The sequence below is a fragment of the Chionomys nivalis genome, chromosome 2 (assembly GCF_950005125.1).
Source record: "Chionomys nivalis chromosome 2, mChiNiv1.1, whole genome shotgun sequence".
NCBI classification, from domain to species: Eukaryota; Metazoa; Chordata; class Mammalia; order Rodentia; family Cricetidae; genus Chionomys; species Chionomys nivalis.
In genome coordinates, this window is record NC_080087.1 from 49,367,962 (window position 1) to 49,512,140 (window position 144,179).

Genomic DNA, 144,179 nt, shown 5'->3' on the forward strand with positions numbered 1-144,179 from the left:
CATATTTTTCAAACATTTTCTCTCTGTTGAACTCTTCCCTTAAATCAAACCAGTTTTACCTGAGTAGAACTGTTCTGTCCCCACCCCTTTAGATGATTTTAGTGGGTGTTTGAAATTAAACTTGAGAGTTACTGAAAACTATGTGTATATAAAGATAGAATTCAATAAAACTCAAGTATTACAGCGGGTAGATTTCAAAACAACTTAACTATCCACACTAGATAGTAGATTATAAATAATCACATTTTGTAATTAAGCTCAACACTAAGTGTCACATAAAATGTCTGTGATACAGCTGTAGTGACATGTCTCTAACCTCAGCGGTGGGGAGCTGAGGCCGAGAAGTGCAGGTGCAGGCCCGGATGACACAATGAGGTCGTGTTCTAAAAGGAAAGCACGGGAAGGTGATGCTGTAAAAGACCGTTCCAATTTCTGAAGCTGAGAAAAATCATGGGAAGACAAAAGAACAACAAAAACACACATGTCAGAAAAAGCACATGATGTAGAGACTGTCCATAATGATCACAAGCTTGTCCTGTGGGGGATGGGGTAATGACTTTCAATTAATGATTTGATTCTGTGCACTTTAGCCTTGGGCAAAACAGAGAGGCAATGTCTTCTATTTCCCATTCCCAGGAAAATCCATGCATCCTTCTTTGGGTCCTCCTTGTTACCTAGCCTTTCTGGGGCTGTGGACTGTAGTTTGGTCTTCCTTGTTACCTAGCTTTTCTGGGGCTGTGGACTGTAGCTTGGTTACTCTTTACTTTACAGTTAATATCCACTTATGAGTGAGTACACACATGGTTTGTCTCTCTGGGTCTGGGTTACCTCACTCACTACAGGATAATTATTTTCCTAGTTCCATCCATTTGCCTGCAATTTTTATGCAAATATTTTACCACTGAGTAGTACTCCATGGTATAAATGTATCACATTTTCTCTATTCATTCTTTGGTTGAGGGACATCTAGGGTGTTTTCCAGTTTTGGCTATTATAAATAACGCTGCTATGAACATAGTTGAGCAACTGTCCTTGTGGTATGATTGAGCATCCCTTGGGTATAAGCCTAAGATTGCTATAACTAGGTCTTAAGGTAGATTGATTCCCAATTTTCTGATTGAGCAAACTGGGGGTTTGGGTAGGGCAGGTTGAGGACAGGACAGAAGGGGGAGAGTAATGAAAAAGATGTCTTGATAGGGAGGGACATTTAGGGGTTAGGGAGAAACCTGGTGCCAGGGAAACTATCCCTAGCTAAGACTCCTAGCAGTAGTGGAGAGGGTGCCTGAACTGGCCTTCTCCTGTAATCAGATTGATAACTACCCCAACTGTCATCAAGTGTGTGTGTGTGTGTGTGTGTGTGTGTGTGTGTTGGTCCTCACAAGGGAGCCCACAGAAACAGCTAACTTGGGCTTGTACGAGCTCACAGACTCTGGACTGATAACTAGGAAGCCTGCTTGGGACTGATCTAGGACCTAGTCTGCATGTGTGACAGCTGTGTAGCGTGGTCTATTTGTGGGTTCCTAGCAATGGGATAAGGGCCTGCCCTTGATTGCTGAGCTGGCTTTGGGGAACCTATTCCTCATACTAGCTCACCTTGCCTCGCCTTAAAACAAAGGGAGGAACTTAGTCCTACCTCATCTTTGTTGACACCCATGGGAGGCCTGCCCTTTTCGGAACAGAAATAGAAGAGTGGATGGGGACAGGGGCAGAGGGGAGGCGGGAACGAGGCAGGAACAGGAAGAGAGGTGGGAGGGGAAACTGTGGTCGGGATGTAAAATGGATGAAAAAAAATTAATAAAGAAAAAAAAAGAGAGGCAAACTTGGCCTCACTTGTTCCTCTGATATGAAAGAAGTCTATGTTTAGAATTTCTGACTAACAAAAGGAGACAGAGAAAATGTATGTATATAAATTTCGGAATGCTGACTGTGAGTTAGTTACCTGAAGGCGGGAAGAAGTCATCTTTTCCATTGCCCCAGAATTCCCTTAAGCGCCAGTTTATAAAAACAATGTGAGGATATTGCTGCCACCTAGTGGGCAATTATATTTTTACTTTTTTATTATTGCAAACTGAGACCCTCAAGGAATACTTGTAAAATAATTTCATGACGAGTGCTAATATTCATGCTTCAGAATACTTCAATACTAATGAATCAATGCATAGACATAAAATATTTATTTTATTAATTTGCTTTTATAAATAATTAGAAGTGGTACCACAATTAGAGGCAAAGAATTGGCTTTTAGAGTTTTAGAGAAAAGAATATAATTTTAACTACAGCAAGATAATAATCTCCCATCTTTTACTTTGTATCTTTAGAGTAAAATAATTCCATAAACCGTCTTTTCTTCCAAATGTAATGTACATGCATAGAATTTTCATTAAATATTTAATACCCGTTGTTAATTCATTCCACACTTTTTAATATTTTCCCCTTTGTGCAAACGATAACAAAGTTTCATTCAGAATTTTGGGAATTTTCGATAATTGTGTCAAGTCTTACTGGCAATCATGATGAAGAGAACCCATTGTAACTTAACTCTCAGCTTAACTCCACATGCTAACTCAGAACCAAGTTCCAATGTTCATTGATATGGGAATCTTGTGCTATAAAATACAAGAGAAATTAAAATCTACATGTAAAGTCTCATCCAATCTCTGCTGGAAATGTGCGCATCATATAAATGTGACTTCCTAAGGCAAAGAGTCACTTGTACTGTGGGGACCATGGCCGTGGCTTCTGTGGCTTCCTTGGCTTCTAGAAACTTGAATAACATCCTAGGAAGAGATAACCCTGGTCTTTGCCTAGCAAGTAATTAATGGGAAACAGGCTTACTTAACACCAGGCCAGAACATGCTGAAGGGGCTTCACAGGTGAGTGGAGGAACCTGAGCACAGAAAAGGTTGGCCATCTCCTGGCCTCTACAAGCTCACTCTTCCCTGATAACACAGTGATTTAGTGATGAAGACAGGAGGCAGAAACACAAGTGAGCTGAAGGATGGAGGAATCTGAAGATTGTTGTTTTTACTGGATTCTTGATGAGCAAATTAACATGCCTTAGAATTTGCACTGGGCTGAAGGAGAAAAGAAAATAACATAACATAGAACACCACAATCACACAATCAGTAAGCAGCCAAATTTAAGATAATAATAAGTTGATTGTTTGCTTAGTATTTATAATTTTATGTTCACCTATATTTCAACTTTGCTTTTATTCTTGTATTATTAAATTTGATCTTTGACAGTTTCTTACATTTGTATAATGTATTTTGATGACTCTTGCCTTCAACCTTGATCTTCCTCTCAACCCTGTGAAGCTTTCTCATCCCAACAAGTCCCTGTCCCACGTTCATGACATTTTCTTTATTTTGCATCCCAGAGAGTTTAAACAAGGCTATCCGTGTGACTGTGGATTTGAGATTGCCTACTGGAGGTTGGTGGGCTCACCAGTGGATGCATAACTGAGGATAACAACCTCCTTTGCCCCATAATCTATCAGTATCCAGCAGTTCAGCAAGGAGGAGTAGGGTCACGTGCTCCTTGCAGAACTATACCTGGCTGTTGACAGGCCCTGTCTTAGGCAGGTCACTGCAGCAGCTGTGACATGATTGCAAAGGTTGCATCATGCCCTAAATATTTCAGAGCTCTTCTCTCTACATTCCAGTGCTTGCATTCTTACTTGCTCTGGGCCACAGTGTCCTCTGAGTCCTAGAGGAGATAAAATAAATATCTTGTAAAGAGCTGTGCACTAGTTTCTTATTTATTCTCAGCATCTTGAGCAGCCATGCATAAGATGAGAGACTTGATAGGAATGAGAGGTTTCTCTGACTGAGAAGCAGCCTTCTCCTATGGATACAAATGTAAATAATTTGAAGGCAGTTTGGTATAGTGTCAGTTTAGCTAAACATCAGTAGTAAGTCCCACATCCCCAGGGTCTGTCATCTCCCTAGCCACGTGTTTTTTGATTCAGCTTATAATATCAAGAGCGCCAATACTGTAGGACTCAGATAAATCAGAAGGGGTTGGTCATCCCCGTAATAGCTGTGCCACTACTACACCATACATATTACCTACTAGGTTAGTATCATGCTTGGTAGAGTTCACAGCTGGGTGAGTGCCTTGATCCTTTTTGCTCCTAACAGCCTGTAGAGCATCTCCCAATACTACTATGAAAGCTAGTCAGCAAAAAGGAAGATTCCAGCCTTTCTCCAGCCTGATTTCTCTGTACTTTGTTCTGGTGGCCAATAAGGAGGAATGGCAGGACCTATTTGGTTTTAGGAGCTTCTGGAGCCTGTCTGAGGAACAGTGTCCCACATCTGGCTCTAGGACTCTTGTTTACTAACCCGTAGAGTCTCTGTACAGAATTATCTAGCCATGCACTCCCCTGTCTCAATTCTAACCTACTTTTGTTATGTTTTGGTGTGGGAAGTTCTTCTGTATGTGTGTTGCTTTCATTGGTTAATGAATAAAGAAACTGCTTTGAGCCTATAGCAGGGCAGAACAGAGCTAGGCGGGGAAAACTAAACTGAATGCTGGGAGAAAGGAGGCAGAGTCAGGGAGAGGCCATGTAGCTGCTAGTTGGAACCTTGCCAGTAGGCCACAAGCCTCATAGTAAAATATAAAATAATATAAATAGATTAATTTAAGAGATAAAAGTGAGCTAGAAATATGCATAAGCTAATAGGTCAAGCAGTGTTGTAATTAATACAGCTTCTGTGTGATTATTTAGGTCTGGGCAGCCGGGAACAAACAAGCGGCCTTAATACAACAGTGCTTTTTTAAAATATTTATTTATTTATTAAGTATACAGTATTCTGTCTGCGTGTATGCCCTGCAGGCCAGAAGAGGGCACCAGATCTCATTACAGATGGTTGTGAGCCACCATGTGGTTTCTGGGAATTGAACTCAGGACCTTTGGAAGAGCAGGCAGTGCTCTTAACCTCTGGGCCATCTCTCAGCCCCTACAACAGTGTTTTTAAAGGCATCATCTGTCACTCGCTTACACCCAGCCATACTTGTTTTGTTGCCTTCAACAAAACTTCCCTGTGCATTTCCTCCTTCGTAACAATTCTTCCTTCTGTGGATACACTCCTCTTCCAACTGACTCCTTCACTTTAAATCTCCATGCAAATACCATCTCTTCAATGAGTTCTTTCTTGGTCACTCCATGCAAAATTATAGTTTTCTTCCTTTGCAGTATTCTAAACCCCCCTTCAGCCTTACCTATTTTAATTTTGTCATATAACTTTTTATACATCAGTCACTTGTCACTTAATGACAAGTATAGGTTTTGAGACACATATATATGGTCAAGTTCATCACACCAGGAATATCATATAGTATCACTAAGCAATATCACCTTGCAGGACAGTGTTTGTATGCATATAATTTTAGTGCAGGCCTCATATCTATGAAACTCAGTATTGCATTGATTTTTCTGCTTGTCACATACTTTTTAATATCTGCCTCAATAAAATAGATTCTCTACTCAAGAGAAGAGAGTTGTTTGTTTTTGTTGTTTCTCATTTGCTGATACTGTCATAAGAGCCTGCAACTTTTGTCAGATAGTCAAATTCACTCAGTTGATATTTTATAGTAAATAAAGATGAAAATAAAGTTCAGAAACTTTCTGAAAGTAAATAAAAAGCAATAAAATGGGAAGATTGGGAAGAAATTTTGAAGATCCAGCACAGCTACATCCAAATAAAGCTTCCGGAATAAACACAAAAAAGCTACTAGGGTGGAATTTATCAGAGAAACCTTTCAAGAATTTATCCACTACTTTCAATTCTAAATAATAAGTATCCATTAGCAACGAACCCACAAAATATCAAGAACTTTGGATAAGTGATCTACACTACAATACCTCCTTGTGAAATTTTAAATCAAGGCAAAACCAAAGGAAAAATTCAAAAAAACAATTCTAGAAGAATTTTTTTCTAAAGTTAGGAGTCTCCCAGCACCTGACTTCTCAGCAGCAACTAACACTGGGTAGAAACGTAAGCTCAGCAGGGAAGGGTACTGTCCTGTGGCAATATCTTCAAACCCTAGATAATGTTCTTTCTGCTTCAGAGTCTTACAGCAAGCTTCACTAAAGATGGGGCTCCTTCCCGTCATCTTATTGGATGAATTAACTATGTCAGCACATTTAACATAACAAGTAGTTTTCCATTCAAGCACCGCCTTAAGTGGGTAGACGCCATTTCTCTATGTTACCTAGAAAATGAAGAATCTCTTTTAATACATTTTCCTGCAAACTAACCTTAACCTGCTCACACTACCTTCCTGCACTGTGTGCACATAAGAAAAAGGAAATTAAATGGTGAGGTGGAACACAGCTGACAGCTGTAACGTTAACACTCGAGAGGATGAAAAAGAAGGAGCCAGAATTAAGAGCCTGTGCGAGCTGGGCTGATGTGTGCTGGGGTTGGGGGGGGGGAGGGCTGCTTTTGCAGGCTGTGAGTAGGGGACGTGTGCAGGGATAGGGAATGACAGGGAAGGTGTTTGTAGCATTTTCCAAGAGCTGTCTTTGGTCAAGTCCAGTTCCAATGCCTTCAGCTATGGCTGTAAGAACTCAGATCATATTAACACATTTCACATCCTCAGATACTGAAAGTGTTCTGGTATGGAACAAGGTCTGTATAAACATAGACTTAGGAAGTAATTGTAGAATCTTCGCTAAGTTTCTGCTGTTCCCTTGAGATCTCTCTTCATCCGCCTTCTTAAAGTTCTAAGTGTCAGAAGAACTTCAAAAATGTTCGCTGATAAAAATATAAAGTCCCCTCAGTTTGTTGTTGCCTTTTCTGCTGCCAGTGTCCTAAGTGTTTGCTGGTGTCCTAAGATAAGCAGGCCTCACTAGAACTATGTACAGTTTATAAGTTTACTCCCAGCACTGGGGACCACTGAAATGAGTCTGCAGGGAAACCGTCCTTTTGAACTTCTCCCACTGAAAGATTAGTAGAAGGTCAGAAAGCAAGTTAGTTAAGGTCCTCCTAACACTTCTCTTGGGAGAGGAGAATTTCCTGGCAGGGAACATCTTCCCAGACAGAGTGGCAGTTCCCAGGGGCAATGCTGTAACTCAGTCTTTGCATCTTTTGCCGTCAACTAAGACAGACGGTGCAGTTTTCAATTTCAAAAAAGAAAAAAGAAAGAAAGAAAAAAGGAGAGCGAGAGAAAGAGAGAGTGAGAGAGCAAGCATGACAGTGTGTTTTAAGAAGTGATCATGGCAGAAGCATAAATCAGGAAGGTAAGTTATATCAATGGAAAACAAATCTTGAAGGCACAATCCTGAAAACACTATTTTCAAATAAGTGACATGAATCTTTGGGTTGGGAAAACAAAACAAAACAAAACCAGATCGGGTTGGCTGAACCTACTATGGATGAATACCCTCTGTGAAGGGCACTGGCTGTGTGCTGCTATGTCAGAACCTAGAGCATATAGCAAACACTCACTAAATATCTGTTTAATGGATAAATATGATATTCTGGCTGAAAATAAATAAATATAATCATTTTTTCCTTCTATCAAAATGATTCAACTATTTTTAATTTGTCCTAATTACAGATCTAAGGAAAACATTTATGCAGCTGTAAGTAATTTATGTAGGGTTCTACCCCAAAGTCATAGCCTAATCCTGCCAAGGGTAGAGAATAGAATACAAATTATTCTCCCTCTTGTGACTTGAGTGATGGAGGAAGGTCATTGGTTAATAAAGAAACTGCCTTGGCCCATCTGATAGGGCAGAATTTAGATAGGTGGAGTAAACAGAATAGAATGCTGGGAGGAAGAGGAAGTGAGCTCAGACTCGACAGCTCTGCTCTCTGGAGCAGACGCCATGCTCCCCTCTCCCCGGCAGACGCGATAAAGCTCCGACCCAGGATGGACGTAGGCTAGAATCTTCCTGGTAAGCACACCTTGGGGTGCTACATACATGAATAGAAATGGGCCAGGCAGTGTTTAAAAGAATACAATGCGTGTGTTGTTATTTTGGGTATAAAGCTAACCATGCGGGAGCCGGGCTGTGGGAAGAGGTCCGCAGCTCCCACTACAGATGGCGCCCAGACATGGGGCACTGAATCTACAGAAAGCCTGAGAAAGCTTGGGAAAGAATAGAGTAAAGCATGTTTTCTTGGTAGCAACAATTTCTTGGGTCTGCTCTGCCTGCTAGAGGCAAGCAAGCGCTCTCATCTAAGAGAGGCTTTCTGACTCAGCTTCAGCTGCAAAACCCTGCAGCTCATTAAGAGGTCCTGCCACGAAACACTTAAATGGTATTGATAAAAGCTGACTGAATGCTTGTTTGTTTTCGGCTGTAGCAAGAAAAAAAAAAAGTTGTGCTGTTTTAAAATGCTGGCATTCTGGTCCATCCTGCCAGGGCAAACTCTGACTGTTTGAGGCAGGAGGGCCGACTACAGAGAGAGGACTTGATTGTTGTCTGTGGACATAATGCTGCAGTTTGCTTGTTGGCAAAGACCTTGAAAAGCCACAGAGTTGTGGTGATAAACATGACTACAGCCGGTACCTCAGCCATGAGGCTGGAAAGCTAAGGCCGTCAAAGCCACGGCTTTCGTCCTACTGATATTGCTCAGTAATTTAAAGGCTCGCGTGGTCAGAAAAAGAGAGAGATACAGTAAAGAGAGATTCAAAGACAAAGAAAACTTTAAATGATTTATAGTGTGTTTAAAAATATATACAGGCTGAAAATTAAAGTTCTTAAAAGTAAAATAAGGAAGAAAGAGAGTAGTTGGGTGTGGTAGTACACACCTTTAATCCCAACACTTGGGAGGCAGAGGGAGATTGACCTCTGAGACTTCAAGGTGTGGTAGCACACGCCTTTAATCCCACTGCCTGGGAGGCAGAGACAGACAGATCTCTGTGAGTTCAAGGACAGCCTGGTCTAAAGAGTTATTCCAGGACGAAGATATACAGAAAATATAAAATAAAAGTAAAAGTAAACAAAATAGAGTTAAAATAAAGCTGCACAAAGATGGAAAATACACAGAGAATCTTGATACTGTATGCTATTATGCTCTCTTTGAATTGTTTTAATGCTGAGGAAGGAGCAACAGATGCTAAAAGATATTTGTTTATAAATGCTGCTGAACTAATCCAAGATAGATATTTTCAAAATACCTTGACTTCAGAATTTGGATCTAAGGATATGATACTTTGGAAAAGAGTTTCTTCTTTTGTTTTCACAGCGGATGAGACCCTGTGTATTTCTTCTATTTCAATATGGTATGATAGACCACGCCCTCCTGAAAGGTTGCTGTGAACACCTTCGAAAATTACTTTGCTCAACTGCCTACTGAGATGAACCTAGCAGACAGGTTATCCCATAAAAGACCCGAATAACAGCGCCCCCATTCAGCAGGAAGCAGTTTGGAGAGAAAAAACTGCGTCCATATTCCCAAATATTGTTTATAAATGTTCTTTTACATTTAAAGGGGGAGATGATATAGATGTGAATAATTTGAATTGATATGAATCTTGGTTTACTGATATTAATTTAAGGTCAATTTTATTATATGTGTATGTATTTCTGATATTGATTAAGGTATTGTGATTGTATAGTTCATTTCAAAATGTAATGTATATAGGTTGTTAATGGATAATTATTAATAATAGTCAAGTTTGTAGTCATGTTAGTTAGATTTTCTAGATGTGCATGCATATATTTCAGATAGGCATTCATCATATCTTTCAAAGGCTAGAGAATATGGTATTTTAAGTGCTTTAATAACTTAGGGTTTTTCATGACAATGAGACACTCTGCTCCTGGCAGCACCAATCTACTTCAAGAAGAAAGAAGACGGGCATCGAAGAGGCACCTTATGGAGTTTGATAGCCATTTGGGCAAGAAACTGCTCTTGCCTGGACTGTTGCATAAACTGGACACAGAGAACCCACAGAGAGAGGACTACTGAACTTGCCTAAGGTGAGATGATCTTTTGGGGTTCCTGATTCATGAAAGAGTCTGCAAGACATTCTGCAGGATACAGCAGATAGTGACTGAACTGCCTTTGAAATTTCCTGCTTCATGAAAATGTCTGCTGGACACTATGGACCTGTAAGCCGAAGATGGATGCCCCAACGGTACAGAGGAACTTTGGGTGGCTGTCCAGGCAGCAAGATGTCTCTGTCATTTCTAGAGTTTGAAAGTTGCTTATTTCTTGTTTGCTTAGGTAATATTATATCCTTCTGGAGTCTTTGAGGGAGTTAAAGAATATATAGATAGTTATTGTTTTCCTTAGTTATGATAAAGATAAAATAGATGTAAATATTGTAATTTTTACTTGATAACTGTTTTGTTGTATGTAATTTTGCTATGTTAAAGTTAAAGCCTTCCTTTTTTTGGTTTAAACAGAAAAAGGGGAAATGATGGAGGAAGGTCATTGGTTAAAAATAAAGAAACTGCTTGACCCATTTGATAGGCCATCCCATAGGTGGGTGGAGTAGACAGAATAGAATGCTGGGAGGAAGAGGAAGTGAGATCAGATGCAGGGCAGCTCCTCTGAGAGACAGACGCCATGCTCTCTTCTCCAGAGCAGACACGATGAAGCTCTGACCCAGGATAGACGTAGGCTAGAATCTTCCCGGTAAGCGCACCTTGGGGTGCTACATACATGAACAGAAATGGGCCAAGCAGTGTTTAAAAGAATAGAGTTTGTGTGTCTTTATTTTGGGGCATAAGCTAGCCAGGCAACCATGAGCCGGGCTGTGGGAAGAGGCCCGCAGCTCCCTACTACACTTGAGTCCTTATTTCTTTGCTCTGTGCCATGTAGGTCTGTAATACCAGGGAAGGTTGAGTGTATGTGCACACCATCTTGTTCACTCTAGAAAAACAAACTTATACAGTTAGATTAATACTTTATGGTGGACTGTTAATGATGAACTACTTCCCAGATGCTTCCCCAGTGATGTGAAAATAAAATAATTGAACGGGAAACTTGTCAAGTAACATAATGGGAGAACCATCAGATATCTGTGGCAATGCCCTTTCTCAAGTAGGGATTCACTCAGTTTGGTTCCATGAATATTTATCTGTAGACTGTTATGTGTTAGACAACATAGCCAGCACTACAGATACAAGATAGAAAGGGACATATATTGTGAAATACGTCTGCTATGGGAAGTCCTTCTGTATATGTGTTGCTTTTATTGGTTAATGAATAAAGAAACTGCTTTGAGCCTATAGCAGGGCAGAACAGAGCTAGGCGGGGAAAACTAAACTGAATGCTGGGAGAAAGAAAGCAGAGTCAGTGAGAAGCCATGACACCAGACACAGACGCCGGATGGAACCTTGCCCGTAAACCACAGCCATGTGACAATACACAGATAAATAGAGATGGGTTAAATTAAGATGTAAGAGCTAGCCAATAAGAAGCTAGGTCAAGCAGTGATTTAATCAATACAGTTTCTGTGTGTGTGTGTGTGTGTGTGTGTTTAAGTGTGGGAAGCCAGGAATGAACAAGCGATCTCCTACTACATATGTCAGTCTTTTTTCTATAACTAGCCTGAAAGAAATCTATTCTAGTTTGCTTCTCCGTTAATGCAATAAACATGACTGAAAGCAACTTAGGAAAGAAAGGGTTTGTTTGGCTTACAGTTTCCAGCCTACCACCAAGGGTATTCAAGACAAGAATTCATGGCAGAAACCTGAAGACAGAAACTGGAACAAAGACGACAGAGGAAGGCTGCTTACCAGCTTGCTCTCCAGGGCTTGCTCAGGTTGCTGCTTATATCACCTAAGACCAGCCCAGAAGTGGTACAGTGGGCTGGACCCTCCCACATCAGTCATCAATCAGTCAGTTTTACCTACAGCAGAATCTTATGAGCACAATTTTCAGTATAAGTTGTTCCCTCTTCCAAGCGACTCTAGTTTGATCCAATTGGTGAAAACTAACCAGCACAAAGTCTCCTCTATTTTGAAGGCTTGAACTCATCAATTCATTATTCAATACCTAGTTAGCATCTACTAAGCATCTCTTTTTCCCTACCCATATATACTGGGAACATAATAACAAATCCTTCTGGTCAGAGAACTCTCATTTGTCTACAAGGAATTTCATAAATTAAAGTGCCCTGGGTTCCGGGACTAGGTTGAGAATGCTAAGGGAAAGAAATCATGTCTCCTAAAGTATTATTTAGAAAATCAGATCTCAGCATCCCAGACATCTCCAGCCTCAGACCTAAACCCAACTCTTGCTACTGTATCTTTTCACTGTATTTTTGTTATACACTACTCCCCAGCTAACTGTATCTTTCCACTTGCCACTGTATCTTTTCACTGTTTTTTATTATCCACTGCTCCCCAGTTAACATCACTGCCCTATACCAGTTTTGAGAAACATCCGCTACATAGTAGGGCTTTGGGGGCCAAGGTATAAATGAACAAAAGGCAAAAATTCTGTTTTTACAAATGAGATCAATACTAGTTCATGACTTTAAAACTCTTACGTTACATGGTTACATGTCTCAGCTTCAAAGATAGCTGTGAAGGCTTAATCCATGCTCTTGTTACAGACACCAGTCCACACATGGGATGGTTACAGAGTTGATCTGTGAGTTCCTTCGTCTAAGAGAATCTGGGCATTGCCTAGAAGACCTGCTTTCAGTCTAGTTAGAAGGAAAACCATCTGGAAATTCAGCTACAGGTACACGGCTGCTTCGGGGTGTGGAAGGAATCTTTAATTTGTTTAGATTTCCTGCCCTTGCTTGGTGAGATTTGTCGTTTCCTGCATTTGAAAGTCTGTAAAGGTTTAGATTTATTATCTAATGGGACCAAGTCTGAAATCCTGAAAACCCCTACCTACTCAATACCAAGAAATATCTTTTAAATGAGTCGCATGAGCTGTCTCAAGGTTGGTGGGTTTGCGCCCCGAAACTTTCCCTCGGACCCGCGGCTCTCCCAGGAGAATCGTTACCTGACAGGCCTAAGGCTTAACTGGGAGCACACCATGCTTAGCTTCAGTGCAGCATCCTGGGCGGGGCGGGGCGGGGCGGGGCGGGGCGGGACGGGGTCGGCGAGCTCCGGAGCAGGCGGCTGTGGTGTCCAGAGAGTGTGGTGTGCAGGATGTTCTGGGTCCGCGGCAGCGTCCTGCGCTGGGGCTTGGAGTTCACCGTCCGCCGCGCCCCTCCAACTGTCCCGAGTTGGCCCGGATGGGGTCCCCGGGCCTCGAGTCACCCCTGTAGCTCCAGCAGTCAGAACCCCAGAGGTTCTGAGCCCCCAGGTTAGGGTAGGGAAAAACTGGGAGAAGAGGGCTGCGAGAGGGCGGGCCAGGGGCTCAGACTGGAGGGTTCAGGTTTGCGGATGCACTGTGCTTCTGATCTGCCTATCGCTTTCGTTGCAGAGAAGGTTCACAGGATCCCCGCCCAGTACAAGCCTTCGCAATTCGACAAGAAAATACTGCTATGGACCGGGCGTTTCAAATCCATAGATGAGATCCCGCCCCTAGTACCGTAAGTGTGAATGGGGTCTTTGACTGGGTTTCGCCCGCCACTGGGAGACTCGAAGCTCGGGAGGGACACAGTGTCCTATCCGTGTGCTTGCTGGTCAGGGGCAAGGCAGCCGAGGTGCGCACTAACAAAGTTATTTGCAACACTCCCCTTATGTGGGTAAATGTCAAGGTACTTCACTAGACAGTGGGAAGCTGGCGTTATAGAGTTCAGACGCTGAATGAAAACCCAGGAATTTAGCGGACAGTACCCGCCTAGCCTTGTAGACACGGGTTCCTGGAGAGCTCTGAGCAGACTGAGCCATGGAGTACTGTGATGGTTAGCAAGCAAGAACATGACAGGATACAGAATTGAGGAAGAGATATTTCTGAGCATGTCTTTGAGGAATCACTAAATTAGGTTAATCGATGTGGGAAGATTCACCGGTGGTGGTGGTGGCGGCGGCGGAGGGGGGGGGGGCGGCGGCGGGGTGGTCCTGAACGGAATAAAAGAGCTTGACTTTCCATTACCATTACATATATGGCCATCTCAACTACAAACACGGCGCTTAACTCCATGATAGACTACATCCTCACTCTATCCACACCACACCACAATGACAGACTGTGAACCAAAGCAAACACATTCTTAATTTGCCTTTGTCAAGGTACTTTATTACAGCAATGACCAAAGTAATTAACATACTGAAGTTAAACTAGAGCCTAGGTGGTGGTGGCTGGGATGATAGAGACCTAGAGGGGCCCATGTCAGATGTTTTCTTACTGCTCCATACAAGGAAACAGTCCTTATAGAACTTTTTGACTACTGGAGAGTAGCCATCTGGTACCAAGTTTCCTGGCCCTGGGATGCTAAGCAACTTCAGCATGGTTGGTCTCATCCTAAACGGCTTTAAGTGAAATGGAAGTGGCAAATCGTGTGTTGGGAAAATGCACACTCAGTAACTCATTGTGAAGCAATAGTTTAAAAATGTGGAAATCTGAAATCAACCTAAATATATTTTCTAATATTATAAACAAATTTTATTCTTGACATATATAGACTCCAAACTGTTGAAAACATGAGTCTCAGAAAATTTGAGGACAAGTTCTACTTACTAAAATATAATATTTTAGAGCCAAAAATGTAGAAAAAATATAAGTAGAGCAAGAAATAAAATTCCACCCTCAGTTGGTTTGATATCTACCATTATAACAGATTAAGAATGTAAAGAATCTGCAATGTTGCAAGTTAATTTCCAACAGAATGGATTTGGGAAAAGATCCATTTCACAGAGATAATTTAATTTCCCCAGGATCATCGTCAACAGAAATAACATATACAGGAGCATTTCACAATGAATAAGACACTTACAACAAACATTGTAATTTTGAGTTCAGAGTATTTGTATATGTTTTCAGTTTTATTGTTTTTTTTTACAATTTTTGAAAGTTTTGCTATTTAGGAGGGGCATTCTATTAAGATGTTATGCTTGCAACATAAGGAATTGTTATTCTCTATGATTTTAACAGACAAATAATAGAAGACCTACAGTTTTTGCACCGCACACTAGTTTTGTTTACAGTAACTATGCCTTTTCTTTTGTTTTTAACTACTAAACTAATTCTGTGTGGCAGATCACAGCTAGATAAATAAGTTTAATATTATCAGATCTTTTAGGCTTCATCTGGAAAAAGAGCTAGCAACAAATACAATCTAATAACGTCTCCTTGGACACTAATTGAGCCTGTTTGCAACTGACGTTTTAAGCTTAATTCTGCCTAAAGTATAACAAAAACAGGCTACTGTGTTTTGTGTGACTTGAAACTAACTGCATTATAACTAATCATAAATAAACTTTCTACTAGATAAGAATGCCACCCAATATTTTCCAGAATCAAGAACCTTATGCATATTGATAAATTCCCAGTTAATTTTCATAGCAAATTGGTAAAGTTTTGTTTCAATATAAAAGTACCTGAAGTTTGATTCCCATTGTAACAGTTTTGTAAGTAGTGTTGCAAAAATCTAAGGTAATTGCACTATGTGTACTTGCATGTAGCTAGTCTTGTTGAAGAATAAGGTAGGAAGGGGCAAGAAGAAAATGAGGCTTTTGAAAGTGTGAAAAGTGGTTTTAAAATATAAGCTGTTCCAAATAGTTTCAATTATTTTTTCCTAGTTCAGAAATAACAAGCCATTGTCAAACACTATATGCTAGTAGGTTTATCTTCATCAATTAGAAACCAAATGTTTTACACTGGTTTTATAGGGGCTACCTCTAGTTTAAGATTGAAATCTGAATAAATGTATGCTAATTTGAAATTGCTAAAACAAGTGGGCTAGCATTTGTTACGGCTATGGTTTGCATTTGGGGAAATAGTTGGGCTGTTCGATCATTATTATCATGATCATCAGGAAGCTGGATTGCTCTAATATTAGCAAATATTAAAGTATCAACAAATATTTTAAACGATTAACAAAATGCCCATTTCGGTTTAGGCCTGAAATGATAGACGTTGCCAGGAACAAAGCTCGAGTGAAAACTTGTTACATAATGATCGGGTTCACAATCATTGCCTGCTTTGCTGTGATTGTGTCTGCCAAAAGGGTGAGTGCCTCCCTGAAATCCATAGCCAGTGGTGGTGGGCGGGGGAAGAGGCCCAGGGGCAAACCCCTTGTCTATCTTCTGGAGGTTCAGGGTTCAGTCTAAGCCTATGGAGTAGGGAGAGAAACAAGACTAGTTACAAGAAATGTTATAGGCCTTGTTCTGAATTCAGGGGTTGACGATGCTGTAAGAACAAATTCATCTTTGGATCCTGGCTCTACCCACATGAGTATATCATAATAGATACAAATCTGTTCATAAAAATTTGGATCCAAAATTAATTGGTCAAGAGAGACAAAGGTTTTTTTTCTATTTGTAAAGTAACAAAGAGTAGTTTAAAATCTGCATAAGAGCTCTGTTGTGTGCAAGTAAAACAGACCAGCTCATTGTCTGAATCACTAAGCAGCGATTGCACAGACTTAGGAGATAAGCGTACTGATTGGAAGTGACTTTCGGGGTTGAGTATGAGCTGCTCTTTGCCATCTTCCATGCACACTTCCTGTTTAATATCTATAAAGAGAAGTGGAGAGATGACCATTTCACATTCTGTACTCTGCTTCTAACCTTCCTGTCTCTGGATCCTCTGAACTATTTTATTTTATTTTTTTACCATGAGCAGCTTCAACAATATTGACAGATGCTCTAAAAGACTCCATCTGGGAGCTGTCTCTAGACACACTCTACCTCATTTGTCCCCTGTGGCTGGACTGGTTAGAATTGGCTGGGTAGCCTGACCTCAGTATCCTCCCTTCTGGGGTATTTCAGCAGCTGTTATTCCTCCTTCTTTTGGAGTGGCAGGCATGCAACAGACTTCAATGCTTGGATTTCTTTTTAAAGTTTTGTATATGTATACGATGTGATCAGAGTCACCCCCTTTACCCTCTGGAATCTTTCCTTTCACTCTGAACCCCATCTTATTCGCACCTAGCCATGGCCTCACCATTAGAGGAGAGAACATGACACCTTCAATTACTCGTCAGGTTTTCAAATGTCTGAGTCCCCTAACCTCGGGAAAGGACCAGGTGTCATTAACTTAGTAATGGCATGCTAACCGTTGGGGTTAACTTACCCCTACAATGTGCTCCTCAAACGAGACACCTCAGAACCATACTGACTGGGCTGAATATTCAAAAGTGAACAAAGAAATCTAAACCATCTCATTTTTAGCCTATCTTAGATAATTGCTTGCCAAATTGACATTTCTCTGTTTTCTAGAACTCTTTTAATGAGAACTATATCCCCCCCACCCCTTTTTTGAGACAGGGATTCTCCATGTAGCCCTGGCTGTCCTGCAACTCACTCTGTAGACCAAGCTGACCCCAAACTCAAACACCGTGATAAAAGATATGTGCTACCACTGCCTGGAATGCATTCTGCTCTAAACGATGAAAACTAGGGCTTTTTGTTTGTTTTGTTTTTAAATCAAACAAATGGCCCCCTTGTTGCCAGTCTCTCAGGCTGGTGAAGCTTATTTCACACCTTTACTGACTCCTTCAGCTTCCCAGTCACAGCTCAGCTCCACAGTCAAGACTCCGATCATGTGCTCACTCCTTTGTGTAATTAAAGTCTCAGTCCAAGACTGTCATGGTTAGTGTTTTCCCAAATGCCCTCTGGCTGAAACCATTCCCATCCAGCCTGGCATCTTTCTCCCGTCCCCTGTCAGCACAAGCCTTGGGTTTCATTCATTCCTAGAACCTGAGGATCTCCCTTTTGGGCTAAAACGTTGGAAAATATTTCAACATATGTTTTAGCCAACACCCATGTCCATTTAAACTAAGAGAGGTGGCAGTTGATTCCTGGTATCAACTATCCAGTTGACTAGAAGCCTAGCATCTTAGGTGATTTCTACCATAACATTGAGCCTTATTTTCTTCTTCTTCTTCTTCTTCTTCTTCTTCTTCTTCTTCTTCTTCTTCTTCTTCTTCTTCTTCTTCTTCTTCTTCTTCTTCTTCCTCCTCCTCCTCCTCCTCCTCCTCCTCCTCCTCCTCCTCCTCCTCCTTCTTGTCAGGAGCCGTGTCCCCCCAAAATTTATAGGAAGCACCACCGTGAGGAGTTTTTGTAGAGGGCTTCACTTTCCAATTGTATTGAGAATAGTCTTATTGACCAAGCCTATCTCACACCCAAATTAACTGTTAATAGAGAGCTATCTGTTAAGGGAACCTGCCTCACATTCCAAACTATCTAGACAACTAGGTGTGTCACCTTGTGACTTCCCGACCAAGGAATCGTGACCTGACCGATCGTAACCTCTTGGACTACGTAACAGACGTGGACCACGTGGCAAGATCCCGTGTCCCAGCCCCCCAAGCTCCTCATCCAGGGGCTATATAAGCTGTAACCATGACCCTAATAAACTGAGGCTTCGACAAATATGCCTAGCCTCCTTCCTGCTCATCAGCCTATGTCTTTCAGGTGGTGCCTCTCGGTGACCCTGGAATAACTGACCAGCCAGGCGGGTTACAAACCCTAGACAAAATAACCCGCCTAGGCGGTCTACACCTTCTCCTCTCCTCCTCCTCCTCCCCCTCCTCTCGATACTGTTAGAGTTACTTAAGGTACCTTTTTCCCCTTTTCACTTTACAAAGGCTTTTCCATAGAACAATGATGTAAGTTCTTTAAAATGTCGTGTTGTGTTGTGTTTTATTTTTAGGCTGTAGAACGACATGAGTCCTTAACAAGTTGGAATCTGGCAAAGAAAGCCAAGTGGCGTGAAGAAGCTGCACTGGCTGCACAGGCTAAGGCTAAATGATGCTGAAGTGTCAAAGTACTCACTCAGAAGCCATTACTATTATGAGCAATAATAAAAGATTGATAAAATATTTGCTATGGTTTTATTTTGGTAACAAAAACACTAAGATCTTCCTAATGTTGTAGTAAACTTTTACTAACACCCATTAAAAAATTGTGAACAAAAGTATAAGTGTCTTGGTAGATTTTTACACAGCAAACAGAAGGCAAAGGGACACTAACCCACTCAAGCATGACTCGGGCAGGCCTTTCCCTTCTCTCCCGAATTCCTCTGTCTTGCTAAAAACCACTAGATTGCTTTCTTAAATCTAGCCGTCAAGGTCTATTCCCTTATTTTGCCACTTTCTCCTTTTAAGGCTGACTACCAAGGTCCAGAAATTAAAAATCCCCTTTGGTTTATCTAACACGTCCAACTAAAATTAAATGTGTCATCCTAACATGAGGTTTCCCCCTCTACCTTTATAAACCTTCATTTATCTAAGTCCCATATCTGTCTAGAGACATTTCTTTGTCCCTCTGGGACAAATACCTCTTCCCCTTTTCCCTTGTTCTCTTCTCTTCCTCTCTAGTTCCCTATCCATTTTACCATGTCTTAGACTATTCTAACACAGACCTTCCCTCTTCCTTCTCTTAAAAATTACACCAGCAAGGTCATTTGCTGCTGTTTTTCTCCCCGAGTCAGAAAGCAGCCACTTTAACTTTTCTTCCCACTTAATAAAGGATCTCTCTGGGGAAACTGGTGTTTGGGTGTGGTTTGTGGCAAATCTGGGGTCCGGGAGTAAGCCCCTGCTGTTCGGGAAGGCACGCGGGGTTGGGGGTTGGGTGGAGGGGTGTCTTCTTCAGGAGGAAGCTCCAACTGAGTGCAGGCCTGAGTGAACGTATTGTTGATATGGACACAGTCGCGACAAAGACCACAGCCCTTGAACCCATGGGAAATTAGCAAAGCTGTTTCCCATCTGGCTGGGCTTGAAATTGGGAAAAGCTTCTTTTTCTGAACCCAGTGTCAGTGTTTACAGAGCCTGATCAGTGTGTACAAATACTAGTAACTGCAGCTTCCTCCTCCCGGATGTTTACAATTTGAGACAGCCTGCCAACAGACACCTCCTGTAGAGGCTAGCTTATGGCTCCCTCTGTGCTGTATATCATAAACGGGGTGTGGTGGTGGTAGAAGTGCGATTCATCAATGTGCACACTGCACCTGAATTTATTCTAGAGCGTGCCTGTCCTTTCTGCATTTCCTTGTTGTCAGAATCAGGTTTCCAGATCCTGATTCCACGGATTACAGCACTGGTATGCTCGCTGCCCAAAATAAAATCAACAGGACTCCCGAACTCTACTCTCTCACAACGTGGAACACTGAAAAGGTAACCATTGTTCTAGGTTTCCCTGTTCATCAGTTTTACTTGCTTTTGAACTTTAGATGGAATCAGACAGCATGCAGCTGGTGTATGGGCTCTTACCATTACATTATGACGTTTATGCATAAAGTCTATAGCTACGTTCTTCCTTGTATTGCTAACTTTCACCTATACCTCATTTATGTAACTCAAGCACTGTGTTGAGGCAGTATTCCCATGAGGTCAAAGATAGCCTGGACTACAGTGTGAGACCTTGTCTCTAAACAAAGAAACAAAAACACCAAATTATCTCAGAAAAAAATGAGATAAAAGACAAACAAGATGCAAGAAAAAAGTATAACTGCAAGTGAGGCAGAAGCCTCCTTTCCAGCTGTGAAGAGAACATGGTGGCCTGGTGCCATTTCCTGCCAAAACGGAGGAACAAGGACTCAAATTTGAACTCTAGCATAAAATGTCAGAGAAAAATGTGAACGAGCAGTAATTTGCAAAGTCAATGGAACCTATAACTGCCCTATTTACCTTCCTACAGAGTTTAAAGACAGCCAGCGAGGCAGGGAACCCCTGAAATCTGAGTTAAAAGCCAAGACAGGCAGAGCTCTGTCCCCTTATGCCAATCAGAGTAGGTAGGCATAAGGGGACATGGTTTCACAGAGGCAGCAGTTTCCTTCTGTCTTCAGATAAATTGAGCAGGTGTAGTTACTGCTCAAGGCCATCAAATCAACCCCCAGAAAGGGCAAATAAGGGAAAACAATCCTTAGAACTCAACCCGTGGCTGGGCCAGTCACCCTTCTAATTCACAGGCTATGGGAGATGCTCAGACCAGCACTACCCAGCAGCAAAGGTTGTCCTAACAAATGCTTTACATTTTTTTTTTTGTAAAAAAAGAAAGAAAAGAGAAAAAAAAAATCAGTTTTTTTTTTTTTTTGCCCATGTAACTTAATTGTAGGCTGTTTCATATCTTGGCTGCTAATCAGTGCTACGATAATAACCTAAGGTGCACTTATCTTTTTGCTGTAGCAGTTTCCTTGCTTTGGGATATGTACCAGAAGGGCTCAACTTCATTAGGAATCAGACACACACACATCAAAACAAAATGAAATACTATCTCCTTCATTAGAATGACTATTAGCAAACAGAAAACAAGATAACAAATGCCGTTTAGGATGTGCAAAAGAGAGCCTGTATATACTACTGATGGGAATAAAATGAGTAAGACCAATCTGGAGAAGTGTGCAACTTTTTAAAAAACAAGAAAACAAAACAAAACAAAACAAAACAAAAAAGCAAAACTACTTCATGGGTCTTGCTCACTTTGCTTGACAATGTTTCCATTCTCAATAGTCTTTTGTGAGATTTACACTACTGCAGTGGTTTAAATGAGATGTCTAATGTCATTCTGGCATTTAAATAAATACTTGGCCCTAGTTGGTTTCTGTTTAGGAAGCATAGGAGGTATGGCCTTGCTAAAGGAAGTGTGTCACTGGGGATGAATTCTGAGGCTTCAAAAGACTGGTGTGGAGGTCTCCAATCCCCCTGGAAGTTGACTGGACCATGGCGCTTTATCCTGGCAGTAGAAATGTGTTTAGTACAGCGACCTACTATGTTTATGCACTTAAACATCTCATTAAAATCACTGTGATAACTGACAGAACTGATTTATGTCTAGCATCCTGCTACTTGTTCTATTTTTTTTGAGGGGGGAGGTCCCCTTTTTTCTCTTTTTCTAACTAGTTTTGAATGAACTACTTTTTATGTTTCTTGTTTTATAGAAATGGACAGACTGTTAACTGATGGTTGCATCTGTTTTTATTCCATTGGGAACATACAATCTCAGCAATAAAAATGAAAATAAACACACGTATAAATGCAACTGCAAAACAGTACTTTATTGTGTTTAGTAGTGTGTAACATTTCATAATATTGCATAATGCTCAAATGTTTGTTCATTTAGTTAGGTGAGAATCTCCTCATCTCATCTCACTTCCCAATCAGGGGACAACAACCTTTTAGAGCCCTACTATCCTGGCTACTTAATAGCATGTCACATTTTAGAAAACATCAGTGCTATATACTGAAAGGAACAGAAGTTCATTTTATTTCACAGTATCAAATTAAGCAACAAGTAGATTGCTGAATTTAGAATAGTAACAAAAATCCAGACTTTTTTAAGCTTACTTTTTCCTTAATTAAGAAGAAAAACTATAAAAGCGGAGGTAATAAATTCTTCTTTAGTTCTGTACCCACTGAGTCAATCTTTAACTGCAAACAGGTTTCAGGAACCAAATGAGAAGCTATTTCTGTGCCAGCAGATATACTTTAAAAACAAAAAGCAAAACAAAGCAAAACAAAAAAAAATACCCTGGTTTTGGTGTTACCAATAAGTGACAAATGACACTAAAAGTTAAGAACACTAAAAATTAGGTTAGAATAAACTTTCAAATTAAAACTTACAGTAAAAACAACTAAATGAACAGTAAGAACCGAGGACAGCATCAAGTAGTTATAAAACAAGTAAGTATGATTGCATAGTTCAACCAGTAGAAATTCAAGTTCAAGTAAATTTAACTAAAAGGACCAATTTAATTAAATGGACTCTTTCAAGCATTTTTCTTGGTATCTGCATTAATATCATAAGAATTCCCTAAAACACATTTTATTTGGCACAGTACTTATATAGAAGTGTCATACATCTTAGAAAAGCAACCTATTAAGTTGTGTCACGAAGGACGATATTATGATAATGAAACAAATTTGGGGGCATTTTACATGGTGCACTTACAAAGCTATCTCTTAGAATTGGTTCAACAAAAAAGAATCAGACTTAAAGTGGTACCAAGTGCCATACATTCAAATCTAATCAATTATGCAAGATGCAGATCCAATAAATTAAATGTTTATTTAAATGTTTAAAGTATGATCAAGTTCTGTGCTTAGAAATACATTTGTCCCACTGGCATATTCTAAAATCTCCTTTGATAGGTCATTCATTCTATGTATCTGCAAACATTATATATATGTGTGTGTATGTTCCCATGTATGTGTATGCATGTACCCACACACAAAAGTTTCTTCTGTAAGAGCTATTTTTTGGAAGATTTGTCTTAGAGATTTGTTATAGTGACTACTGGGTTGTCAAAGCAGGCACAGCTGGCTAGGTTTGAAGTATGCTGCATCAACAAGTTCAATTAACTGATTACAAAGAACTGAATACCCTGTCACCATACACTTATAAACATTGGCACCATAAAACAGTGTTTGTGATAAATTCACCCATCAGCTTGGTAATCTTTATATCACTACCCTGTTTCTTTGAATGTATATAATGTAAAAGGAAAACTTTTTATACTTAACTCTGTAACTTCCATTATAATAAAAAGGGCACAGACACAATCTTCTACTTAATAGTATAAAAAGACCAACAGTTGCAGTCAGCCCTATGGATGGAAACTATTTAAACCTAGATTTCATAGTTGTAGGGCTTAAGTGTCTTGCTAAAGCTTAGATTCATGATATATATAGTTTACAAAGTGTCCTACTATTTAAAAGTACTCCCATATACACATTCCTTATGCCACATGCCTCTGATTTCCAGAAGAAACATTACAAATGCTATCATAAATGAAATATTTTACAGACTAGATTATGAATCATATCAAAATTGTTTTAGTCCCCATCTTAAAAGCGCTGTAAATTAGGTTTTACATAAGTATTCTTAAGTATATAGCTGAATATATCCATAACCTGCATATAACTATAAATCCAAAGACTGAGTTCAACAATCCCACATCCTCTTAGAAAATTCTACCAAGCACAGTTCTATGGGCATAATACACACGTAGGTAAATAAATATAAATTTTCTATCAAAATCTTTTAGACTTTCATATTTCAAGAGACTGTCTGCTGTTAACTCATAAAACACAAATTCAGACTGGCCGATCTGATACAAAGGTCATCAGCACACAGTTCATAATAAGTAGCAGCATCACCTGCTGTGCATTACTAAAAGGAAATATTCCTAATGTGGACTTCTACACATTAAACCATCCTTAGCAGTTTTCATTAGTATCCTCATTTAGTCAAAACATTAAATGCATTTAACAAAATTTAGTACATAACTTTGTCATTCAAGTACTCAAGTTCACAACTATACAAAGAATAAAATGTTTCAAATTTTTCTGAAAGCTCAGAGGAAACAATTACAGTTTTAAGTAACTACTTTAGACTCATGATCACCTCTGTTATGATCCTCTTTAAAATAAAGAGTGAAGATAAACACTATTCCAAAAGGGATAGCATATCTGGATAAAATATAAAATATACTAGACTAGTAGTATTTTATGTGAACAACACAGATATTTAAGCGTTTTATGGGTATACAATGTGATCAACACAAACAGCTTCTCTCTTCATATCTGCCACATTTTAACAGTCAGCACACTATTTCTTCTGTTTTATAAATAAATTCTGTATGTTTTCTGTTGCAATTGTTTGAAGTATAACCTACAGCACAGTGATTTATAATCTAAAGTAATAAAGATTATCATATTTTAATTCAGCTCTTATATGACTTCGTGCTTCTGAAGCTTTTTTGCTTTTATGTTTGCTTCAAGACAGAGGTAGATTTAGTAAAGCCTGGGCACTGCCAGACTTCCTGCCAAAATGCAATTATCAATATTCACAACACTGCTATTGTGCAGTTTTCAAGAATACTTGAAAAGTTCAGAACCATTATATAACACCAAGCCCTCCTTTTCAAGCTTGAGTGAAATAATTGCATAATGAATGTATATTCACAAATAGCTATAAAAGTTCAAACAACATAAGACAAATATAGCTACATCAAAATGAACAACCAAAACAACAAACAGAAATCTATTTTAAAAAGGGTGCATCTGAATGGAAACTTTTGTTTCATTTTTGCTTTTTAAAAGTGCATCGTATTTTTTCTTTTCCATATTACATAAAAATATTTCTACCAATACTGGTAATGTGAAAGAGAAATCAGAAGCTAGCCACTTTAGTCAGTCATTATCTTCACCACCCGTTAGAGCTGAAATCCTTCCATTGGTGCCTCCTGCTGCTGAAATACAAACTGTTGCTGGCTTTCATCCACTGTAGGTACAATGCTGGGATCATCACCTTCTACACCAAAATAGTGTTCAATCAGATCAAAAGCCTTTTGATAAATTTCCTGATTTTCATGACTTTGCAGAAACTCAATTTTATCCAAGCCTATCACAGAAAGAACACATACAAGAAACAAATTATTATTAGGGCTTCGGTATATATTTTATGAAAATAACAAAACAATAGCATCCATTCACTTCAGAAATTTTTCAATTTATTTTTTGCACAAATCAATGAGTTTACACTTAAGCCATATTCTTTAAGAATGATGAGTATAAAAACCTAGGGATGTAGCTCAGTTGGTAAGAATGCTTGACTAGCACACAGGAAACCATAGATTCAAACACCATTACTGCATAAAACCAGGCAAATGGTACATGCCTGAAATCCTAGCACTATATAGGCAAAAGTTCAAGATCATCCTTGACTACACAAAGAGCTCCAGGACAGCCCAGGCTAATGAGATTCAGCCTTTCTAAATAAGAATACATAAATAAGTAAACAGTGGAGAAAAGTACAGGGAAGTACAATGTGAAGACAGACACCAGCTGGGAAGGAAGATTACAAGCTCTAGCCAGCCTGCTGCTGTGCGTTCTTGACTAAGACAAGAAGTTCCATTATCTGCATTTGAGTTACAGAAGTCTAGTTTTAGACTAACTCCACAGACCCTTTCTAGAACAATGCTAAACAATGAAGAACCAAAAGAAAAACAAAGCAAATGCACAAAGTAAACCATTTTGAATTAGAGGGTTTCAGTATGAAATACATGCAAACTATATTTGAATCCATGACACTTCACAACAAAATATCATATATAGTTATAGAATGTCCCCAAAGTACAACCTATAAATAAACCTTGAGAAAAAAAAATTTCATTCTGAAAGAATGAGAGAAATGTATAGCATCCTATTTTATTGCTTTCAGGAAAAAATTCTACACAGATTTGAGTAATGCTAGAATATTTTTCATTCAAAGACAAATTACTTTGGGCCAACTAGATGACTCAGCAGGTAACGGTACTTGCCATACACACCTGGCAGCCCCCGGGAAGTAGAAGGCGAGAACAGATGCCACAAAGCTATCCTCTGACACTCACATGTGCGCTGTGGAACTCATGTCCACAAACGCACACTAATAATAAAAACACTTTTTAAAGACCTGACATTGGATTTTGTACAGTAAGGAATAAGCAAAGCAGCCACCGTCTCTGTACACAAACACAGAACACCCCCAAACTCCAGTATAATCTGGGATTAAAAAGACTGTTCATAGGGAAATACTGATTTTTTTACTTTATTTATGTGTATGTGTGTCAGCAAGCTTGAATTTATGTGCATCATATGCATGCAGGAGCCTAAAAATGTCTGAATCTTTGGATCACCTGGAACAGGAGGTTGTGACCTGCCCATGTGGTTACTGGAACAGAATCTGGGTCCTAAACTAGCACAGTGTGCTGGCTGGATTTTGTCACCATGACACAACCTAAATATATCTGGGATAGGAGAACTACAACTGAGAAAATGCCTCCATAAGATCAGGCTGTGGGCACGCTTCTGGGTATTTTCTTAATTAGTGATTGATGGAGGAGGGCCCATCCATTGCGGGTGGTGCCAACCCTGGGCAGGTAACCCTGGAGTATATAAGAAAGCAGGTTGAACAAGCCATGGGGAGCCACTGATAGCTTATATTTTGAAATAAGGTTAATATACCTCAGGCTTCATTTAAGAATCTTAAGTAAAAACTTCAATATACAAAAAATGAGATTTAATAGAGAACAGTAAATATTCCTATTAATAAATCTTTTAAAATTCAATTTAGTTCAACTCTACTTTAAAATAAATTCCTTGTGAGTTATATTTCTTAAGAAGACAAAAAAAAATTGACTAAGATAAGTTTGGTGCTGTACACCTCTAATCCCAGCACTTGGGAGAGAGAAGCAGGAGGCTCTCTGTGATTAATCAGCTGGTCTACACAGCAAGTTCTAGGATAGCAAGGACCGCACAGACAGAAGCTGTTGCCCACCCCCACCAAAGGGGAGGGAAGGAGAAAGGAAGGAGAGAAAAATCTGACCAACAAAAATTAATTTTTGCCAGAGGGTAGTGACTGACACATAACTTTAAACCCAGCACCCAGGAGGCATGGACCATTATGTCCAGCTGAATCAGTATGTGCAGCTGAATCAGTATGTGCAGCTGAATCAGTATGAATCAGTATGTCCAGCTGAATCAGTATGTGCAGCTGAATCAGTATGTGCAGCTGAATTCTCAGGAATGCAAATGCTGGAAACTGAGGTGGACGCCAATCTTGGGCTATATACTGAGTTCTATGCCTGTCTCAGCTACACAGCTGACAGTTAGTATTAAAAAAAAAATTCCCAAACCAAGCCCAAAACTGTTACCAGTAAATAGAAGAAATAAAATTTCACACAAAAATATGATTATTTTGGCTTATATAAAGCACTAAACAATTTAGAAACTAATGATCAAGTATAAGCATGTAGCTAAAATATTACTTAAACTATACTTACACATCTATTTGATACCTTATACATCTATTCAATCATCGAGAAATGTACAACACACACTACTTAAATAAATTTAAAGTACTTGTTCAAAAAATATAAAAAGGAAGGTATACAAGGAAAGTTAAATAGTAAAAAGAAAAGTAAACGATGAAGATGAATTGCTGCAATGAGTCATGGGCAATTATTTTTAAATATTATACTGCATTTACAATGAAAAAAACTGATAGAATGGGGGAGGGTGGAGGTGCAGAAGAGGGAGAGGCCTCTTAGGCAGATCATTATGAATTAACTATAATTACAAACTTTCAACTGCCTGCTTACCATATGCTTCTTCAATGAGAGAACAGTATGGATTGACACTCATTCCATTCTGCTTAGATTCTTGTTCTCCAAGACGTAAAATATTTTCAAGTCCATTCAAAGCCACTTGAACTATTTTGGAGTCCATGACAGTCAAAAGGTCACAAAGTGGTTTAATGCAGCCCAAGGTTACCAAATACCTTCACCGAAATTTTAAAGAGAAATGGGGGAGGAGGGTTTAAACAATGTAAATCACAATAAAACAAAGCAAGAATGAAATGTTATATAACCAATAATAAAAGTGTTTTTATACACACTTGTTGCTGTTCTTTTTTGAGTCACGGTCTCACTATGTAGCCCTTGCTAGCCTGGAACTTGCTATGTAGTCAGGCTGGCCTTGAACTCACAGATTTGACTGCCTCTGCCTCCTGAGTGCTGGGATTACAGGGGTATGTCTCTATATCTGGCTTAAATGCAGAAAGTATTTTATTTACATTGCAATCTACAAACCTTTTTCTCCTGTTATCCAGTTTCATGTACTTAGCAATAATAGAATTACAAATACCACAAAATGTATACACACAGACCAGCACTTGGATGATTGTGCAGAGGAGGGTTAGGAATAGTAGGTTCCACCCATTCTTTTTTAAAAGTGAAACAGTGTGTTCTCTCTTTCCTTCCCTCCCTCCTCCTTGGTTTACTCGTTGGGAAGGTACAAATAAGGAAAGGAAACACCAAATTAAATCAAAAGATTTCTTACAACAGCAATCACAGCCAATGCTCTGAAACATACACTATACTTCAGAAATTCAAAGGATCGAAAGAAGAAAACAGGCTACCTGGTAAATGTTAACCAGTACTGTTTACTGAAATAGCCCACAATTGCCTAATGCATTACTATTACCTACTTTCCACTTCCTCTAATATAAATGAAACACAAAGGGCAAAAACAGGCTTTGAAGCCAGATTGCATGGTTTCAAATTCTAATTCCATTTTAGTTATGTGCCTTTGAGCTATCTACCCCACTTTCCCAACAGGAAGTATTTTATAGAAGTTTCTGCTCCTTTGAAAAAGGAGTGTGTGTGTGTGTGTGTGTGTATACATATATTTTCAAATATTGTACAGCTTTTGTGGGAAAATGTATGGCATTGAAAAAGGCATACAACAGTGAGAACTTGTCTCTAAAAACCAAAAACAAACAAGATAATGATCTAACGCCTGGTGGACTTAAAATCCTTTGATTCATTAAAATAGCATCATAATTTGTCTTACTTTATAAAGTTTTAAGAGTTACATATTTGTTAGAAAATATTTCTTAAATAGTGATTTCAAGTTTTATGGAAGGATTCTTAAAATGAGAGGGTTATATAGAGAAGTCAAATTTATCTGAGGTACAAAGTCTATCTTTGCTATACAAGTCAAAAAGATTGAAGACACATGATACAAAGAAACTGGAATCAATATTTGAAATGACAATACAAAAGACAACAGTACCTTATTCTAACTGAGAACCTAATGTTCATTAAGCACTGTCCTGAACATTCCAAGTGCATACATTTCACTTTTGATACAGTTACTGAATTCATTAGCAAGAAGAAACTGGACTAGAAAGGTTAAATGATTCTGTCAAAATTGATCCTCTCAAAAGTTTACCAAAGGATGAGAACTTGATCAGTATTTGGCCAGGCTTACTTAAAGTCACGGACCAATTCTGACTGCTGTCAGTAATATATATAATAAAAGGCATAGATTATTAACATAGTACACGAGGACAAAAACAAGTAGTGCATAAAAGTATTACGTTATCTACTGAAAGACAACCACCAATAGAGAAGACCATTAAACAAATGCATATTTTAATTTTACTTTAAACATGCTGACATTCATATTTGTTACTTCTATATAATGAAGTTAATTTTGTGATTTTAATGCTGGAAACAAATCTAATACCCATGACAGTTTATTCTGCAAATCAACAAATTCTTCCATTCGAAGTTCTAATCTCTACCAAGGAAGATGGGTTAACTTTCACTTAAGCAAAATAATAAAAGAAACCAAATGAAAAGATACAACAAATGCTGTCATTTCATGTTAATGCATGTCAAACAGACCTAAAAACGTTAGTTACATCAATCAATAAAAAAAGATTATTTCAAATTGTCTGATTCATATTAAAAGACAGTGTTAAAGAATCTAAATCCACCTTATTTGCTCTGGAGTGCCTCCCGATGTGGCATTAGTTATAGCCCAAGCTGCTTCTTTTCTGGTACGAAATTCCGCTTTCTGGAGAATCTCAATCAAAACAGGGAAAATACTTGCATCTATGACAGCCTAAGAAGAAAAATAATCCCACAAAATTAATGCAAATACTGTTTCAGAACTACTGTCACGTGGAGTACTGAAGTAAAGAGGCTTTAAAATCTGAGAGCAGCCGGAGGATGGCTCAGCAGTTACGGGTTTGCCTTTTGCAGAGGACCTGGGTTTGGGTCACAGCAAAGATACCAGGGGACTCCTGATGACCTGTGCCTTCAGTTCCAGGGGATCTGACACCCTGGCTACCACAGGAACCTGTACACATGGTGCTTTACATAAACTCACTCAGGTGCACACACACACAACTTTTTTTTTTTTAAATTTAACTTGATTTTATGTGCATTGGTGTGAAGGTGTTAGATCCCCTGGGATTGGATTCTCAGACAGCTGTGAGCTGCCATGTGGGTGCTGGAAATTGAACCCCGGGTTCTCTGGAAGAGCGGTCAGTGCTCTTAACCGCTAAGCCATCTCTCTAGCCGCCACACACAATTTTTTTTAAATTTTAAAATGTAAGACATTTTCAAAAGATTCTGTTTATAATCTGTCAACACTTTAACTGCTTTTTTTCTGAAAAAAGAAATGAGCTTTTGTAAAGAACAAAGACTGTGTCAGTAAAATATAAACATCAAAGGTGATAAACTGTAGGCATGTGACTAACCAAGTGGGTGTTCTTTGGCTCAAAAAAGTTGACAGACCTAATAAACACTTAAAGCCAACAGAAAGATGATTCCCAACATTTAATCCTCTGCCCAGACTGGGTCTCCCCATACTCTATTCTGGCCCCAAAAATCATCATCCTGAATCTCTCTCAATTTAAACCTGATGTGACACATTTTTTTTTTTCAAAAAAAAAAAAAAAAAATCTTTTCTTCTTCCCAGGCAAGGTGTCCCTATATAGCCCATTTGGCCTCAAAATCATACTTTCCTTCTGCTTCAGTCTCTTAAGTACCAGGATTACAGGTGGGAGCTACAGTGCTCAGCAGAAACCATCCATTTCTCTAGACTAACTTTATGGTTCAGATACTTTTATAGACCTAATTGGTATTCCTCGCTAGAATACTAAACACAAATGCTATTATTTAGAGAAGAAAAGGTCATGTTGAATGCCAGGTATCTCAGCTTAGACCTTCCTATTGTCATCTCAACTCTGCAAGGCACTTACCTGGATCTGAGCTCTGTTTCCTGCAGTGATGTTAGAAATGGTCCAGCAGGCTTCCTTTCTAATTGACTCCTTTGGACTACCCAACAAGTGTAAGAGGCAGGGCAATGCAGAACAGTTCAAAATGACCTAAATTGGGTAAGACAGAAAACAAAAAGGGTTTTAGTATAAATGCAAAAATCTTATGAATTACTTAGAAGTACAGAAATCAATCTGAAAACAAAGAAATAAATTCCTCTCAAGGTAAAAATTAAGCAACTGCTAACCTTTCCACCTCGCTTTTTGCAAAGCTTACCTAGAGCTAGTGCAGTTCTCCACCAGAGTGGGAGTCAGAGACATGGCCTTCAAATACACAAAGTAAAGTAACAAAGCTCCAGCATTATCAGCACAGATTATGCTTTGAAGACTATTACCAAGTAGGAAAGATTTGAAACGGTTATGATTTCTGGTCATACCCATAGAAACGTCTGCAAAGGTCAATGCAGAAAATTACTCGAAGAAAGATTTAGTGATGGAAGACAGGATTTAACTTCATTTTCAAAACAAATTACTGAATGATATTCTTTCCCCAACAGGTTTCTATAGCATCATAAAAAAATTTCAAGTACAGAATAAATCTATTCTTTCATAATTTGGCTTTTATAATGAAATATTATCTAATTAGGTGTGTGGCTAATGCCTTTAATCCCAGTATTAAAAAAGCAGAGATGAGCAGGTTTCTGTGAGTTCAAAGCCAGTCAGCATTACTAATGAGACCCTGTCTCAGACAAAAATCAACTGGCTTAAGTACTGTCTGCTTTGTCCTATATTCACAATCATCCACAATGCTTTTGATTTATTGAGGGTAGAAGGTATGCAGCATTTGGACCTTGAAAATTTTGCTGGTAAGTGCAGCATATCCCAGTATAGAGAGCTACCCTTAAAATGGGTATTATGGACTGCTAATGATTACTCTTTTAACAACTTTGGTGAATATCAAAATAGAAGTCTAGCCCAAATCTGGAGTCAATCTTAACCTCTTACCATTCTCCCAAAACAGGCACGTGTACACAAGTTAATCACCAATTCTGGAACCATTTCCTTGTTATCTTTCCTTTAGCTTCATAGTCTGATTCTTAAGTCCTATAACCTATGTATAATAAACGACAGCTCCTATTCAAATTTAATGGTTCATAAACATACCTCAGGGTATCTGCCTTTCTTCTCTACTGAAGTGCTACTCTACTTATTTAGTTCCACCTGTCTACAAAAACTACAGACTTCTCATCACACTCATCTTTTCTATTAATCCTCAACAGCACTTACTGGATGATCATAGCACATTCATTTCCTTGTTAGTTTGTTTTAAGTCTCAAGCTCTATTGATTTAGTTAGCTGGGCACCTGGCTTTATTTCAAGGACTTCTACCTAGTTAAGATTCTGAATGAGATAGCCCAGGTTTGAGGTCTCCATCGGGTCACTCCCCTTGGAGCTTGTCCTGCAGAAGGAGAGGAACTGTGGGAGCCACAGGAATTGAGCACACCAGGCCCCAAAGGCCTAGGAACTCAACTAAGCAGGGCTCATGGTAATTTTTCAGAGACTGAAGTCGCAGTCACACAACCTGCATGGTTCTGTGCTAGGTCCTGTGCATATATGTTATGGTTGTTGGCTTAGTGTTTTGGGAGATTCCTGACAGTGGAAGTGGGGGCGTCTCTAACTCTTTTGCCTGTTCTCGGGACCCTGTTCCTCTTAGTGAATCGCCTCACCTAGCCTTGATGTGAGGGTTTCTGCCTGGTCCTATTGTACCTTGTCATTCTATGTCCAATTGATGTCCCTGGGAGGCCTGCTCTTTTCTGGGGTATATGGGGAAATGGAGATGGCTGGGAAAGGAACTGGGAAGAGTGGAGGGAGGAGAAGCTGCAGTCAAGATGAATTGTATGAGAGAAGAATAAATGAAAAAGACTTTGAATCCTCTGAGAAGAACACTTGGTATATTTGCACTGACAGGGTTCTATGATAGTATATTCCCAATAAGGTAACTGAAGCTGAAAACTGGGCGTACTGCCACAGACAATTGTATAATTATACTAATAAGGCCTTGAACATATAATCAAGTGATATGAAACAATAATGCTAACTATGTGTCATAAATTCTGAACTTACCTGTGTTTGAATATCATCACCAGTCACAATATTACCAACTGCTCTTAATGCAGGTGACACAACTTTATAGTCATTGTGCCTAAAAATAAAAAATATGAGCTTATAAACTAATAAGTTAACATTTATATAAGTTGAAAAATAGTACATAAATCTTCTGTATCTGTCACTCAGAGATCCTACTCAATTTTTACTTACTAATATTTCAAAAACAAAAAATATCTAATCCAATATTATAAATGCTATATAACCTCAGTTTATCTTATTAGATGACATATTTTATATACTCTGTCTTATTATTAGGTACTTAACTCTGGTCCTAATTAAGACTGTATATCATGTTACACTTCGTCTCTATTCCAATTCCTCCTCTATACTATTTGATGAAGAAATAGTTGAGATCATGTAAAAATCCCATTCTTTAACCTATTTAATTTATTTTAGAGATTATAATTACATTTCTCCCTTCCCTTTTCTCACTTCAAACCCTACCTTATACCCCTTCCTTCTGTTCTTCAAATTATGATCTATTTTTTTACAAATTGTTATTGCATGCATATATGTTTATGTTTACACATATTTCTAAATATACATGTACATTTTCGGTGTTAGTATCTGTTTGCTCATTACCTGAATTAGTACTTATTTGTATTTTTTATAGTCATTTTGAAGACTACCATCTTGACCACATGCCTTATCTGCCTACTGACCCAGCTACATATTTTAAAGTGGACTCCGGGGTTGTTGCTAGTCACTAATTTATAATAATACATGAATGTTATTTATTCCCAAGATAATTGCTTTCTGTGTTCATCTAATTTTTCCTCATTCTAATCCAACAATTTCTCTAAGAAAAGCTACTTTCCTTAAGTGAACAGTGATACTTGGAGACAAAGAGTTGTGGCTTCAGTGTGCTCACTTATTTTTAGAGAGGTGTCCATGGCCCAAAAGCCTTAACATACATATGCACACACATACTTAAACAGCTCCTTATTTTGAAAGCCATGAGTTTACTCTGAGGGATTTAGTTCTAATCTAACAGCAAAGCCTTTTTCCCTTCGTATTTTCTGACAAAAAGTCAGTTGCTTTACTTCATATCTTCCTACATAAAGATAATCTGACAAGAGAGGCTACCAAGAATTGAGTTTTTGACTTTAAATTTTGTTCTGGTCGGCTGTCTACCCACTCTAGTCGAAATCATACCACTGCGCCTGTCTAGCTTTCGCTGACAATATTCTCATATTGGAACATCAACCCTTTAACCAAACTCCATCCGTTGTGCTTTCTGTTTTGTTGTTCTTTGAGATAGGGTCTCACTATGTGGTTCTGGGTGGTCCAGAACTAGCTATGCCTGAAACTCAGAGATCCACCTGCCCCTGCCTTAAGTGCTGGGAATAAAGGCATGAACTACCATGCCTGGTTTGCTATTAATGGCTTTTTAACAAAATGAAGACAACTGTAAAGAAGATTGGAGGATAAAGAAGTGTAACATCTTTTTAAACGAAATTTTATTTTAATGTCTTTGCATGGAAAAGCTGTAACTATAAACAAATGTAGTAATAATTGGCCAGTAGGAGAAACATCATGGAGACACTAAATGAATTTCCTAGCTTTGTTTCAAATTAATTATTGTAAAGAATAATAAACTAGATTACTGGTTCTGTGAAAGCAGTAACTCTATTCTCTCCTAATAATATTTCACATGTCACCTTTGGTACTAACAAAATTCTCTAAATGATTCCTGAGTTAAGGCTCCTTCCTTCATAAAATTAAAGTTTAATTCATACAGAGATTAATTTATAAAGTAGTTTCATTGTATTTCAGAATATATGTTAAAGGACTAGTATTTAAGGATTATAGGTACTCTCTAAAGGGTGGAGTTAGTAACTTTTTAATTCTTCCTAAAGATGGTGACTTTCGAAATGTTTAAAAACACAATCTTAATTGTTAAACTTAATATACAATCACATAACAACTAAGTGTAAATTATAGTTACATCAAAAGTTCCACCAATCTTCGACAGACTCCAGAATCAATGACTACTTGAATTTTATCATTGGGCCCATCAGAGAGATAAGAAAGGGCCCAGCAAACATCTGCTAACACATCTGGATCACTGCTAAACAACAATCGTGATAAGACGTTTAAGCAAGGTGAAACCTGTAAGAAAACAAAATGAGTTAATATTTAATTATTTTCTTTAATATCAAGATTCCTTAGCAAAATGTAGAAACTTAGTTTAAGACCCAAATCTAATACAATAAAGAATTCTTCTATTATTTCAAGATTATGATTAAGTATTTGAGTATCAAAATGAATATGGTTGCTATTAATTGGTTATTAACTAAAACATGTTAAAGCAATAAAATATATATAGTATCTTCATTTAATATTTAAGCTATATAGACATCCAGACTAAAAAGCCTACATGCTTCATATTAACAAATAAATTATTAGTTTTTTATTCATTACATGTGCTCAATACAAATAAGTTGAATAAACTTGAGCAGCAAAGACAGAGGAAATGTAAAAAAAAAAATATTCTGAAAGGTTTTCCATAAGAAGCCACTACTGATAGCACATACTTCTTTTTCTTGTTTTATTTTAAGATGCTGGGACTTGAACTCAGGGCCCTGCACATGCTAGTTAGCCATAAGATAGACTGCCTCTCCTGGTCTCACGTTAGCTAGCCAGAAGACAGACCCCCTATCCTTGTCTCAAATTTCAATATCCTGCCTCAATGTAGGGTTACAGGTATGTGCCACCATACTCAGCTTTATCTCTTTTTACTGTAATGAATAATATTGCATAACTTCAACTAAAACAAAACAAAATTCAACAGGTGTGTCCAAATGCACACTTGTAATCCCAGTTCTCAGAAGGCTGAGGCAGCAGGATGAAGATTTTGAGGTCAGCCCCCACTACATAATGAAATATTGTCTGAAACAAACAAGCAAAACCCAAAGAAAATACCAGCTAAAACATGACAAAAGAAATGCCTTAACCCCTCTAGCACCATAATTATTTCAATCCTTCATATAACTACAACTAATCAGTGTGAAAGTGAGCAAGGCACTTGACAGCTCTCAAGACTGTTTTCAATTCTGTGAAACAGAAGATCAGTTCTGTGATCTCTGCTATGTTCCTGCCAGAGAGCCCTAGTTCACATGCTATTTGCAACCTCCGTGGTAGGAATAAATTACCTATTATCTGTATATCCAAATTTCTTCACTTGTAAAACAGACACAGTAAAGAACTGTTGGGTGTGTAAGAACGCATGCAGTAGCTAAGAACATGCCTGGCACCACTCACATAGGAATCACTCACATATTAGCTCTTTTTCCCCATTACCAGTACTGAGTCTCTTACCAACTTACTTTGAATTCTTTTAACTGGCAACCTCCCATCTCCCTTAATCTTATCTCTCAGATAGGTGATACAGTAGTGGCTTTCATTTTCATTCCTTTTCTGTTGAAGATACATCCTAACCCACCCGTGGATGTCTGAAATCATGCACAGATCTCTATGGCTTTCCTATATACACAGAGATAGGTGTAATGTCTTTCTAGTTCAACTAAGCCCTGTCAGGCACTGAAGCTGAAGTTTCAATAACAAAACTAGCATGAATCATTTTAGTTCTTTATAATTTTATGGACAAATGATTTTTCTCTTACCATAGACTTTACCAACCTCATTATAAATTTTTCTTATTAGTTCAAAAGATTTCATATTTTCATTTAAATGAGAAGCACTTCACAGCATGAACAAAAATTATTTGTAACAGGGTAGGAGAGTAGAAGGTTATGTAATGGTATGTAGAGAGGAATGCGGTTTAAAGCTCATGAATTACTTATTTTGAGGTTTCTTGTTTGACATATTTAGACAAAAAGTAGTTGAAAACTCAGAAATCAAAACTACAAAAAACAGTAGCAGTACATATGTTAAAAATGTCATAAATTAAAAAGAATTGGGATGTTTTAATGTTAGTTTTTCCTCGATCACTAAAGACTGAATCAGTACATAAACTCTATCTTCTAAAACTGGTTTTACTTTTGCTGCATCTTTCCTCTAAGAATAACAGAAGGGCTGAAATACAGAATTTGGCTTATAAAAGACACATGCCCATCCATAAGTTATTAAACAGAATTAACACAATTGGATCCTTCATCAATAACATGCATCCACCCCTGTCAACAACCTTTTTCTTTAAAAAGGGAAACTGTTATTGAATTCTTCTTTTGAAATATGCTTTTTGTAAAAGATATTACTGAACACATAACTGACTTGCTATTTTTATAAATAAATTAATAAAAATTTAAAATTTCCATAGTTTAAAATTTTAATCTAGTATTATTACATGAAAGTCATATAGAAAAAGAATTTGGATCCTGTGGTAGCTTGAATGACAATGGCCCCTACAGGCTCAGATGTTACAAGACTTGGTCCCCAGTTGGTGAAACTGGAACTGTTTTGGAAAGGATTAGGGTGTGTGGCCAGAGAAACTAGAGGCAAAAGAAGAGTAGAAATCTATAAAATTAGTTTGTTGAATGTGTAAACAGTGTCTAGTTAATAGAGAAAATAACAAAAATAAAGAGTCTACTCAATGTTAAAAAAAAGGGCTCTTACCATAAGGGCACTTATTTATGGAAACATTTCTTAACTCATATATTCCACTCATACCTTACTAAAATTTGGAGGAGGGTTTTTGCCTCTACATAGATTTGAGAGGGCCCATACAGCATTTCTGGTGGTGGTAAGTCTGTTTGAATTTGTTAATAACCTGCCAAGAAAAGAAAAAGAACTGTCATTTTTACATTCACTTTTCCATTTCAACTATTTTCTTGTAATAACTAAATTCTCTTTGACAGACTTTATAAGATATTTAAACTGGTAAGACAGAAAAGGTGAACTTAAAATTCATTAGTTTTATTAAAAATATAGTTCTTTCTCAAGTCTGAATCTAATATCTAAACACTTATATCATAACACGCTGAAGATAATGGATATCAGAAGAAATGTACAAGATTACCTTTGATAAAATAATGAAAAGACTACATTATACACAATCAGGAAGCAGGGAATAAGTGAAGGTCAGCTATTGGCAAAGAAAGTTCTTAGCTTTTATTTTAACAGGTCTTACAATGTGTTCTAAAAACTTGTTTGCAATGAATCCTGATAGATTCTAAGAAACCAAGTATCAGAAACAAGAATGTCTCTTCTCTCAGTTCCCTAAGAAGTTATTAACAGTTTCCCCACACTTACAACAACATCATGGTTCAATATTCGGGTGGTTTCAATGAGACTGGCCCTACAGGCACATATATTTGAATACTTCGGTTCCCCGTAACTGGTGGCTGTTTGGAAAGGTTAGGAGATGTGGCCCTGGAGGAGGAGGTGGACGACTGCTGGTGGACTTGAGGTTTCAACAGCTTCCTATCATCACCAGTTTACTCCCTGATCGTGGCCAGGAGTGTGAGCTCCTAGCTGCTACTCCAGCCACCATGACGTCTCTCTACCATGACAAACTCTAACCCTCTGGAACTGCAAGCCCAGACCAATTAAACTTTTTTTGTTGTTGTTTATGGCTAATTTTGGTGTGTGTTCTCTTTCTCTAAGCTATGAAGAATTAGTATGATGTCATATTAAGGAATCTGCTCTTGTCCATTTAGTGTGTGTTCATGTAGGGTGCTGAGGACAGCTTGTTGGAGTCAGTTCTCCACCTCTGTCATGTGGATCCTGCGGATGGTTCAGGTATCAGGCTTGATGGCAAGTGCCTGCCTGCTAAGTCATTTCACTATCTTGGGCATCTCCTAATTAGACATAATTAACATATAGATTAACAAAAATATAAATAATTGTATTAGTTACTTCTGTATTGGTGTGCTAAAACACCATGCCAAAGTGTCTTACAAAAGAGTTTAATTGGCAAGGCGGTGGTGGCACTCTCCTTTAATCCCAACAGTTGGGGAGCAGAGGGAGGCATCTATCTCTGTGAGCTCGAAGCCAGCCTGGTATATAAGAACTAGTTTCAGGACAGGCTCCAAAGCCACAGAGAAACCCTGTCTTGAAAAACCAAAAAACAACAAAAAAACAAAACAAAAAAAAATGTAATTTATAATTAAGAAATATAGGTTAATAGATAATCATCTATAATATTTAAGGTTGTAGTCATGTTAGATTTTTCTACTATATAGAGATATATTTCAGTTATATAGGTATTCTTCAACTCTTTCAAAGACTAACAGAATATGGCATTTAAAATGTTTTAGAAACTTAGGACTTTTCATGACAATGAGACACATCTTCTCCTGGCAGCACCAATTACTTCAATTAGAAGATGGGCATCAAAGATGTTCCTTATGGAGTTTGACAGTCATTTGGGAAGAAACTGCTCTTGCCTGAGCTGCTTGATGGTGTGCTGTATAAACTGGACATGCAGGACCCACAAAAACAATGACTGCTGAAGTTGCCTAAAAAAGGTGAGATGGTCATTCAGGGTTCCTGCTTCATGAAAGAGTCTTCCAGACATTCTGCAGGACACAGAAGAAAGCAACTGATGAACTTTGCCAGTACAAGGCATAAGAGATCTTCAAATTTCCTGCATCATGGAAAAGTCTGCCGGATACTATAGGTCTGTAGGCTGAAGATGGGTACCCCAATGTTACAGAAGAACTTTGGGTGGCTGTCCAGGCAGTGGGATGTCTCTGTCAATTCTAGAGTTTTGGAAGTTGCTTACAATGTACTTCCTGATAACTTAGGTAATATTATATCTTCTGTGGTCTTTGATGGAGTTGAAAAATAAACAATTATAGTTTTCCTTAGTTATGATAAAAGATAAAGGAGATATAAATATTGTAACTATAATTCTTGCTTGATAACTGTTTTGTTGTATGTAATCTTGCTATGTTAAAGTTAAAGCCTTCCTTTTTGTTTAGACAGAAAAGGGGAGGTGATGTGGGATTCCCCTCTGTATACTGTGAATACCACTGGATAATAAAGAATCTGCTATGGGTCTATTGCAATGCAGAATAAGGCAAGGCAGGAATTCCAAGCAGAAGGAGGAGGAGAGAGTAGGCTGAGTCAATGAGAAGCCATGTAGCTGCCGCAGAAGACAGATACCAGATGCTAGATGGAACCTTGCTGGAAACCGGCCACAACCAGTGAGAATATTTCAGGTCTGGGTGGCCAGGAAACAAATAAGCAATCTTCGACTACAAGAAAACGATCTACAGATTCAAAATGGCAATTACCTTTTGCAAAAATGGAAAGTTATTCATCCATAAAATGAAGTACTACTACATGAAATAGAACAGTAGATTTTAGTGCCCAAGGGTTGTGATGCTGAACTGGGATGTGATGGCTTAATGAGCATTAGGTTTCTGAGTTGAATAAAAATTCAGAAAGTAGAAAGTGCTGATAATTGTGCAATAGTAGAAATCTACTTGATGCCACTGAATAAAAGAACATAGAGTAGTTAAAATGAGCTGGGCACGGAAGCTCATTCATCCTGCATTCCCAGCACAAGAGGCTGAGTTAGAAGGATTGTCAAGAGGCTATCCTAGGATACATACAAAGTTCTAAGCTAGACTCAGCAAAGTGAGAGACACTATCTAAAGAAAGCAAAAAAGAAAACAAACAAACAAACAACAACAAAAAAAAACCTAAGGAAAAGGGGTTTCTTTAATGCCACAGTTTGAAGGTAAAGTCCATCATGGGGAAAGCCTGGCAGTACTCAACACAGCAAAGCCACCATCCACAGTAAGGAAGCAAAAAACAGGGAATATTGGCATGCAGGTCACGGATCATTCTTATTCAGTCCAGGACCCTAGCCTATGGAATGGTACTACCCACATCAACTGACTCTTCCAATTCCAATCAATGCAATCTAAAAGTTCCATCACATGTATGCCTGTATGTTTATTTCTGGGCTATTCTAGATCCTCTCCAGTTAATAATCAGTACTACCATCAGATGAAATGGTAAATTCTATGTTATCTGTATTAAGAAAGAAAAAAACCTAAAACCTAAAACACTGTTCTGAAGATTTTCCTATAAACAGATGAAGCTTCTAAAAGCTACACCCCATTTAAAAACAAAAGTAATAGATTTTTTATTTTTATACTATGGCTTAACAAGTTTTTTTCAGCAAATATTTTAGCCTTTTAGTTCTGTAGCTATTGAACTCCACTGACAGAGCAAAGCAAAAGAAAACAGATTTTGCTTCAGGGAGTAAATTGGCCAATTGATTATATATTTATTATGATTTAATATGTTATCATGAAAAAGTAAAAAATTATGAAGTTAAATTATATTTAAATAAAGTTGTGTTAGTATATAGTCTGCAGAACTAAGACTTATATTTATGAAGGATCAAATTAGCAAAAAAATAAAACTTCAACCAGAAATAATCAAATGACATATTAATAGAAAAGACATATATACTTAAATATTAGCTGAGTGAATTTCAATGTAACAAACAGATAATTCATCATCATTTCTTGGCTAGTGACCACAAATGGTAGCTAACATGATTAAATTCTTTTATTTTTAAACTTTCCAATATTTTGTTTGTCAAACCCCCCAAAACAGGGATTCATGTAAGAGAATAATCTTCAACTCCTAATCTTTCTGCCTCTACCTCCCAACTGCAGGGATTAAGGGTGTGCCTCATTGTATGTGACACACTTCTCAATGCTGAAATTTTCAACTTTCTATGGTCAAATTTTGTAAGGAAACTCTGGTATTTTCTAACATTGCTTCTGAAGTACATTGTGTAAACATCTGGCAGTACACAGCTAGATAGTTGGGTCTTGTTCTCTATTAACTTAGGTTTGTTCAGTTACCACCTACAAAGACCTTTGCAGGGCATTTAAAAGAGATCAGAAGCTAACAAATGCTCACAACTTCATAAACCACTACCAATCTGATAAATTAACAAGCAGCAAAATAACCTAGAGAAATAGTACCAAAAATATACAAAGAAACAAAATGCTCAGTTAATTATCTGATCTACAAATCAAATAATCAAATCAGAAAAATGTCACTTGGAAAGGACAATGACCAAAAAGTAAGTCCATAGTAGTAAAACTGTAGCAAACAATTCAGTGGTCTGCATGCAACTGGTTCTTAATCAAGTTTATTTAATCATATTTTCATGCTAAGAAATCATTTATATGGTGTTGTTTATTAGAACAAAGGGTTTCAAACTAGTCTAGATGTTTAAATTTATTCTATTTAATTCCTCCCCTGAAAAGGATGGAGAATATCACAAAATGATAGATATTTTTTCTTCCAATCATCTCTTTGATTAGTTTTTTCTTTCATAATAATTGTCACTGAAATTTAATGTACAGATAATTACAGTGAATGCTAATTATCTTATATAAAGAAACCTCTCTTTCAAACAATTTATCAGTTTTTTTTTAAAGGACCTTACATCACAGCATAATGTACTTTTAAATATCAAGCAGCTAAGACTCTCACTCACTGCTCTTCCAGAGCTCACTCAGTTCCCAGCACCCATATCAGGCAGCTCACAACTACTATAACTCCAGGTCTAGAAACTCTGACAGCCTCTGCTGTTCTCAGGAACCTGCACTCATGTGAACATGCTCCCAACACAGACACACATACATAAAGATAAATCTTAGCAGTAAAGCAGCCAGACAAGAAACTACTTGCTCAGTCACTGTAAGTAAAAAGTAAACTTTCAAGCACTAAACCAAAAGTCTCTTGTGGTCATTGTTCTGAGGACATTTTAAAATCAAATATAAAATTCTGTAGACATTATAAGTACACAATTTGTTTAAGTATTAAAGATTCCATTTTATGAGGCCCTGGAAAGACATCGTACAGTAGCTAAGAGCATTTGCTGTTCTTTCAGAGGACCTAAGTTCAGATCCTAGCTCACAACTTCCCATATATAACTCTAGTTTCAGGAATCTGACATCCTCCTCCTTTAGCCTCCATGGACAACTGCAGTCAGGTGCACATACCCCTAACCCCAAACACACACACACAATATATACATAACATTTTTAACCTTAAAAAGTTGTTCATACTACAGGACCATTTAAATGTTGTTATACTATAAAGTAGTGGATGTCCTTGTTAATTATTTTAGCACTGAAAGCATCATGCAAGTGGTGACTACTAAGTACAGATGAAGAGAACACAGAAGACTTGTTTGTGTCTGTGGGGGGTGGAAGGTGGGTGGATGTATGTTTTGAGACAGGGTTTCTCTGTGTAGTCCTAGCTGTCCTGGAACTTGCTCTGTAGACCAGGCTGGCCTCTAATTCAGAGATCCGCCTGCCTCTGCCTCCTGAGTGATGGGCTTGCACCACCATCACCTGGCATCATAAAAGACATTTTTTAAAAGGCATACACTTTGAATTTTTTTTCTCTGGTTTTACCTACTTTTAAATAACTTTTGGCCTGGCCAATCATAAAACTACAAAATAAAACAATGTTTGAGAATTTAACTGTTATATAGAAATGGAGGAGTATATGATTTTTTTTCCAAATGCAAAATTAACTTATGATAAACTGAAACAAAATACTTACTCTAAAAGAGGTGGAAGTATCTCACAATTCAAAACAAAATCCCTGCATTCTGCATTGTCACCAGCAATGTTACCAAGTGCCCAAACAGCCTGAGAAAAATAAAACATTGCTTTTAAGACAATATCCTAAATCAGACACTCTCTGCTAAGAGAAGTTTTCTAAAGCAACAATGTTTTCAAGAGAATGTGAAAAAACAAAGGCAAGGAAAGACAAAAGGATAGGAATTTTTAAATGAAATGCTACTATATTTTAAATCATAAGGTAAGGGCACTTAAGTTTCTCTTATATTCTAGTGAACTCTCAATAATATTCAAAGAAGAGCTTAAGGAATTATTTTGAATCTACCAAGAGAGATAAATTTATCCAGCAAATTTTCTAATTATACTAGAGATTTGCTCCTCTGTTAAAAAATCTTCTAGCTAGAATGGTACTAATTTTTGAATTAGAGTTAAAAAACATAGTATAAATAATAACTAAGATGAGAATTAGATGGACACTGAAAATTTAAGATTAATCAGTTTAGTATAATTTTGAAAGTAGATAGTAGGGAATCTTAATTACATGAGTGACTATCCAAATGAAAATTTCCATTTTATCATAGTCTCACTTTAAAGCTTTCAGAGAAACACAAAAGTATATTATGTTTTCAACTTAGAAAGTCTTATTTTAGAATTGAAAACATGAATCATTATTTTTAACATCTATTTGAGACCTAAGATTAAAATTTTTTAAAAAAATGTTTAAAACCAGACCAAAAAATACTTTAAAGATAATTCTTACTATCTTATTAATAAACCTTAATAATATTATCAACAGGCGGACAGATATGGTGATGTGTACTTTTTATCCCAGCAAACAACTTGGTGGCAGAGGCAAATGTATCGCTGTGTTTGAGGTCAGCCAAGGCTACATAGGTTGCCCTGCCTTAAAAAGTACTCTCTCTCTGTAGGTGGGGCTATATATGCGCAATCATTTCTATATGCTTTGACAGGGTAATTCCTTTTCCCTAATAAATGTATTTTAAATAAATGCTATGCAAATTGGGAATAATAATGAAATAGAGGTCAAAATTACAAGTAGTACTTTCAAGAGAAAATTAAAATCTCTATATACAACATACTGCCCAAGTTAGGAACTTACCTGCTCCTGCACATCTTCATGTTCCGAAGTGAGAAGTTTGATGAAAATTGGAACAGCTCCAGTTTCAATCACTACCTTCGTATGCAGAAAAGTTCCAGATGCTATATTAGTTAATGCCCAGGCAGCTTCAAACTAAGGAAAGAAAAGTGAAATGAATGACAGAATAAAGGAAAAGTCACAAAGGAGAAGGAAATAGAAACAAAGTAAAAAATTAAATCTGAAAGGGAGGCTGACTTATGATTATAAAAAAAATATTAAGAAATCAAGTTTATAGATGGGAAAACAATATTTAAAAAAAGTAAAAAGATTCTTCAGATTTGCACAAACTAAAACCGAAAAGAAGTATATTTATAATGCCAAAAATATATAAATACAAGTTTATTCATTTAACTTCTAATATTTACTATTTCAGAGTGGTATTCTAAAGCAGGCTCTTCAAAAACAAATTAGATACTACTTATGGAGTGAAAGAATCATACATGCTATTTGCATCCTGGGGGGTCATGTCACCCCAACCTCATTTAAAAACATGAAAATTAGAATGCGAGGCATTTAGGTGTTTGTTCAAGGTTTTATTGTTAACAGAGGTGGGACTAGAAGTGTGGTAGTCTTTCATACAACAGGACCTCTGAAAGACTGAAAAGAAAAACCCTGAGAAATAGTTCATATTTCACATCAATGGAGATGATAGCCTTCATCAGTTGTAAATAAGAAAACAAACAGAAAGCAACTACAAGTTTACAAATCTGACCTATATCCCCTAGGAGAATGCATTAGTAAGACTGGTAAACTCACACCCTACTGAAGAACTGAACAAAATGGAACGCACGGCCATGACATTAAAGCTGGAGTGATGGCTCGGTGGTAAAGAGCATGGATGCTCTTACAGAGAACCAACGTTTGATTCCCAGCACCAAAATATGGGTGCTCAATCTGCCTCTAACTGCAGATGGATGCCTCTGATCTCTGTGGGCATTGGATTCGGGCAACAGATCCACACACACAAACACAACTGTATTTATGTAGTAGCAATGACAACTGTTTTGATTTGCTAAAAATGTGAAATAGCTGTATATTTGAAGTTGGCAAGTTTTTAAATGTGTACAAATCTAACAAAAACTGCCTATAGACAATATGTCCCACAGGAACCTAGTTTGAACTTAGACTGATGATCTGAACTAGCAGATTAACACCCACTTAAGTAACAGTATGGAGTGATCCCCAAATTACTCTCGTGAATCTTATCAGGAGCGAATAAATATTCAAGTTCCCAATGTTCTTGCATACACACCACACTGCCTGCAAATGCTATGCTCTCATGGAATATTCCTTCCTTCATCCCGTCAGCTGCTCTGTGTCCCCAGAGCACTTCTTTCATAGCTAGGCTGCAGTGCTAAGCACACTGTGCTACTTCTTAGCTCTCGGGATGTTTACCTTCTGCAAGGCACTTGAACTTCTGTAAGCAGAAACAATGTCTTAATTTTGGATCTAGAGTATCCTATATAATGCCTGGCTCTCAAGTTAGCACTCAATAATTTTATTTATTTATATCCATCCATTACTTCTTTCATTCACTAGAAGTAAAGAGCCAAATAATAATAAATATCAGAGACCTGTGTTTTAGTTTGTACTCAACAGTTTTTATAAAGCAGAGACAAAATCCTATTACTTCTTATTCAAAATAACTGACCTGAATAAAACAACCTTTTCCTCAGAGACTCTGATTAGGAATTATAAACTTTTTTTTTCACATACACAACTATTTCATATTCTTTTGCTTATACCTAAAATGGGGGCTTTCCCCAAACTGCTCAAACAAGTGGACCACCACTCTCAGTTGCAATTTCAACAACTGTGTCTCACAGTCACTCACTGACAACTGCACTGAGTTTAGAAGGAAATCTTTTCCAATTCCTAAAGCATAAGCCTGACTCTAGAGTGTACACAGATATGAAAGTGAGAGAGTGTTAACTCTTTGTAACATTAAAATGTTTGCAAACTCCACTAAATTATCATCAGTAGCAAATGATTTGGGAGACTGTAACCATATCAGGGTTCAGAGATAATGCTCTCTAGGAAAAAAATCTAACTGTGATCATACCAATTTATTCTTTAAAAAGATCAGCTGGAAACATTTTAAGCAGTTCTTTAAGAACCAACAGAGGTGGATGTGGTGGCTTGAGCCTTTAACTCCAACACATTAACAGGGGAAGGCTGACCTCTGTAAATTACATTTAAGGTCAGGGCTACTTAGATAGACCCTGACTCAGAAAAAAATAAAGAAGCTTAATAATGAGATTAACACTTTAAAAGTTTGAGTTTTCTAAAAGAAAGTAGCTGGACTGGAGAGATGGCTCAGAGGTTAAGAGACAGGCTGATCTTCCAATGTCCTGAGTTCAATTCCCAGCAACCACATGATGGCTCATAACCATGATTAATGAGATCCTGTGCTCTCTTTTGGAGTGAAGGCATACATTCAGACAGAACACTGTATACATAATAAATCAATCAATCTTTAAAAAAAAAGTTAACAAAGGTTGACACCTATAGAATTTCATTAACATTAGTTGTGATTTTATGCTTCTGGGAACTGTTCAATAAAATAATTCCCAGCAGAAATTAGCACTACAGCCATAAATAATGCTTACAATATAGTTAGCACTGAAACCATTTCCACTAGAAACTCAGTCATTTCTAGAAGGAGATGTAAAAAGAAAACTTCAAACTCACTTGTAATGCACAATTTTCATTTCTTTCAAGAAATTTCACAAATCTCTGTACAACTCCTGGTTTCTGTATAACTTGATCTATTGGTGGATTGGGTTCTAAGATTTAAAAAAGAAAGGATGTTATATATACACAGAAAAACAATGAACTGATCCCCATTTCACACAATGTGCATCTCAGCTCCTTTTCCTTGAGTAGTGAAAAAACAGCCTGACCAAGCCGGGGAGTGGTGGCGCACACCTTCAATCCCAGCACTCAGGAGGCAGAGGCAGGCGGATCTCTGTGAGTTTGAGGCCAGCCTGGTCTACAAGAGCTAGTTCCAGGACAGGCTCCAAAACTACAGAGAAACCCTGTCTCGAAAAACAAAACAAAACAAAAAACCAGTCTGACCAAAGAACATTAGAGGAGTAGTTGCAGTCCATCATAGCAGAGAAGTCACAGCAGCAGGAACTTGAAGCAACTGGTTACACTGCATCCAGGGAGCCACAAGCCTCCTCTACTCAGCCACCTCTCCATTTACACAGTCAGTGCACAGCTGCAGCCAGAGAGTGGTGGACAGGTCTCCCCATCTCAGTTAAGGAAATCAAGACAAGCCCTCACAGGCACGATCAGAGGCTAGTCTCCTAGGTGATTTTAGACTTTTAACAAATTGGAAAGTAATATAACTGTCACAGATCGCATAGGTTTCAACAATCTAAGTGTAAACTCTTAGCTGGATGTAACTGCGGATAAATGTTCTCATTACTGCAGTACTTTTGCAAAGCAAACTCTACTTTTTCATTAATTGCAATGATAGGTAACTAAAATATATTTCCCAATATGAAATATATTTAAAAGATCATCCTTATAAAATGGGAGAATCTGGGTCTAATACTCCTAACCCCAAAGAGAAAGTCCCCACTAAATCCTTACAGCACTACCCTCGATTTCCAAGGATGTTCCCTCACTAGTAATAATCATTCACTTACCTGGCTCAGTCAGACAAGATTTTATTTTGTCTAGACATTATTATTTATAGAAATACTATTAAACTATCTAAAAACCAAAATTTTTTCATGAAATGCAGACTTCTGAAAATCATAAATCCTCATGCAATTCAAATAAAATTCAAACAAATGTATTTCAAGTACTGACCAACTAAATACAAGGAAATCTTTCTTCTACCTCTGCTTCAATAAACAGTGCTGTCAGTGGTTCAGTAGCTTCTGGGGTGGTGTTCCTGTACGTCTTCTATTCTCTTCCTAGAAACGGACCTCTTTTGTTAAATTCATTAGTCATTCACTACTACCACGTATAAAACTCCAGAAACTCCCTAAATTCTTTTCTCCTTTGTCCCACACCACACTTTAGTGTGTCTATGCGGTTGCTTTTGTAAGTTTTCTTAAAGGAAGCACAGCCAAGCCACATACCCCTACCATGCTCAACCTGACCAGTACTAAAACAGCTGTTCATCAAGTCCCACGAGAGAACTCTCAGTCAGTCGAAATTTTATTTTAATGAACAAAATTATGTCCATTAATTTTTTTCTCTGTGTTGTAAATGAAAGTCCAGATTTTTGAAATGTTCATCCTTTCCCCTATCTTACAAAACATTAGTAGACATTTCCACCCCTTTACCCTCTATCTTTGAAAGTGTCAGAATTTTAGGACAAGAGTTACCAGCTTCACCTTCTTTTTTTTCTTTTTCTGATGGAAAACTCTAAACTTTCCTTTTTTAAAATTTAAAGAACAGAAATTTGTGTTGTTGTCTTTGAGGACAGAGATGATAAGATGGAAGATGAAAACAGGATGTGTGGTTAGAAGGCAGTGAGAAATGGACACTGGACCATCAGTATCTACAAGTAAACAAAGATGCAGACCTGTCACTTACATAAGAACACAAATGCAGTCTCTTCGCCCAAAGTTCAAAGCAACACTTTTTATCATTCCATCTAAAAGAAGCCAATTAAAGTGCACTAGAATTATCAGCTAATTTAACACATACCATGAATAGTTATTGATATTACATAACAAAATAAAAATCTATATAAGCTTATAAAGGTGATGAGCTTTCATAAATAAAATTCTCAGACATTGTGGCAATTTAAATATAAGCAAAATAGGAAAACATATGCTCCAGCAGTGAAAACAAAGAATAATACAGAACAGAAAAGCTTTGGGGAAATTTCTGCAAAAATGAAATTGAAAAAGTGTAACCCATGATTTGCATTACAAGAGTGGCCATGATGGGGAAGCAGATTAAGAGATTTTAGCAAAGGTTTATCATCTGCTTTAAATCAGTGCTGGGTTTAATGGTAGGCTATGCAGTAGCCAGTGGCACACTTAAATCTGCTTGGTGGCTACTGTTAGAGTACTACTTAAGGGTGAAGAGCTACAAGTCGCCTGCTGTTTCTGCTATCAGTTCTATTTACAGCTGCTTTCCCAGGTTTTCTATATGATAGGTTAAATAAAAATATAGTAAATCCAAAATTCTCCTATCCCTGATACACTTGGCAGAAATCCATGTCAATCAGCAAAGGAAACCATTTATAACCCCTGTTTTAGGTCTAACATAGGCTTAAAAATCCAACTATTAAGAAGAAACGGTGAAAAATAATTGACGTATAAAGCTTAAGAGAAACATGACAGTTTGAAATTACAGAAAACAGTTGTCTTACTAAAACAGTCTCACCTCAGAGAATGATGATACAGATAACAGAAAGATTAAAATCTTTCAAACTACATTCTTACTTTAAAGAATAAAAATAGCCGGGCGGTGGTGGCGCACGCCTTTAATCCCAGCACTCGGGAGGCAGAGGCAGGCGGATCTCTGTGAGTTCGAGACCAGCCTGGTCTACAAGAGCGAGTTCCAGGACAGGCTCCAAAACCACAGAGAAACCCTGTCTCGAAAAACCAAAAAAAAAAAAAAAAAAAAAAAGAATAAAAATAAATTCAATAATAATAAAGATGTGGTAGAAAAATAATTGAGAACAACTTCAAAATTCTCAAACATAATCTACAGAAATCCTATCAGCTGTATACTATGCAGGTATCAAAAACAAATCTTGAAAAAGAATATAATAAAAAATTTGAATCAGGTAACATAAATATCAACTGCAAAAATATTCTAAAATGCAGAGATAAAAAGAAATCATTCTTGATTGTATAAATATTTCTGAACTACTGAAGATGAAGGATGAGATATGAAAGCTAAACGCAGTCATTAAAAAGTAAAAATATTTGATAATTTCCCTTACTAAAGTTTTTGCACTCACTTATGTGGTGTGTGCAGACATGTTCACAAATGACTGTATGCCACTGTCCAAGTGCAGAGGACAGGCGGCAGCTTTTGGGAGGAGTCAGTTCTCTCCTTCAGGCACACAGGCTCTAGGGATCAAGCTCAGGTCACAGTTTGGTCGCAATTGCCTTTATCCACTGAGCACTCTGCCGGCCCTATTTTATAACTGTTTATAATACACTCACTCTTAAAACATAAGAGAGCAAAGACAAAAGACTTAGATTAGGCTGACCAAACCACAAGATTGCATTCACTCCTCACCTTAGCAAATTTTATCGTTCTTAGGAAATTAAGGTAGGTGGTTCAGCATTATCTGCAAAATCTTAACACCTTAAAAATTCCTTACAATTCAATCACAATACAATACAATTTATAAAATTCTATAAATTCTACATATGAAACAATACTAATACTAACTGGGTAAGTAATTTGACCATATGAATTACAAACGGTTAGTAAATAATGAAAGAGCTGGGTACGGTGTTGCATAACTGAACTTCCAGCACTTGTGAAGGTGAGGCAGGAAGATGGAGAGTTTGGGCCCAGTCTTAGCAACATGATAAACCTTGTCTCCTCCAAGTCAAAACTGAACAAATGAAAAATATGTCTAAAAAGTATTTCTATATAGAATTATAGCCTTATTTACTGGTAACAATTATTTTTGATTTGCTTCTTTAGATTCTTTTATAATTTTTTTCTACAATGTGTTTATTCTAACAATATATTTTGAAAAAGATGATACTTTAAAATACTTTTTTTAAAGACAGGATCTCTATGCAGCTCTGGATGGCATGGAATTCATTATGTAGACCAGGCTGGCTTCCAACTGACAAAGATCTGCCTACCTCTGCCTCCTAAATGCTGGGACTAAAGGTAAACACAACCAAGCTGGGTGCTGAGGCAGGTGAGCCTACCTGTATGAACTGGAGGCCAGCTTGACTTACCTAGTGAGCAACATCTTGGTTACCAAGATTAGGTAGACAGACCCTCTCTCAAAGGAAAAAAGCCAAAATGAAACAAAGGTTTACAAAACCATATCAGGCTAAACTATAAAGAGAAATTAAGACCTGTCTCTGGAAAAAAAAAAGGAAAAAAATAAGTGTCCCAAAATTTTAAAAATTATAAATCTCTGCCTTAAATTGTGCAACATCAAATAGACACTGAAATAACTCTTGCCTTTAGAGAGCAGTTTCCTGAATTTCTGTGTTGCTGCCAGCTGCTGTTCAGCATCGCTAGAGAAAACCATCCGAATCATATCTGCAGTGATGACATCTTCCTAAAACACAGAAATAAAATTATCAGGCAAATGTTTTTGCATGAATATTATTTATATTATTTGATGCATATACTGTCTCAGAAATATTATGAGGCACAATACAAACCAAAACACAATTTCGTAAAGTATACCTCTGGAATGGGTACAGTGGAACTGATATCTGGGTCTTGGATAGGACTCTCTAGCATACAGTCTTCATTTTTGGGCAAAGAGACATTTCTGCGTTTGAACAACTGCAACAAAGAAAAATTATTTTATATACTAAGTTTTCCAAAACATTCAACAGTCATAGGATTCATATGAGTAAACAAAATGATTTTTATAATTCAAAATATTAAACATTTACATTTTATAGGGCTTGAAAAAGCATGTATTTCTTTATTTGATGACTAACTATAGGAGAATTTTTCTAAGAAAATCTTTACTATGGACTGGAGAGATGGTTATGTGCTTAAAAGTGCATACAGCTCTCGCAGAGGACCAGAGTCCCAGTACCAAGGTTAAATTCCAAATTCCCAAGTTTGACAACTTATAACAATCTGTACCTCCAGTTCTGGGGCATCTGATACCTCTGGTTTCTATGGCCAGCTGCTCTCAGTGCACATATCCTCCCACAAACATACACACATAATAAATAAAAACAAATCTTTAAAAAGAGAACTCTTGATTTAAAAAGTAAATCACACAGTATAAATATCATGCTACAGAGTCAATATAGCCAACTAACAAGCAATAGGAAGCGGGGCATGGTGGTGCATGCCTATAATCCTAGCACCTGAGTTAGAGGCAGGAGGCTCTAGAACTCAAGGTCATCCTCAGCTACAAGAAAATCTGAGGACAGCCTGGGTGGGCTACGTGAGACCCTGTCTAAATAAAATAAAACAAGCAATAGGAAAAAAGTCTTAGGACTTTTTAGTTCCATTATTAATAAAAATAGAAAGATAAAAACAAACAAAAAAAAAACCCTTGTACTTCGATGACTAAATAAATACAGCTCTTCCACAGTCTGTACAGACATGTTTTTAGCCAACAGGTTTTTTTGTTTGTCTGTTTCTTTGACGTAAGTTCTGCAAGATACTACAGACAGGAGCTGAAAAACCACGATTACTACATTTCTAAGCAGGTCTTCTTGGACTTTTGGGAATAGTCCTTTACATACACTATTTTTAGCTTGTTTTTGTAAGGACTACTTGTTATTGTAAGAACTACTTCTTTATAAATATTTCCAAATCTATATTGGAATGAAAAATGTTAAGAAGTATTCATAAGTAGCATATGTAAAGTATAGAAGTTATGAAATATAGAAATATATTAGCAAATACAGAAATCATAAAATGAAAACACACAAAGATGACTATAATTACCTTAAGACTTATGAAATCCACAATGCATATCATGTGTTTTCTGGGGACAAAGTCTATGCTGAAAACTGGAGGTGAGCTAAATGACTCAAGGGTAAGCATTTTTAGCATTAGGAAAAAGTATGGTAACAAAATGTTTATTAACACAAAAGAAAAATCACCCTTGTCAGTAACTATCTTAGTACAAGATTCTAATCAATGAATTTACAAATATTATTCCAGGGACTTAATTAAGGAACAGAGTTAGCAAATCAATTTTCTCAAACACTTAGCATTTAAAATTTTCTAAAATACAGCAATGATAAATAAACTTGCAAACCTCCACATGAGGTACAGACTAGAATGGATGGATTTGTTGTATCTAAGAACACCCACCTGTTCTTCCCTTTTTTGTTTTCGAAGTTGTATTCCTTCTTCTTCTCTCCGCCTTCGCATCTCTTGAGGATTTAAGGCTTTGTTTTTATAACTTTTCATTCTGTAGTTATCCCTCCCTGGACTAGCCATGGACCCTTAGAGGAAGAAAACATACAGGGATAACTCTCAAAACAATGTAAGAGGCTTAGTGTAGGCAACTAAATTAAACTCACTGATTACATTTGACCAAAAATACTGTCTCTCACACCTCTATCATATTAGAGAAAAATGACCAAATAGTTCAGTATTTATTTCTTAGTCTTAACACATTTCCTGATGCCTTAAGGACCATTTGAGACCCTAGCAACTTACTTCAAAAGAGGTTTAGTTAGCTCACAGACCTGGAGGCCAGGAAGGTGCCAGCAGATGCACCACTTGTGATGGAGCCTCATGCCAATTCATACACAGCAGAGAAACAGAAAGGCAAAGTCAATGGGCATTTGTAGATGAGATAAGGTGACAAAGCTGCTGGTCCAAAGGGTTTCTACACTGGCAATGAAATTAGGATACAAATTTTGGCAGGAACAAATCACATCTAAGCCTTAGCAATATTAAACAAGTAACAAATTGGGGTCTAAAAATACTCATCGCCCTTATTATACTGGTACATGATATTTTATGCTTATGTTATAACCTACTCTGGGTTCACACCTGCAGACTAAACAGTGGTCTACAGCAGTATTTCAACTGTAAGTTAAATGTGACAGATACTTAGTGATCACTTAATACCCTACTGTGATAAGTCCGAAGAACACCCAAGCCTGACCAGAAGCTACTGTTAACCAGTTGCCAGGCAGTGGTGGCACATGCCTTTAATCAAAGCATTTGGGAGGCAGAGGCAGGTGGATCTCTTGAGTTCCAGACCAGGCTGGTCTACATAGTGAGTTCCAGGATGGCCAGGGTTACACAGAAAAACCCTGCCTCAAAACACAGAGAGGGTGGGGGAGGGCTTTCATCTATCTGACCTCTCTGATGTAAGATGCTAATTGGCTTGCAGATGTATAAGCAATAAAGAACACTAAAATATATACATTAAATTCTGTGAGAGGACAGTAAGAAACAGCAATTAACTGTCCCTTAGGAAGCCCAGAAAGGCTTCAGTGTTGCTCTGTGAAAAAGGAGGGAGAAGGTGAAAAAAAAGAACAAGCATTTCAAACAGAAAGAATATATGAAGATATGGCAAAAAATTAGAAGCCTAGCATAAACATAGAACAGTAAGAAATAAAGTGTGCCTCAATAAAGGACTCAAGCAGAAAGAGACAGCAATGAAGCTATAAACATGAAACAAATATAGTTCCTGCAATCCAACTGAGAAGTTCAAACTTGATCCTATGGAGCAGAACTAAAGGAAACAAGTGAAATCTCAATGAGTGTGCTGCTGACGTTACTGCAGTCATTGTAATAGATGAATCCTGACTTTAGGAGACTGTGTTGAGCTACAGATGGTTGGAAATACAGTTTGAAACACAGAACAAGGGTCCTGACTTGATTATCCAATCTCATAGAGAGCCACAAAAAAGAAACGTGACAGGAAAACTCTTCATGGTATTTACATTTCAGTGTGTGTGTGTGGAGGGGGAGGCAAGATGAAAGAAAACTAAAAGAATTGGGACAGAGAAGAAAATAAGAAAAAATACGGGAGTGGGGAGAGTGCAAGGAACGTGAGCCAGAGAAGTATTTGAGTAGCAGTGACAATAACACACTCCTCGCCGGGCAGTGGTGGCGCACACCTTTAATCCCAGCACTCGGGAGGCAGAGGCAGGCGGATCTCTGTGAGTTCGAGACCAGCCTGGTCTACAAGACCTAGTTCCAGGACAGGCTCCAAAACCACAGAGAAACCTTGTCTCGAAAAAACCAAAAAAAAAAAAAAAAAAAAAAAAACAGACTCCTCAACATATTTTACTCTTCTGTTGACTCATCAAGCAAACAAACCAAGTACCAAACAAGGCATCAGATTTGATAACCAGAGGTCACTGGTAAAAAGAGTAAAGCAAAGCTCACTACTAAAGGAGTTCAAATTAGAACACAATGGGCTAAGGATTCAAGAATGGGAAAAAGTTTGTTTGTAGAAGCATAGTCCAGAGGTAAACCTCACGCTCAGAATATATGAGACATCCACAGCTGGTCAAAATCCAATTTTCACATATGTTTCAGCAATTCATATATACCTATGTGGTGGTTTCAATGAGATTAGGCATCATAGGCTCATGTTTGAATACCTGTCCCCAGCTGGTAAAATGAAATGAAAAGAATTCAGAGGAGGGGCAGGCTTTGAGTTTCAAAAGACTTGGGTCATTCCCAGTGTCTCTCTCCCTGCCTTGTGGGGTCTCAAGATGTGAGTTGTCAGTTACTGCTCCAGTAGCACGCTGTTGGCCAGCTGCCATGCTCCCTGTCATAACGGTCATAAACTCTATCCCTCTGAAACTGTAAGTCCCAAATAAACTCTTCCTTTTATTAATTGCCTCGGTCATGGTGTCTTATCACAGCAATAGAAAAAATAACTAAGTCAACCTACAAACTAGAAACTGTTAAATCGAGGTTAATTAATAACAATGCATGCACAAACCCTGGACTGGAGAGATAGTTCAGTGGTTAAGAGTATGTATTGCTCTTAGAGGACCCCAGTTTGCTTGAAACACCCAAATCAAGGCAGTTCACAACTCCCCATAACTTCAGCTCCATAGGAATCCAATGCTTCTGACACCTGCACTCCCATACCCATGCCCATGTATAAATAATTTAAAATAATAAAAATAAAGTTTAAAGGAAAAATGTATTTTTAAAACTCTAATATCACTAACAACTTAAATAGAAAACCAAGGAAAAACTAGTTTCCGAAATAACATTTGTTACTGAAATACTCTATTTGTACAAATAAATCTTGTAAAATTTTCTCAACTACATATGTGGCACTTTCTAGACTGCTGGCATTTAAACACTTTCAACACACATTTTTATATATGCTGAATATATATATAATATATATATATATTCCATCGTCAATATTCATTCATTTATTTATTTGTGGATGTGTATGCTCGCATGTGTCAACACCACCAGTCAACTTTAGGTTTCGATCCTCGGAGTCACCCACTTTTTCTGTTAAGACAAGGGCCTTGGGCTTGTTATTTAGGCTCGGCTGGCTCTCAGGAAGCTCCACGAATCCGCCTGTCTCAAATCCCTAGCAATGGGACCACGAAAGTGATCCACAATCATTTTATTTTTAAAGACAGGATCTCTCATTGTAAGCCTAGCTAGCCTAGAACTTGCTAAATAGACCTGACTGGCCTTGAACTCACAGAGATGTGCCTAGCTCTGCCTCTCAAGGGCTAGGATAAAAGGTGTGCACCACCAAGTCTGGACCAAGGGCCGCCTTGGGTTCTGAGGATTAAAGGCTTTCATACTTACCCAGCTACCTCCTGAGCCTTTCCAATACTATAACAGGCTTTTTGGACCACCAGCCCCAGATCATGACACAGAGACTTATTAATGATGAATGCTCAGCCTTTGCTTAGGCTTGTTTCTAGCTAGCTTAAAAACAAAAAACAAAATAAACAAGTTAGCCTATTTCTATTAATCTATTGCTGCCCGGAGGCTCATTTACCACATGGGTGTACTGTCCATCCTGCTCTCCAGCTTCCTCCATGTCCAGCTGGCTGGCCCCTGGTTCCCTTTTCTCTCTACCCACCAGACCCATCTAACCCTCCTCTGCCTAGATATTGGCCGTTTACTTCTTTATTAGACCAATCAGGTGCCTTAGGCAGACAAGATAAAACAGCAACCCATCTTTCCATAGCTAAACAAATATTCTATTCCACAACAAATATTTATCTTTATACATGTATTACGATCATAATTATTACCCCACTGTGAAAATTACAAAACTAGCCATTTTCTTCAAGGAATGAAAACAAAACTGCAAACGAATAGAAGCTCTAATCTTTACTCCTCACATTGTTTGGGTCACTTTGGGCCCTTCTCCCCCACAACATTTTTGCGTTCTAGATCCCTCTTAAATTATTAACAAACTTGTAATCCAAATTAAAGGTAGCTCCAAGAACACGTTATGTTCTTTCTTTTTATTCAGTGATACTAACTTTCTGCATCTTTGCCTTCTTCACTGTGTTATCTCACCCAGAGAAATTTACTTAGCTGGAAAACAAGTTTTTTAAGGACTGGAATTCAAAGGCTTGAATTGAAAAAAAATTATATGAAATATAAGAAATGCTATCCAGAATTCTTAAAGTTGTCAAACCGAAGTTTTTGTTGTTTGCTTGCTTGCTTTTTCATTCCTAAACTTATTTTTATCCCGGTTCTTACAAAAACCACACTGGCTGAAGTTAGGCACATAATGAATCTGAACTTCCAAGAGTCTTTGCTTTTCTGATATTTGTTAAAGCAATTTCTCAAGTCAGTAAAGCATCATTTTTCTGTGCTTGGACACCTCGCTAGAAAATGACAAGCCTGTACAGAGAGGGGAGTGACAATCCTGAGTCCCCACAACCAAACACACAGTACTTCGGTGCGAAGCAAAGTTTCCTGCCTCCCTTTAGCAACCCTATTTCCTACAAAACAGCAGCCTTTATTGAGGACTGAAACTGACAGGCAAGTCAAAAAGCCTCTTGTCTTTTCCCCCTTATTCTTTGAGGTGTAGAAAAAGCCCACGTGTTAATGTCATGGTTGACATCTCGCTACGCCCTCTCATAGCTTCCAAATCCCTACATCTATTATGCATTGCATTTTCATCCTCAAGCAGGGAAGCCAGCTGACAGACAGCAGCACGGAACGCAGGGTTGCTGGCTGTGGGACAGGAGGACGCCTGCTCGGGTGCCGCACGGAGGGTCCCCGGGCCGTCCAGTCCCTCCTACAGGCACGGTGACAGCCGCTAGACACCGGACGACCAGGAGCCGCGAGCAGGGCGGGACCGGCGCTGCCACGCCCCCAAGCTACAGCCCTCCCGGAGCCTGCGAACCCAGGGGCGCCCGCCCGGAACCCTACCCAGGGACACCAGCAGCAGCCCGAGGTCCCAGCCCCGCGCGAGCGCGGCCGGCCTGCGTCACTCACACTTACACACTCACGCGGTCCCTCCAGAGCCCCGACTCGCAGTGTCCCGCGGTGACCACGGCTGCGGAAAGCACGGGGTGGACGCTCCACCTCGACCGCGACCGCGGCTCGCACCAGCGACCCGTTAGCCAACCCAAGATGGCCGCCTCCGGCGCCCCTTCCTCAGACCCTCAGCCGGCTCCCAGAAGCCCTTGCTCCGGCGGCCAGGGCGGAGGGGGCGTGGCAGCGAGCGTGGCTGCAGAGGGGCGTGGCTGCTCAGCTGGTGGCTCTGAAGGACAGCACCCAGCAGCTTTCCCTGTCTTCAGCCTTACTTTGTAGATGAATGTCAAAATTGTCACTAGTTTCCCTGCGCCTGCAAGGGCGAACTCTCCTTTGTTCGTTCATTTATCTACCTCTTTATCCTAGAAAAATATAATGAGAGTGTTGTATACTGAAGAACCGATTTATTATCGGGGATCTAGCACCCAAACAGGTTTTGTTTTGTTTTATGGGTTTTTTTGTTGTTGTTGTTTTTGCTTTTGGAGACAGGGTTTCTCTGTAGCTTTGGAGTCTTTCCTGGAACTAGCTCGTGTAGACCAGGCTGGCCTCGAACTCACAGAGATCCTCCTGTCTCTGCCTCCCGAGTGCTGGGATTAAAGTCGTGCACCACTATCGCCTGACCCCAAACAGGTTTTTTAAAAGCAGGACAAAAATTCAAGGCTCATGAAAGTCAATGCAGCCTTTTGCCTCCTTCAGCTTTATAAACTTCTTACTATATGTGCTGTGCTGTGTGTGTGGGGGGGGGTAGCACTGGCCATCATGTAGCTCAGAAAGAATAGTTACCTACAAGTCTCCTGCTTCAACCTCTAACACCTGAAGGATTTCAATAAATGTCCTTTCCTATCAATGCAAGAATTAACTCTGGATGAAGAACTCTACACTATAGCAAACTCACCCAAGCCCATAATCCACCCTGAAGAGCTGCAAGCAGCAGTGGAGGCAGCAGACTAAGGCCCATGGATAACACTAAGCTCTGACTATGCAAGACAAACAGCATGATTCCAGTCACAGAGAAATTTTCAATGTCTTAGAGTAGCTAAATATCTGGTTACTGAAATATAAAGAGATTAAAAACTGATTCTTTGTCTATGTGTGTAACTGAGAAGGGAAGCTTAACAAAAGGAACCTGGACAAGACTTTCCAAATACAAACACTGTAAGCAGCCTGACTGGCCAAGAATGAACATATTCTAAAGAGACACTTCGATTTTTTTTTTTTTGCCCACCAGACTATTAGAAGTATAATCCTATGAAATTAGAATTTCTCCAGCAATCTCCCGTTAGACAAAGGAATGGCTGAAGCCCATGGGGTAGCCAAGGAGGAATCTGTATCTTGAAAAAAGATTCACAATTTGTCAGATCACCTTGCAGGACAGAATCGGAGAAGAGACAGTAGTGGACAAAGGAACATGCCATGACTGGACTGCTGAGTCATAAGTACTTCATGCCTTGTCTTTAAATGTCTGTAGATTTATTCTCTGTAGTCTTAGGGCTGAGTAATATTGTGGAATATTCTGTTAAGTATTAAATTCCTGGCTAATGGGAATCTGCTGCCACTGATGTAATAAGCCAATCAAACTGAATTAATAAATCCAGGTTTATTCTGAGCAAAGCATTCCTGGGTGGCTCCGGGTATATTTGAGGAAACCATGAGAGGATCCCAAGGGGTGGGGACTTTTAATGCCCTTGGGGGTGGAACATTTGGTGGACTTTTTTCAGGAGTGGAGTTTGGTCTGAAGCAACTCCAGGGGAGAGGGCTTTGGGTGGAGCCTCCGATTTACACTGAGTGGAGATGTGTCACTGTGACTGGTTTAATAAAAAAGATGAATGGCCAATAGCTAGGCAGGATTTCCAGGCACAGAGGATGCTGGGAAGAAGAAGGAGACATCAAGGGATGCAGAGCAAGCAGGATGGGCACCATGGAGATGAGGTGATAAAGTCATCAGGCAGAAAGTAAATTAGTAGAAATGAGTTTAGCCAGGCAGTGGTGGCGCACGCCTTTAATCTAAGCACTCAGGAGACAGAGGCAGGAAGATCTCTGTGAGTTCGAGGCCAGCCTGGTCTAAAAGAGCTAGTATGAGGACAGACTCCAAAGTTACAGAGAAACCCTGTCTCAAAAAAAAAAAAAGAAATGAGTTAGTTTAAGTTATAAGAGCTGGTTAGAAACAAGCCTAAGCTATCAGCCAACCAAGTTTTCATGATTAATAAGAAGTCTCCTCCATGCTGTTTTTTAGTGAGTTGGTAGCCCAAATAAAAATCCATCTACAGAATAATGCAGTTCTAATTACATATTGATCTTCTCATCAAGAGTCTTCCAGTTCCTAACTGATGTTGTCATTATGGTGTTGGCTATCTTGTAGGGCTAATAATATAAATATGTGTATATATATATATATATATATATATATATATATATATTTGAGTCAGGGTGTATTAATCCCAAAGATTTGAGGAGAAAGACCACTAATCCGAATCATCACTGTCAGGTTAATTAAATCAATGTCGGAGGAGGGCCCGCTTGTTTGTCCCGGCCACTCAGCTAGCTTAGCCCCGAATAACCACATAGAAACTGTATTAATTAAATCACTGCTTGGCCCATCAGGTCCAGTTTCTTATTGGCTAACTCTTATATTAATTTAACCCATTTAGTAGTCTGTGTATCACCATGTGGCAGTGCCTTACCGTGTAAAATTCCCAGCGTCTGTCTCCAACGGATCCATGGTGTCTCTCTGACTCCTCCTTTCTTTCTCCCAGCATTCAGTTCTGTCTCCCCGCCTACATAAGTTCTACCCTATCAACAGGCCAAAGCAATTTCTTCATTAAACAATGAAAACAACACATAGGCAGAAAAACCTCCTACACCATTTCCTTTTCTCTGTTTAAACAAAAGGAAGGCTTCAACTTTAACATAGCAAAACTTCATATACAAACCAGGTATCAAGAAAGAACTACAGTTAAAATATTTATACTTACTTTATCTTTTATCATAACTAAGGGAAACTATAACTATAAATTCTTCAACTCCATCAAAGACTCCAGAAGGATATAATATGTAAACAGGAAGTGCATTATAAACAACTTCTGAAACTCTAGAATTGACAGAGACATCTTGCTACCTGGACAGTCACCCAAAGTTTTTCTGTACCACTGGGGTATCCATCTTCAGCCTATAGTGTTGGGAGCTGCGGGCTGTGTTCCTGCTGTCCCAGCTCCTGGTCACCTAGCTAGCTTATGCCCCGAAATAACAACACACAAACTGTATTCTTTTAAACACTGCTTGGCCCATTAGCTCTAGCCCTTACTGGCTAATTCTCATATCCCGATTAACCCATCTCTAATAATCTGTGTAGCATCAGTCTTACTGGGAAAGATTCAGCATGCCTGACCTGGTGGCTTGCTTCATTGTGTCTGCCTCTGAGAGGAGCTGCCCTGCATCTGCCAGCGAGAGGGGAGCATGGCGTCTGAGCTCACTTCCTCTTCCTCTCCGCATTCTGTTCTGTTTACTCCACCCACCTATGTTCTAACCTATGAGGGCCAAGCAGTTTCTTTATTATTTAACCAATGACCTTCCTCCATCACTATAGCCCCATAGTATCCAGCAAACTTTTCCATGAAGCATGAAGTTTCAAAGATAGTTCCATCTATATGGGCAGTTTGTCAGTCACTTTCTTCTGTGTCCTGCAGGATGTCTAGCAGACTCTTTCATGAAGCAGAAACACCAAAGGATCAACTCACCTTTAGGGAAGTTCAGCAGTCATTTCTCTGTGGGTCCCATATGTCCAGTTCACCCAACAGGGGAAGATAAGAGTTGTTATAGGGGAGTTTCAAATGGGGGACTTGGCATGCAAATAGTCAGGGTTATAAAGCAGAATATAACAAGGTGGTCATAATAAGGTATTAATAATAACAGGTCGCTATAATAACCCTCTGAAACAAAGGTAGATTTGCAAGATGGTCATAACAACTTTTCAAACAAAGGCATGGTTGCTATTTCCTGGACCAGGCAGGCAGTACAGAACCATTTATAGTTAAAGTTACAGGTGAGGTAGAATTCAATTCTTGAAAAATAAAAGTTTAATCATGAACAAGAATGAACCTAGCTTGTCTTGTGAATTCCAGCAAATGAGAGTAAAGACCATTTCCCAAATTCTTTGGTCAAATTATGCAAGATTTATTTTCTGTCAAACCGAAGAGACTATTTCCTTAAAGTAAGCTTGAGGAAATAGCACTGGACACAGGAAAAGGTTTATATAGCCCCAAACATGCAAGGTGGTTTTTTTTTTTTTTTAAAGTTGGGAGACTTCCAAAGGAATTTTGGTTATGTATAATTTTGACAGAACATGTTATTAGGTTGGAAGTTAGGGTATAGGGTGTGGAATGAGTCATTCCAGAAAATAAGTCAAGGCATGGTCAAACACAAGTTTTACAGAAAACAGGAATGGACTTATTTTGACCTTGTAACAAAATGGCTTCTAATGTTAAGATGTAAAAGGCTAATCCATCAGTCTTTACTATCAGATGACTTTCAACCCTAAGATGGAAGCAATCTGGTTCATCAGAAGTTCTCATTCTGTGGTCTTGCCTGAATTGAAAATTGCTATATATAGGTCCCAAACACCTCCAACTCACAGATATCCATCTACCTCAGCCTCCTGAGTGCTGAGATTAAAGGTATGCATTACCTCTTCTGACCTCAAAACAATATTTTTTAAAGTTAGTTCTGAAGAAATATAGTATAAGAATAAAAGAAGAAAAGTTAAAACCACAATATCCGCTAAGAGACAAGAAAAAATACTTAATTCTCAAATTAAAAGTATAAGTACCTCTTGGGATTAGAAACTACTATTATAAATATTATTTATATATACAGTATTCTGCTTGTATATACGCCTGCACGACGGGAGAGGGCACCAGATCTCCTTCTAGATGGTTCTGAGCCACCCTGTAGTTGCTTGAAATTGAACTCAGAACCTCTGGAAGAGTGGTCAGTGGTCTTAATCTCTGAGCCATCTCCCCAGCATGGCCCCTGATACTATCACAAGTTTTAAGTGTATCTATCAATGGGAATTTAGAGGATAAAACGGGAAGTTTCTCAGAAAATAGAACAGAAGAAAGAAGAGATAGATGAAAAAAAAATACAATTTTTTTTAAAAAAGTACAAAATTAGATAGCAAATTGTGTTCCCCTAACTCATAAGAGCTGCACAAAGGAGTAAACGGCAAATGGAGGAAATTAATTTTGAGGGAAATTAAGTAGGAGATCATTTTGCCAAAACACGACCTCTTATTTTTTTTTTTTCCTTTTAAAGCAGGAGTAAAGAAAGAAGCAAAACAAGGAGAGTGGAAAGCATAGAATTCAACACTAATCTCCAACTAAATGAGGCGGGACAGAAATAAATGTGAGGAGGAGTTTAGGGTTTTAAGACTGGGGATCACAGCTTATGCCCCCAACAACTAGATCTGGCCTCTTATTCTCAATAAATTGATTAAAAGAGACAAGTAAATAGTGAAGAGCAGAAAAGGGCGATTTATTCTATGTGGTCTCATTGGGAAGGGAGACAGGTGCTCCAACGACTTTTCAAGTTCCTCTCTGGGGTCTTGACTTGAGGTAGTATTTAAGGACAAGACATGCAATACCCATGACTCAGCAGTCCAGTTATGACATGTTCCTTTGTCCACGACTGTCTCAGCTCCAAGTCTGTCCTGCAAGGTGATCAGACAAGTTGTGAATCTTGCCCGGTCACAGAAGATGGCCTGCCACTTTCTTTATAAACCAAACCTGTCCTGGAGGGGGAAATGAGTCGCTCGGGAAGCTGATGATGGAGGAAATCTGGAGTGGAGTTTTAGCTACACTGTGTTTAGACATTTCACAAAGTTTTCTTTTATTCAGTCCTTCAAATTCTTTCCCAGAAGTTTTCTTTTTTTCTGAATATTGTTTTTTATACCTCTAGGGAGTTGACTTTTTTTGTTGTTGTTGATCTCTCAGCTAATTGGTGACTACTCAAATCTGCTCATTTTCTGACTTTCAATGTCCTGTAAGAATATCATTTGCTTTCATAATCACTCCTTGACCCCCTTTAGTAAATTCAGAGAAACAAGAAATACATTTTGCTTCATGAACCATATCTACCTCATCATTTAAAAATATTATACTTATCAGATTACGACCTCCCCCCCATTTAAATACGTTAGAGCTTCTTCGGAGCTCATAAGTGAGCTGACCCTGCAGCTCTAAGCTGATTTTGTAATCCAGTGGTTCTCAACCTTCCTAATGCTGAGACCCTGACTCTTTAATATGGTTCTTAATATCATGGAGACCCCCAACCATAACATTATTTTAGTTGCTACTTCATAAATGTAATTTTGCTACTGTTATGAATCGTTATGTTAATAATTGTGTTTTCCAAAGGTCATAGGCCACCCCGTGAAAGGGTCCTTTGACCCCCGTCCCCACCCCATGAATTGAGACTTACAAGTTGAGAATCACTGTTGTAATCACTCTTCTCCTAGCTTTGGCACGTTATGGTTTAGTAAGGAAAAGTTCCTCAGTCTTAGGCTTCTTTCTTGTTAGTTTAACTTTGTTTATCAGAATGTCCACCTCGTTAAACAGAACTTATCCTAACATCAGTAGCTCTGTAAGTAGACTTTCTAACATTAAAACTAATACTGTCGTCCTAAAAGGAGACTTTCTTACATCTTACACTTATCTTTATGAGTGTGATGTTAAGTTAGGAGTGTCAACATAGCCCTGGCATCCATCCTAGCCCCCTGGCCTGGGAGTTGTGTTGGCCTGGACTCCAAATCCCAGCATACCAGGTCCTGACCACTCCCACAGGGTTTTTAAGTGGACGTCCGCGGAGGAACACATGGTTTTGCATGTGCTCCGCTGTTTTCTGTCTCTTATGCCATGCTCTCGGCACCCGAGAGCGCTGTATTGAATAAAACATGGGCAGTTTGATTCGGCCTGATTGGATTTCTGTGCGGGGGGCCAACGGCTTAGCTCATTTCCTAACAAGGAGAAGACTTCCTGACAACATTTGTACCTCTGCAACCCAGTTTTATTTTCTTTGTAACATTTATGGTATTCATTTCATTTCTTTTACTTGTCTCTGCCTCACCAGAATGTCCTGTGTTTTGTGTATTTTAGTTCCCAGGCTGCCTCCAGGTACAAAGAATACTTCTAGTGGGAACACTGGGGAGATTGTAACTACAGGGGACAGGCAACTTTGTAACCTGACGAAGGAACCTGGTTTAACTAACCTGCAGAGTATAATTTAGAGCTTGACACTAGGCAGTGTAAATAGAAACACGTGTTTGCCTTAACATCTCTCTCTCTCTCTCTCTCTCTCTCTCTCTCTCTCTCTCTCTCTCTCTTTCTCTCTCTCTCTCTCTCTCTGTCCTCTCTCTTCTCTGTCTCTCTGTCTGTCTCTCTGTCTCTGTCTCTCTCTGTCTCTCTCTGTCTCTCTCTGTCTCTCTCTGTCTCTCTCTCTCTCTCTCTCTCTCTCTCTCTCTCACACACACACACACACACACACACACTCAGATGCTTTCAAAGATCTCAGAACCTAGTTTTTCTTTTAGCAAATCTAAAGTGGAAACTGCGGCGGGAGAGTGGAGGGACCGGGGATGCTCTAGCAAACGCTGCTGGAAAACTCACCCCAGGTCCCAGAATGCATCACACTCCGCGGCTTCTGGAGAGGGGCATGCTGGGATCTCTCCTCCGGCGGTGAGGAACGGCTGTGTTAGCTGCGGTACTGCGGAGGGCTCTCGGAGGCCAGGGCTCCCTTTCGGTTCGCGGTGGGGGCGGAGGTCTCGGGTAGCCTGACCTACGGCGCTCTGGCGGGCTGTGCGGGAGCGGCGCCGGACGCTGGCGGCTCCCGCGGTGGGGAGGCGCAGCGGTGCAGCCGCGGACCCCCGTCTGCTGGCCGGCTCTGGGTAGCCCGCAGGGCCGGTGCCCGGAGCCGGGTCGGACGTTAGCCCGGTGGGACGTTGGCTCAGAACTCGGTCAGATTCGGGCCTTGCCGCCTTCGCCACCGCGCCACCCAGGCTACGGTTGGCCTATCTCACTTCCACTGTATCCTTTATCTGAAACGAAACTGAGTGTCAAGAGAACTAACTTCCTTCTAGAATCAGAAACTTACTTTCCTTGTCTGAAGAAAAACAAGAAAAAGGAGAAAATGTAGAGACATTTTGCAAAGCTTGAGTTTACATGAAGGGGATAATTGCCCTCGGTTTTTATTTTTAGGTGGGTTAGGAAGGCGGTGGTGTGATTGCTTGAAAGGGGTTGTTTTTGTTTGTTCGTTGTTGTTGTTGTTTTTTTTTTTATCAGCTTCCTATAAGTAATCAGCATGCTTTTAGCCCATCAAATCTAAAGTCTCGGAACTCGTTTGATACTGAGCTTCAGAGGAATGAGCTGTTAGCTAATGTAACGAAACCAGCTTCTATAACCCGTTTTCTGGGCTTCCTGGATTCCAGGAGTGAGTGCTAGTGCTGTTTTCCTACAGCCTCTCAGCTTTACCTTGGGCTCTGCTGTGTGTGTTCATTTTCTGGCTAGAGTGACCTGTCTGGTCCAGAGGTTTCCATGTATGTAAAAACGATTCAGTTTGCCATTTGTAAAGCTCGGAAGTGTTAATACTAAGGTACATTTACCCTTCTCATTAATACATGTAAGTAAATATACACGTAGACTGCACTTTCCCTTTAACCTTATCTTGCATGAACACCTAATTAAATATACTTTTTTTTCTATCTCTTGAATCAAACACTTTGAATTTTTGTTTTGTGTGATGGAGTCTCACTAGGCATCTCTGACTGGTTTGAAACTGTGTAGACCAGGCTTGCCTCCAATTCCTGGAGATCAACCTGCCTCAGCCTTAGGAGTGCTGAGATGGAAGACATCACCATGCCTTAGTGAAATGTCTGATTCATAAATTTATTTTTTATTTTATTATTACCTTTGATATGTTGAAATTCAGCACAGGTTTAATATCCTTTATCTAAAATATTTAGAAATACAATGCTAACACAAAATTTCTGTATGTGTCATGTACCTCTTGTATTTTCATGTATACTTTATACATGTATATTTATATTTTCAGTGTGCCTGTTTTTGACTGTCATCCAACCATGAGATCAGGCATAGATCCACTATAGAATCATGTCATAGCTCAGAAGTTTTGAATTTTGGAACATTTGGACTTTGGATTTTTGGAGAAGAGATGCTTAACCTGTGGTGAGGTTTTGATTGAGGCTTAGAATTAAGTATATGTATTTAAGGAATGATAAGTATACTGAATATTTTTTTTTGCCAAAGCTAATACACCTCTAAATACTCCAAGAGTGACCAAGTAATTTTATGAAATGTCCTTTTTCTTCAACTCTTGCTTTCAGAATTGTGATTTTGCTTCATTTCTAGGCACATGTCCCCACCATGCTTTCCTGTGACATCTGTGGTGAGACGGTACCCTCAGAACTAGATATGAAGGCTCACCTGACTGTTCACATGGAAGATGAAGTTACGTGTCCGTTTTGCAAGTTGTCAGGTGTAAATTATGATGAAATGTGTTTTCATATTGAAACTGCTCATTTTGAGCAGAATACACCAGAAAGAAACTTTGGGAAACTAAATGCAATACAGTATGAAAGTCCAGACAGCCAGAATACCACCCTACAGAGGACAAAGGAAGTTCATGCAAGTATTCATTCAGCTTGTGCATCTAATTTTACAAAAAATTCAGCCCAAAGCGTTCCTAAAGATGGGACTTTAAAACATGAAGCTTTTCATACAGAGAGGATAACTGAATCTAGACAGTACCTGAGAAGCCCAGAAAAGCAGTCTGGATTGTCTCCAGTACCAGGATCAATTTACGAGACAACTTACAGTCCTCCTGACTGTCCCTTTTGTGGAAAAATAGAGGGGAGTAGTCAAGATATGGAGACGCACGTGAAAACAAAACATGCCAGTCTTTTAGAAACTCCATTAGAAGGTAAAGTGTTTAATTCAGTTAAATTGTTATGAAAACAATAGTCTTGGTTTAATCCATGCTATCAAGCTGACTTGGTAACTGCTACAAATATGCTTTTAAGATTCAATTTCTGACATCTTATTCAGTTGCTTTGAAAATATATTCTCAATGGAAACCTTGACTTAAGCTGTTTTCCACCACTGTGTCTTACCTTTTAATTTTTGCAAGATTTACATTTCATGGGGGCTGGAGAGATGGCTCAGTGGTTAAGAGCATTGCCTGCTCTTCCAAAGGTCCTGAGTTCAATTCCCGGCAACCACATGGTGGCTCACAACCATCTGTAATGAGGTCTGGTGCCCTCTTCTGGCCTGCAGACATACACACAGAATATTGTATACATAATAAATAAATAATTTAAAAAAAAAAACAAAAAAAAACAAAGATTTACATTTCATTTGTGTTTGCTTTCCATATATTTCCCACAGTGGTATTTTTACTCTTAGATAAAAAAGGGGGAGTGGGAGGGATATGGGAGGCAGTGGCAGGGAGGAGGCAGAAATCTTTAATAAATAAAATTTAAAAAAAGTATTCATTTATATTCCTTTTTCCCATATTTTAAATTCATTTGAATTATGTATATGTTGTACGTATATGTAGTGTATATATTTGAGAGTTTGGAAAATAAAAATCTATTGATTCATAATACTTTTTAAGTTATTACATCTGTATGAGTCAGTTCTGGTCTTCCAGGTCCTATTTTCTTAACTATTCCTTATTATTGTGCTAATTTAATAACTATCATTTTGTAATATGTCAATAATATCAGAGAGGACTGTTTTCGACTTTTTCATTATTTCCTTAGGCATTCTCATTTTATTTTTAAGATTTTTATTGTTGATGTGTGTGTGTGTCTGTGTACAGGTGCCCATGGATTCCAGAAGAGGGAACTAGGGTTATAACTGGCTGTGAGTCCCCTAATGTGAACAGTAGCTTTTAAATCCAACTGTAAAGCATTTTCATTTTCACAATAAGGTTAGAAAGTAGTAGAAAGTCTTTGATGGGCCTTGTTTGTTTGTTTGTTTTTTGAGGCAGAGTCTCACTGTATAGCCGTGGCTAGCCTGGAAATTAATGTGTGGACCAGGCTGGCTTTAACTTACAGAAATCTGATTGCCTCTAGCTCCTTAGTGCCGTGATTAAAAGTGTGCACCACTATGCCTGGTGACATGTTTAATGCTAACTAGGAAAACATTTTACTCATATGATGAAGTTGCCAGATTGCACATAGTTCTTGGCATGGGGTGAAAAGTTTAAACATTCTGCAAATTGAACAAGCGCTTCTGCATCTCTACCACAGACTGTCATCAACCACTCTATGACTGTCCCATGTGCGGGCTCGTCTGTACAAATTACCATATTCTCCAGGAACATGTGGATTTGCATTTAGAAGAAAGCAGCTTTCAAGAAGGTATGTTTGTGTCTAAAAGTATTTTAATTTCTACCTTCTAGAATACATGTTTCTTTTAGGTTATTGATATAATGAAAAAAGTCATACTGTTTAAAAGTGAATCTGCTCTTTAAATAGTCCTCATGGAGCTGCACTGCTTTCCTGAAAGTTACTTCACAGAAAAGTTTTACAGGATGAACTGTGGAGACACCATTCAAACCAGATCTTGACATCCTTGAGCTTTGCTTGACATGGAGAACGTACATCATTTAAAATAATGCTTTGTAAAGTGTTTGCCATTTTAAAGTTTTTATTGGCAAAGTAAGGCCATTCTTTCATTGGTTTGAAGTAATAAAGTTAGCATTTAGCTAGCAAAAATTTTGAACTAAGAAGCTGCCAATTTAAAAAGCTAGGTGAATTTATGTGAATCTTACAACTGTTGTGTGACAAACTTTCCCTGAGAAGACACAGCACACATGTCTACTTACCCCAGAGAGCCTATGACAGACCAAAATCCTGATACCACCAAAGTTCACCAAAATTCAGTTTGATGAGTCATTGAGTTTTATTGGGGTTACTTACAGGAGTATGGGTGAGGAGTTATAAGAGCAGAAATGGGTCAAAACCAGCTGCATCACCCACCTTGCCATGTGGGATGCTTACAAAATCTGGGAAACCTGGAGGACACTGCCTAGCCTGCAGGCAGCTCACCAGGTTGGAGGGTGCCATTTCCTAGAGATTCAGCTGGTCTAAATCCCTCCTAGGCAGCCCAGCTAGTTTCTGCCTATGTGGACACCATGCCATAATGTTGGATGCCATCCTCAGGAACACCATATCTCTCTTTTAAGATGGGGTCTCTTACTGTCATAGAGTCCATGAGTTATGCTAGATCCCAGGAATGCTCCTATCTCCACTTCCCTCATGCAGGAATTACAAACGTACCTACAAGGTTCACATGGTTCAGAGGACTGAACTCAGGTTCTTGTATTTGTAAGGCAAGCACTTCACTGGCAGAGCTATCTCCCTGATCCTGTTGTCTGTCACTTTAAACAATAACATTAAATACTTCTTTGAGAGCTTTGCATGAGTTTCCAGGATTTACAGAAAAGTAAAGTGGCCTCTAAGAGAAGTAAACTGTATTCTACTCAATCGTAGTATTTGAGAATATATAGATAACATAATAAAGTGGGAGATTTAGTGTTACTAGCAATACCAGTGATCTCTATGCATCACACGCCTGCTTTATCCCTCACCGCAAGAGAAAAATTACTAGAACATTGATGGCAGATTATTCCTCTTGAGTGGTTCTCTGCTGCCTGCTCCAATTGGTATGTTTTTGCCTTTGTTTAGGGTTCCTGTTTCTGTAATAGAACACCACAACCAAAAACAGCTTGAGGATAAAAGGGTTTATTTTATCTTACATTTTTAGGTAACAGTCACCACTGAGGGAAGTCAGGGCAGGAACCTGTAGGTAGGAGCTGATGCAGAGACCATGAAGGTGTGCTGCTGACTGGCTTGATCCCTCCTGGCTGGGTCAACCTGGGTTCACCCAGGACCACCAGCCCAGGAGTAGCACCAGCCCAGGAGTGGCACCACCCACAAGAGCTGGGTATTCCAACATCAATCACTAAGAAAATGAACTACAATGCTGGGCGGTGGTGGCACACGCCTTTAATCCCAGCACTTGGGAGGCAGAGGCAGGCGGATCTCTGTGAGTTCGAGACCAGCCTGGTCTACAAGAGCTAGTTCCGGGACAGGCTCCAAAACACAGAGAAACCCTGTCTCGAAAAACCAAAAAAAAAAAAAAAAAAAGAAAAAAAAAAAAGAAAATGAACTACAAACTTGCCTATAGGTCAATCTTTTTGGTTTTTTGAGACAGGGTCTCACCGTGTAGCTCTGTAAGTCACTTGTGTAGATCAGGCTAGAACTCATAGAGCTCCACCTGCATCTGTCTCCCAAATGCTGGGTGGGATTAAAAACATGCAGCACCATACCCGGTCTACAGGTCAATGTAGTTTTGTTTTGTTTTGTTTTTTGTTTCTTTTTCAAGACAGGGTTTCTCTGTGTAACTTTGTGCCTGTCCTAAAACTAGCTCTTGTAGACCAGGCTGACCTCGAATTCACAGAGATCTACCTGCTTCTACCTCTCGAGTGTTAGGATTAAAGGCGTGCGTCACTCGTCTGGTTTATAGATCAATCTTATGGAGGCATTTTCTCAGTTTATAGTTCCTCTTGCCAAATGGCTCTAGCTTGCTAGCTTGCATCAAGTTAATATAAAACTAGCCACCTAGCTATCTTTATTTATTTATTTATTTATTTATTTATTTATTTATTTATTTATTTTTGAGTACTATTGTAAGGGAATGCTGTGAAAAGGTGAGCCCTTGAAAGCTGAATGTCTGCTATTCTTCCTTTATGGGTAGGCTTTGTATTGGCGCATGTATTCTATAAACCAAGGCAGATAATCTCAGGATATGTTCAAAATCAGTTGTGAATTACATCACCAAGAATATAAGGGAGCCTCAAATAGGAAGAGTAGCAATAGCTGGGAGGTTTGGAAGAAAAAAATGTTCAGTTTTGGAATTAAATAATCAGGTTTGTGGATTGTAATGTCTCTGGATTGAGGAATACCTTGAAGACTGTTAAACTATTCTGTCTGTTTCTCTGCGGATGTTTCCAAGGGAAATGTGTATGTGGGCAAACTGAATAGTGAAGATTTATATTCAGCGTGGGGAGGTAGCATCCAGTTTAGTTGGATTCTAGATGGACCAAGACAGTTGTAGAAGGGGCAGACTCACTTTGGCTCTTCCTTTTGGATTGGGTCTTGTTTTTCCTGCTGCTGCTCTTTGCTTTTCGACTCTAGATAGAGTGTTTGATCTTTGGACTCTGGAACACTTCAAATTGGGATTTTATCCTTTCTAAACTGGAGCTGGCATTTCCAGCTTCTTGGTCTGACTCTCACTTCTAATCTTTGTTTCTCTGACTATCATCAGGAACTTTTCCCCTCTGTTATTATGTGACCTAAACCCCTCATGACTCATGATATTTAATGATGTTCTCTTTGTCTCTTTATCTCTGTTTCTCTGTCTCATTCTGACTGTATGTGTGTCTGTCTCAGTGTGCTTGTGTGTGGTGTTTCTGTCTTGCCCTTAGTCCTATTTCACTGGAAAACCCTGAAAAATAAAGAACTCTAAGAAACAAGATACTGTACAGAAGCCACTAATAAAAGAATCTTCAGTTTCTCTGGGAAAGAGGAAGCAAGTCATTATCCTATAAAATTATCTTGCTTGGGTAAAACTAACTGTAGTGAAATAGTTGGAGCTAGTGAATGTATAGTTTGTATTTTTTATTACTTTCTTTTTTATATTTCTTTCAAAAGTGAATCTCCATTAGTTGTATTCAGAGCCATCAATAAAAAGTGTCACTTAATCTTTTGATTTTTTTTTCTCAGCCCATAATACTTCATAAACTGTCAGGAAGGTGATATCACTTAGTCAATGAGAAGTGCTTGTTGCAGCCTGAGCACTTAGTGAATGTCGCTTGTACTCTCTGACAGGTATGGACAGAGTCCAGTGTTCTGGTGATCGAGAATTAGCTCACCAGCTTCAACAAGAAGAAGACAGGAAGAGGAAATCCGAAGAATCAAGACAAGAAAGGGAAGAGTTCCAGAAGTTGCAGGTACAAAAATTAATAGCAGTTTTATTGAGTAGAGTTCTTATTTCCCAAATATATTTTAGAGATGTTAACTTATGTCTGAAGATATGACTCCACCATTAGAAGGTTAAAGCTCACAGCCAAAAAGATTTCTACCTAGCCTGTCCATGTTATGTTAAAAAATATTTTTATCTGTGTCCTCTATAGTTTGTTGGGATGGGGGACACAGTTCTCCAAAGCTGGAGAGATGTGTTAGGAGGACTTGCTGCTCCAGCAGAGGGCTTGAGTTCATTTCCCAGCCCTGACGTCAGACAGCTTATACCTGCTTATAATTCCAGCTCCAAGTGATCTGTTCCCTCTTCTACCTTCACAGTCACAACCCCCCATCCCCACTAAATAAAGAAAAGGAAGAAAGGAAGAAAATGTAGCCCCTCTTGACTGTATATGTGGCCCATGCCTTTACTCCCAGCATTAGGGAGACAGAGGAAGGTGAATAAATCTCTTGAGTTTGAGGTCAACCTGGGAACCATTTCAAAAAACCTCAAAATAAAACAAAACAGTGTAACCATCTGTTCAGATATTAGAATAATCATTTCAGATAAAATATGTGAAAAATTTTACAGAAAACAAACAGAATTTTGTTTTCATTTTTCTTTCTCTCGTGTGTTTAAATGAAGAATGAAAATAAAGTGTTTTGTTCCATGTTAGATAGCTATCAGGTAGAAAATTGTGCACATAAAACTATGCAAGTGACGGGCAGACTGTGACACTATACTGAGAATCTGTCTGTCTGCTTAAAATTATTGTGTATCTCTCTGTTGACTGAGATTTCTGTCCTTCCCAGTTCCCACAGTCATTAAGTCCCAAAGAAATCACACAGAGGTCTACATTAATCATAAACTGATTGGCCCATTAGCTCAGGTTCTTATTAACTCTTATAACTTACAATAGCCCATTATTCTTATCTGTGTTAGCCACATGGCTCAGTTCCTTTTTAAGCAGTGTAGTCACATCTTGCTTCTTCTGTGTCTGGACAGGACTGCTGAGGGAGCTTCCCTCTTCCCAGAATTCTCCTGTTCTCATAGACCCACCTTTACTTCCTGTCTGGTTGTCCCGCCTATACTTCCTGCCTGGCTACTGACCAATCAGCATTTATTTAACATATAATTGACAGAATACAATTGTCCCACACCATCTCTCCTTAGTCTTAAGTTCCTTTAAGGATCACAACCTCTGGACTGGAGAGAAAGCCCAGAAATTAAGAGCACTGACTACTATTCCAGAAAACCCAGATTTGGTTCCCAGTACCTACATGGCAACTCACAATTTCAGACATTTTTATTTAACGAAAGTTCAGAGGTTGGTGTTTCATGGTATCTGAGGGCACATTTTTCTCATATGAATGTAGTCTCTGTTGGATTAAACTTGCAGCATCTGAGGATGTTTAGTGCATTAAACTTTTTAATACATGTTTTCCTTTTTCATTTCTAGTTTGTAGACTATAATTATTTGTGTTGATAATGCATGTAGAGTTTTTAAATGCCATTTATATGTGTTAATAGAATAGTTAAATATAAAGGTTTATGAGTGAATATATCTGAAAATGTTCCCTAATTTACATACATCTGAAAGCCTTTTTCCTCAGACATCATACATATAACTATTTTTCCTTGAACTGTGTTTTGGAAATCTAATTTAGGATTTTCACCACTTCACAATTACCAATTATTCATTTATTTGCAAAATTTCTTTCATATCAGATTTGAGACGAATAAGAAAAATTGTTTTTTTAAGTCTTTTTTTGTTGTTTTTACTTTGCATACTAGTTGTACAGCACTACAGTTGTAGTTGTCTACAGAAACAACTTAAGGGAAGGATGACTTATTTGAGCTCCTAGTTTTAGACCATCATGGTAGGAAACACATGGGAAAGGCATTCACATGACAGTGAGCCAGGAAGCTGATGGTACGACAGCAATCAGGCCAGAGAAGCATAACTTCCCATTCGTCCACAATATCCCCAAATAGCACCTTGGCCTGGGACACAGGTATTCAGAACATGGCCTCTTGTTTCCTGTTCAAAATGTAATACCATAAAAAGGTCCAATGACTTTTGAATATCAGCAATAAGAAAGTCCCTAACATTTAAAGAGCTTTGTTACTGTATTAGTTACTTGCTGCTGTGATCAAATGCACAGCAAGAAGTACCATAAAGGAGAGGCATTTATTTGCCTGACAGTTGGAGGGGCTGCAGTCCATTATAAGCAGGAAAGACATGGCAGGGAGAATGGGAAGTAGCTGGTTACACTGCATCCACAGTCAAGGAAGCAGCAAAATGGTTACAGGTTTCAGTTCACTTCTTCCTTTTCATTCAGTGTGGAACCCTAACCAATAGGATGGTGCCCTACACATTCAAAGTGGGTTTCCCATTCAATTAACCAAATCTATAAGCTCTCTCATTTTCCCTGTTTTTTTTTTCATATTTTTTTAATTTTTTTTTATTTGTATGTGTGTATGTTTGTGTGTTCTTGTACCCAGTGCCATAGAATATATGTGGAAATCAGAGAACACCTTTGGGGAATCCGCTCTCCTTCTCCACTTTGGGTTTCAGAGATCTAATTCAGGTCATCAGCCTTGCATTGCAAACACTTTTTCTCTCTGAGCCATTCCACCAGTTCTCCATGCTGATTCTAAATCTCTTCAAGCTGACAGTCAAAATAAGCCATTGCAACTCTGCCATTTGTCATCAACATCCAAACTATTAAACCATAGTTTTCAAGTTCAGAGTCTTTTGTGAGGATCATACAATCTTATAGCTGCAAGCCTCTATAATATTACAAAACAAGTTTCATGCTTCTACCATATGGTGACACAGAGTGGATATTCTCATTCTAAAAAGGAAAATGGATACACAGCAAAAGAAATAGATCAAAGCAAAACATAGCCCAGCAGACCGAGCACCGAATCCTGTAGTTCTATGTTAGGCATCTGGGATGATGGAATCACTGAGCTCCAAGGGCATAAGTAGTCCTGTCTTTCCAGTTCTGCTGCCTGTAACATTAATAGCCTTTCTTTTGGTCCTTTTCACTCTGTTCCTACAGCTTTCCTCAGTAGATGTCCAATGCTTTTGTCATCTTCAGCATTCTATGATCTCTATTCCAACTTGTGCTCTACCTTCACAGCTTTACTCACTGAGCTCTTGGGGCCTCCTTGGTGGACTGTGCTGTGGAAGGACCTTGTCACACATTTGTGGCTTCAGTGGTTCTCTAGAACCATGATGCAAGACCCAGTGAGTCTTGCTCCTTTCATGCCTGCAAAATTGGTGCCACTTTGACAACACTCAAATTTGGTTACTTTCTTGGGATGGAGCCTTGCCCCTTGGACTATAGCTGCGTTTGACCTTGTGTGCCAACCATGGAAATTTTTGATTATGGAACCTGTCAGTGGCATTTTCAGTTTAGGCCCTCTTTTCAAATGAATCACTCTTTTCATTAGAGTCTTTAGTGGATATAATTAAGGTACCTTTCCTGTTGTCACAGGATATATTTCTCTCATTTGTGCTTATCTATTTAACAATTATCTTAGTCATTGTTCTACCAGTAAGAGACACCATACCAAGGCAACTCTTATAAAAGAAAGCATCTAACTGAGGCCTTGTTTACAGGTTTTCAGAAGGTTAGTTCATTATCATGGTGGGGAGTACGTCAGCAGGCAGGAAGACATGGTGCTAAGAGTGGGAGCTGGGAATTTGCCTTGATCAGCAGGTAGCAGGCAGAGAAAAAAAGCCTGGGCCTGGCATGGACTTTTGAAACTTCCAAGTGTACTCCAAATGAGACACTTCCTTCAACAAAGCCATGCTTACTCCAAGAAGACTGTACCTCCTCATCCTTCTCAAATGGTTCCACTAAATGGGGACCACGTCTTTAAACATAGAGCCCATAGGAACCATTCTACCCCAATAATTACTGCTGCTTTAAAAAATAAAAATTATCTGTGGGTATGAGGGTGTACACATGTCCTGGTAGGCCTGTGGAAGTAGGAAAATTTCTGAAAGTTGGCTCTCTCCTTCCAATATGTGGGTCTCAGGGTTTGAAGTCAGGTAACCAGGTTTCAGAAGCAAATAACTATCACACTGTGCAGCTGCTTTCATACCTGCTTTGTCTATAACCTTAACACTTTACCACTTCACATTTTCAGCTTTCTGGTCTACCTTGTACTCTACTGTAAACCTGCATAAGGGTTATAGCCTGTAATCGTGATGCAGTCTGAATGTTATCTTGAGATTTCCTTACCAATCTTCTACTTCTTCAGCCTCTGAAGTTCTTAGGACACAAGCAGAATGAAGCCAGATTCTTGCCAGAATGAAGGCCAAATGACTTCTAGCCCAGTTTGCCTGTGAAACCTCCAATCAGGCCTCCACTCTTCACATTGTCCTAGCATCCTGGTCTCCCCACTCTATCAGAATGGCCCCTTAAGCCCTGCTTACAGAATTCTAGGGCCTTTTGAGCCTGGAGTTTCAAACTCTTCCACAGTACTCCTCATAAACAGGTTTCAATGGCATAAGAACTCTCCGGACAGGTTGACTACAGTAGAAACCCACTCCTTAGTAAGTTTTTTTAGACCTTAGTTGTTGCTTTGATAGAATAAGTGTCAAGAAGCACTTTATGGAAGGAGGGTTTATGTATAGCGCGAGGAAGAATGCTGGTCACATTGCATTTACAGCCAGAAGCAGGAACAGATGAGCTACTTTATCCTTTCTATTCAGTCTGTGAGTAGCTATGGGATGCGCCATTTTTAGGGTGGGTTTCCCATCTCTATTAGCTCAATCTAGACAACCCACAGACATACCCTAAAATGTTCCTGTGGTAAATTTAAGTCACCTCAACCCTAATAAGATTAACCATGACAAAGATGTAACTTTTTAAGTTGTTTAGATCTCAGGAAGTTTATCCATAAGGCATTTTATACATTTGAATGTCTCAGTACAGTTTGCAAAAACACAGCTCACTTACTCTGTAGCATGATTGATTGATTTGAAGACAAAGTGTGACTTTGTGGATGAGTGTTGGGACAGAATCGCAAATTTCCTTTACAAACTGTATCTTGAGAATTCTGCCTTTAGCAGAAAGATAGTTCTTTCATTCCAATACTAGAAGGAAAGCAACTAATTATTTCTTAGAGCTGCAGAAGCTTACAGAGAAATAGCTAGTTATTAAATTATGGATATGTGGTTTAATTATTATGAAAATCTTAACATTTACTTGTATGAAAAATCCATTAGCCAGACTATTTTAATATACATTCCCCCCAAAAAATAAGTTGAAAGTTTCCATTTGCTTGAAGAACAGGGATATAAAAATAAGTTATTTGTTTTATGTTTAACAGCGGCAGTATGGTTTAGATAATTCTGGTGGATACAGACAACAGCAGCTACGGCACATGGAGATAGAAGTAAACAGGGGAAGAATGCATCCCTCTGAATTTCACAGCAGAAAAGCGGATTTGATGGAATCAATAGCTATTGGTATTGATGATGGAAAAACGAAAACTTCTGGTGAGTGCTTGAAAATACAAGTTGCAGTTTACTGTTGTACATGCCACTGGAGTAATAAATTTAGTGTTGCATACGTCACTGGGGTAATACAGTCATTTGAATTTGCTGGATTTTTTTGTCAACAGTTAATGTAGTTTGAGGTGAGATTGTATTTCACGTATTTAGTTTTCCAAATATTTAAAACTAAACTCCTATTTTTATAGTAAATAATTCATTTAAAATAATTTTCTCTTGTATTAACTCACAGCAATGGGAAATGAACCTTTAGGTTTTTTTAAACATTTTATTAGCATATGTTAATGTTTATTTGGCTTTGGTTAAGGGTTACTTGTAAGAACATAAATGAAGGGTCAGAAAAAAAAGATACGTGTTTCACCACTTCCCCACCCTAGTAACCATTATCTTCCTATAGATCTGAGGGAGGTGAGGGCCTCATGAGCTCCTATCCTGTAATGGTTTAATGTCTATAAATCGTCAGAGATGGGTGTGTCCTTGTGACCACCCCTCTCCTCTCTGAGAGAGTTTTGGTGTAACATGATCGGCCAGGCCTGCTTGTTGTTGTTTTTTGCCCTGCCGGGTACCCCACAACTGTTTAGCCCCAAAGAAAAATCACACATAGATCTCTATAAGTTATAAAGCTGATTGGCCCATTAGCTCTAGCTTCTCACTGGCTAACTCTCACATCTTGATTAACCCATTTTTCTTATCTATGTTGGCCATGTGTCTCAGTACCTTTTTTCTGTGGGGCAGATCACATCCTGCTGCTTTGGTGGTCTGGGCAGGAGTGGGAGGAATCAATTTCCTCCTTCCCAGAATTCTCCTGTTTTCATTATATCATTTCTGCTTCCTGTCTGGTTTTCCCACCTCTACTTCCTGCCTGGCCAATCAGCATTTATTTAAAACATGATTGACAGAATACAGACAATTTTCCTGCACCATTTTGGTAACCTGAGTACTGTTCAGATAGTCTTTGCTACTTAGGTTGAAAGCCAGAAACCCTTCCGTGCCCCCTCTTCCTTAATGTTTCCTGAGCCTTGGAGGGGTTGATGTAGCTATCCCATTTAGGACTGAATATCAAATAGTCATTTATTCTCACTAAGTTCTTTGACCAGTTAAAGACACCCACTACCAAACATTAATCTATGGATAAACATTTAGAAGGCAATTTGATAGGCATAGCATGTCAGTTTGGCAGACTATAATAGCTTTCCCACTAAGGCTGATAACTTACCTACCCAGGGGCCTTTTGACAGTGTTTACAAGCACCAGATGAGACTTCCCTCCTGTACATAAACCATTAATCCATTCAGAAAATGCTTGGTTACCCCAAGCCTTTAGATGAAATTATGGGTTGTTTGAACAAACATAATATAAGCCATCTGCAGAATTTTACATCTTTTAGAACCACCTTAATGAAAAAAAAATCCATATAATTATAAAAGCATTTCTTTCAGGTTGTGGTGGATTTCAAGTTGAAAATATTGTAAGTTGAAATAGTGTTTTATATATATGCCTAAATTACTGGACACCATAGCTTATCAAGATGTTACACTGTGTTCTTTCTCCAGCTGCCTTCCTAATGTGGTGACTGACTGGGAACACTCTGTAGAAAATAACTTACTACATATCCTATCCATAGCTCAGGAGCACTTCAATTGTCAAATCATAGTTTCTGCTGAGCATATGGCTTTTGCAGTAAAGTTTTAACAACAAAAACAACAAGAACAAAAAGCCCTGTTGAACTTAAGTCTAAATTCCATCCTCTAATAGTTTAAGCCCAGTATCTATAGCACTATTTCAACAAATTTTGAGTATTAAGAGGGGTTTTTCCATAGTGTAATGGTTATGTTCAACTCACAAGAACAATTAATTGAAATATTTTATGTTCTTTGTAAAATTTGTTTCCAAAGTCTTCCAAATTCGTTATATATTTCATCTTGACAGCATATTTAATTAAATATGCAGCAGTTCAGATGCTCAGTAGCCTCTTGTGTGGTGGCCACCCTATGGCTCATGACATTTTTGATACTAAAAGCTTTGTATACATCATTTCTTCTGGGCCCAAATGAACATTCTTATGAACTTGATATTTTCAGTATATACGACTTTTCTAGGACTTGCATATTCCACTAGCTGTAGGGCTAGGTAGCTGCTATTAACAATCAGGTCTGTCTTATTCATGATGGTATATGTCTTTTTCTGGCAAGTTTGTTTGTTTTTGTATGTTTGCTAGGGTACTACCACAGTTTATATGAAAGATTTGAAGTTCTACAACTTGGTCTTTTTTTTTTTTAAAGACATGATCTCTCAGGTCTAGAGAGATGCCTTAGTATTTAGTAATACTGCTGCTCTTTGAGAGAATCAGGTTCAACTCCCAGTACCCACATGGTACCTTACAATCCAGGAGAGATATTTGTTTTAAATACATGATCTTATTGTAGACCAAGCTGGTAATGAACTCACAGGGATCCACATGTCTCTACTCTCTACCTCTCAAGTTTTGTGATTAAAGCCATGTACTCTAGTGCCAGATCTATATATGCATCTATAGGTAGAGGTTTTAAATTTGAACATAATTGAATTTTTTGGTTGTTTTTTTTTTTTTTTTTTTTTTTTTTTGAGGGAAGTTCGCGTCTCAGTAGCATAGTGTAGAAGGAGCTGTGGGCCTGCTTTTTGTCCTGCCCAGCTCCTGCCCAGGTAGCTTGATACCTGAAATAACATACAAACTGTATTCTTTTAAACACTGTCTGGCCCATTAGTTTCAGCCTCTTCTTGGCTAACTCTCACGTCTTGACTAAATCATTTCTAATAATCTGTGTAGCACCACAAAGTGGTGGCTTACCGGAAAGGATTCTAGTGTACGTCCATCTTGGGCTGGAGCTTCATCGCATCTGACCCAGAGAGGAGAGGCATGGCGATTGCCTCACTTTCTCCCAGCATTCTGTTCTGTCTACTCCACCCACCTAAGGGCTGGCCTATCAAATGGGCCAAGGCAATTTCTTTATTAACCAATGACCTTCCTCCATCAGCATAGTCTGACCTGGAACTCATTTGTTAGCCTGGCTATCCTCAGACTCTTAGCAGACCTCTGCCTCATCCTTCCAAATGCTAGGATTGCAGGAGTAAGCCACCATACACAGCAATCTATTAGTTTTTTTCTTCATTGTGTGTGTTCTGTTTGTCTTAAGATGGAAGGGTTTCTTTGAAGATCACAAATGTGCATTCCTTTATGATTCTTTAAACATGCTATTTTATATTTTTATTTTAAAAATGTTACAGGTATGGAAGTTTTACCTGCATGTATATCTGTGCACTGCTTAGATGTCTGGTGTTCATATAGACCAAAATCGTCCATCAGATACTCTAGAAGTGGAGTTACAGATGGTTTTAGCCACTACATGGGTGCTGGGAATTGAACCTGGGTCCTCCGGAAGAGTAGCTGTGATAGGACAGCTCTACAGTCCCTATATTTTTATTTTTAATGTATCTAGTATTTGTTTATTAAGGAGTGGGGGTGGGGACTGAAGGAAAGCTGGGGATCTGGAGTTTTTCCCACATTTTTAACAGTGTTACATTTGTAAGCACCTATATATAACAGAACTAATTTCTCTAACACCATTTTTTGACTCTTTTTTTTTCCCTGTGGAAAGATGTCAGATCCCCTGGAGTTTGTGGTACAGGTGGTTTTGAGCTGCCCAGTGTGGGCACTAGGAATTGAACATGTGTCTATAGGAGTAGCAAGTGTTCTTTTCTGCTGAAGCATCTCTCTAGTCCACAGCAGAAATTATTATTTTTTATTTTTGTTAATTATGAGAGTGTTTATTAGAGAAGTCATTATTTAATACCCTTTTATATATTTACAGCCTTGTTGTTTTTAACAATAAAGTGTAATTTAACAAAACGTAGCTTTTTTGGAAAATAAGGTAATTTAGGACTAAAAAAATATGTTATAAGGAAAAAATTCTTTAATATGGTTGTATGATATCATTGCTATGACAAAGTTTGCCAGGAAATGAGGTATTTCTGTCTTACATCTAATAAGCATGCCAGAGTATACTCATATATATATATATAAAATTATATTCTTATAGGGTTTCCCCCTTTTCATTCTTAAAGTACTGTCCTAAACCTTGATTCAATCTGAGTCCTTTATATTTCTGTTGCTAGAGTGTCTGTTCCATACCACTTCATCATTTTTTCTCTCCATGAGTAAACTTACTATTCAGTCACAAGTCATTTTTGTTGTTCTTTTTCTTGAATGTGAGTCTTGTTTAGGTATTATTGTTTTAAATTTATATCAAGCTTTTGTTCTTCATGATAGTGGGCACAGCTGCAGCTATTGGTAAAATGATTATTTTGAATTATTTTTTTTTTAAAATTTGTCTCCCTAAAAACATTTCCATGTATTTCATTCAAATAAAATACATATGACTTTTCTTTTTCATACCCCATGCTGTGAGAAAACATGAACTACATAAAAGGCACCACTGCCCATTATCATCCGAGTTTTTAAAGAAGACAGAATTTTTTACAAAGAACTATAATGTTCTGCTGTGACACAGTGTGACTAGATAATAAGTAGGGCCGTGAAAAAATAAATGTTCTGATTGTTTTTGTAGAGTCAGAAAAAGTTACTTGAAGGTGATGTTTGGTTCTTCCAGGATTTTTAGAATTCTAAGAAGAAGAAGAATTTTCTAAAAGGAAGAATCACGTGTAAACTTGTCCAAATATCTTGCTTGACCAAATTCTAGACATTAGTCTAGGGTCATGTTTCTAGAAATATTGTCATATTTATCTTCCTTTGCTTAGCACTTACTATCCTGTTATGTATACAAAGTATAGTACTGATGTTAAATTATAAGCTCAGCAGCAGAATATTTGATTGTTAGGTCAAGAAGAATAAAAAGTGAAGGTCAGATGCAGGACACTAGCTTAGGCTTTATATACTGCAGATTAGCACCAATGCTGTAGACTAGCAGGAGACATACACTTTCAGGTAGAAGCAGACTGAGCAAGCTCTAGTGGTGAGTGTAACAAATGGAAAGACAAGAAGAGTATTTTTTCTATAAGGGTGGGTACTCTTGTGTCCCAGGCTTTGCAGTTGAAGAGCTTAAGGATGCAGTCACCTTCAGGTCATTGCAGGGAGTACTATTTTAGTGTTAGAAAACGTAGGTTTATTTTCATGTTAGAAAATTTGGGTTGTGGGGCAGTGAGAGCATGACCTAAATTAAAAGTGGAGTTGGTAGGTGTTTTCTGTGGAGCTTGAAGCTGATATTAGACATGAACAGCTGTGTAATGGAGATAATGAATCTTCTTAAGTATTCCAAAATCTCCTCTATTCTAGGAATTATTGAAGCCCTCCATAGATATTATCAGAACACTGCCACAGATGTGAGGTGTGTGTGGCTCTCTACAGTGGTGGACCACTTTCATTCATCCTTTGGGGACAAAGGTTGGGGTTGTGGTTATAGAAATTTCCAGATGCTACTTTCATCATTACTACAAAACGATGTGTATGGTGACTGCTTGAAAGGTATGTAAAGTACTGTTATCCTCTGAGTTTATACACACAGAGGGTCTTGCCAAGAAGTGTCTTAGAAATTGGGTTTTAGTAGAATACATGTTATTATGGGGTATAATTGTTCAGCATATTAGTACCTGACCTTGTGACTTGTTTTTCTTACATGATTCCAGGTATGTCCATTCCTTGTATTCCAAAAATTCAGTCCATGATTGAAGATGCATGGAAGGAAGGTTTTGATCCTCAGGGAGCCTGTCAACTTAATAACAAATTACAGGGAACAAAGGCCTGGATTGGAGCATGTGAGATTTATACACTTCTGACCTCACTGAGAGTAAAGTATGTACCTGCAAACTCCAGTTAACATTATTGAATTCAATTGCAAATTACCGGCATTAAATTTAGTCAGACTAAAGTTTACTGCCTTAGTTATTTTTTTCCATGCTATAATAAAATGTGCTAGCCAAAGTAACTTAAGTGAGGAAGGTTTATTTTGGCTTACGTTTCAAAGGATGCAGCCCACTGTGGTGGGGAAACAGAAGATGCAGAAAGTAGATTGGCTGTCATATTGCATCAGCAGTCAAGAAGCATAGTATCAGTAGGAAATGGGAACCTGCTATAAGGTTCAGGACCTGCAGCCAGTGATCTCCTTCCTCCAGCAAGCCTCCACCCCCTAGAGTTTTCACAGTCTTCTCAGATAACTCTTCCTGCTGAGGATCAAGTCTAATGTGAGCCTACAAGGGACAGTGCACATTCAGAGTATGGTAGAAACCATTAACAGTTTTTTATCTTTTTGAGATTTTATTGCTATGAGAGATAAGGATGCATTGTTTGTGCTGGAATTTAAAATAATCAAGCTATTAAATGCTTTTGGTTATGCTTTATAGTACATTTGTGTGTGTGTGTATGTGTGTGTGTGTATGTGTGTGTGTGTGTGTGTGGTGTAAAAGTGAACCTAGTTCAACAATCTGATTTATTCAAGATTACTTAAAGGAAATGTGCCACCATAGTCTGGGCCAGACAGGAGACACTGGGTGGAGAGGGGAGAACTCACATGTTCCTATGCTGTTCACCAGTATTGTCTGTAACAGAAACTAAAAAAAAATCAAATATACTTGAATATTTTTATATTTGCTTATTTATTTTTAGAGTAAAGTATTTAGAATGCTTTTGATGTAAAAATGACTACTACTGAGGATTAAAATCAGAATTCAGATTTTTTCGTTTAAATAAAGACACAATAACTTGATTGAAGTTTTTAATTATTTCTGTGTTTACACTTAACGCTGAGTAGAAAAACCTCTGTAAGAAGTTGTTTTCTTTAAAAACGAAAACCATAAAAGTTATTATTTTACTGGTTTTGCGTTATGTGTGTATGTGCATGCTTGTATTTATGTGAACATGAGTGTGGTGCCTTTGGACCCTGTAGTGCTGGAGTTAACAGGCAACTGTGACCAAATGTGGGTCTTCGGCAAGAATAGTGTGTGCTTTTAACCACTGAGCTATTTCTCTAAGTCTCTACATTTTTATTATTATGCATGTGTTGGAGAGTGCCTGTGGAGGTCAGAAATCTAATGTGTGGAGTTGGTCTCCCCATCTTCCTTGATGTGGGTCCCAGGGATTCAACTCAGGTCATCAGGCTTTCAAAACAAACATCCTTACCCATGGAGCTATCTCACCAGCCTCTAGGTGGCAAGTTTCTAGCTGATCATCAGGGATAGGGACATTAGAATAAAAGTGATTGTGTCCCATGTTATAGCACATGGGTTTTAAAAGTCCAGCATGCTTCTTATTTGCTATGCAGGGAATATGTTAGGAAATCATTGTAATCTTTAGCTCATTCATGAGCTGTGAGTGGTGATTTGAGTTATTATTTTCCCCACAAAATGATAGTTTTAAAATTCATATTTACTTTTTCCTTCATAGGGAAGTCATCAATACATAAAATTGTTCTGGATCAAGATTTCTTTTTTTTTTTGCAAATTACATTTATGCAAAAATTTGTAAAATATCTCTAAACTATTTTCTTTGTCAATTGTTTAGGTGCCGCATTATTGATTTTCACAAGTCAACTGGTCCATCGGGTACACACCCTCGCTTATTTGAGTGGATATTGAACTATTATTCTTCAGCTAGAGAAGGGAATCCAAAGGTTGTGTGTACATCTAAACCTCCTGTCTATCTCCAGCACCAGGGTTAGTAGATCACACACATAACTATCATTTTTAAGAGAGCAGATTGACTATTGCTTAAGAAAGGTCAAGATTGCAATAGAGGTGACAGGCTGGAGGGGGGGTGCTGTTATGACTGGTTGTCAGAGCTACTTGTCATTCTGGTACATTCTTGCGTGACACAGCATCTTGGGGCCTTTGCACTTCTTGTGGTCCTTTTCTGGTTCACTGCTCTCATTATCCATCCCTTTCCTTCTTACAGTCTTTACTCATTTGTCACTATATTAAGCTTTTCTAGACTGTACTTATTTAAAACAGCAAGTCTGTGTGTGTATATGTGCATGTGTTCTAAACACACAAAAACCCACACAGAGACTGTGAATGTATATATAGTAATAACTGTACAGATGTGAGATATTAACTGATATTTATACTTTGACTAGGTCATAGTCGAACAATTGTTGGCATTGAAGAGAAGAAAAACCGGACATTATGTTTACTAATATTTGATCCTGGATGTTCTTCCCGAGAAATGCAGAGATTGTTAAAGCAAGACATAGAGCCTGGTAGTCTCAGGCAGCTGCGGAAATCTGTGGGGAATCTTAAACATAAGCAGTACCAGATAGTAGCAGTAGAGGGCGTTCTTTCACCAGAGGAGAAAGTTGTAAGTATCTCAGTATCAGGTGAAGTCACTTAAAAGTTTTAGTTAAAATCAGCATTCTCTCTCTTTATTTCCTCACAACTCTTTTCTATTTCATGAAATGGCAAATACATTTGTCTTTGATGTCACTGGGTTTCTGGAATGGCCATTTTTAAATTTAGATAGTACCTAAATATCTTTCAGTTGCTTAATTCATTTTCATAAAATATTTAAGTTTGTTGTTTTACCTTTTGATGTCAGGTAAGTAATCAGTAACAATAATGTGGTTATGAAAACAATCTGTAACCTAACTCAGGTGGTCTTACTGTTTATCACTCTAGATTCAGGAGCTATATCTTATCCTCAGTTCAAGAACAACTCTTGCCTTTTTCATTTATAGTTAAGTGATGAGCTCCAAATTACTGAAGAACTTTTAGACATTAGAAAACCTACACTGAGGTTGTAAGCTGCAGTGGCGTCCTAGCACACAAGCCTAGACAATGCATAAGATTCCAGAATCTTAAGATTTTATTTTTTATTTTTATTTTTAATTGCATGTGTCTGTGTGTGTCTAAGTGTGGTATTGTGTATAGAGTAAAACTCTCATGGAAGCCAGAAGAGGGCATAGATGCCATGGAGTTGGTGTCGCAGGTGGTTTGTGAGCTGCTGGATGTGGGTCCTGGGAAATTCATTTGGGCTTCTCGCAAGAGCACTATGTCCTCATAACCATTGAGCACGTCTGCAGCCCTGGTGTGGGAATTCTATGAGAAAACTAAAAAGAGTACTTATTTGAGAACTTCATATTTGTTTCCCTCTAAAGATGAGACAGAATACTAGTGAGGGACATGGGAAAGAACAGGCTCAAGGGGAAAGGAGTCAGATTTAAAACAGAAGCTGGCTAATCTCAGCTTCTTAACTGGAGATAGAAAGACAATGATTGTTTGCTGGGTTACTCAATTTAAGTATGCTTTAAAAGATTTCTTTTCAATGTCTTTAATCCCCAATTACAAACTTATTTTTAATCCTATTACTAGTTTGGCCAGATAGATGTAGAGTTCATTTTAATTCTTATTATGGGTTCTGATGCTTGCTTTCAGTGCACAGTAACTTTGGAGAGTATAGTAGTAAACAGGTGTTGACTGGACTCCAGGTGAACAACGTTTTAACTGGCTTTTATGTTTCCAGTTTTAGAAAGTGAGTCATTGTTGCTGCTAGAATACTAAACATGTCTTTTCTGTCCTTTACTTTTGACTTTGTTTTTTTGGGATTGGGGGGTTTGTTAGATCATAGCTGTGCCTTTAAGAATTACAGCTACTAAGGACTTTACATGTATCACTGTATAGAACGTCACTGTAGGGTAAATGGATATTGTTTCTGTGTTTCAAATGAGGACACTTATAGTGAGTAGTGAAGTCAGATCTGCAGTGTAGCAGTTTATCCAGCACTTGGTCTTGTGTAGCCTCTTGGAAAAAAAACTTCTTTTTAAGAAGTTTCACTAAATCATTTTTCTTTTTAATATTTCATACATGTATAAGGATGTGTTCTGATTATTCTCACTACCTTCACCTTTTCTGCTCTTCCCCACACTCCTATCAACTCACTCTTAGTTCTGATTTTTTTTTTTCCCCAAAAGGAAAAGAAAATTGAGATAGGTCTTCTTCACAGTGCATCTGTGGCTGACCTGGGACTCATTATATAGACCAGACTGGCCTCAGAAATCACAGAGGTCAGCCTGCCTTTGCTTTCTAATGCTGAGACTACAAGTGTGCACCACCATGTACTGCCCTATTAAAGCTATTAAATTATATTTATTTTTATTTAAATTTGTGTGTGTGTATGTGTGTGTATTATAGGTAGGCATTCATAAGTTGCTTCTCAACTTTTACCATATGAGTCCCAGGGCTTAAATTCAGTTCATTGGGTTTGGCAGGAACTGCCTTTACCAACTGAGCTGTTCCACTGGCTTCATTGTTATATTTTGATAATAATTTACCTATTATTCACAAGCAAAGTTTGCCATTCAAAACTTCTTTTATTTTTGAAACTTCTTTTATCTTAGGATACTATAAGATATTTTTGCTGTGAATATATTTTGAGTAACTGTTTATTCAAGGTCTTGTTAGTTGAAAGAATAAATGCCGTCTAATTAAGGTTAGTTAAAATAATAATTAGTTATGTATATAACAGATATTAGTCATATCCTCATTAAAAAGAAAAGGAAAACTGTAAAAAGGGTCTTATTATATTTGTGTGTGTGTGTGCCTGTGTGCAAACCACATAAGTGTTACACCAGAACATGGTGTCCCCTATACCTAGAGTTGTGGGTGGTCATGAGCCACCCAATATGGCTGTTGGGAACTGAGCTTACATCTTTTGTAAGAACCACATCACCAAACACTGAGCTGTTTTTCTAGAGACCTATTTTCACCTAAAAATTTTTTTTCAACCTTTGAGACAAGGTTTCATGTGGCCCAGGCTGGTCTTGAGTTCACTGTGTAGCCTAGGTTAACTATGAACTCCTCATTTGTAGTAGGAGCTGCGGGCTGTGTTCCTGCCGCCTAGCTCCCAGCCACCGGCTAGCTTTACCCGAAATAACAACACAGAAACTGTATTCTTTAAAAACTGCCTGGCCCATTATATCTAGCCTCTTTTTGGCTAACTCTCATATCTTGCTTAACCCATTTCTAATAATCTGTGTCTTACTGGGAAAGATTAAGCATGTCTGACCTGGCGGCTTGCTTCATCGCGTCTGCCCTGGAGAGGAGAGGCATGGCGTCTGCCTCACTTCCTCTTCCTCCCAGCATTCTGTTCTGTTTACTCCATTCACTTATGTTCTAACCTATCAGGCCAGTTTCTTTATTAATTAACCAATGAAAACAACAGATTGATATGACACTCCCACATCACTCATTCTCTTACCTCAACATCATGGATTACTGGCATTTGATATTGTGGCTAGCTTCTCTTCACATCTTGATAATAGTTGCTAATATACTTCAGTACATTCTTAGTTTTTATTTGGTTATTCCAGTACTCTGAATTTCAATTATCCGAATTTGTTTAGTTTAGCTGAGTTTAATATGCTTTAGTTTGTAAACCAAATTTGGAAGCAGCAGAAACAATGAAATTTTCCTTTATTCTTTTAATATTTTATTAACGCTATGAATATTTTCTGTATGTATAGAATGTATTTTGACCATGGTTTCTTCCTCTATTCTCATTAAATTCTCCCAGATCCTTTCCCACGAAGTCCTCATCATGTGCTTTATTTATCTTTTTTCCATAATCCACAGAGTCCAATTTTTTCTCATATATTCCTGGGTATGAGACCAGCCACTGGAGCATGGTCAACTTACCAAGAGACATATCCTTAAAGAAACTGACTCTCCCTCATCCCCAAGTCAGATACAGTAGCTCCTCACCCAGGAGTGGTACAGCTGGAATACTAACTCATAATAAACAAGGGTTTTGTTGTTGTTGTTGTTGTTTTTGCTTTTGAGACAGGGTCCTACTCTACAGTTTTGGCTGTCCTGGAACTCACTATGTAGACCAGTCTAGCCTTGAACTTACAGGGATCTACCTGCTTTTGCCTCCTCAGTGGTGGGATTATTTGCTTATGTAGCTCTGTCATTCTTTTCACTTCTTCTTTGGTCCCCTGTTGTTCCTCAAACCCCTTCCCATCAATATCATTGTGAGTCAGCATTTTTACATTTGACAGAGTCCATCGGATAATAACATTTTGTTTCACTCTATTTTGCCTTTATCTAGAATTTTCTTCATGACTTGACTTGTAAAATATGTATTACTAATTTTTTAAGTTTTAGATCATAATTTTCCACTAGGACTTTTCATTGTTATCTTGAAAAAAGTACAGGTTTTATTTTCTACATTGAAATGATGATAAGACAAAGGGTTGACACAACTACTCAGCTGTCAAAATACTTGCTACCAAGGCTGACAAACTCTAACTTCAGGATCCACCTGTTATAAAGAGAGCTGACCTCTATAGCATACACAGGCATGCACGGATAAAACAATACATGTAATTTTTTTAAAAAATGATAACATAGTATATGTAATTAATTTCTAGGTTATAATTCATAGCCTGTTTTCTTCTTGATTCTTTTTCAAGGCCAGGAAACAGGCTTCTCAAGTGTTTACAGCGGAGAAGATTCCTTGAATGAAATATTTCCGTGATTTTGTACTTATCCTTTTTACTGATATTGAACTCTAATACAGTTGAAGAATTTGATTTCACTGAAGTCCTTGGTATAACATTTAAGTTATAAATGCCTGTTAAGTTATACTTCTTATTAATTCATTGTCTGTAATTAGTTGAATAAAATACCTTGTTTGCATTGTTGATTTTGATTTCTTGTCCATGTTTCACAAACTTTTTTTATAGTTCACAAGCTAATGGATTGGGCCATAACTTGTATGAGTTACTTAGTACTTAACATCTATTAATACATTTAATTTTAAAACAATTGTTTAAGGCAAGCACTATTATTAACTCCATGAACCCAGATGCCTGATAAATTAGCGATTAGCCCAGGAATATTACAAGATGAATCCCACAGCCAGCTCACTGTATTTTCCACTGTTGTGTCAATCAGGCTTTTATTGCGGTGACAAACACTCAATCCAATTCAAGGAGGATTTCTTTTGCTTCAATATTTGAGTGTTGGTGGGCTTACTCTGTGGTGAGACAACACCATGGCTGTAGTCTGCTGTGGTGCTATAGCAGATCCACTGACTCACTGGCCGAAAAGCAGAGGTGAGGCAGGAAGAGGCCAGGAACAAGCTATACTCAATGTGATATAGATCTCCAATAGGGATATCAGATAATCCACCAAATAACTGATTCACTGACAAGAACTTCTGGTCCAATAAACTCAATAACTGGATCTACCAATGAGTCCAAACTATGAGCACAAGTGAGGTGCTTTTGGGGATGGTGATGTTTTTGGGGGGGGCAGAGCTTCTGTTATCACAAAATGAGTACCTCCTTAATGTGTAGTGATCACCTTAATGTGTAACAAGCTTGAAAACCAAGGATTCTCTTGTTAAATATTTCCACTAACCCTCCATCTCTCCTGAAAGCCTTTGTGGCCTGGCCTGTAGGAGAAATAATAGATTCTGGTCAGACAACTCTTGTATGTGTGTACATGAGAATCCTCTTATTCTGCTCAATAAACAAAAGACTTATTGAAAGACTTAGAAATTCATAGAAACTGTGAGTAACTTAGAAAAATGTCTTAGAACCAAATCAGTTATAGGCTATAGTTTGGTGTCAATTTTTAAAGCAGGAACAATCAAGTTATAATTGTAGGATACTCAAATTTCAGATTACAAATAGAGCACATTTGTTTGGCATAGAACAGAAGTTCCCAAAGGGAATGGATACTGAGCAATTTAAAAAGTGTTCATTTAAAAAGCAAAACAAAAACCTGTGTGAAGTTTTTTAACATGAATTTCAGTCATCCAGTCTCCCAATGAGTCTTCCTGTCTTAATTTGTTTCAACATTGAAGCCAAATGCTCTAACCTTTGCATGTGTTTGTGTGACCTAGTTTAATACTCTTTTTTGCTGGTTTGTAAAATTTAGCCTGTAGAAATGCCAGTGAAGTTCTTAATAAATGTATATTGTTGACAAGGTCGTGGTCATATCCAGGGTCAATGCCTCAGCCTCATTGGAATGACAAAAACCTTCCCTTGGTGAAGCTCAAAGGGGCATCAAAGCCTTTCCTAGGGTCTGAGTGTGAATACTGGCAGTGAGTGCAGAACATATCCCCTGTAGCTTTCTCACTGCCCCTCTCTAACACCTGATGTTTATGGTATGAAGACTAATACCCCACAGAGACTTCTATGTCTACTAAGATTAGTCAAACCTGCCTTCTTGTTCAGCTGTATATAATAATCCTGCCTCCTGCTCTGGCTGTATGTATGCAAAAATTCTGGCTCCCTGTTCAAGTGTGTACAATAAAGCCACTGAGATTCAGGGTTGCTGAGGTTTCTTCATCAGAGAGCCCAGTTTTCCTGATTCCAGTTTTTTTGTGTGTCTGCGTGTTTTTCTTTTCTGTTTCCTCACCTCTGTCATATCAATTCCTAAAGCCCTGGCACCAGCCTTCCATACTATCCAGCCTCTGCTTGCTTCTGCAGGATCAACAATCACTTCCCCACCCTGCCCTGACAAGTACCTTTCAGTGGAAGTTGCATTTACCCTAAAATCCTTTCCCTGCTGCTGGGCACCCTTCTGGTGTAGGAAGTCCTTCTGTGTATGTGCTGCTTTTATTGGTCAATGAATAAAGAATCTGTTTTGTGGGTTGGAGAGATGGCTCAGAGGTTAAGAGCACAGGCTGCTCCTCCAGAGGTCCTCAGTTCAATTCCCAGCCACCACATGGTGGCTCACAACCATCTGTAATGAGATCTGGCACTCTTCTCTGGCATGTGAGCATACGTGGAGGCATAATAAATAAATTTTAAAAAATAATTTAAGAAAAGAATCTGTTTTGGTGCTGTGATAGGGCAGAACAGCTAGCAGGGAAAAGTAAACTGAATTCTGGGAGAAAGATGGCAGAGTCAGGTAGATACCATGAAGCCCCAGAACCTTGCCAGTAAGCCACAGCCATGTGGTGATACTTTAAAGATATCTTGTCTTCAAAATTTGCGTCTAAGAATATGTTGCTTTGGAAAAAGTTCTTTTGTTTCCACAGAGAATGAGAGCCTTTGGAATCCTTACCAGCTAATGTGTGAACCAAGATCCCCTGAAAGTTTGCCTTGAACACCCCCAAATACTTTGTCCAAAAAACAGCAGGAAGCAGTTTGGTGAGACCTATACCTCAGTTCCCAAATATTGTTTATAAATGTTTGTTTACATTTAAAGTGTATTGTCGGGTTTCTTTTCTGCCCAGTTTCCATGGTTGTTAAGTCCCAAAGAAATCACCCAGAGGTCTACATTAGTTATAAACTGATTGGCCTATTAGCTCAGGCTTCTTACTAACTTTTATAACTTATATTAGCCCATTATTCTTGTCTATATTAGCCATGTGGCTTGTTACCTTTTTAGCAGGGCAGTCACATCTTGCTTCTTCTGTGGCTGGGTCATGGCTCCTGAGAGAATGGGGTTCCCTCTTCCCAGAATTCTGTTCTCATTGACCAGCTTCTACTTCCTGTCTGTTTGTCCTGCCTATACTTCCTGCCGAGCTACTGGCCAAACATTTATTTAAAATATAATTGACAGAATATAGACATTTGTCCCACACCACTTCCCCCTCTTATTTTCTTTTTAAAAAACAAGAACTCTGAATCTAATATCCTTTGTTTAGCTTTTTTCCTGACCATTAGCCATAACAACTTGTAACCAACATTCTAAACAAAGGAAAATATCCATAATCCATTTTTTGGGAATGTGAGCGTAGTATTCCAGGCTACTTTCTGCTCGTTGGGTGCGCTGATAATCTAATGGAGACCTAGAGAAAATTTAGAATTATTTTCAAGTCCTGACTGGAGTATTCTGTGAGTCTTGATCATCTCAAGCAGCAGGCTTGAATCTCTTCTGGATATAGAACTCAGACATTTGGGCTATCTGTTCCTACTGGAGATTTCTTAGGTGGTCTTCCTTGATCAAACCTGATTTTTCTTTACTCAGAATGAATTCACAACTTCTCATTTCCCGTGGAAACAAAAGCAAATTCTCTTCTCCAAAGTAACATACCTTTTGACTTCAATTTTGAAATCAAGTTATTTTCAAAATACCTATCTTGCATTAATTTAGCAGCATTTATAAATAAATATCTTTTAGCAGCTCTTGCTCCTTCCACAGCATTTAAACAGTTCAAAGAGTATATAACATACAGTATCCAGACTCTCTGTCTTTACTTGGCTTTATTTTAAATTCTATTTGTTTTGTTTTTATTTTTTTATTTTTTTTTAATTTTATTTTATTTTATTTTTTTTTTGCTTTTCAAAACAGGTTTTCTGTGTATCTTTGGCTGTCCTGAAACTCCCTCTATAGACCAGGCTGTCCTTGAACTCACAGAGGTCTGCCTGCCTCTGCCTCCCAAGTGCTGGGTTTAAAAGTGTATGCCACCACAACTTGAGCTCACAGAGGTCTATCTGCCTCTGTCTCCCAAGTGTTGGGATTAAAGGTGTGTGCCACCATACCCAACTACTCTCTGTTTTTAAGAGGACTTTAACCTTTTTCTTTTCACTCCCAAGCCTGCATATATTTTTAACACATTGTAAAACATTTAGAGGTTTTCTTCTTATTTGAGACTCTCTTTACTGTATACCTCTTTTTCTGACACGTAAGTCTTTAATTTACTAAGCAGTATGGAGAGGATTAAAGCCACGGTTTTGATGGCTGGATCAAGCCCATTCCTTAGCTTTCTGAGAATCCAGCCTCATGGTAAGGTACTGGCTGGAGCCATGTTTATTGCCACAACTCTATGGTGTTTCAAGGTCCTTGCCAGCAAGCAAGCTGCAACAGAGTGTTCACAAACCACACTCAAATGCTCTGTAGCTGGACCTCCTGCCTGAAAGAGAGTTTACACTGTCAGGACAGTCCTGAAAGCTGGCATTTTAAACAGCATGGCTTTTTTCCTGCTATGACTGAAAACCAAAACACATGTGGTCAGCTTTTCATCAGTTCCGTTTAAGTGTTTCTTGACACAGCCTCTTAAAAGAGCTGCAAAGTTTTGCAGCTAAAGCTGAGTTAGGAAGCCTTTCTTAAATGAGAGGGCTTGCTTGCGTCAAGCAAGCAGAGCAGACCCAAGAAATTGCTGCTACCAAGAAGCCATGCTTTATTCTTTTCTGTCTAGAATTACTTCCCAACCTCTCCCAGGCTTTATGTGGTGCAGTCTACACGTTGGGCACCATTTGTTGACTGAGTTTCTGTCACACCTGGCTCCATGTTGGGTGCCATTTGTTGTTGGGGCTTCTGTCCTGCCCAGTTTCCACAGTTGTTAAGTCCCAAAGAAATCACCCAGAGGTCTACATTAATTATAAACTGATTGGCCCATTAGCTCAGGCTTCTTATTAACTTTTTAACTTATATTAGCCCATTATTCTTGTCTATGTTAGCCTCATGGCTCAGTACCTTTTTTAGCGAGGCAGTCACATCTTGCTTCTTCTGTGGCTGGGTCACGACTGCCGAGAGAATTGGGTTTTCTCTTCCCAGAACTCTGTTCTCATTGACCTGCCTCAACTTCCTGTCTGGTTGTCCCACCTATACTTCTTGCCTAGCTACTGGCCAATCATCATTTATTTAAAATATAATTGACAGAATATAGACATTTGTCCCACAAAAGTGGGATAGGATATAGACATGAATACTTTGCATTGGTATGGATCTCGGTTTATTGATACAAATTTAAGGTCAATTTTGTTATACTGTGTATATATATTTCTGCTCTTGATTAAGGTACTGTGTTTATGCAGTTCATTTAAAGATGTAATGTATAATTAAGAAATATAGGTTAATAGGTAGTCATCTATAATAGTCAAGCTTATAAGTCATGTTAGTGAGATTTTCTAGACATAGATAAATTTCAGTTAAATAGGTATTATTCAAATCTTTCAAAGACTAACAGAATATGGCATTTAAACATTTTAAAAACTTAGAACTTTTCATGACAATGAGACACATCTGTTGCTGGCAGCACCAAGCTACTTCAAGAGGATGACGGGCACCAAAGAGGCTCCTTATGGCATTGATTATCCATTTGGGTAAGAAACTGCTCTTACCTGGACTGCTTGATACTATGCTGTATGAACTAGACCTGCAAGGCCCACAGAAAAATGATTGCTGAACTTGTGTAAAGGTGAGATGATTCTTCTGGGTTCCTGCTTCATGAAAGAGTCTGCTAGACATTCTGCAGGACACAGAAAAAAAGTGACTGACAAACTGTCAATATAGGTGGAACTGTCTTTGAAATTTCCTACTTCATGAAAAAGTCTGCCAGATACTATGGACTATATGAAGATGGGTGGCTGCAGTGTTACAAAGGAACTTTGGGTGACTGTCCAGGCAGCGAGATGTCTTCGTGAATTCTAACGTTTTAGAAGTGCTTACAATGCACACTTCCTGTTTACTTAGGTAATATTATATCCTTCTATAGTCTTTGATGTTGTAGAAAATCTCTGTAAAAAAATTAAATAATTGAATAACTGAAGAAGGCCCTTTCTTGAAGAAGGTCTAGATACAAGGTGCATTTTTTACAAGATATGGCTGGTTTATTTTAAATTTAATTTTATGCACATTGGTGAAGATGTCAGATCCCTTGGAGTTGGAGAATAGATAGTTATAGTTTTCCTTAGTTATATAAAGGATGAAGTATATATTAATATTGTAACTGTAATTCTTGCTTGATATCTCTTTTGTTATATGTAATTTTACTTTGTTAAAGTTAAAACCTTCCTTTTTATTTAGACTAAAAAGGGGAAATGATGTCAGAAGTCCTTCTGAATATGTGTTGCTTTTATTGGTTAATGTATAAGGAAACTCTTTTGGGCCTGTTATAGGGTAGAATAGAGCTATGTGGGGAAAACTAAACTGAATGCTGGGAGAATGAAGGTGGATCAAGTAGATGCCATGTAGGCCCTCCAGAGACAGATGCCAGACAGATTTTTATCTGGTAAGCCACAGCCATGTGGCGATTCCACCATAGTAGTCTATGCAGTGACTCATAAATATTTTAGATCTGCTCAAGTATTGAATAGACACCTTCTGATTTACCACAGTGTTACTCAAAATTATAGTCCAATGATCTACAATCTCCCACTCTATGACAAGGGAGGTGGAAAAGTGTAAATTGCTGATTGCTTTCTAAAAGTAACACAGTTGTCACAATTTCGTAAAGATTTATTTTTATGTGGGTGTGTGTGCACTTGTGTGTAGCCTTTGGAAGCTGGAAGAGGTATCAAATCTGACAGAACTGGAGTTAGCAGGTAGTTGTTTAGCTGCCCACTTTGATTTCTGGGGACTGAACCCAAGTCCTCTGCAACAACAAGAATAAGTGCTCTTAACCATTGAGCCATCTCTCCAGTCCCTGGTTATCAAAGTTTTAAATTCCATATGCCTTGACACTCAAAATCTAGGCATTTCCAAGAAGCATTGTGAATTATAACTTTCAATACTTGCTGAATTTGAAATTAAATTTGAGCATTGTGGTACACAATTTAATCTCAGCTCTTGGGAGACAGAGGCAGACAGATTTCTGTGAGTTTGAGGTCATCCTGGTCTACAGAGTTAGTTGCAAGACAACCAGAGATACATAATGAAATCCTGTTGGAGAGATCTTTCCCAATCAGGATTACTTAAGTGTTAATTACCTGAATTGTAGCTATTAAAACAGTGATGTGCTCATATGAGCTGGAAAATCTACTGGGCAACTTCCTGTACAGCAGCTCTTTATATGCATTCTCAAATGTGATATATTTTTTTCAAGGTTTGTTATTTTCAAGACGTGGTCTCCCTATGTAGCCCTGGCTATCCTGGGACTCGCTAAGTTAACCAGGGTGGCCTTGGATTCAAAAAGCTCCTACTGCCTCTGCCCCCCCCCCAAGTGCTGGGATTAAAGGTGTGTTTCAGCATACCTAATTGATGCAGGAAGGTCATTTGTCAATAAACAAACTGCCTTGGCCCATTTGATAGGCTACCCCTTAGGTGGGTGGAGTAGACAGAATAGAATGCTGGGAGGAAGAGGAAGTGAGCTCAGATGCAGGGCAGCTCCTCGGAGAGACAGACGCCATGCTCTCCTCTCCAGAGCAGACACGATGAAGCTCCGACCCAGGATGGACGTAGGCTAGAATCTTCCCGGTAAGCGCACCTTGGGGTGCTACATACATGAACAGAAATGGGCCAAGCAGTGTTTAAAAGAATAGAGTTTGTGTGTCGTTATTTTGGGGCATAAGCTAGCCAGGCAACCATGAGCCCGGCTGTGGGAAGAGGCCCGCAGCTCCCTACTACAGATGGCGCCCAGACATGGGGCACTGAATCTACAGAAAGCCTGAAAAAGCTTGGGAAAGAATAGAGTAAAGCGTTTTTTCTTGGTAGCAGCAATTTCTTGGGTCTGCTCTGCTTGCTAGATGCAAGCAAGTACTCTCATCTAAGAGAGGCTTCCTGACTCAGCTTCAGCTGTGAAACCTTGCAGCTCATTTAAGAGGTCCTGCCATGAAACACTTAAAACGGTGTTGGTGAAAAGCTGAAGGCATGCTTTTCGGTTTTCAGCCATAGCAGGAAAAAAATTGTGCTGTTTTAAAATGCCGGCTTTCTGGGCCATCCTGCCAGGGCAAACTCTTGACTGTTTGAGGCAGGAGGGCTGACTACAGAGAGAGGACTTGAATGTTGTCTGTGGATATAGTATTGCAGCTTGTTTGCTGGCAAAGACCTTGAAAAGCCACAGAGTTGTGGTGATAAACATGACTACAGCCGGTACCTCAGCCATGAGGCTGGAAAGCTAAGGAATGGCTGGATCCAGCCGTCAAAGCCACGGCTTTCGTCCTACTGATATTGCTCAGTAAATTAAAGACTCATGTGGTCAGAAAAAGAGAGATATACAGTAAAGAGAGATTCAAAGACAAAGAAAACTTTAAATGATTTACAGTGTGTTTAAAAATATATGCAGGCTGAAAGTTAAAGTTCCTAAAAGTAAAATAAGGAAGAAAGAAAGCAGTTGGGTGTGGTAGTACACACCTTTAATCCCAACACTTAGGAGACAGAGGGAGATTGACCTCTGTGACTTCAAGGTGTGGTAGCACACGCCTTTAATCCCAATGCCTGGGAGGCAGAGACAGACAGATCTCTGAGAGTTCAAGGACAGCCTGGTCTAAAGAGTTATTCCAGGACAAAGATATACAGAAAATATAAAACAAAAGTAAAAATAAACAAAATAGAGTTAAAATAAAGCCGCACAAAGATGGAAAGTACACAGAAAATCTTGATACTGTATGCTATTATGCTCTCTTTGAATTGTTTGAATGCTGAGGAAAGAGCAACATCTGCTAAAAGATATTTGTTTATAAATGCTGCTGAACTAATCCAAGATAGATATTTTCAAAATACCTTGACTTCAGAATTTGGATCTAAGGATATGATACTTTGGAAAAGAGTTTCTTCTTTTGTTTTCACAGAAGATGAGACACTGTGGATTGCTTCTTTGATCACGATATGGTATGATAGACCACGCCCTCCTGAAGGGTTGCTGTGAACACCCTTAAAAAATTGCTTCGCTCAACTGCCAACTGAGATGAACCTAGCAGACAGGTTATCCCATAAAAGACCCGAATAACAGCGCCCCCATTCAGCAGGAAGCAGTTTGGAGAGAAAAAACTGCGCCCATGTTCCCATATATTGTTTATAAATGTTCTTTTACATTTAAAGGGGGAGATGATATAGATGTGAATAATTTGCATTGATATGAATCTTGGTTTACTGATATTAATTTAAGGTCAATTTTATTATATGTATATGTATTTCTGATATTGATTAAGGTATTGTGATTGTGTAGTTCACTTAAAAATGTAATGTCTATAGGTTGTTAATGGATAATTATCAATAATAGTCAAGTTTGTAGTCATGTTAGATTTTCTAGATGTGCATGCTTATATTTTAGATAGACATTCTTCATATCTTTCAAAGATTATAAAATATGGCATTTTAAGTGCTTTAATAACTTAGGGTTTTTCATGACAATGAGACACTCTGCTCCTGGCAGCACCAATCTACTTCAAGAAGAAAGAAGACGGGCATCGAAGAGGCACCTTATGGAGTTTGATAGCCATTTGGGCAAGAAACTGCTCTTGCCTGGACTATTTTATAAACTGGACACAAAGAACCCGCAGAGAGAGGACTGCTGAACTTGCCTAAAGGTGAGATGATCTTTCGGGGTTCCTGATTCATGAAAGAGTCTGCGAGACATTCTGCAGGACACAGCAGATAGTGACTGAACTGCCTTTAAATTTCCTGCTTCATGGAAACGTCTCTGGATACTATGGACCTTTAGGCCGAAGATGGATGCCCCAACGGTACAGAGGAACTTTGGGTGACTGTCCAGGCAGTGAGATGTCTCTGTCATTTCTAGAGTTTAGAAGTTGCTTACTTTTTGTTTGCTTAGGTAATATTGTATTCTTCTGGAGTCTTTGATGGAGTTGAATAATAGATAGATAGTTATAGTTATAGTTTTCCTTAGTTATGATAAAGATAAAAGAGATGTAAATATTGTAATTTTGACTTGATAACTGTTTTGTTATATGTAATTTTGCTATGTTAAAGTTAAAGCCTTCCTTTTTTTTTTTGTTTAAACAGAAAAAAGGGAAATGATGCAGGAAGGTCATTTGTCAATAAACAAACTGCCTTGGCCCATTTGATAGGCTACCCCTTAGGTGGGTGGAGTAGACAGAATAGAATGCTGGGAGGAAGAGGAAGTGAGCTCAGATGCAGGGCAGCTCCTCGGAGAGACAGACGCCATGCTCTCCTCTCCAGAGCAGACACGATGAAGCTCCGACCCAGGATGGACGTAGGCTAGAATCTTCCCGGTAAGCGCACCTTGGGGTGCTACATACATGAACAGAAATGGGCCAAGCAGTGTTTAAAAGAATAGAGTTTGTGTGTCGTTATTTTGGGGCATAAGCTAGCCAGGCAACCATGAGCCCGGCTGTGGGAAGAGGCCCGCAGCTCCCTACTACACCTAATTTTTAAAACATTTTTTAAAGATTAACTATATGTGTGTTAACACATGTGACTCATGCACACATGCAGTTGCTGTGGAGGGCAGGAAAGGACATTGGGACTAGTCCTTGAGCCACCTGACTTGGGTGCTGGGAACTACTGTCCTCGGCAAGGGCAAAATATTTATTAACCGCTGAGCCACCTCTCTCCCCCCACCCTAATCCCCCACTTAAATAACTTTAAAGGAATGATATTTTATATCATCATTTCCAACATACACAAATGTGTGTATGTGTATGAAATGAGTCCCCGTAAAATGTCAGTGCCACATCAGACTGGGCTAACTTTGTGTTAGTCATCATTGTCATCGTCTTCATCGTCAGTTTCTTCATTCTCCTCAGCTGAAAGTACAGTGGCCTCTTGTGAGGCCCTGGAACCCTGTTCTTCACTCACACTGGGATCATCCATTTCTGTAATTTCTGGTCCACTGGGGTATTCTTGGTAGACTGGTGGCAGGCCTGGGGGTGCGTAATTCTCCACACTATACTTATGACCCCAGCCTATGTAGATGTTTTCAAATTTTCTGTGAGTGAAAAGAAAATAAAGTCATATCTCTTTAGGAAGGTTGACCCCTTTATACTAATAAGGTCTTGCTACTATATCTTGGAATTCTGTTTTGTTTTTTGTTTTTTAAAACAGAGCATTTAAATTGCCAGAGTGAAATTGTCCCCAGTAATTCATCAACTACTAGAAATTATTTTTTACTAAATTGCTAAGTTGGATATAGAAAACAGCCAGAGGTCTAGAGAGATGGCTCAGAGGTTATGAGCATTGGCTGTTCTTTCAGAGGACCTGAGTTCAATTCCCAGCATGGCAGCTCACAATTGGCTTTGACATCTTCACCAATGTGCATAAAATTAAGTTTAAAATAAACCAGCCAGATCGAAAATGCACCCTGTATCTAGACCTTCCTCAAGAAAGGGTCTTCTTCAGTTATTCAATTATTTAATTTTTTTTCCAGAAATTTTCTACAAAGTTCAAAAGTTGCTAGCCTTGGCTGGGTGAAGACTAAGAGGTGTAGCTAAAAACTGATGTGTTATTTTTTTTTTCAGGCATGGTCATAGGAAATTGCAGATGCTTTTTCTTGTAGGCCTCACCTCACTTAGGACATGATGCATAACCAGTCGACAGACCCCTCCCCCTTTGCTAGAGGGAGTTTCAGTCAAGAACTCTGCCCCCAAGGCTTGTCATGTATCCCTAACTCAAGAACCTTCATCTGCCCCCAAGGCTGGTCATGCAACCCTAAGTAAAGAGCATCCATTCTCAGTGTTCTGTCTCTGGCTGGAAGGCCCACCCCTTCACATGATCCCACCTACACCTCCATTAAACTTCTTCAGTCTTTTTCATGGGATTCCTTCTCAAAGAGATGACTACATATCAGTGACATACACAATTCTGCAAATCCATTTGATCCTTAGGAGAGAATAATGTGGGGGGGAAGGTCAAAATTCTCTTCCTCATATTATCATGGTAAATAATTAAAAGCTTGGCTTTTACTTGTTTTTTTTTCCAATATAATATTTCTATTGATTATTTGGGAATTTCACATTATGCACCCCAATTATACTCACTTTGCAGTCCTTCCAAGTCTACTCCCAACCCTTGTGACCCCCACAAAAGGAAGAAAGAACCCCACATGTCCAATTTATGTTGCCCATATACTCACTGGAGCTTAGTCAAACTCCCTGTAGCCACTGGCTTTCACTTTTGTTTTAACTGTGGTTTCTAATTTTTTTTCATATATTTCATCATATTCTTTTCTCCAACTCCTTCCAAATGCCCCGTGCATCCAAATCAATTTTCTTTCTTAGAAACAATGGATCAGACACATACACACGAAGTGTGTTTTGTGTTGGCCAACTAACACCTGAACATGGGGCATTAATGGCTAGTCTAACCAAGGCAGCTTGGCTTTTACCTGTTCAGTTGTGCTTTCTGATACTAATTAAGAAAGAAACAGAAACAAGACAAATGAAACTGTGTTTTTTGCAGCAAGGGATAAACTCTCTACTAAATTACTGAGTGAGTAATATAAAACCAGTCCATTATAGATAAATGGGATAATTAAGATGATAAAGTACAACCCTGAATTTTCTAGCTCTGAACTTTATCTTTACTATATTACAGAAATAATTTTAATAAATCACACACCATATATCTAACATGCCAAAGAGGAGTTAAGACAGTACTAACAACAACTGTGATAACATAATTTCCAGAGCCTAAACAATTAGAATTGTCAGACACTAAGCAAGACTTTCAAAGCCAAATACTTATATGAATGTACTTTCAGTGAATCTTTTATTTCTATCTAAAGTTTAGCATGCAAGCTGAGAACACCCAGAGTCATTCCTGTCTAGGATTCAAATCCCAAGCCATGTTATTTATGAATTTCAGCTAAACATAACTCAAAATATGTCTGTAATCATTCCTTCCTGGATTGTGACTTTGAATGAATATGCTTGGGAATGCCCTGCTTACACTATACACAGGACTGTCTCTGCCTTGGGTAAATGTATGGGCTCCCTGGACAAAAGCATCATCCTTCCATCCTTTGGCCAGATAGGTGCATTAAAATGGGTTTCAATATCCTGCTTACCTGCTGCGGGTAAATAAATCATTTCCCAGCTTTATGTTCTGGTGGGGCTGACTTTGGTTTTGCACTCACCAAAATATAAGCTGTGAAGTTTGGTTACAAATGGCTTTGTAAGTGGCCAGATACTTACTTGCCATTGGAAAAGGCATATGCTCCAGGCCAAAGATTGGATCTAAGGACAGCAATAGCATACTGTGGAATGAGATTTGAGGACAGCCGTGTTGTCCAAGAGGGTATATTCTGAATATCTGGAACCCAATGAGAAAGTTATAAGCTGCAAACAGAACAAGAATCTACTGGTAACTGAAGTGATTTTTATAAATATGGAACAGTCATCAACATTTGCTATAAAAAGTTAAAACATTTTCTTTATCCATTTTTTGGTGGAGGGGCATCTAGATTGCTTCCAAGTCTGGCTTTTACAAATAATGCTACTGTGAACATAGTTGAACAACTGCCTTTGTGGTGTGATTGAGAATCCTTTGGGTATATGCCCAAGAATGGTATTGCTGGACTTGAGGCAGGTTGATCCCCATTTTTCTGAGAAAATGCCATACTGATTTCCAAAGTGTCTGTCCTAGTTTGTGCTCCCACCAGCAGTGGAGGAGCATTCCCTTACTCCACATCTTCTGCAGCATAGGCTGTCATCAGTGTTTTTGATCTTAGTCATTCTGATGTACATTTACTCAATGGTACTCAGCTGTAAAACAGCAAGGACATCTTGAGATTTGTAGGCAAATGGATGGAAGTAGAAAAAAATCCTGAGTGAGGTAACCCAGACACAGAAAGACAAAAGCAGTATGCATGTACTCATAAGTGGATATTAGACATGAAACAAAGGATAAACAGGCTGCAATCCACAAACCCAGGAAACTATGCAAAAATGAGGACTCTAAGATGAACACACATGGAAGGCACCAGGAAAGGGAAATAGTTAAGATCTCCTGGGCAGCCTGGGAAGAGGTAGAAGGGAGAGGATGGGGGATGAGAACTCGAGGGATTAAGAAGACCAAGTTGGGGGAGGGACAGAGGGGGAGAGCAATGAAAGACGTTGATAGAAGAAGTCATTATGGTGTTTCTCTAAACAAGGATGACCCCACCTAAGACTACTAGTCATATGGAGAGCGTGTCTGAAAGGGCCTTGCCCTTTAATCAGATTAGTGACTACCTTTATTGTCATCATAAAACCTATATTCAGTAACTGATGGAAGCTAATGCAGTGATCTACACCCAAACACTGGGTTGTAGTTTAGTTGAAGAGAAGGAGAAGGAATCATAAGGACAAGGGCCAGTCATAACCGTGTTTGGGAAAACCACAGTCACAACTGACCTCAGCTAGTGGGAGCTTAGGGACTCAGGACTCACAGTTAGGGAATCTGCATGTACCAGAAATAAGCCCTCTGAATGTGAATGAGAGTTATCTGGCTTGATCTGTTGAGAGGACCCCTGGCATTGGGTCCAGGACTCACCCTGGGTACATGAATTGTTTTTCTGTAGCCCATTCTCTATGATGGGATGCCTTATACAGGGGGTAGGGGCTTGGTGCATCAGACTTTGTTGACTCCACAAGGGAGGGCTTACCTCTTCTGAGGAGTGATTGGGGGATGGGATGGGTAGAGGGAGGGGAATGGGCCTATTATGTAAAATGAAACAAAGTTTTAAAATGTAAAAAGATAAAAGAGAAGCTTGATATAAAAATCAATAGAGGTTTCTTTTTTTTTTTTTTTTTTTCAAGACAGGGTTTTTCTGTGTAACAGTCCTGGCTATCCTGGAAGTAGCTTTGTAGACCAGGCTGGCCTGGAACTCCATGAGATCCACCTGCTTCTGCCTCCGAAATGCTGAGATTAAAGGCATGAGCCACTACTACCTGTTTCAAGAGAGTATTTTATGAGTGTCCTAGGGCAATATAATTGTATCGATGTGTATATACACACATATATATATACACATACATATATATATCGTGTGCGCATGCGCACACACACACACACATATATAGCTTATGTATAAATATTTACAAACACGTAAATATGTACAAACATTTTTGCAATGGAGGCTTTACTAAAGGAGAAGAAGTTTATGTAGTCAGGGGAAATAGTTTGATCACCAAAGAAAAGACAAATCATTACTATGGGAAAAACCTAGTAAGAGTTGCAAGCAAAACAGAATAGGAAGAAACAACAGAGAGACAAATAAAGATTAGACATTCATTAGAGACCACGCATAACATTGTACCATAGCTGTGCCACATGCTTGTGGTATACTGAAGGCAAGACAAGAATGATGTCAGCCTTTCCTGTTAGTTACAGCCCATCCACGTTTCCTCTCTGCACCAATCCTTCAGCTGCTCTCAAAGCACTAGTATAGCCCAAAGCCTTCTTTACTCCCACCCTACAGAACCCAGGGCAGAGATAAGGGATGAGACCTAGCTCTCTGCCCGTCTTTAGGGTTTCCAGCGGTTGCAAGTTTACCACACATGTGTAATATATAGCTTATGAATCCTCATTAACAGTGTGTAAAGTTACCTAAATCTTCAGAGATTGGTGTCAAAAGAGGAGGCCCCACTTCCTGTTCTATATAGTCAAGCTCTTCTCCTTTGTCTTCTTTTTCTTCGTCTTCTTCTTCTTCTTCCTCTTCCTCATTCTTTTGTATAGGATTGAACCAAGTACAGCGACCCTGGAGATGAATGTTGCAACATTTAGTAGATTAAAGAGAAACTTAATAGTGTCAGAATATTCTTAATATATTCAGAATATATGGTTGGTAATTATCAAGACAAGACTTCTCTGTATGGGAAACTTGCCCAACTATTCTGATGCAGGGTCACTTTCTATGATCCTCCTATGTAGCACAAATAATAAAAAGCCAGAGACAGATATTGGGGTTCAACCCAAAAACCAGAAAAACAAAACAGCCAAGCCACTAGAGAAGGCTTACCTCTACCAAGACTAGGAGATGGCAGACTAAGCCTCTCTCCTCCCATTTTATATTCCCTCTAGTGCTGAGATTAAGGACATATGACTCCCTGGGATTGTGATTGAAGGTGTGAGACACCACTACCCAGATTTGCTTTTGTATTGATCTTGTGTAGCTCAGGGTGGCCTTGACTTCATAGAGATCCATCTGACTCAGTCTCCCAAATCCTAGGTTTATAGGTGTGTATCACCATTGCTTGACCTCTAGTGGCTTTAGCTTTGCCTCTGGTCTTCAGGCAAGATTTATTTATCAAAATACAGATAATATCCCACTGCACTCCTACTTCAGTTTTCCCAGTGCTAGACTTGCTGACACATGCTTCCACACTGACTTTATTCTTTCTGAATGGTTTTACCAAGTGTTATTTCCATTTGGGTTTCTTCAGGAAAAACAACAAACCTGTATTAGTTATTTCAATAATTCTACATTTCTTGAAGTTACAGAACTTTAAGGTCTATGCAATCTTTAAAATGGGCAGAATCTTTACAGAAATGGTAATAATACATTCAACTAGTTTGCTACACTTTATATAAATAAAATAAATGGTGACTTTAAAAAGCATGCTTTTTTCATTTCTTTTGAAATGTTCTAATTGTATTGATATGTTATTTTAGATTAGAAATTATCAGAAAGATTTTAAGATCACTTAACATTTTAAAATTCACTCATTAAAGCCAGGCATGGTGGCACACACATTTAATTCCAGTATTCAGGAGGCAGAGGCAGGCACAACTCTGAGAGTTCAAGGCCAGCCTGTTCTACAAAGCAAGTCCCAGGCTAGTCAGGAATACATAATTAGACCCTGTCTCAAAAAATTAAAATCCATCATTACAATTCCTTCTTTTTAAAAATGTGTGTTTGTGCATGTGTGTTTATGCATGTGCGTGCGCACGTGTGACACCTGTGTGCAGGTGTCCATGGAGGTCAGAAGAACATATTAGATATCCTAGACCTGGAATTGCAGGACATTGTGAGCTGTCTGTCAATGATACTGGAAACAAAACTCGGGTCTTCTGGAAGAGCAGCAAGCTCTCTTATGTCCAGTTCCTGTACTTCCTTATTTGTAGAATATTCCTTAAATACAAACAGTTGTAAGACATTGCCACAAGATTCCTGGTGACATGGTTTATATACATCTGGCCTTCATTGTACTTTTCGTTTGTTTTTTTTTATTTGTTTGCTTTTTGTGATAGGGTTTCTCTGTGTAGTCCTGACTGTCCTGGTACTCACTCTGTAGACCAATCTGACTGTGAACTCACAGATCCATCTGCCTCTGCCTCCTGAGTGCTGGGATTACAGGTGTGTATCACCATCACCTGGCGATAGTACTTTTTAATAATTATTTTTATTAGCATAATTTCAATTTATGAGTAACTGAACAAAATATTTTTCATTGTAATGCTTAATACAAGTATATAATGTACTTTCAAATTCAGCTCTTTAGCTGAATTTCCTTCCATGCTAATTATTATTAATCACAAAATTTTAAATGTTATAAACCTGGGGTCCTAATTGCTCAGACAATAATCCTTATCTAGAGTCCTCAGAAGAACCTATTATCTGTATGGAAGTGAAGACTTTCTACCCATGATGGAAGAGTGCAGCAGGTGTTTCACAGAACGGGCTCTGGGTCCTTTGTCTCACACCTTACTCTATAACGAATCAACTGAGGTTGCTTTACCATCTCTCCCACCCTGTCTGCCTCAACCCCTCATTGTACAAAAGGAATTCTGCAACCTTTCATGGGGTTGTGGTGAGGATGGATTCCTATGTATTTAAATACATAATTGATTATATACAGTGTTCCTGGCACAGAGCCCCTATATAACCACTGTATAAAACTAGTTTTCATGTCTGTAGTAATCATTTAGTGTTTTTTGACATGAGAGCTTCATGTAGAATAAAAGAACTGTTGACAAAATTAATACCATCAATATGTAAAATATAGCAGGTCATCTCAGAACACATCTCAGTCTAAATCTACGTACTACCCGAATACACTCCTACCTGAGGAAGAATGTACTGCATATGATGAACCCAATTGGATAGAGATTCCACCAGGTCAGTCACTTGGATGCCTTCAAAATCGGGGTTTTCCTCATAGCTATCTCGGCCACCTTCCACCTCTTCTTCTTCTTCTCCTTCCTCTTCACCAAACTGATAGAATCCTAGAGGGCTGACATGGGTCCCTGCTGAAATGCGGGCAATTTGTGCTCTTAAGTAATTGCTTTCATTTCCTGGGAAGGGTGGGTAGCTTATGATGGCCGCATCTAGTCGTCCAGTGAAAAATTTCTTGATTTTTCTTGCGGTAACAATTTGAGCAGGCGTAACTGATGGTAACTTCACCCATGGCATTCCAGGCTCATTGCAAACAAAATAGATGTACTTGTTTGTACCTGTTCTGTTTTCTTCCTTGGGTATTGCCTGTGGGGCCTTATACAAGGACTTTGGTAATTCGTCCTCCTCGCCTTCCCCGGCTTCACTTTCTACATCGTCCCTTTCTTCAGCTACACCTTCCTCTTCCACCTCCTCTTCATCTTCCCCTTCACGTAATTCTACTTCAGCAATGATATAATTCATTTCCAGACCCAAGATCTTGCCCCAGAAGCGGCATCTTTGGATTGGGTGTGTTTCAGTAAGTTGCTTGAGGGCAAGAAACACCCGGTAAGTCTCATCTGTCCCCAAACCAACTCCAGCTTGTTCAAAATAGTACGCTGACTCCATCACATTGGGCAGAGAGCTTTCTGCCTAGGAAAACAAATATCCATGGTTAAAATTTTATTGATAAGAGGAATGTTTACATCTTTTCTATGCCTTGACACTATCTCTACTTTCTCCACTTCTCTTTCTTTGAAGATAGGAAGCAAAATGTGTATATATATATATATATATATATATATATATATATATATATATATGTGTGTGTGTGTGTGTGTGTGTGTGTGTGTGTACTTACCTTAAAATCTATTTAGCCTTAATTTTAATGTGGATTGGTGTTTTGCTAGCATGTATGTTTGTGTACCATATGTATGTGTTATATCCCCTTGGAATGGAGTTATGGTTGTGAGCCTTCATGTGGTGCTTGGAACCAAATCCAGGTCCTCTGGAAAAGTAGCCTGTGCTCATAACCACTGAGCCCTCTCTCCGGCTTCTCACCCTCTCTTGTGAGAAAAAAAAAATCTCACTATAAATTCATTGCTGGTCTAGAGCTCACTTAGTAGATCAGCAACCTCATTCATCCCTGAGATTCCAGTGTTCATTAGCAGCATTGAGAAATTTGGTAATGACTTACAGTTATTTACAGAGCTCTAAGATGGTGTATTGATGAGGCAAGCCCCACTCATCTCTGAGATTCCAGTGCTCATTAAAATAGTGTTGAGATATTTGGTGATCACTTACAATTTCCTCCTCCAGTTCTGGATCAGCTCCTTCCAATGGTCCCTGGAGAAAAAGAGCCTTTTGCTTTTCTGCTATTTCATATGCTGGAAGCATCTCATTTTCATTGTGGAGTGTATCTAACTTTTTATTAAAATTTGCCATCTTCACATCTTTGCTTATATTTTCAATGATGTCAACAGCATCTGCAGGACGCTCCTCTAATATCATGGTCAACACATTAGAAAGATGATCATATCTACAAAACAGAGAAAATTCCAGATAACATATACATCATGAACATTTAAAAATTTTTCATGCAAATTCAGTTGGGTTTTAAGAAAGTTAAAAATTTGAAATCTTAAGAGATTTTGAAAAGAAGCTAATTTCTACCACTCCAGATAGAACCAACTCTAGAATTTTCTTCAGTAAATCCTCTAATATGGTGTGGATATTTAAATTAGTAGAGAAAAGCATAACAGCAAGATATATAATACACATCAGTTCTTTTCACATTTCATTTCTGAAGTTAAAATCTTCTGACTATATACGAACAGTGATGCATGTTTTTTACTCTTACCTTAATTATTTCCTGTTCCTTATCCTTGCCTTCACCAAATACAATCTGATATCAAATACTGTTAATTCTTTAAGAGTTGTGTGCTTGCCACCTTATATATTTAAAGGATTTCCAATGATGTCTATGCATGTGAGTATGTGCATGTGAAAGCAGGTGCCCATGCCAGATCTCCTGGATCCTGAGTTGTAGGTGCTTTGTGAGTTACATAATATTGGTGCTAGAAACCAAACTCTAGTCCTCTGCAAGAGCAGTACATGCTCATAACTACAGAGCCATTTCTCTAGCACCTACATCTTTTTTAAAGGTTTATTTTATTTAATGCATGTGAGTGTTTTGCTTACATGTATGCATGTATATCATTTGTATTCTGGTTCCTGAGAAGGTCAGAAATTATTGGATACTCTAGAACCAGAATTAAAGGATGGTGGTGAGCTAGCATGTGGGTGCTGGCTACCAAATCCTGGTGTCCTGCAAGAGCAACTAGTGCTCTTTACTGCTGAGCCCTCTCTTCACCTCCTACATCAAAGTTTTTAAAGTAACATTTTGCTTCAATGTTTTTGGACTCCCAAAGAAAGCATTTCATAGTGTTATCTGTCCAGGTTCAGGTAAAGACAAATCACCAAATTCTTTGCTTCTTTCTCTTATTCTAAACTATTCTTGTTAGTTCTTGGAGAATTTTACATATGTTTTGATCATATTCCCCTTTCCCTCCCAATGCTTCCCAGATCCACACACTCAACTTTGTGACCTTTTCCCCCCTCCATCAAAGCCAATTCATGCTGCCTAAATATTCTTATACATGTGCCTTCTCTTGGAGTGGTAATTATGACATTTTTATATACTCTGTTTCACAATTATATTAGTAAAACTCATTTACCCTCCCATTAATTAATCATATTTTGTTCACAATTCATACTCTGTAGTTTTATGCACCAGCTTTAAAGTTGAGGAATGGGCTTTTCACACTACTGTACAATTCTCTCCTTGCACAATACTGATTTACAGATTAAGAATGAGTGGATGTGTGGATGGCTGGCTGGATGTGTAGATGAATGGATGGGTGGATGTGTGGATGGATGGTTGGATGGATAGACTAATGCATGGATGGATGATGGATGGATGGATGGATGGTTGATGGGTGGGTGGATGGATGGATGGAAGGATGAATGGATGCATGGATCGATAGATGAATGGATGGAAAGATGAATGGATGGATGCATGGATGGATGGATCGATGGATGGATGAACAGATGAATGGATGGATAGGTGAATTTATGGATGTATGTATGCATGGATAAATAGATGAATGGATGGATGATGGATGGATAGATAAACAAATGGATGGATGAATGATGGGTGGATAGATGGACACATAAATGGATGGATGGATGGATAGATGGCCGGCTGGCTGGTTGGTTGGATGGATGGATGGATGAGTGGATGGACAGATGAATGGAGGATGAATGGACACATGGATGTATGGGTGTTTTGGCTGCACATAGAACTGTGAAACCAGTATATTCCTGATGCCAGGGAGGTCAGAAAAGGGCTTCAGAATCCTTAAAATTGGAGTTCCAGACAGTTGTGTATTGTAAGAGGCCACTTGTAGGTTCTCAGATGCCTAGACCCAAAATAATCACACAAAACTATATTAATTAAATCACTGCTTGGTCCATTAGTTTTATCTTCTTACTGGCTAACTCTTACTTCTCAATTTAACCCCTGCATATTGTTACGTGGCTGTGGTTTATTGGCAAGTTTCTGTCCAGGGTCTGTCTCTGACAGGCTGCATGGCTTCTCTCTACTCCACCTTCTTTCTCCCAGAATTTAGTATAGTTCTTCCTGCTTAGTTCTACTCTGCCCTATCAACAGTTCCCTTTTTCATTAACCAATAAAAGCAACACATATACAGAAAAACTTCATATATCAGTTGTGAACTAGGAATTGACCTGGGTCTTCTAAAACATCAGCCAGTACTCTTAACCACGCACCATCTCTTCAGCCCCCATTTGGTGTTTTCTAACATTGCATGTAGCCACAAAATTCACCAATAATTCTGTAATCCTGGAAGCAAAAAGGTCTAGAAACTTAAACTACTATGAGTTCTCACCTCAAAGCCAAAATGAAATGTCAAGAGCACACCTGGACATTTGGCTACCCCATGTTTAAAAGAGAGACTGGAGGGTTTTTTAAGTAACCAGGTTTTCTGGTTTCCTATAGAATATAGGATGTTTTTAAGTGCTTACATAAAAGGACACCCCTAAGAAAACCAGGATGGGTGGTCACCCCAGCAATGGCCTGGGACTGAACATATAGTCAATCTATGAAAGTCCTGGGATGGTTAGAGAGTGCACACTGTCATCGTAGGCAGTTATATTTTAGAGGCACCCTGGGTAGGTGCTTAGATTTCCTGATTTTGTAACTCCTTCTAAGTCAAGAGTAAATAAACCAAACAATAATGAGGCTTAAAGCAAACAGAAAATATCTGAATGATGTGCCTAGGGTCTTCAAAGACCTGAAAGAATCATTAACAGGGCCTGGATTTGAGTGCTTGATACCGTTATCTCACCAATTCAATTTCTTTGTCATTCCTCTCCTCTGTTTGATAGTTTTTAAGATAGGGTCCCAATGTGTTGCCTTAGCTGACCTGGACCTTGCTGTGTAGACCAGGCAGACCTATAACAAAGATTTTCCTGCCTTTACCTCCACTCCCAGGTCCTGAGATTAAAGGCTTATTCTACCATACACAATACCTTTTATTTTTCCAAATGCAATCCTTTCCAATTCTACCTTTTTTGTCTCCAACACATTTTCACAGAGACACTCCCTCCCTCTGCCCCTGCCCTGCTTTGTCAAGCTGTCCCTCTCCCCACTCCCAGGGATACTTACAGATTTAAACCAGACTTGCTGCTGGTGCTCAGTAGGTATGCCTTTGCATTTTGAATAGCCACCTCAAGCATACTGGGAGCTGCTTCATTAGTCTCAAACTCAGGTTGGTCTGGATCACAGTTACTATTTGAGTCTTCTTCCTGTAAAAGGTCGAAGCTCAGCCCTTTAGGCTTGGGCTTGTTATGGCTGGCATCCTCTGGCCTACACAAGTCAAACTGGGGTGGCTGAGAGGGTGCAGAGGTGCTTTCCTCTGTTTGGCTTGTGTAGTAAGAAGATAATTGTCTTGCAGCAGAATATGGTTCCCAAAGATCAGAATGAGGTGGTGTTGCAGTGCCAGGAATCCCACCGGGGATCTTCTTTGCCTGTGATGAAGACACAGGGTCCTGGGTAGATGCAGTCGGGGGAGGACTGAAGTGAGACCCCAGTGGAAGCAGAGGAGGGGAGGATGGCACTCCTGGTCCCATGAGGTCTTCCAGAGACAGGCTGGCTCTAGATTGGCGGCCCCAAGAGGGGCTCATTGTGCCTTGGGTTTCAGTGTCTGACCTTTGCTCCTTTTCCAGGTACTCAGGTGACAGGGGACCAGGATCCAGGGGAGAAGCTGCTGCCGCTCCTTCCCATGGCTTCTCTGCTTCCCCAGGCTCTTGGTTTTCTTCTTCTTGCTTTAAAGTGGAGTTTTCCATAGGATTCAAGAAAAAAAAAAAATCTGGTTGAAGGGAGAATGAAGTTATGGAAGGAAGCAATACAGAGCTTTGCTAAGTTCTCCAAGTGATCAGTCCTACCTGCTGTGCAGGTTGCAGCGTCCTGTCTCCATAGCAACCCCAGGCTGGCCTTTGCTTTGAAAAAAATCAAGCAGCCTTGTTGCTGCGATTCTAAGGCGGGAACTAAGAAGAAAACTCTAGTTTTGTGATTTGGTGAAGTATTTGTCATTCTTCCTAGCTCAGCCAATCCGAACCAGACCCTTTCGGTTTTGTTTTAGAAACCCAAGACCAGCAAGTCTTCAGCCTAAAGCACACACTGGGAGGAACTGTGATCTGGGGCTGAAAAACTTTAAGGGTGTGACAGCTTGATTTAGGCATGATATGAAGAGTTAGGTCTGAACTAGTGGAAAGCCGATCATTCTCTGTGTATCTCCCACGTTTCGAGAGACAGATAAAGACACTGGTGGGGTATTCAGTGCACCAAGATAATCCAGTAGGTTAGCTGACGATGCCATGGGAATAGATAACGTTTCAGGCACCAGAAGAGCCCCAAATGCAGACTCACAGTGCATTTGCATTTCACTGAGCCAACCTACTGTGAATGGCAGCTTCTGAAAGGAAGCTGCATCTAGCTGTGAATCAGTGTCTGCAGAGACCCTGTAGTGGATTAGAATTCGGTACTGTGGAGAGATTGGCATGTTGAAGGTTCAGAAGCTTATCGTGGGCTTATCGTGGGCCAAGTTCTGGTCCTCTAGAGCAGCCCTTTCTTGCCCCACTGTGATGCAACTAACATCTTGTGACAATAGATAAAACCCTTTTTGGAATCTATTAGCTTAGAAGACCACTAACTTTTGCCAAATGTCATGGGATAGATAACACACATTGTCGTATCTCCCTCTCGGATGTACCCATCAAAGTATTTTAAACTTGCCTTGATTTATGATTTTTTTTTGTTTATGAAATGATAAAAACTTCATGAAACTGCTTCCACATTTCAGCATAGAATTTAGGGAAACCTAAATCTGTGTTCCTTTGTCACAATCACTCAAAAATGGCTCCAGAATAAGCTATCTCTTTTACCTTTAAGATGATAGATGTGGTTTTTGCATCAACGATTATGGTGCCACAATGTCAAGATTGATCTTCTCTTCCCTGGAGGAATCACCCAGGAGGAATCCGCATGCCTGGATAAACCTGTTGAATACAGGACATCTGCTGTTAGTTCTTCCTGGATTGTTGATGAATCCTTTTAGGACCCTGGACCTCCCTTAGCTTGGTCAGTGATCCATTTGGCTTATTCTGAGCCGGTTAGGAAGGCTCTTACTTTAATAGATGGGAGGGTCCTACTTTGATTTCGCTCCTGTCCCCTTTTATCCAGTGCCACACAGCTCAATGGCAGACATGTTCACACAGTCTCCTCCTGTTGATTGTTTATCCTCTGTACCAAAGTCAGATTTAGTCTGAGATTAATGAATCTTAGGTTCAAGCCCAACTATTGCTAGACTTTTTCATAAATTTCATATCCATAATTTTTATTTTCTTTGTAGAAGACTCCTCCAAAATAAACAGGCTGAAGGCCCCATTAATCTTGGATCTGCTGTATTTGTAGAACAGCCTCAAAAAAGAGGCTAATACAAATAAGCCTCACCCCAGTGTCGTGCTTCTTGCTGAGATTGCAGCTTTATATGGAGAGTCCCTTTCTCACCAGGGATGATGCTCCCCTATTAGACTGAAGTGAATGGCAGCAACTTGTTGGTAATTCATAGTTAATTTGATCTATGTTCTTCTAAATAAGCCTATTGAAAACCTTAATTCTTTGTGATTTCACACCATGTACCCCAGTCCCAGCCTATTGAAACCTTAATTCTTTGTGATTTCACACCATGTATCCCAGTCCCAGCCTATTGAAAACCTTAATTCTTTGTGATTTCACATCATGCATCCCAGTCCCAGCCTATTGAAAACCTTAATTCTTTGTGATTTCACACCATGTACCCCAGTCCCAGCCTATTGAAAACCTTAATTCTTTGTGATTTCACACCATGTATCCCAGTCCCAGCCTATTGAAAACCTTAATTCTTTGTGATTTCACATCACGTACCCCAGTCCCAGCCTATTGAAAACCTTAATTCTTTGTGATTTCACATCATGCATCCCAGTCCCAGCCTATTGAAAACCTTAATTCTTTGTGATTTCACATCATGTACCCCAGTCCCAGCCTATTAAAACCTTAATTCTTTGTGATTTCACACCATGCACGCCAGTCCCACTCATCTCCCCTTCTGCTCTTCCAGCTGCCACCCCAACATAAAATGAAAGAAAAAAGAAAAACACAAAACAAAAACAGAAGGTCTTGGTGTGGAAGCTGTATGTGAAACAGTGAGTCACACAGTGCACTCTTTAGTCCACACATCTTTACTTTAAGTGTTTATTGCAATGCTCGTTGGTCTATTTTGAGGCCTCTGGCTTCTGCTATGCCCTGGATACTGGGCCCTCACTGGGTTTGCTCTTGGACATCCCATTGTTGCCTTGTGTCATAGAGATCCAGTAGCTCTGGATCTGCAGGATCACATGCTCCAAGAGTTCATAGACTTGGTGGATGTTGGGGTGGACCAAGGCATAGCCCAAATTCTGGGCTTGGGTGGTAGCTGGTTTGTCAGTTTGCCAGCTTTCCCTTATTATCATTACCAGGGTAAGTACTCCAGCGCTGCCCTGGCTACCTGACCCAATGCAGCAGATAAACAAGAGCAGGGTCAGCTCACCTGCATCCACACCACCAGGGCTAGCTCAACTATTTGGCTCAGGTGAGGTACAGGGCCTGCTCTCCTGAGTGCTGTGGTTGGGGAGGACAGGGCCAACTCTCCCACTCTCGTGGCCTCCACACCTGCTCTCCCACCTGCCACAGGTGGCAAGGAGGGGCTTCTTTCCCTCACCCTGACACCACATGGCAACTAAGGGAAGTGGAGTCAGCTCTCCTGTTCTCACACCCTCAGGGCTGGTTCACTTTTATCCCTGCCAACACAGTCAACTCTACTATGATGCCCAGGTGAGGTACAGGGCCCATTCTCCTGTGTGCTGCAGCCAGTGAGGGACAGGGCCAGCTCTCCCACTCTTTTGATCCCCAGGCTGGCTCTCTCACCTGCCACAGGTAGCAAGGGGAGAGGGAGAAAACAAGCTTATTTTCCAGAGAAGAATTAAATTTTCTTTGATTATTCCTATCTCATGCCACTGATCTAAAATACTTTGCTTACCAGGATCTCAAACAGTAGGAACTGTGCTCCCAAATTCTCACTGTTTTAAGGTAATCTTTCCAAGGCTACATGGCTAAGAAAGCTTGCATCTTGAATTTAAGTAAGTTTGGTTCTAAAAGCAAAAGGGCCCCTGCGCAGAAAAGCAATAGTATTTTTCACTCAAATGATTTTTGGTCTTACTAAATCATACCTAGACTATAAAGTAAGAGATAAGTAAAGGATCATAAATCTAAAAATCAGTTATTATGACAAAATTGGTATCAGCCTTTTCCAGTTGCCACATAATAAAACTGTCAATCAGGAGTATTAAATGTATGTTTAATTCTGCATAGAATGGTGGTGTCTCCACACTACCACACAGTTTCAGGATTTCATGCTGTTCTCTGACTATAAATATCCATGTAGAAATTTTAACAGGTGTTTTTGGGAGATTCAGAGGATTAAAATAGACATATTTTGATCTTTGGCTAGCTGTAAGTTCAAGCTGCCTTTTGGAATGAACTTGTAAACTATGTTCATAATTTTATTTATCATTTATAAAGCTGCAGAATTCTTTAATTCCAGGTGCAGTTTTCCTTCCACCAGTGCCTTGCAGGTTTGTTCAGTCCCACCTGTAAGCCCCTTCCCTGCTGTTGTTGACTAGTCCTCAGTTGGAAGGTCACTGTAAGAGTAGCTCTGGCAGCGTCTGCAGGATCTACAGATGACAATCAGATGGTAACACCCTGGCACAAACACCAAGACGCCCACAATCAGGATGACAATGACCTGGCTGGTCCCCATGTGGCTGATGCAGCCTGTCAGCAGAAGGCAGCCCGTCACGATGAGAGTAGTGCCAATCAAAAACTGCAAGGTGGCACAGATGATGGTCTTGTAAGGAATCTTAGCAGGGTTGTTGTTTAAGAAGAGAGATATCATGATACCGGGATCTCTTTAACTTAGCGCTAGTCAACAGTTCAGGTCCATCCCGAAGGTTACAGTTTTCTGAGTCAGCACTGAAGAGCTTCCAATATTTACTTTGCACTGGGTATCGCAATGTGAACTTGCAGCTCAGATCTCTTCCAAAGGTTGCAGTGTTCGGGTCAGTGCAGGTGAGCCATGTTTTCTTTCCTGGGGATCGCAATGTGAGCTTGCAGCTCAGAGCCGTTCCCAAGGTTGCAGTGTTCTGGTTCAGTGCAGGATGGCCTCCAATGCTTACTTAGTTGCTGAGGATCCAAGTGCTACATTGGTACAAGTGGATCATCATCGCTAGAGTGGATGAACTTCACTTGGATGCCACGCAGAAAGCAGGGGCATCTGAGAAGACCTGACGGTTGCCCGTAGAGGCTCGCGCGGCAATTTCCTCAATGTGTGTCTACCGTCTGCCTCCACCACAGACTAACTGCTTCTAAGGAGCTGCCGCTGTTGTGTCATTGAATAAAATTCTAAATCTCCAAAATTATGGTGACTTTGACAGAGAGTATGATTTGGGCTTTATTTTTGTTACATTGTTAAGCCAGCTCTAGTAAATATCCTCATTCTGTGATAATTGAAGTTAGTAGATTTAGTTGGTGTGTGAATGTTCAGTTTGACTGCCTATTGCGGGAAGATCTCCTGGTTTCTAACTCACAAGTTATGTTTTTCAGTCCTGGTACTTAATAAATCAAGGGAGAAAAACATATAATGTGAAGACTGTTGGAAAAATCATTTCAGTAATACTTTCTATAAATGTACAGCTTGGTGTACTCTTGATAGAGTATTTTGCTCTGATTTTTTACTCTTCGGTGGGAAAGTAAAATGTTTCTCACAGTGGAATAACAAGATCCTCTGGGGATCCTTCCAAAGACCTTCAGTACCAAGGCTTATTTTTCCCCTACAATGTCCAGGTTCCCTTTGGTTCCAGGGTCTTCATATTAAGCTCTTATACAGTAGCAATTGTTACTTTCTTGTGGAACAGAATGAATTAAATGTCATGATTGAAATTTTTGAACCTGGTTTGGCCTGGTTATTCCTCCAAGTACAGCTGGCTTAGAGAATTAGATATCTCCATCATTCCCCACTTCCCGCCATTGTTGAGCCTATTATCTGACTGAACATAAATTTAGAACTTCTCACGGAAACATAAATCAGAAATAGACCTCATGTTTCCATTTGCTTATAATTTTGCAAAATGTGAAGACGAATGAGATGTCTCACATTTAGGAATAAATATAGCAAAGAGCATAAATGAATTCTCTCACTTTGCCAGAATTACTTAGACTTAAGCAATTTAATAATAATCTTTATTTGTACCATACACTCTAATATCATATGATATTCTAGTGGAAATCTGTTGATAATTTTTCAGTTGTAAATTGAGGCCTGCATGGTTTTTTCGTTAAAAGGACTCCTTGCTCCCCAGGATGTGGCTGTTCATTCTGGACCCACTCTCTTTGTTGTTTTTGTTCAGTGCTCTTACTGGAAAGTATCATCAGACCAGCACTCTCTCCTTATCTTCCTTTTACTGAATACACACTGAATTGTACTTTAAACTATTTGGCAATTCACAAAATCCCCAATCCTATTTGTCTTCTAGAAATAATTTCTCTTTTTTGCCTGTCAGATTAGTCTATTTCTCTGCCATGGGTTAAACATCTTTAATTTCCCCCTTTTCATAGCTCATTTAATCTCAGTAAGGGAGCAAGAAAGTGAGAGTTATTAATAAAAAACAGAAGTAGACAATAGCACTACATCACAATATGCATAATATAAAATACATGAAAGAATAAGATTATAACTGGCTGAAATACTTGAGATAAAATAATTAGGAAAAAAATCTTTTTATTTTCAGAGAAGGAAGACTAGAATGAAGAATTACTTAAGGAATTGCTAGAACTTCAGGATCTTAACCAAGGCAAGGCAGTGATTAAACTAGTGAGAGGTAGAAAGCTGTTTTAAGGTCTTAAGTGTGATGAATTAATTTCTTGCAATCACGATAAAAAACATATAGTGTAGTCCTTACTATTGTAAGAAGAGTTAAATGTACAACATAGTAATTTTTAAGTAACTTCAAAGTGCTTTAAGTCTACTTTGTGCTTTTCTCCCAGATAAATTGCTCTTATTAATACATAAAAATATGAGATACTTTGGTGTTCAAAATTCTCTACCTAAAGAAAATATTTGAAAGTAGAGTGTATTGACTTGTGAAAGTATTTCAAGTTAAAGAATGCAAGATGATAAGATCATCCAGTGGAAGATTATTCCAGAATTCACTGTGAAGAAACAGAAGAAATATGAAAAATGAAATCAATATAGATCCTCAAAACTCAAAATCATAGCAATAGATTCCAGTATGGGTGGAGTAGATGAAATTCCAGTGAAATAATTAAAAGGGATTATAAGAATTTTCAATGGAGTCAGAGGATATGGGTAAACTCTGAATGAATTAAAAAGAGCACAAAAGAATGGATTAAGTAAGACAATATAGGTCAGGGACATGTAATTTAACAAAAAGATATAAAAATTGAAAAAGATCAAATTGAAATTTTGGGAAATGAAACATTCATTGTTAATCAGAAAAACAACCCTATTTATGATGTCTTCAAAAATATCCAAGAATAAACCTAATCAAAAAAGTTAAATATCTCTAAAAGAACATGTAGAGGCACCAGATCAAGGAATTGAAGAAGACACCAACGGAGAAAGAGTCTTGTCACATGGTTAGCAGGATTAAACTGCAATTAGTTACAGATTCCGTGGAATCTCCATCAAATTCAAAATACTCTTGGTCTTGTGCTCCTCACAGCATAAAATTCCCACTGGGGACAGGTAGAGTGGGCAGGCAGTTGAGGTTTATTTTAGCAGCCATCAAGACAGCAAAGGAGAAGAGATAAGTATGTCTTCCAGTGTGGATTGCTGACTGAGCTGAGCCTCAGTGGCAAGACTGTTTCTAGTATTTAGCCTTACAAATCTCGACCTACTATGTCTGCTCACCTTGCTTATCCATAGGGGCAGTCCAGGATCTCTTTCCTGCAACAGGTGAAGGCTTTCTTAGACATCATCCTTACCCAGAATTCAGTCTCTTAGACTGCAAGAATATGCATAAAGGTACATAGAATTGAGACGTTCGCTAGGAAAAAGGGCAAAAGTGACTTAGTCGTGTTCTGAAGGGTGAAGGGTGTGTGTTTCCTGAGAGCTGACAGGAGTCTACTGAGACCACCAGCATCTGGTTACTTCTTTCTCAGGCTAGATTGGCAAGCTATCTCATATCATATTCATGGGCAAGCGCTAGTACTTGCCTTTTTCAGTGTTCCATGAGATATCTGATCACTCTGTCATGCTTTAGAAAAAGTCCTGTTAGGCCTGTTAAGCCAGAATCACACCCAACCTTTCATGTTTATTCTCAATAATTTTCCATCTAGTACCTCTGCCCCAACCCTACAATCTGGCTATACAGACTCACTTTCCTTTGATGTATTCAAATTTGAGTTAACTGTTTTGGTTCATTCAATTACTCTAAAGATGTTCAATATGGAGATTAAACATCAGCCAGTTCTCTGTACTCAAAAAAGTGAGTTTCCAACTACTGACTTTTGCTCTTTTATTTCCATGGATTTCCCCTCACAAAATAACTAACTGCTACCCTACTGAGTAAACAGAGTTTACCACCAAATGCCAATTGCCAATTCAGTTGGTTTTTAGTGAACAAAATCCAATTGGGTGAAAGACTGTATATATTCAACTGAAAGAGACTGTCTCTTCATTACTTAAACAAAGGATAGGTCTGAAAGACTCTTTGCTTGCTTTTTTTTCTGTTGTTTTTGTTTTTCAAAACAGTGTTTCTCTGTGTAACAGTCCTGGCTGTCATGGAACTGGCTTTGTAGACCAGGCTGGCCTCAAACTTACAGAGATCGCCTGCCTCTGCCTTCCAAGTGCTTTGATTAAAGGTGTGTGACTCCATGCCGAGTTGTGTTTAGCTTAACTTTAGTCGGGGTTATGTATCTTATTCTAGATATTTATCTGCATATCCCAAATAAAGTTTATAGCAAAGATTCTTTCCAAGTCCATTTAACAAGAACACTTCACCCTTCCTGGTTGATGGCCCTCAACATCTGACTAGACTCCTTATCCATCCTCTTCGTGCAGCTGACAGCAGGTTATCCTGACCTGGCTTCAGCAAGGATCCCGTTAAGTCAGTTTGCATGGTATTTCCCGCATTCCTGAGTTTCTGAGTTGTTCACTAATTGGGTTTTCACTGGCCCTTTCCTGAACTTTGTCATAATACACTCTGAGCTGAGCTCAGTCTCGTTGCAAAATCTTATTGCAGAGGTTCCTGTAACTGTCAGAATGGTCTTTTTTAAACCACATTTTAGTGGCTGTCATTAAAATAAATTTTCACAAACAGTGAACATATCATCTATAGATGATATAACACAAAATTCCACAATATGAAATCAGAAAAGAAAGGTTAATAAACTGTAAATCCCTTTCTTCTTCATATTTCTCATGTATGGCTCTGCATAGGTTCAAGAAAATTTCTTTTACTGGTACTCCATAAATACTATATATTGTATAAGTTTATTGGAACCAAATTATTCTTATTGCAACAAAATATTTGACTGATACGTTTCTGCAAAAGTTTCAAGCTATCATAATGCTCTGTGTCATCATGGTTCCTGAAACAAAGCCAGTAAACCATGAGCTAGAACCTCTGAACCCAGGAACCAAGATGAATCTTTTTCCTTGCCACAGACTAGAAAACAGCAGTGCACTGTAATAGTTGAAACAACAAACTAAAATAATCCTTTGAGTCCATAAATTAGCCACCTTGGGTATTTGGTTACAGTGATGATCAACTTGGGTTAGTCCCATCTGGTAACTGTCACTAATGCTGCTACCATATATATTCATGATCCGAATATAGTAAATTTTTAAATGTCTACCGTTACTTTATTAATTAAATTCCTTTTCCATCGAGAATTTGAAATTCACCTAGATTTTATCTAATTGTTAAAATGACTTTATGGCATGGGTTTAATGAGGATATGTTACAGACAGAACTGTTTTCATCCTAATACCTTGTAATTAAACCAGGAGGGTTCTTTTTATTCATCTTTTTATTGATTCTTTGTGGATTTCACACCATGTATCCTGATTATACTCATCTTCCTATCCCCTCATTTCTACCTTCTGTCCTTGCAACCTCCATCCCCAAAATAAAATAAAATTTAAAAGAAAAAAACAACAAAACAAACAAAAAAGTCTTGGCGTGGAAACTGTTGTGTGAAATAGTAAGTCACACTGTATACCCTTTAGTCCATCATCTTAACTTGTAAGTGTTCATTGCAATGCTTATTGGTCTGGTTCGAGGCCTCTTGCTTCTGCTATACTCTGGATATTGAAACCTCACTGGGTCTGCTCTTGAATATCCCATTGTTGCCTTGTGTCATAGAGATCCATTAGCTCTGAATTTGCTGGTCTGGCCTCATCACATGCTCCAACAGTCCATAGATTTGGGGGATGTTGGTATGTACCAAATCATAGACCATGATATGGATCTGGGTTGTAGCTGGATTGGTCAGCCTGCCAGCTTTCCTTCACCATAGCTGTCTGGGAGAGCTCTCCAAAACAGCCCTGGCTTGCTCACTTGATGCAGCAGACAGAAAAGAATGGGGCTAGTTCTATTACATTCTCAGGTCCAGCCTACCCACACTCACACTACCAGGGCCAGTTCTACTGTTTAGCCCAGTCACCGGGTGAAGACAAAACTAGCTCTTTGATTCTCAAGCCCCTGAGTTTGGCCCTCCCACGTGTTTTTGGTTGCAAGGGGTGGGCAATGGGGGCACATTTCCTTTACCCTTGCTATCCCTGGGCATATGAGGAAGGGGGGCAGTTCCTCTTCTCTCATTCTTAAAGACCTGGCTACGTGCCCCCTGCCAACAGAGTGAGCTCTAGTGTGGTGCACAGGTGACATTTTGTGCCCACTCTGCTGTGTGCATAGACTGTAGAGTCATCAAGAGCCACACAGACATCAGGAGCTTGGACTGCAACCTAGGACATTTAGTGTCGAAGTGTTGAGGTCTGTTGGGGCCATGTAAATCTGAGCATCCTGTGCAGCCTTTCAGTGCCATGGTGTCCTCTGGGCCTAGATTGCTGCCAGGGGCCTTGTCTGGGTTCATGACCCTGCCATGGCTGCCATTGTGTTGATGTCCATGATTCCTTTTACCACCAAAGGCAGTGAGAATAGGGCTGCACAGAGTTGTTGGTTCTTTCTTTTTGTTTAAACAGAAAAGGGAAAATGATGTAGGAAGTCCTGTCTATGTGTTGCTTTTATTGGTTGAATGAATAAAGAAACAGCTTTTGAACTATATAGGGGAACGGAGATAGGCAGGGAAAACTAAGCAGAATTCTGAGAGAAAGGAGGTAGAGTCAGAGAGAAGCAATGGAACTCCCCTGAGACAGATGCAAGTCAGAACTTTAGCTGGTAAGCCAAAGCTACATGGAGAGACATGGATTAATGGAGATGGGTTAAATTAATATGTAAGACTTATCTACTTAGAAGCTAGAGTTAATGCGGCAAGCAGTGATTTAATTAATATGGTTTCTGTGTGATAATTTCAGTTCTGGGAAGCTGGGACAAATAAGTAACTCCCTCATCCAACAAATTGGTACCAACGTAATGGACAAAATCCATGTAAAACCTGAGAAAGCTTAAAAAGGAATCCTAAACACAAAAGAACAGAGTTAAGCATGGTTTGGTAGCAGTAATTTGTTGGCTGGGCTCTGTTTGCTAGAAACAAGGCATAGCTCCTTTAAGAGAGGTTTTCCTGATTCATCCATAGCAGGAAAAAAGCCACACCATTTTGAAATGTCTGCTTTTGGGGCCATGCTGACAGTGCAAACTCTGACTCTTTCAGGCAGGAGTTAAGCTACAGAGTATTTGAGTGGGGTTTGTTGGCAGCATGCTGTGGCTTGCTTGATGGCAACTTGGACCGGATGTGTGCATGGAAGTAGGAGGTGTGTGTGACTCTCAGAGGTGGCGAGCAACTCTGCCATGCTGAACTAGGTAGGGCAAGCAGGAAATGCTGTATTTTACCTAGCAATAACACAGCTTAATTTTTTATGAAGTGCTTAGTATTTTAAGTAGCATTCCTGGGCACTAAAGAATTACTAATATTACAATAAGACAAATTCAGATGAAAATGAACACTAAATGCATCACAGTGTTGGATAAATGTACATAGGCTTGAGAGAGAGAGAAGAAAAAGAGTATAGAGAGTTGTAAAATGAATACAGACAGTTAAAAAAAGGAAATGTTTTAAAATAAGTTAAAGTCTTTATACAGACAGAGTAAAGACAGTCATAGATTAAAAGGAGTAAACAAAGAATAAGCCCCCTAAAGATGGAAAATTCACAGAGACTCTGGATTATGTATATTATTGTGATTATTTTTTTGAATTTTTTGACTGTGAAGGATCTAAGTACAGGGAGAAATTTCATTATACGGGCACTAGGCTAAACCAGCATGTATATTATAAAGGTATCTTGACTCTAGAATTTGGGTCTAAGGACATGCTGCTTTGGAAAAGAGGTTCTTTTTGTCTCCACAGAGGATAAGAACCTGTAGATGGCTTCCAGACTAATATGGCTTGATTAATCAAGACCCCTGCAAAGGTCACTGTGAATACACCCCCCAAAATACTTCATCCACTAAATATCAGGAAGCAGTTTGGAGAGAAATAACTACACCTGTATTCCCAAATATTGTCTATAAAAGTTTGTTTACATTTAAAGGGGGATATGATATAGAGATGGATACTTTGCATTGGTTTGGATCTTGCTCTATTGATACAAAGTTAAGGTCAATTCTGTTATAAATGTATATTTCTGCTCTTGATTAAGGTATTGTATTTGTTCAGCTCATTTAAAAAATAAGTGTAATATATAATTAAGAAATAGAGGTTAATAGATAATCATCTATAATAGTCACACTTGTAGTCATGTTAGTTAGATTTTTTAGATGTACAGAGATGTATTTCAAATATGTATTATTCAAACCTTCCAAAGACTACAGAATATGGCATTTAAAATGTTTTAAGAACTTAGGACTTTTCATGACAGTGAAACACGTCTGTTCCTGGCAGCACCAGTTACTTCAAGAGGAAAATGGACATTGAAGTGTCTCCTTCTAGAGTTTGCTAGCCATTCGGGCAAGAAACTGTTCTTGCCTGGACTGCTTAACTGAACATGCAGGACCCACAGAGAAATGGCTGCTAAACTTGCCAACAGGTGATACAATCCTTCAATGTTCCTTCTTCATGAAAGAGTCTACCAAACATTGTGCAGGACACAGAAGAAAATGACTAACAAACTGCCAATATAGGTGGAACTGTCATTGAAACTTCCTGCTTCATGGAAAAGTCTATTGGATGCTAATGGCTTGTGGGCTGAAGATGGATGCCCCAATAGTACAAAAAACTTTGTGTGACTATACCGGTAGCAAGATGTCTCTGTAAATTCTAGAGTTTTAAAGGTTGCTTAAAATAAAGTTATTGTTTACTTAGGTAATATTCTATCCTTCTGGAGTCTTTGATGGAATTGAAGAGTAGATAGTAATAATAGAGCTTTCCTTAGTTATTATAAGAGATGAAGTAGATATAAATATTGTAGCTATAATTCTTGCTTGATACCGTTTTGTTATATTTAATTTTGCTATGTTAAAAGTTAAAATCTTCCTTTTTTTATTTAAACAGAAAAGGGGAGATGATGTGGAATTCCTCTCTGTATGCTGTGAATACCATTGGTTAATAAAAGATTACTTTGAGCCCATAACAGAGCAGGGCTTTAAGAGCTGGGTAGGGTAGATAAAACTGAATGCTGGGAGGAAAAAGGCAGAGTCAGAGAGAAGTCATGGAGCCACTGCCAGAGATAGACGTGCTGAAATTTTGCTGGTAGGCCATGACCTAGTGGTGATGCACAGATTAATGGAGATGGGTTAAATTAATATGTAAAAGTTAGCCAATAAGAAGCTGGAACTAATGGGCCAAACAATGATTTAAGTAATATAGTTTCTGTGTCATTATTTCAGTTCTGGGTGGCCGGGACAAACATGCAGCTCCCTTCTTACTATACCCCTCACTGACAGTACCAGTCTGGAGAGCAGGCCCTGGTCCTCCTTAGAGCAGCACAGTAGAGTTGTCCCTGCTCATGCAGGTTTGGGTGAGCAGACCCTAAAACACTTTGCCCCTTGTTTCTCACCCATCAATACAGACTTTAGCTGTTATTGGACCATGGATATAGACATAGTTCTTTGTAGCAGCCCTGGCTCAGATGTCACCATGATTCTGGTTAGCAATGCATGTGGCTCAAATGGTATGGACCCAACAGTAGAATGGCCCTTGTACCCCCTTATGTCTCCAGGTGTGAACCCAGATCCTGGGCTTCCACACTTAAACCAACATATGTCTAATTTTTGATTTTTATGTCTTTACTGCAACCTGAGATCCGTTATATTATTTTTAAAAGGCATATATGTTTTATATGACATCTCTCTTTATTTCACACAATACATTTGAATGAGTATATTGATTTTGAAAACAATCAATTAAAGTTAAGTATAAGAGTAATTGGATTTTTAGTGTTTATTCCATCCTAAATTAATTAAAGGTAAAGAAAATGTGAACTATCGAAGAATTTCTGAAGACTATGAGCCATTTTTTATGTTTTCTGTTAAACCATTTTTGTGAAAGATACCAATGCTAGTAGCTACCTTTGAAATCAATGTTATGGCCAGCAAACTAAGCTTAAGTTAATTTTCTCATTCAAGAATTATGCTTTATATTCATAGTTAAGTTAGAGGAAGAAATTTATTTTAATATTTAAGCATGGTCTTTGGTTAGTACATTTTTTATGATTAATTCACATGCTAATTAAAATTCTACTCATTTATATCCCAGATGAACTTTAAGGGAATGTTTTTCATGTTCCTGATGAATATTCTGTCAAATCTTTCATTCTGATCCACAGTCAAGTGATGCTTCTAGTCTCCAATGGTTCCTAATGGGAGAAGCACAGGATAGCACCTACATAAGTAGCAGTATCGGGACACAGTTCACCCAACTCACTCTACTCTCTACAGCTCACACTGCATATCACTGAGTTCTCAGGAGGGTTAGATTGGCTATCTCTCCTCTCATCACAGAAGAAACTTCTGAGTAGCAACATAAAAAGTATCACTAGCTACTACCACTGAGTTGTAACCAATTTTTTAGAAAGAAAAAAAAAAACACCTTAAAAGTTAAAAAAAATATAATTTTAAAAGTACATTTGTTATACTAAGAAAACACTTAGATTTCAAACACAGTATATTTCAAACACAGTCTTTTGAGGCATAAGCTGTTTGATTCTTCATTTTTAAACAGAAAAAAAAATGAGACCCAGAGGTTTTTAGCAAATCACCTCAAAGCATCACAGAGTCTTAGAGTGGTTATCGTTGTGGTTTTACTGAGTAGGAATTTGAAGTGATCATTACACTAATTAAAATGAGAACAGTCATTTAGTGTCCTTAGTTGTCTGAGAGGATGATACTACTATTTCATTTGGAACAGATGATGAGCTATCATGTGTAAGAAATTAAGGCTTGCTCAGGAGAGAGATGTAAGAATTGATGTTAAGTGGTAGAAGAGACAAAATAAAACAGTTCCTAAAAAATATAAAAACCCAGCAATATTTAAATATAAGCTAATTCTCACAGCAATGATAATTTAAAATGGTATCAAGAGGAAAATATTCATTCTTACCCATATCTCTGGACGTATAATAAGATCATAATAAGTTTATTGCCTGTTTACTTTATTGAATTCATGTCAGAAATAGTTATTAAGAAATCACTTTAATTTTTATGTTGAAAAAAATCTCACACATGAGGAAGCAGCATTTTTTTTTTTTTTTTTTTGGTTTTTCGAGACAGGGTTTCTCTGTGGTTTTGGAGCCTGTCCTGGAACTAGCTCTTGTAGACCAGGCTGGTCTCGAACTCACAGAGATCCGCCTGCCTCTGCCTCCCGAGTGCTGGGATTAAAGGCGTGCACCACCACCGCCCGGCAGGAAACAGCATTTTAAACTTTGTTTTCAATATGAACAGACAGTAAGTTTACTTGTTCAGTCTCCTAGGAAAATAGTAAATAATATTGTTCTTGCCTAAGCAGTGCATCACCATGTCTGTAATCATAGCTTTCAGGGAGCATGTGCAGTAGAGGCAGGAGGATTATGAATTTAAGGTAGCTGTGGTTGCTCAGACCACACTGAGAAACACACATTTTCTCTCTCTCTTAGAAACACACACACACACACACACCCAACAAAACAAAACAAAAAACAAAAATAAAGCAAAAACAAGCAAGAAAAATCAAGAAAACAATAGCACAATATCAATTAGAGTCTTCTAACACATCTATTGCTGTATTGTGAGAATTCTGTCCTTAGTAGAAAGACTTTTTTTCATTCTTATACTAGAAAGAAAGCAACTAATGCAGAAGCATACAGAGAAATATCTAGTTATTAAATTATGGATGTATGGTTTAATTTTATAAAAATCTTAACATTTATTTATATGAAAAATCTTTAAGACAGATTCTTTTTATGTGAATTTTTTATTACTTTATAAATACTACTATTTAAAATTTCCACTTCCTCCCCTCCCCCCACTCCCCCACATACCTTCCTCACCTCCCCCTCCAGTCCTGAGAGAGGACAAGGTGCCCTGCCCTGTGAGAAGTCCAAGCCCCCCCCCCACACCACATCCAGGCTTAGGATGGTATGCATTCAAATAGAATAGGATCCCAAAAAGCCAGTACATGCAGTAGAGACACATCCCAGTGCCATTATCATTGGCTTCTCAGTCTGTCCCAATTGTCACCCACATTAAGAGGGTCTAGTATGATCACATGCTCATTCAGTCCCAGTCCAGCTGAATTTGGTGAGCTCCCATTAGATCAGGCACACTATCTCAGTGGGTGGACCACCCCTCTTGGTCATGACTTCCTTGCTCATATTCTCCCTTCTTCTGCTCTTCATCTGGGCCTTGGGAGCTCAGTCCAATGCTCCAATATGGGTTTCTGTCTCTATCTCCGTCCATCGTCAGACGAAGGTTCTAAGGTGATAATCAAGATAATCATCAGTCTGACTATGGGACAAGCCGTTCAGGCACCCTCTCCTCCACTGCCCAGGGTCCTAGCTGGAGTTATCTCCATGGATTCCTGGGAACCCCTCCAGAGCTAAGTCTCTTGCCAACCCCCAAATGACTCCCTCAATTAAGATATCTCCTTCCCTGCTCCCTTCCTCCATCTCAACCATCCCACTCCCCCAAGCTCTCCCAAGCCTTTCCCTTCTCCCCACTCTCTCCACTTCTCCCATTCCCCTACCCCACATGCACCCCACCCCCATGCTCCCAACCTTTGCCTGGCAATCTTGTCTGCTTCCAATTTCCAGGAGGATATATTTCTTTGGGTACACCTTATTACTTAACTTCTCTAGGATCACAAACTATAGGTTTAATGTCCTTTGTGTATGGCTAGAATCCACTAATGGGTGAGTACATATCATATGTCTATGTTTGGGTCTGGGTTATCTCACTCAGGATAGTGTTTTCTACTTCCATCCATTTGCATGCAAATTTCAAGATGTCATTGTTTTTTTTAGCACTGAGTAATACTCTAATGTGTAGATGTGCCACGCTTTCTTTATGCATTCTTCCACTGAGGGCCATCTAGGTTGTTTCCATGTTCTGGCTATTACAAATAATGTTGCTATGAACATAGTTGAACAAATGCTTTTGTAGTATGATTGGGCATCTCTTGCATATATTCCCAAGAGTGGTACTGCTGGATCCTGAGGTAGGTTGACTCCCAATTTTCTGAGAAACCACCACACTGATTTCCAAAGTGATTGCACAAGTTTGCATTCCCAGCAGCAAGGGATGAGTGTTCCCCTTTATTACATATCCTCTCTACTATAAGGTATCATTGGTGTTTTTGATTTAGCCATTTTGAAAGTTATAAGATGGTATCTCAAAGTTGTTTAGATTTGCATTTCCCTGATAGCCAAGGAAGTTGAACATGTCCTTAATTATCTTTTGGCATTTGAACTTCTGTTGAGAATTCTCTATTCAGTTCAGTACTCCATTTTTTAATTGGGTTATTTAGAATTTTAATGTCTAGTTTCTTGAGTTCTTTATATATTTTGGAGATCAGACCTGACGCGGGGTTGGTGAAGATCTTCTCCCAATCAGTAGGTGGCCTTTTTGTCTTAATGACAGTGTCCTTTGCTTTACAGAAGGTTCTCAGTTTCAGGAGGTCACATTTATTCATTGTTGCTCTTATTGTCTGTGCTACTGGGGTTCTACATAGGAAGTGGTCTCCTGTGCCCATGTATTGCAGGATACTTCCCACTTTCTCTTCTATCAGGTTCAGTGTGTTTGAATTTATATTGAGATCTTTAATCCATTAGGACTTGAGTTTTGTGCATGGTGATAGATATGGATTTATTTTTATTCTTCTACAGATTGAAATCCAGTCATGCCAGCACCATTCATTGAAGATGCATTCTTTCTTCCATTGTATAATTTTTAGCTCCTTTCTCGAAAATCAGGTGTTCATAGGTTTGTGGGTTAATATCTGGGTCTTCGATTCAATTACATTGGTGTTTTTATGCCAATACCAAGCTGTTTTCATTACTGTAGCTGTGTAATAGAGTTTAAAGTCAGGGATGGTAATGCCTCCAGAAGTACCTTTAGTGAATAGGATTGTGTTGGATATCCTGGGTTTTTTGTTTTTCCATATAATGTTGATTATTGTTCTTTCAAGGTCTGTGAAGAATTTTGCTGGTACACCACACCATAGACACGTATTCAGGTTTTCAATGGGCTACTGCCCTGAGCTCAGAAAAGGCTGATTCAGTAATCACACATCTATTGGAAGTTATGGCCATCATGGGAATACCTGCACAAATAAAGACAGACAATGGTCCAGCATATGTATCTAAGAAAATGAAATGCTTTTTTGCTTATTATAATATAAAACACATTACAGGTATACCACATAATCCCACAGGTCAGGCAGTTATAGAAAGATCAAATCGTAATATAAAGGATATGCTGAACAAACAGAAACGGACCGAAAATACCCCCAGAATTAGATTACATAATGCTTTATTGACCTTGAATTTTCTTAACGCTAATGAGAAAGGAACGACAGCAGCAGAAAGACATTGGATAATGGAAAAGTCTGCTGAACTAAATCAACCAGTTTATTTCAAAAATGTGCTGACCTCTAAATGGAAGCCAGGAGATGTGCTACGTTGGGGAAGGGGTTTTGCTCTTGTTTCCACAGGAGAAGAAAAATTGTGGATACCATCAAAATTAATAAAGGTTCGATTTGAAGAGGAGAAACCTCTTGGAAAGGAGAAATGACAACTCATCCACAATGATGATATTCCTACAGGTGGTAAGAAAAACATATAGAATGGGGGCAGGGTTCTGTTCTTATCTCCACAGGAAAACACTCATCTTTGAAAAATTCAAGGGATCCTGGATGTTTGGATACTGACAGATGGAAAAATACCTGCCCAATAGGAACTATCAAGAAAACTGAATAAGTTGTGTAAGTAAAATATTCTAAATCATATTTCTAAATTTATAGAGCTGGTTTTGAAGTTGGACTCTGGCTCAGTCCCTCTCCAATTCCAAGCCTGTTGGTAAGAGAAAAACCCACAGTTTCTGGAGTTTCTGTCTCATGTCAAGAGCCATGATAGGGGACAAAAAGAAATATGAGTTTAGAAAACATCTTTGCTTTTCTTCATATCTATCATACTTTTCATTGAATATATCTATCATTCCTTTCATTGAATATATATATATATACATATATATGTCTATATATGTCTATATGATTAATGTTTAAGTTTTTCACAATGAACAATGAGTTTTTCCTGATGTGAAATTTAAAGTTTCCAGGAAGCAGATGGGGCCCCATAACAACAACTCTACCTGGTTGATATGACGTCATGATACTGATAGCACTACTACAAGACCTGTTTTGGGTACCAGCTGCACAAGACGATCCCAACTTGGTTAGCCTAAATGGTGCACATCTTATACAACATTCTGGCCAGACCTGCACAAAATACTCAGAGACTATTTGCAATTTTAAAAGACATTGATCTTGAAATTTAACCATCATTTTACTTTCACAGGATCCTCCAGAAAGAACGTTGCCCCCATGACAGTTGGAAGTAACTCTAGAGGACGACGTCCCCTCTCCCAGTAAAGTTTCCCCTTGGGTTTAGGGACATCATTTAGGGGTTGATTATAATTGGTATACGGTTGAGGGTTGGGGAAGGAATTTTATAAGCTCAGGGATCATTTGAAAAAAAAAGAGGGATAGTAGATTGGTACTTGTTGGTACTTGTGAGTTATTGTTTTGAGACAAATGTATTGGTATCAATTCTTATATATTGATACAAAGTGAAATTATATTGACTATTGTATGCATGCATGTTTCTTCCTCTGTTTAAAAACATTTTTTATGTATTGATATATATTGTATATATTTACCATATTGCAGTGTACATTTCTACCTCTGATTAAGATACTTACATAATGCTTGTGTATTGATATATATTTACCATACTGCAATGTATATTTGTACATTGTTTATATTTGGAGGTCATTGTCCTCATTTGTTTTACAGTTGTTTATTTTCTTAGTCTTTAAGTTAGATAGGTATTGAGAATTATATAGATCAATAGTATTCTAAGTTTGTCATTTATAATTAGACTAATCAGGTTCTTTAGATACATAGAGATTATACTCAGTATAGATAGATAATCTTCAACCTCTTCAAAGAGCTGTAGAAAATGGCCTTTAATCTAACTCAGAGTTTTTTGGTAGTGAGACACAATTGCTCCTGGCAACACCGCTCTATTTCCGAGAGAATGTTGAGCACCAAAGACACTCCACCTGGAGCCTTTCTTCTTGGCTGAACTGGCCTTTGGGTAAAGAAATGCCCATACCTCAACCACTGACAGAAATACAGATTATCTGTGAATGGAAAAAACCGGACTGTCATATCCTGCCAAGACAGGGTAAGATAGTTTTGACAAGTTTCTTGCCTTTGAAAATGGTGTGTCAGTTATGTTAGGCCTTAGCCAAAGTTGGTTGCTTCAACGCTGCAAATGTGACCTTGGGTGATTGCCCAGGTAGCTAGTTGTCTCTGTGATTTGTTGCATGTTTTGGAAGTTGTTTGATTGCACTTCCTAATTACTCAGGTAACATTATTTCCCTTCTCAGATCTTCGATGGGGTTGAAGACTATATAAATGTAGTTACTTTCGACTCATGACTTAGCCAAGCTATTTATTATATAAGACCTAAGCTAGTTAGAATAGGATATTTGTACTTATTGTATATAATTTCATAGTAGGTTTAGAACTCTCTTACTTAAACAAAAGGGGAGGTGTTGCGGGAGGTCCTTCCGCTCCTCCAGCCAATAGCTGCCGAGATACCAGCCCATTGGGGCGTGGTCTCTTTCCCTTTAAAAAAAGCGGCTACTTCCCTCCTCTTTCTCTTTACTTCCTGCTCCGGTTCCGGCGACTAGACTTCTTCCTAATTGCGTGCGCAGAGGGCTGTTGTCTGGGACGGTGATCTGTAAGTTTATTCCCCTTTAAATAAATACCACCCTATTAATCACAATTCCAAACTGGTGTGGGATTGTTTATGACTTGTGCCATCATCATTGAATTTATAGTTTGCCTTTGGAAAGGCAGGATACAAACCAGAAGGATTAAGTAAGTAGGAACAAAGCCCTTATAATTCTGTTCAGAAGGCAGAATTATATGCCATTCTTATGGTGCTAAGGGATTTTAAAGAACCTTTTAATATAGTTACTGTTTCACAATATTCAGAAAGAGTTATCTTGCATATTGAAACTGCTGAATTTATACCAGATGATACAGAATTAACTTCATTGTTTATCCTTGTACAGGACTGATGCAGCAGTGTCATCTATCTGTTGCTTTCACTGGTTAATTAATAAAGAAACTGCTTGACCTTTGATAGGCCAGCCCTTAGATGGGTGGAATAGACAGAACAGAATGCTGGGAGAAAGAAGCCGATTCTCCTCTCTGACACAGACACAGGTTAAGATCTTTCCCAGTAAGCCACGTGGTGCTACACTGTAGGGATTTAGCCCCACCCATTGGGGGCGTGTTCTCCTCGGGCTAATGTTTACTGATAAATCTGCAGGGCGTGATCCCAGCAGCCCCTTTTTGCTCTGCTTTTCCTGTTCTCCGCGGTAACCTGTGGTCCTGTAAGTCTATTTCCTTATTAAAGCTGTATATATTTTTATAATCTGTCTGCATTCATTTACGCCGTCACATTTGGTGCCCAACGTGGGGCTATCTTGCCCCCACCCCGGCACAGGGGGGGTGCAAGCTCCATCTTTTCCAGCCTTTGTGACAAGTTAGTTACCGGAGCTCAGGAAGTGCGATTGGGCGAGCATAGCCTGCTAGCTTTCAGTGTGCTCCCTGCTCGCTTTCCCATCCCCCACTCCAGGCCACCATACAGTCGCAGAGCAGCGACCCCCACAGAGTAGTTAACCGAACCCTGCTTGCCTTCCAAAGCCTCACTGCCTGAATTAATGGAAGTACCTGCGGTTTTGAAGCAAAAGCCGCCAAAGCAGCAAAGTGACCCCTTCCCTTGTCAGGCAGTACAATAATTTTTGTTTTGAGTTAATTGTTTCAGACCAGCTCTGGCTTAGACCATGTGGACTCAGGTGCATTTCTTTCACCACCACTGGCAGAAGAATGTCATTACAGGTAAATAATTTTCTTTTATAAATAAGAAAAATGTCTGAAAACATTACCATTCAAGACTTTAACAGCCTTTTCAATTGTACCATGTGGGAGATTTTACAAGAAGTGTCTGTCAGCCCACAGATAGGGATCTTTCTGGGATTCGTAGTTTTCCTTGGTACTATATGGTTTGATAATAGAAATATGATAAAGTCTTTACGAGACGAGGTTGAACGCTTAAAAACAATTGAGAATGACAACAATCTTCTCAAAAATCAGTTTGAAGTTCTACAGGCAGAGAACAGATCTTTGTTTAACACAACTCGACAAACTGAACAAAATTTAGAAGAGGTACAGGCTGATGTTAAGGAGAAATTCATTACTATGGAAGAGGGAACAGATGATTTGGATCGTAAGCATCAGTCCCTTTCAGTAGGAACTGAAACATTAACTGAGAGAATCAAAACTGCTGAATGTGACAATCGGATTTTGTCTAAAGCTTATGACAGATTGGTGGAACGATTGTTAATACAAAAAGGCGCGGTTTATGCTATAAAAATTATGTCCAAAGATGAGATGTTATCTCTAATGGACAAACTTCATACTTTAGAATCCTCAACGAAGGCTTTAGAACATAATTCTGGACAGGAGATTCAGACGTACAGAAGGCAATGGTGAATAGAATTGAAAAGATTGAGGAATTTCTAAATTCTGAGGAAGAAGAACAAGAGGTAGAAAGGCAAATTTTAACTACATCTGTGGGTAAATCTCTCCGGGACAATTCCCACAAAGCTCTACCTACAGTTCTACCTGCCTTTCCAATAGTAACAACAGAGAAAGTAGTTGGTTCCAGAAACCATAGGGTTATCAAGGAAGATACATGGGAACCTGTCCATATGAATGATCCCAAGGAAATTAAACAGGCTAATTGACTTTTGGGATGAATGCCTCTTTTGTTAAAGAGATGCTAAGATCTTGGGCCACAACAAATAAAGCCACGCCCTCTGACTGGTTACAACTGAGCTCTGCTGTCCTTGAGAGTGGACCACAATTGAAATGGAAATGCTTATTCAGGCAAGAGGCTAGACTTTTAGAACAGCAGGAAAGAGCAAAGGGAATTGAGATTTCCCTAGATCAAATTCTAGGAGAGGGGCTATTTTCTGACCCTCAGGGACAAGCTAATTTGGATGAAAACACACTCTCCATGTGTACAACGGCAGCCTTAAGGGCTTGGGACAGGGTGCAAGACCCAGGACAGAGAATGGAATCATTTGTCAGAGTTAAACAGGGTCAGAGAGAACCCTTTAGTGACTTTTTACAAACACTAACTAAAGCTGTACAAATAGGGATATCTGACCCAGAAGCAAGACGTATAATGATCGAGTCTTTGGCTTATGAAAATGCAAATATGGAATGCAAAAGAATTTTGGGACCTTTAAAGCTCAGATCAACGCCATTGGAAGAATGGGTCTTGCATACACTGAATGTTGATACATTTGACTATGGCACTAAAGCATGGGTAGAAGAAGCAATTTCCAATGGTAAAAGGAGACATCAGAATACCAAATGTTTTAATTGTGGCAAAATGGGTCATATGAAAAGGAATTGTAGACAACGGATTTTCAGAAATAATAATAATGCATCTTCTAGAAATAACAGAAATAGGAGGACTCAGCCTTCAGGTTTATGTAGAAGATGTGGAAAAGGCAGACATTGGACGAATGAATGCAGGTCTACAAGAGATAGACAAGGCAACCTGATACAGATGGGAAACGTGAGGGGGGGGCCTCACAGGCCCCCATGGCAAACATGGTTCAGTCATTTCCAGGTACTACAGAGAACGTGACTCGTCAGGACAATTAGGAAGCCCCTTGCCTACTGTTAAAAAGCAATAATGATCAGAAAGATGAGTTCCGTGTGTTTTGGCAAACTTCTATAAATGATCAAAGACCAAAGCTGAAAATGTGTGTAAATGGCATTTTTATTACTGGCCTGCTGGACATAGGTGCGAATGTAAGTATCATTACCCCAGAATCTTGGCATCCGTATTGGCCTCTTCAAAATATAAATGTTCAGCTCCTGGGAATTGGAATCCTATCTCGAGTAAGGCAGAGCACGAGATGGGTTGAATGTATAGGACCAGAGGGACAAATAGGAAAATTAAGGCCATATGTAGCCAATATTGCAATGAATTTATGGGGTCGTGACCTATTATAACAATGGAATACCCAAATTAACATTCTTGCTACTTCTAGAGCCTATATTTCTGAGAATAATATTAAAAGATATTACAAACGGAGAAAACCGGCCATTCAGGCTGTACAAGACCAAGCAATTGATGTCCCTTCAGAGATACCAACAGCCTTGCCATTAAAATGGTTGACTGAGAAACCAATATGGACAAAGCAATGGCCTTTAGCTGAGGAAAAGTTACAGGCTTTAGAACAGTTGGTACAAGAGCAATTAGATGCTGGACATATAAAAGAATCTACCAGCCCTTGGAATTCTCCTATATTTGTGGTTAAGAAAAAATCAGGTAAATGGAGAATGGTGACAGATCTCAGGGCTATCAACAAGGTTATTCAACCTATGGGCCCTCTGCAATCTGGAATTCCTTTGCCCTCTTTATTGCCAAAAGGATGGCCTCTCATAGTTATTGATTTAAAGGATTATTTTTTCACTATACCTTTACAAAAAGAAGATAGAGAAAAATTTGCCTTCACAGTGCGTACTTATAATAATTCTCAACCTTCGAGGAGGTACCACTGGGCCGTCCTCCCCCAGGGTATGTTAAATAGCCTCTCCCTGTGCCAATATTTTGTGAATCAACCATTGCAAATAATACGCAAAAAAATTCCCAAATCGATAGTATATCATTATATGGACGACATTTTGTTATCCGATTCAAACATGGATACCTTGAACAGACTGTTTGAAGAAATAAAAATACTTTTACCTAAATGGGGATTAAAAATTGCTCCTGGAAAAATTCAAAAGGGAGATTCTGTTAATTATTTAGGTTATAAAATAGGTTTGCAAAACATTAAGACACAAAAGGTACAAATTCGGAGAGATCACCTACGGACTCTTTTTTTTTTTTTACTTATTTATTTATTTTTATTCTTTTTTAATTAAAATTTCCACCTGCTCCCCATTTCCCATTTCCCTCCCCTCCTCCTAAATATTGCCCTCCCCCCACTTCCCTCCCCCTATCCCCACTCCTCTTCTCCTCCCCCCACTCCATTCCCCCTCCCTCTCGATACTGAAGAGCAGTCCAAATTCCCTGCCCTGCGGGAAGACCAAGGTCCTTCTATCTACGTCCAGAAAGGTGAGCGTCCAAACAGGCTAAGCTCCCACAAAGCCAGTTCATGTATTAGGATCGAAACCTAGTGCCATTGTCCTTGGCTTCTCATCAGTCTTCATTGACCGCCATGCTCAGAGAGTCCAGAATCAACCCATGCTTATTCAGTCCCAGACCAGCTGGCCTTGGTGGGCTCCCAATAAATCAGTTCCACTGTCACAGTGGGTGGGTGCATCCCTCGTGGTCCTGATTTTTTGCTCATGTTCTCCCTCCTTCTGCTCCTCATTTGGACCTTAAGAGCTCAGACCGTTGCTCCAAATTGAGACTCTGTCTCTACCTCGATCCATCGCCAGATGAAGGTTCTAAGGTGATATGCAAGATATTCATCAGTATAGGATAGGGTCATTTCAGGTTCCCTCTCCTTAGTTGCCCAGGGTACCAGCTGGGGACATATTCCTGGACACCTGCGAACCCCTCAAGAGTCAAGTCTCTTGCCAACCCTAAGATGGCTCCCTTAGATAGGATATATACTTTGCTGCTCCCGTATCCATCCTTCCTATATCCCAACCATCCCAATCCTCCGAGCTCCTCCCATCCTCCCCTTCTCATATTTCTCATCCCATTTCCCCTTTGCCCCATGCCACCTCACCCGCAAGTTCCCAGTTTTTGCCAAAAGACACCTAAGGTCATGCTCAACCTCCTTAGCGATAAGGGAAATGCAAATTAAAACAACTTTGAGATACCATCTTACACCTGTCAGAATGGCTAAAATCAAGAACACCAATGATAGCCTTTGCTGGAGAGGTTGTGGAGAAAGAGGCACACTCATTCATTGCTGGTGGGAATGCAAACTTGTGCAACCACTTTGGAAATCAGTGTGGCGATTTCTCAGGAAATTTGGGATCAACCTACCCCAAGATCCAGTAATACCACTATTGGGAATATACCCAAGAGATGCCACATCAAATGACAAAAGTATCTGTTCAACTATGTTCATAGCAGCATTGTTTGTAATAGCCAAAACCTGGAAACAACCTAGATGCCCTTCAATGGAGGAATGGATGAAGAAAGTGTGGAATATATACATATTAGAGTACTACTCAGCAGTAAAAAACAATGACTTCTCGAATTTTGCGTGCAAATGGATGGAAATAGAAAACACTATCCTGAGTGAGGTATCCCAGACTCAAAAAGAGGAACATGGGATGTACTCACTCATAATCGGTTTCTAGCCATAAAATAAAAGACATTAAGCATATAATGTGTGATCCTATAGAAGCTAAATAAGAAAGTGAACCCAAAGAAAATCATATAGTCATCCGCATGGAGAGGGGGAAGTAGACAAGATTCCAGGGCAAAAACTGGGAACCTACGGACTCTTAATGACTTTCAAAGACTGTTAGGGGACATTTCCAGTCTACGACCAATTATTGGGATAACACCTGATCTAATAATTCATTTGAACAAAACCTTGGATAGTGACAAAGATTTAAACAGTCCCATAGAATTAACAGCTGAAGCAGAAAAGGAACTGACGATGATTGAGGAAAAATTACAACAGGCACATGTGGACAGGGTGAATCCAGAGCTCGATTGTATTCTTGTCATACTACCATCAAAAATTTCCCCTACAGGAATTTTAATGCAGAGAGATGATATTATCTTGGAATGGATCTTTTTACCACATAAACCAAGTAAGAAACTAAAAACTTATGTGGAAAAAGTCTCTGAGTTAATTATAAAAAGCAAGTTGAGACTTCATCAACTAGCAGGCATAGCCCAGCAGAAATTATAGTGCCTTTCACTGCTGATGAACTAAAGAAATTATGGGAAGATAATGAACCATGGCAAAGAGCTTGTGCTAATTTTTTGGGAGACATTAATAACAACTATCCAAAAAGCAAGAGGCTTAACTTCATAAAGAGAACTTCTTGGATTCTTCCTCGAATCGTCCGTGATGCTCCAATAACTGGAGCCTGTACATTCTGTACTGATGCCAATAAATCAGGAAAGGCAGGTTACAAATCAGAAGACTTGGGTAAGGTGGAACAAAGTCCTTATGATTCTGTCCAGAAGGCGGAATTATATGCCATTCTTATGGTGCTAAGGGATTTTAAAGAACCTATTAATACAGTTACTGATTCACAATACGCAGAAAGAGTATTTTACTTATTGAAACTGCTGAATTTATACCTGATGATACAGAACTAACTTCATTGTTTCTCCAGGTTCAAGATTTGATCAGGAACAGGCTTTGCCCTATGTACATAACACACATCTGATCCCATATGGTTCTGCCAGGTCCTCTAGCACAAGGGAATGCAGAAATTGATCAATTATTGATTGGTAGTGTGCTACAAGCCTCTGAATTTCATAAAAAACATCATGTTAATAGCAAAGGTTTGAAGAAAGGGTTTTCTATTACATGGCAACAAGCTAAGGAGATTGTAAAGAAATGCCCTACTTGCTCTT

The 144,179-nt window shown here is 38.9% G+C and overlaps 4 protein-coding genes across 11 annotated transcripts; 2 read left to right on the forward strand and 2 right to left on the reverse strand.

Annotated features, from left to right (window-relative positions):
• Positions 1-13,056: 13,056 nt before the first annotated feature.
• On the forward strand, positions 13,057-18,930 carry Fam162b (family with sequence similarity 162 member B). Its single transcript, XM_057763044.1, has 4 exons — positions 13,057-13,233; positions 13,354-13,462; positions 15,935-16,043; positions 18,691-18,930. The coding sequence occupies exons 1-4, from the start codon at positions 13,077-13,079 to the stop codon at positions 18,787-18,789; spliced, it is 474 nt and encodes a 157-aa protein (XP_057619027.1). The 5' UTR covers positions 13,057-13,076; the 3' UTR covers positions 18,790-18,930.
• Positions 18,931-22,042: 3,112 nt separating this feature from the next.
• Kpna5 (karyopherin subunit alpha 5) lies at positions 22,043-59,675 on the reverse strand. The gene is made up of 14 exons (XM_057762785.1): positions 59,538-59,675; positions 54,429-54,562; positions 52,824-52,925; positions 52,593-52,692; positions 48,144-48,238; positions 45,414-45,545; positions 44,274-44,362; positions 38,391-38,490; positions 35,707-35,870; positions 33,714-33,792; positions 31,575-31,700; positions 30,303-30,430; positions 28,120-28,298; positions 22,043-25,379 (listed from the first exon to the last, which is right to left on the reverse strand). The coding sequence occupies exons 2-14, from the start codon at positions 54,555-54,557 to the stop codon at positions 25,192-25,194; spliced, it is 1,611 nt and encodes a 536-aa protein (XP_057618768.1). The 5' UTR covers positions 54,558-54,562; positions 59,538-59,675; the 3' UTR covers positions 22,043-25,191.
• A 6,958-nt stretch (positions 59,676-66,633) lies between these two features.
• Positions 66,634-95,608, forward strand: Zup1 (zinc finger containing ubiquitin peptidase 1). 7 transcript variants are annotated; one of them, XM_057761506.1, is made up of 10 exons: positions 66,634-66,649; positions 68,984-69,554; positions 70,888-70,998; positions 74,533-74,654; positions 80,015-80,183; positions 85,528-85,716; positions 85,878-86,043; positions 87,748-87,899; positions 88,319-88,539; positions 92,648-95,608. In XM_057761506.1, exons 1-10 carry the CDS (start codon positions 66,647-66,649, stop codon positions 92,693-92,695), a joined length of 1,752 nt encoding a protein of 583 aa, XP_057617489.1. In that variant the 5' UTR covers positions 66,634-66,646; the 3' UTR covers positions 92,696-95,608. The 7 variants fall into 7 exon arrangements, with proteins under 7 accessions (XP_057617489.1, XP_057617493.1, XP_057617494.1 ...); XM_057761510.1 differs by lacking the exon at positions 66,634-66,649 and adding an exon at positions 67,273-67,358; XM_057761511.1 differs by lacking the exon at positions 66,634-66,649 and adding an exon at positions 67,288-67,294.
• A 1,926-nt stretch (positions 95,609-97,534) lies between these two features.
• Positions 97,535-116,417, reverse strand: Rsph4a (radial spoke head component 4A). Of its 2 annotated transcripts, XM_057762795.1 has the most exons (7): positions 115,661-116,417; positions 112,216-112,450; positions 110,824-111,564; positions 108,366-108,516; positions 105,971-106,088; positions 103,204-103,767; positions 97,535-100,111 (listed from the first exon to the last, which is right to left on the reverse strand). In XM_057762795.1, exons 1-6 carry the CDS (start codon positions 116,338-116,340, stop codon positions 103,536-103,538), a joined length of 2,157 nt encoding a protein of 718 aa, XP_057618778.1. In that variant the 5' UTR covers positions 116,341-116,417; the 3' UTR covers positions 97,535-100,111; positions 103,204-103,535. The 2 variants fall into 2 exon arrangements, with proteins under 2 accessions (XP_057618778.1, XP_057618779.1); XM_057762796.1 differs by lacking the exon at positions 97,535-100,111 and having other exon boundaries at positions 103,617-103,767; positions 105,971-106,114.
• Positions 116,418-144,179: the final 27,762 nt, after the last annotated feature.

Coding starts and splice junctions, on each gene's coding strand:
- Rsph4a (XM_057762795.1), bottom strand. CDS start 116,340: ATGGAAAACTCCACTTTAAAGCAAGAAGAAGAAAACCAAGAGCCTGGG. Junction 111,565..112,215: donor CAGAACTGGAGGAGGAAATT/GTAAGTGATCAC, acceptor TTGTTTTCCTAG/GCAGAAAGCTCTCTGCCCAA. Junction 108,517..110,823: donor TGCAGTACATTCTTCCTCAG/GTAGGAGTGTAT, acceptor ATTCATCTCCAG/GGTCGCTGTACTTGGTTCAA.
- Zup1 (XM_057761506.1), top strand. Junction 69,555..70,887: donor TTTAGAAACTCCATTAGAAG/GTAAAGTGTTTA, acceptor TCTCTACCACAG/ACTGTCATCAACCACTCTAT. Junction 87,900..88,318: donor TGTCTATCTCCAGCACCAGG/GTTAGTAGATCA, acceptor TACTTTGACTAG/GTCATAGTCGAACAATTGTT.
- Fam162b (XM_057763044.1), top strand. CDS start 13,077: ATGTTCTGGGTCCGCGGCAGCGTCCTGCGCTGGGGCTTGGAGTTCACC. Junction 13,234..13,353: donor CAGAGGTTCTGAGCCCCCAG/GTTAGGGTAGGG, acceptor CTTTCGTTGCAG/AGAAGGTTCACAGGATCCCC. Junction 13,463..15,934: donor GAGATCCCGCCCCTAGTACC/GTAAGTGTGAAT, acceptor ATTTCGGTTTAG/GCCTGAAATGATAGACGTTG.
- Kpna5 (XM_057762785.1), bottom strand. CDS start 54,557: ATGGCTAGTCCAGGGAGGGATAACTACAGAATGAAAAGTTATAAAAAC. Junction 52,693..52,823: donor CCACTGTACCCATTCCAGAG/GTATACTTTACG, acceptor TCTGTGTTTTAG/GAAGATGTCATCACTGCAGA. Junction 31,701..33,713: donor GTGATGATATTCAAACACAG/GTAAGTTCAGAA, acceptor TACCCAATTTAG/GTCATTTTGAACTGTTCTGC.